The following is a 144,179-nucleotide window of genomic DNA, read 5'->3' as shown; positions in this document are numbered from 1 at the left end:
GGGGGTATGTTGCTCCAGAGTGCTACATAACAGGTAACACTAGTCCAGAAGCTGACGTGTACTGGACCTTCTAATGTACGGACCACTTTCATTCGTAGATAGCATTCCTGAAAAATATAACACATCTGTTGCATTTTCAAGCTATCCAGTTGTTGTCGAAACTGCATTTGAGATCTATAGAAATTATCCTTAAGAAATACAGTTGGGTTTTGTATATTTTCTCTGTTGCCTTATCCACCTAAATTTGCCTTATCCACCTAAATTTATCCTATTTTGGCTTGTAGGATGAGGTGTTTTAGGAACACGCTCTGTTGTTCTTGAATTTTCATTCTAGTGACTCATTTCCACAAATACAGGTAATGCTTGATTGTACCTCTCACTTGATTGAAAATCAACTTCATGTCTCCCTTGTGTTTCAAAATGACTTACTTCATCAGATGCTCATTGACGAGTAATTCTATCCCTATTTTGTAATTCCAATTCTTGTATCAGCAATCCTGCCCTTCTTCTAGCATAATTTAGTCGTCGGACTTCATTTTTCCTTCTTCTTTCTTCTTCTCTTTCAGCTTGTGTCATTTGTTCTTGTCGTCGTCTACGATACTCTCTCTGGTATGCTCTTTGTTGCTCCATTTGGTATTTTCTTCTTTCTTGATCCGATTGGAAATTCATACTTGATTTATTCATTTCTATGAAATAAATTTGTAACCAAACATTAAAAAAATAGTAGATTTAGTAAATTATTTTTTATAAAATTGGTTTAAAATATCACATTAATTTTGTGGCATTGCACTTTAGATAAGATAGATATTTATTCATTTCTAATTAATAGTTTAACAATTCACAAATACATATAGGAGGAACTTTTTTGTGTAGATAAGATCTACAAATATACTAAATACCAAATAGTCTTGTATGTATAATACTAAATTTATTTAAGACAAAGGAAAAATAACATACGTTTATCAAAATTGATAAGTCGAACAAAAAAATTAATTAAAAAAATTGATAATGTCAAATAATATGACTCTTAGATTTCATTATAGTGATGCAAAAACATGTGGAATTCATTAGTGAGGAAAAGGTTATTTTTGCCATCCATGTGCTCTTCATCATAGCAGATGTCTTTCATAAATTCAAAGAACCCAAATGATTTCTTCCATGTGTCATGAATTTCCTTTGTATATTGTCCCATCTGCAAGATTTGAGAATCTTGGACACCTCGAACATGAAAGCTCGCATTATGAATTTCATCTGGAATTTTTTTACAAGACTCAGAAATGATTGTTCCCAATCTATCCAAATAAGTTTGAACAATTTGGCTTGATTGCACCAAGTCGTTTGGAAGAAGTGGGCTTGTGATAGTGTTCTCAGAATTATTTTGTTGAGCATCCATAGTTAATATTTTTCTAATATCTATAATGTAAGGATAAAAAATGGTCAGTATCAAAATGACAAGAATTAAGCTATGCATATATAGCAATAAATTTATATTTGAAAGAGAAGAAGATTTGTTTGATTCTTTCTTATTGACATAATTCTACGCATTTAATTTCTTTTAACAAAAAACTTATATCGTCTTAATATTATTTATATAATGTTCTAATCTTTGATTTAAAAATTTAATAGTAAAACCTAACTTCAAATATTAAGGAGAAAATAGATAACATTTCATGAAATATTATTTTTAATTTTCTTCATATTTTGATAGACGTTAAAATTGAGATTTATAAGTAGAATAAAATTTATAAAAATTAAAAGACATTCTTAAATATAAAATTTAAATTTCCTGATGCATCATTTCATTTAAATGTGTATTAATCTTTCAGACTTAGTTGATAGATCTAATTGAACTTTTCTAATCTATTTTAATATAAGGTTGAAATTTATAAATTTGAGAAAATTTGAACAAAATGTTAGAGATTATATCAAGGCCTAGGACCTACTTCTTACACACATCACAAGACAAGGTAGAGACCATGTAGTTTCTATTCTAACAAAGTTTTTAAGAATTTTTTTTTCATAAATTTTGTTCTTTAAAAATACATAACTAAATGATACCTATAATTTTAAACTTTCTTTTATTATCAAGCAATAAAAAATTATTTTCCCATAAGTCTATTCTCAAAAGATGTATAACAACAATACAATAATATTAATCAATCAATATAACATGAAAAATAGTATAATCTAAAATTTTATATATTAAAAATGATCTATCTATTAAAAAGATTACTACTCATTAATAAAAATTAATGTATCATGCATTATAAATATATAAATTAATTATAATTGTACATGTGTATCTATGTTTATTTATCTAAACATGGATGTTTGATAAACTATATAATGGATTGGTTTCAAATCATTTTTCTATTTCTTAAAAAAATAACTCCTATTTTTATTAATGAGTTTCCTTAAAGTACTAGATTTAAATTGCTTCATCATCTTTAATGAGCTTATCTAAATTATTCTACTACTATTTAATATCATGATAGTAGTTGATAAAACCTATAATAGTATAATTAGCTAAATTCAAATCCATCTACTTTTATTTAATAGTACAATAATAGTTCATAGGACCTATAGCATAGAATTAGTTGATTAAAAAATTTTCTACTTTTGTTGAAAATCTTAATAATAGTTTGTAGGAGCTACAATTGATATAAATCTCATCTACTTTTATTTAACATCATCATAATAGTTCACATGACCCATACTATATAATTAGTTGATCTAAAATCTATCTACTACTCTTCAACATGATGATGATAGTTCATAGAATGCAACACTTATATAAAGATTTAAAATCTTACAAGATCAAATCTAAAAACAGTGTTGCACCCATCTACTACTACATTTTTAATTCTTGTTAAAATATTTTGCATATTAATTTAACTAAATCATAATTTTATACTAATATATTTCTCGAGAACAAATTATTTATTTAAATAAATTTTAAAAATTGTAAAACATATAATTATAAAAAATGGCAAACAATTATTATTATTAATCCACATAGTAAATAAATCTAAACAAATTTAAAAGGTTTTCTAATATCAATAATCTGAGAGCATATCTGAATTTTAAGAATATAACATGAAAAATAGTACAATCTAAAATTTTATATATTAAAATTGATCTATCTATTAAAAAGATTACTACTCATTAATAAAAATTAAAAATTAAAATATATAATTATTAAAATTGCAAACAATTACCATTATTAATGTTATTTTAAAATAGCTTTGTAATATTTTTTTAATAATAGATAGAGGAATATAATCATTGATTCAAATAATCTAATGAAGAAGTCAGATTAATTAATACTATAATATCTAAATTCTAAAAATCTAATGTTTTGAATGAAGAGAAAGAAATAGAAAGAAATCTGCAATTGAGTAGAATTTCTAATATAACAAAGTTTCTAAGAAAATTTAAGGAAAGTATGTAGATTTCAAAATAGGAAAAAACTACACAATAAAAGTTTCTAAAATGGAAGAAATACAAATCTACAATGTTTCTAATTGAGAAGAATTTCTATTCTATCAAAGTTTCTAAGAAAAATTAAGGAAATTATAGAGCTTTGAAAATAAGAAAAGAAAACACAATAAAAGTTTCAAAAATAGAAGAAATCAAAACACATAAACATACATAATCAGAATAATGATCCTGTTGCTCAATCCAATGTTGAATAGAAATCATAATATTGATCTTGTTACTCAATCCAATGTTGAATAGAAATCAGAATATCGATCTTGTTGTTCAATACAATGTTGAATAAAAAAGAAAATAGGCTCTTGCCATATATAATGCTGATGTGTGATGGTTCAACTTCAAAGAATTGAAAACATGTCATGCGTAAAAATGGAGCATAAGGCAAGACATTTGGTTTTCTTTTCATAACAGATTATTGGCTTTCTTCTTCCTCGAGTGAATGACGAAGAAATATATTTAGAAATGTCTAAATGTGTCTTCACACTATCAGCAATAAACTGTTATTTGATGACGACCCAACTGGACCTGACGTTCGCAATTATGGACTCGCAGGACGTGTGTTTAGTGTTTCGAAATATCGAAGTGTTCAAATAAAAAATACTATATGGTTAATGAGGGAATGGGAAGCATCAGTGTTAAGCATTGCTGGTCAAGTCCAAATGGAATTTCAATAAAGGACGTGGTATAACTGTTCAACTACATGTCAAATTTTTTCAAAATGTTAGATTGTTTACAACGAAATGTGCTCCCATTGTAGAAGCCTCTCGCTTTAATTAATGCCTCTTAGAGAAAACAAACTGATGAGGCATTAAAATACTATACGAAAAAATGGATGTCTATGATATCCCGCATTTGTGGACCATGCCTATTTGCCTCGAAAAAGACTAAACTCATGGAACGTCACAACAAGAACCCCTGAGAGTTTCAACCTGTTTGATTTTTTTCGTTCGTAATGGCCAGAGGCATTCCATGAAAAATTTTGTAGTGGATGACATCGAAAATATTTCTCTTGCACGCTCTTCATATCTCAACCAAGACCTTGATGGAACCTACGTGTCGTTGAGGTTTCATCATCACTAACAATTTCTTGTTAGAGTAATTATTTGTTCTAACTTATTAATTAAATCACTTTGATTTAATTAATTAAGTTGCCTATTACTCTAGTTTTCTTAAGCTATCTTGTAGGTGCATATAATTAATATTTTATTAATTATATTGTGCAACCCTAGCTTTTTTAGGCTTTAGTTTCCCTTTTCGGGTTTCGTGATTCCTTTATAAGGATTCACCTCTTTGTATTTTAAACATTCACTTATTGGATTATATGAGATATTGCTCTTTGCATGTCCATAAGATGGATCTGGCTTTTTGGCCTCCTTGATTTTTCCTTGCCTCTGTTCTTTGCTTCATCCATGTGACAGGTTTATGCATGCAAGTGTTCTTGGGAGATTAGTTTTTCACCTAATCTAACATGGTATCAGAGCAAGCTTGCTGCTCGTTGTTCGTGGTTTGTTGAAGCATTTCAGAAGTTGCATTTTTCAGAGGGTTTCAATTTTTAGAGTTATTTTGTATTGGATTTGGAGGGGTCATTTTTTTGGTGCATTTTGAGCCCAAATGGACCTCACCGTTGGATTCGTAGCACCCAAAAACCCCTGTTTCCATATAAAATTTGTCCAATTTGGACACAATTGAAATTTGATGCAAAAATTTGTTACCAGATTTGGGCACGCTTTCCGAAGAAAAGATTTATTTTTTTATTAAAAAAATAAATGATAAAATCAAAAGGCTTTATTAAAAAAAGGCTCATGAGTTTTTATTAAAAAAAGCGTTTGCTTTTTTTGCAAAAATTCTTCAAAGTTTTTTGTTTTTTGTTTAAAAAAAAACATTTTCAAAATCTTCCAAAAAAGGACGCTGCATCAGCAAAGTATGACAGAGAAGTGACATCAGCAAGGTACTGAAGCACAGCCGCAGGTGCTGATGTCATCCATCTTTGGGCTGAAATTTGACGGCTTTCAAATCATCATTTCTATAATTTGTTTTGTTTTAAAAGCTGTTTGTGGTTTTTTGGCCATATCTTTGTCATACGGAGGTATTTTTTGATGAATCTTATATCGTAGGAAAGCTCTTTCCGAGCCCGTCATGATGGTGCTATTTATTTGGACTTTTTATACAGTCTGTTTTCCTATTTTGGCAGTCAAAGCTGGATGTTCTATTTTACACTCTGGGAGGCGTATCTTGAGCTTCCGATCTCTGATTTTGGACTTCTTTATATCATTGGAAAGCTCTTTCTATCCACTTTCTAGTGATGCTGGTTGTTGTTCCAGATTCTATTCCAAGCACATCCTATTCAGTCTTTTGCATTTTAGCATTCTGGTGGATATCTTGTTTGTTTCAGGTCCGAGGATCGATTTTGTTGCTTCAGTTGCTTCGTTTTGGGCTCTACCTTCTGTTGTTTCAGCCTTATGTCTTTTCTGATCATTGTTGAAATTCATTGTAAGCATTTTTATGCAACACACTGAGATAAAGTGCCACTCTTGCGTTTCAGGATCCCTTTCATCATTGTGATTCGTTGTACTCGCACTATTATATAAAGTGCCATGGGGGGGATAGTTGTTTTCCGCTTATAGGCCCTCTTTCTCTAATTCCTCATGCAGTGTCGACGACACGTGCTTTTGTTTGTGTTTGTACCTCACTCTCGATGTGTTTGGCTCCTATGTTGTAGGAGATTTTTGGCCCATCTTTTCAGCTGCCTGTCACCTCACCTGCCTTAAGGGGAGGTTATATTGTTGTTCTATGCTTCTTTGGTTGATGGTTCGTGCCTTCTATTTCCATGGAGGTTCTACAGATCAACATTTTGACAGAGTTTTGCGGTTCTTCATGCTTCAATGATTCTCTTCTGATCTCTTTGTTCCTTCTTCTGGAACATTCTTTGCTATCTCTTTTTGGAGTAGGGTTTTTCCCATGTGGTTTTCTCTATTTCTCCTCTTTATAGAGATTTTGTTGTGATTGGGTACCTGATCTGGCCTTCTTGCTGGGACCCAATTCTCTTTCATAGTTGTGCTAGGTTAGCTTCCTCCCAAGCTTCGCTTAAGGAGGGGTGTTAGAGTAATTATTTGTTCTAACTTATTAATTAAATCACTTTGATTTAATTAATTAAGTTGCCTATTACTCTAGTTTTCTTAAGCTATCTTGTAGGTGCATATAATTAATATTTTATTAATTATATTGTGCAACCCTAGCTTTTTTAGGCTTTAGTTTCCCTTTTCGGGTTTCGTGATTCCTTTATAAGGATTCACCTCTTTGTATTTTAAACATTCACTTATTGGATTATATGAGATATTGCTCTTTGCATGTCCATAATATGGATCTGGCTTTTTGGCCTCCTTGATTTTTCCTTGCCTCTGTTCTTTGCTTCATCCATGTGACAGGTTTATGCATGCAAGTGTTCTTGGGAGATTAGTTTTTCACCTAATCTAACATTTCCTAGGTCTTATCGGTAAAAAAATAATAATGAAATTTAATGCAACATGGAGAGGCCTATGTGTCCATTGGTATGTCAAAATGTAATCACCCGACCGACTGCTTTGATAAATGCTCAACTTCTATGTGTTTTCTAGGGAATGCCAAATCATAAAATCAGTAAGTAAAATAGAGACAACAAACTAACAAGGAATTTAATTTTTTATAAAAATGACTCGACTTATATGCTAACCACCATCTTCTGCACCATGCCTGTCTGCCTTCAAAAAGACTGAAATGTAATATCAAACGAGAAGCCCATGAATTTCAATGTCAGTTTTGTACTTTGTTAGAATATCCATGAGGATTTCCACTAAGAATTCCATATCATTTGATATCAAAAACACTTTCCCATCTGGTGTCCCAAGATTATAGTTTGGCAAGATGAGTGGAATATTAGTTCGGAGGGTTTGAAGATATTTAGTCAAATGTTGCGAAGTGAGCAATATCGGGTGAAATTTAATATTATATCATAAAATTACAAGAACTTAATCATTGATAATGAGGACAATTTTTCCATAGAAAGTCAAATTATGATATTGCTAAGAGGGTTTTACAATATAATCATTCGTTAATAAAGAAGGCAAATTTTCAATTCTAGAAAAAGTGAGAAAGATTTAAGTTAGAGGCCTTTCCTTATAGATGATCATATTATGATTTATGATGAATCCATAAAGGCTAGATTTCTTTTCTTCTCTTAATATATATCAATAGAGAAATCTAGAAACCCCTTGGATCCATGTATTTGGGGTCCAATTATAGGAAAAAATAGGAGATAGAATAGTAGCGCATATGGTTGCACCATATGCTAGAAAAACCATGCTCTTTCATAGGAAACTCGTGTCCAAAGGTTTCAAAAGAATGTGTAAAACATTTAATGATCTTTTACATTAAAAAAATCATTTTATGGTCCTAAAACAACTTAATAGGTCATTTCTGATATGTACTTATGTTCTTTTTACTTATTTGTATGACAGTTAAACACAATAGGCTGATTGTATGTTATCATTGGCTAGCCCATCTTGTCCATAGTTAGAGAAGCTTATTTTATTGTTGTGAATCCACTGTGTGTTGTGTATGGGGAATGATACCAAAACCAAGTAGAAAGAAAGATATAATTTATATTATGCTATTAGTCAAATATCTATTTTAAAAATTGCCATAGATATGCTATTTTATAAGTTTGGACATCTTAAAGTGACACAAAAAATTCTGAAGATGAGGTAGAAAATACATCAATTGCTAAGAAAGATTTGGAGAATGAGCATAGAATGCTTGGATCAATGTATTGCCCAAAAAAGCATGACACAAGAGATTTCAACAGAGAATACCTAGACCAACACATTGTCCACAAAGTTATGACACAAGAAAGTTCAATGGAAGACTTTCTAAAAGAAAATGGAATCAAACACTCATTTCCAAAATAGCAAGCTTAGATTAGGAATTAAATTAAGATCCAACAATTCATATTTTCTAAACTTGGAGTACAAATACGTTGAAAAAAAATATAGCATGATAGCCTTGGTATGCTTAGCATAACCTATACTGTCAACTAAGAGAAACTGGAAAAATTGACTTTAACACTCAAACCATCTAAAATTAATTCTTATTGTTTTGTAACTATATATAATTATTGATGACTACTTCTTTTGCAAATTTTTGGTTGTATTGAATCAAGCTATGGAAATTAATTCCTTGAATTTCATGTTTTTTGTAATTTTTAGCTACTATGATGGCTTTGTTTATTTGGATATCCAAGTTTAAAGCTTGGTTGAAGACAAATTCTGTAGTAGCATGTTTTCACCATTTTTTGGAAGGTGAACTACTGAATTTTGAAAGCCTTAACTCTACATACTAGATAGACATCTGTATGCTAGACAATAGTCTACCTTGGTTAGTTAAGCATGGTGAGCTTGTATTTTACTGTAGATTGTAGCATTTGATCAACAAAACATTTATGCATTTTACTTATATCCCATTCACATTTTGTGTCATAATCATTATTGAGAGCATGAATACCATATTGTTCAAGCCAATGGTAAGACAAACTCTTGACACAAAGTTTGGCCATTACTTGACATGGCTTTAATATGTTGAGGGGAAGCACATGGTACAGGTGGTTGCAAGAAGAACCTCTTATAGAATTATCACATGAATAAAGTATGAGACAAATCTCAAACCACATTGTATGGTTCTTTGACCTTTCCTCTTATTTTCATAACTAGTGGTTCGTCAATAAAGAAAGGGGAAATTTGGCTTAATGTTTAAATACTAATAGTTGCCAACTAGACTTTACAAGGTCTAAGTAAAATTTGTGTAGATCATTTAGGGAGGACCTTTACTTGCCATCATTTCTTATGCAAATAAGTTTAAATTTTCTTTCCACTTAATTTTTTTTTAGAATATAGGAAAAACCAATGAGTCCTTAATCTTCCAAAATTTCTTTTAGTGAGTCTATTCTTTTCTCATATATTTCTATTTAAATAGAATAATTCAATTTTCACCATGGAGCTTCTCATTACATGGGAGACCATCATTCCTTAAGGAGAGATGTGATAAATATTCCTCATGGCATTCCCAATCAATGAGAAATAGCATTGACCCAAGCTTATTCTGATCTATCTAGAAAAAATAGTGTCTAAGTATCACAATCCTTCCATCACACCCCATTAACCCCGTCAACCAACTTTCAAAGTTATGTCAAGCCTTAGTGCCCAAGAATGTCTCCTCTTCTAGCTCAATAATCTATGCCCAATTTTAACTTAAATAGCTCAATGCTCTCTTGGAGTTATTTGGAATTTGGTAGATTCATGGTAGTGAGCTCTCCAATGAAAAGACTTCCATATGCAAGGGCCATAAAATATCTTCTCAAGACTACTGCTCACCTAAGCACTATATTTGTTTAGGTATAAAGTTTAAACTGTGTGAATGCTTTTAGTCATGAATCACTATCTCTATATCAAGTGGGTATATACATTATCGAGACTTGCCTTAAATTATGCAAGCCGGTGATCCCTACAATGACCATAAATGTCTGTAGAGGTTAGGGAATATGGATTCTATTAGAACTACATATAAAATTGATAGGCAGGATCCTAGCTTAGATGTTGCTAGTGAAACAACTGTAGTTTCATCCCTAGTGTTCTGCAGCATGAACCTTTCCTATTCCAAGAGGCTCATTTGTGCTTCCATCATGGTAAATTTTTCGTAGCTTCATGAATGCAAGCTATATTATATTCTATTTTTTTTGTTGAGGAGCTCATCAACCTTCCTATTCTAGATTTTTTTATTTCACTGAAAAGCATAGATGATCTTATAGTAACTTGCTTAAGTCTACAATCTCTCCATTCTATTGCTCTTCTTATGAGTTAGAGGTAAAAGTAAATAAATGTGGTATGTTTTTAGATTATACTACAACAAAATATTAGTTGAATTGATTTTCTTGGGTGATCTCTTCAAATCTCCCTATCATTGCCCCACAACCCCACTTCTCTTTCTTGGTCACAATAGCCTACCTAATTTCCAATGCACTCCCCTATTTTATTACACTCAATTTGGCTTGTTTTTAAGTTCTTTAAAATTTTCTTCCATCATCTTCCCTATGAAAATTCAACTTCTACTTGATGTGTATTTTTGTGTTTAGAATTTGAGTTTAATGGTCTTCTTGGACAACAATCTAAAATTGATTCAATAAATTAGTTACTTTTAAAGGCTTTCAGTCTTGGCATATGTGGTGATGAAAAATACTTGTCATGCCCATGTTTACTTCCACATTAGGTGTACGTGTGTATGAGGTCAATTGTAGCTAAAATCTTTCTCTGTTTTTGTATGTGCATACCCATTTCCAAAGCCTCAAGTTAGCCCATGTAGAGAACATACTTGTAAAGGTTTTTAAATTAGAGTTTAGTTTTTTTAAAACTATGAAAAGCTTTAGCCTTTTAAGCAACATTTGAAACCATGTATTAAAGTTTACAATTAAAACAAGTTTAAGTTCCATCTAATTTTTTTCAACATCTATGTGATGAGCATGCAATCTTGAGTGCAAGATGTAAATCTACCAAAGCCTATCACCATCTATCCACATGCAAGTCTCAAGTCATCATCAATGTTCCTACTCATTGAATCAGTCTGCCTTGCTCCCTTCTTGTATCTCTTATTTGTAAAACCTTAGACTATTATTTTTCCTTATTTTAAAAGGTGCTAGCTCAATGGATGAGCCCCTGCATTACAAGCAAGGGATGGTGGTTCAAATCCATCATGCCTTAACATGAATTAATTAATTACACTGCAATATATATATATATATATATATATATATATATATATATATATATATATATATATATATATATATATATATATATATATATATATATATATAGAACTTATTATTTTGATACCATCTTTTCGCTAACTATTTTCAAGAAGAAAATAAGCGAGATTAAAGACGTTTCTATAAAGAAAATACTAAAATCATCTCTAAGACACAATAATAGTGTTGTTCCTTATTGTCTTTCTAAGACAATAGTCTAAGACACTCACTTAAAGACAATACTTAAGACAATACACAACTTTTTTTTTTGTCTCCATTTACAATAATTTACTCAAAAATTATCTCCAATATTATCTTAAAACCCCCCTTCATGTTGTAGTGATCACCCAATGTCCTAATCTTTAAAAAAAATATTCATCTTCTATTTTGATCAAAAGAGAGGGACCTCAGCTCCTTTAAGTGCTCTTGTTTTCTACGAAATTCTGGATCATAATATTAGAGAAAAAAAACTCACAATGTTATACGGAAAATTGGACGTTTATGATATCCAGCATTTTGTGGGCCATGCCTATTCACCTTGAAAAGACTAAACTTGCGGAACATTGCAACAAGAACCGCCGAGAATTTCAACGTATTCGATGTGTTTCTTTAGTAATGCCCAAAGGCATTCCACAAAAAATTCCATAGCGAATGACATCAAAAATATTTCTCTTGCACGCTCTTCATGATATGTCAACATCAACGAAGACCTCGATGTGTTTCTTCGAAGTTTCATTGTGACTAGCAATTTCCTAGGGCTTATCCGTCACAAAACAATAATGAAATTTAACGCAACACGGAGAGGCCTATCTGTTCGTTGGTAGGCCAAAATGGGATCATCCGACCAACTGCAAGAAATGCTTAACTTCTATGTGTTTTCTAGGAAATGCCGAATCATAAAATCAGTTAGTTATCTAGAGAGAACAAACTAACGAGGCATTTAACGTTTTGTAGAAACAACTCCACTTATATGCTATCCACCATCTTGTGCACCATGCCCGCCATCCTTCATAAAGAATAAAATGGAATATCAAATGGAACTATTATACTGTTGCCAACCTATGAATATGTTTTTGCTACTATTCTTGATTTCCTCTTCATGCCCTCTCGACTCCACATGTCATATACAGGCTTGTTTCTCTTCACAAGAGTGCACATATACTTACAAGTCGAGCATGTTAAATACTCCTATTGTCTGGGACTGTAAAGCTTAACACATAGAAAATAATATTTATTTACAATATGTGTAATTCTAGTTTCTATGATATTACAATTTCCATTAGAGGTCCTACTGATTCCATTTGTCCTTCCTCATTAATACAACTAAATTGGTATGCCCCTAATCTTCCATTAACATTTGCAAGAACCATGCGATCTTGAACAGCACTATAGCCATGATTGTTGTCAAGTCTTCCCTTATTTTACATGTTATCACAAGTACTACAAGTAAAATTTCATCCAATTTAAAGTTCAATGTTGTATGCATTATCTTCAATTCCATTCCTAGACTTCTTAAGATGTCCCTATGATGCACTTGCATCATGAACTTCATGAATCATTTCTACATTTGATGTTTTTTCCATGTTTAATGTCCAATTTTTGTTATAATTTGAGTCATTTTGCTAAGATGGGAGCTCTAATTTTGTAAAAAAGTAGGCTCCATCAAGATCAACAAAAGCTTTTAAAGTAATAGCATAGAAGAAACTAAAGAAAAGAAAAGAATTCTTGTAAGTAAAAGGATCCTAGCAACCTATGCAAAGGAGAAGAAAATACATGTCAATTGAATTACAAGAACTTAATCATTGATGATGAGGAAAATTTTTCCATAGAAAGTCAAATTATGATATTGCTAAGAGGGTTTTACAATATAATCATTTGTTAATAAAGAAGGCAAATTTTAAATTCTAGAAAAACTGAGAAAGATTTAAGTTAGAGGCCTTTCCTTATAGATGATCATATTATGATTTATCATGAATCCATAAAGGCTAGATTTCTTTTCTTCTCTTAATATATATCGATAGAGAAATCTAGAAACCCCTTGGATCCATGTATTTGGGGTCCCATTATAGGAAAAAATAGGAGATAGAATAGTAGCCCATATGGTTGCTCCATATGCTGGAAAAACCATGCTCTTTCGTAGGAAACTCGTGTCCAAAGGTTTCAAAAGAATGTGTAAAACATTTAATGTTCTTTTACAAAAAAAAATGCATTTTATGGTCCTAAAACAACTTAAAAGGTCATTTCTGATGTGCACTTATGTTCTTCTTGCTTATTTGTATGACAATTAAACACAGCAGGCTGATTGTATGTTATCATTGGCTGGCCCATCTTGTCCATTGTTAGAGAAGCTTATTTTATTGTTGTGAATCCACTGCATGTTGTGTAGGGGGAATGATAATGTCAAAATCGTTGATAGGCCAAAATGGAATCATCCGACCAACTGCAAGAAATGCTTAACTTCTATGTGTTTTCTAGGAAATGCCGAATCATAAAATTAGTTAGTTATCTAGAGAGAACAAACTAACGAGGCATTTAACATTTTGTAGAAACAACTCGACTTATATGCTATCAGCCGTCTTGTGCACCATGCCCGCCTGCCTTCATAAAGACTGAAATGGAATATCAAACGAGAAGCCCATGTATTTTACAATTAGTTTGTACTTCGTTAGAATATCCACAAGGATTTCCACCAAGAATTATACGTTGCTTGATATCAAAAAGAGTTTTCTTGGGCTCTGATCCTTACGTCCACGAAGAGCTCGATGAAATCTGCGGGCCATCAAAGGTCCGTCCCGACTAACCAATCGGCAGGTCCTAATCTTGTAAGATAATAATGAAGAGAGAGGCCTATGTGTTCGTTCCTATCTCGAAATGGAATCGGCTGAACAATTGCAATAGCCTTCTTCCTATGAAAGGCACTACAAAATATAATTGCTAACAAATTACCCTCAGAGACCCTCTAAATCACATATTAGGATGGCTAAATTCACTCACCCTACACGGGCCTCCCTTTTCTTAACCTGTGTTGCTCTTTTCCTATTATCATCGCATGCAGGAAACGTTACTTTTAGCTTCCCTCCTCTAACAGGTATAGAAAGGAAAAATGATGCCACATATCAAGAGAGTAATCAAGGAGCCCTGCAGCTTACATGAAATGAAGCATCAGGGAACCTTAAGAACAGTTCCGGCTCGGCATATTATACTGACCGTATTCCGCTATGGAATAGGTCTACTGGGGCTCTGGCCAATTTTTCAACTTACTTTCAATTCAATATTGATCTGAACAACGAAATAGACGATAATCATGGAGATGGACTTGCGCTCTTCATGGCACCATTCGAACTGGAACCACAGAGGACGCTTATGGTGGATTTCTTGGCTTGTTTAATGAGGAAAGCTTTAAACAATCATCTTATCAGATGGTTGCTGTGGAGTTTGATACATACAACAACGATTGGGATCTTGATGACAATCATGTTGGGATCAACGTCAATAGCATTTTTTCGAAGTTGATTTTTCCGCTCAATACATCTAGTCTATTCAATCGCTCTACAGACCAAAATCTCACAAACGCGACATGGGATGCCTAGGTGGATCATGACGGTGTAGAAAAGGTTCTGCACTTCTTTCTCTGGTATAATTCTTCTAAACCCAAAATCCCTCTATTTAACCACACAATAGATCCGAGCAACTGTCTGCCAGAGTACATCAAGATTGGCTTCTCGGCTGCCATTGGAGAGTACACAGAGACGCACACCGTAAAAGTTTGGAATTTTACTTCTAAATATTCGTGCGAAGTCGGACCTCCTGGTGAATTACTTAGAAATGGCAATGCAAACAGATTTTCTGTGAAAGTTTATTTGATATGCGTGTTCTTCGTTGTTGTGGTCCTATGTGGCTTCATAGTTGTTCGCTGGTGGCAGTATTTCAGAAAGAGGGGAAGAGAGCGATCCAGAGCTAGACGAATGCTGTTCTCATGGCCCCCGAAGCTTTTCCTATGCCGAGCTCAGTGCCGCGACAAGAAATTTCTGCGAGAAAGAAAAGCTTGGACAAGGCGGCTTCGGCAGCGTTTACAAAGGAATCCTGCCCGGCACAGGGGACGCGCTGCCTGTGAAAAGAATAGCTCAAGGATCGAGACAAGGAAGAAAGGAGTATGTCTCCGAAGTTCAAACAATCAACAGGTTGAGACACCGTAATCTTGTGCGGCTTCTAGGATGGTGCCACGAAAAGGGAGAGTTACTTCTGGTCTACGAGTACTCTCCAAATGGGAATCGGGATAAACACATTTTTGGGGAACAGGAGGATACGCTTGATTGGAGCCGAAGATATAGTATCGCCTGTGACATTGCCTCTGCTCTTGTTTATCTCCACGAAGAGTAGGACCAGCGTGTCATTCATCGAGACATGAAGGCAAGCAACGTAATGTTGGATTCTGATTTCAATGCCAAGTTGGGTGATTTTGGTTTGGCGAGACTGATGGAACATGAGTAGGAGGATTCCCATACGACCATGGTGGCGGGCCGGCGGTGGTATGTTGCTCTAGAGTGCTACATAATAGGGAAAACCAGTCCAGAAGCTGATGTGTGCAGCTTTTGGGCGGTTACACTAGAAATTGCCTGCGGAAGGCAGCCGATTGATCACAGCCTTGAAGAACACAATTGTTTCCCTTTTCTTGTCAACATCTATTGCATACTGGACCTTCTGATGTACGGACCACTTTCATTCGTAGATAGCATTCCTGACAAATATAACACATCTGTGGCATTTTCAAGCTATCCAGTTGTTGTCGAAACTTCATTTGAGATCTATAGAAATTATCCTTAAGAAATACAGTTGGGTTTTGTATATTTTCTCTGTTGCCTTATCCACCTAAATTTATCCTATTTTGGCTTGTAGGATGAGGTGTTTCAGGAACACGCTCTATTGTTCTTGAATTTTCATTTTGGTGACTCATTTCCACAAATACAGGTAATGCTTGATTGTACCTCTCACTTGATTCAAAATCAACTTCATGTCTCCCTTGTGTTTCAAAATGAGATACTTCATCGGATGTTCGTTGACGAGTAATTCTATCCCTATTTTGTAATTCCAATTCCTGTATTAGAAATCCTACCCTTCTTCTAGCATAATTTAGTTGTCGGACTTCATTTTTCCTTCTTCTTTCTTCTTCTCTTTCAGCTTGTGACATTTGTTCTTGTCGTCGTCTACGATACTCTCTCTGGTATTCTCTCTGGTATGCTCTTTGTTGCTCCATTTGGTATTGTCTTCTTTCTTGATCCAATTAGAAATTCATACTTGATTTATAAATTTGTAACCAAACATTAAAAAAATAGTAGATTTAGTAAATTATTTTTTATAAAATTGGTTTAAAATATCACATTAATTTAGTGGCATTGCACTTTAGATAAGATAGATATTTATTTATTTCTAATTAATAGTTTAACAATTCACAAATACATATAGGAGGAACTTTTTTGTGTACATAAGATCTACAAATATACTAAATACCAAATAGTCTTGTATGTATAATACTAAATTTATTTAAGACAAAGGAAAAATAACATACGTTCATCAAAATTGATAAGTCGAACAAACAAATTAATAAAAAAAAATGATAATGTCAAATAATATGACTCCTAGATTCCATTATAGTGATGCAAAAACATGTGGAATTCATCAGTGAGGAAAAGGTTATTTTCGCCATCCATGTGCTCTTCATCATAGCAGATGTCTTTCATAAATTCAAAGAACCCAAATGATTTCTTCCATGCGTCATGAATTTCCTTTGTATATTGTCCCATCTAAAAGATTTGAGAATCTTGGACACCTCGAACATGAAAGCTCGCATTATGAATTTCATCTGTAATTTTTTTACAAGACTCAGAAATGATTGTTCCCAATCTATCCAAATAAGTTTGAACAATTTGGCTTGATTGCACCAAGTCGTTTGGAAGAAGTGAGCTTGTGATAGTGTTCTCAGAATTATTTTGTTGAGCATCCATAGTTAATTTTTTTCTGATATCTATAATGTAAGGATAAAAAATGGTCAGTATCAAAATGACAAGAATTAAGCTATGCATATATAGCAATAAATTGGTATTTGAAAGAGAAGAAGATTTGTTTGATTCTTTGTTATTGACATAATTCTATGCATTTAATTTCTTTTAACAAAAAAATTATATCTTCTTAATATTACTTATATAATTTTCTAATCTTTGATTTAAAAATTTAATAGTAGAACCTAACTTCAAATATTAAGGAGAAAATAGATAACATTTCATGAAATATTGTTTTTTATTTTCTTCATATTTTGATAAATGTTAAAATTGAGATTTATAAGTAGAATAAAATTTATAAAAATTAAAAGACATTCTTAAATATAAAATTTAAATTTCCTGATGCATCATTTCATTTAAATGTGTATTAATCTTTCAGACTTAGTTGATAGATCTAATTGAACTTTTCTAATCTATTTTAATATAAGGTTCAAATTTATAAATTTGAGAAAATTTGAACAAAATGTTAGAGATTATATCAAGGCCTAAGACCTACTTCTTACATACATCACAAGACAAGGCAGAGACCATGTAGTTTCTTAGCTGCATCATGAACTTCATGAATCATTTCTACATGTGATGTTTTCTCCATGCTTAATGTCCAATTTTTGTTATAATTTGAATCATTGTGCTAAGATGGGAGCTCTAATTTTGTAAAAGTGTCGGCTCCATCAAGATTAACAAAAGCTTTTAAAGTAATAGCATAGATGAAACTAAAGAAAAGAAATGAATTCTTGTAAATAAAAGGATCCTAGCAACCTGTGCAAAGGAGAAGAAAATACATGTGAATTGAATTACAAGAACGTAATCATTGATAATGAGGACAATTTTTCCATAGAAAGTCAAATTATGATATTGCTAAGACGGTTTTACAATATAATCATTTGTTAATAAAGAAGGAAAATTTTAAATTCTAGAAAAACTAAGAAAGATGTAAGTTAGAGGCCTTTCCTTGTAGATGATCATATTATGATTTATGATGAATCCATAAAGGCTAGATTTATTTTCTTCTCTTAATATATATCGATAGAGAAATCTAGAAACCCCTTGGATCCATGTATTTGGGGTCCCATTATAGGAAAAAATAGGAGATAGAATAGTAGCCCATACGGTTGCTCCATATGCTGGAAAAACCATGCTCTTTCGTAGGAAACTCGTGTCCAAAGGTTTCAAAAGAATGTGTAAAACATTTAATGTTCTCTTACATAAAAAAATGCATTTTATGGTCCTAAAACAACTTAAAAGGTCATTTCTGATATGCACTTATGTTCTTCTTGCTTATTTGTATGACAATTAAACACAGTAGGCTGATTGTATGTTATCATTGGCTGGCCCATCTTGTCCATAGTTAGAGAAGCTTATTTTATTGTTGTGAATCCACTGCATGTTGTGTAGGGGGAATGATAACAAAACCAAGTAGAAAGAAAGATCTACTTTATATTATGCTATTAGTCAAATATCTATTTTAAAAATTGGCATAGATATGCTATTTTATAAGTTTGGACATCTTAAAGTGACACAAAAAAATTTGAAGATGAGGTAGAAAAGACATCAATTGCTAAGAAAGATTTGGAGAATCAGCATAGAATGCTTGGATCAATGTATTGCCCAAAAAAGCATGACACAAGAGATTATATCAAGGCCTAGGACCTACTTCTTACATACATCACAAGACAAGGTAGAGACCATGTAGTTTCTATTCTAACAAAGTTTTTAAGAATTATTTTTTCATAAATTTTGTTCTTTAAAAATACATAGCTAAATGATACCTATAATTTTAAACTTTCTTTTATTATCAAGCAATAAAAAATTATTTTCCCATATGTCTATTGTCAAAAGATGCATAACAACAATACAATAATATTGATCAAACAATATAACATGAAAAATAGTATAATCTAAAATTTTATATATTAAAAATGATCTATCTATTAAAAAGATTACTACTCATTAATGAAAATTAATGTATCATGCATTATAAATATATAAATTAATTATAATTGTACATGTGTATCTATGTTTATTTATCTAAACTTGGATGTTTGATAAACTATATAATGGATTGGTTTCAAATCAATTTTCTATTTCTTAAAAAAACAACTCCTATTTTTATTAATGAGTTTCCTTAAAGTATAAGATTTAAATTTCTTCATGATGTATAATGAGCTTATCTAAATTATTCTACTACTATTTAATATCATGATATTATTTGATAAAACCTATAATAGTACAATTAGCTAATCTCAAATCCATCTACTTTTATTTAGTAGTACAATAATAGTTCATAGGACCTATAGCATATAATTAGTTGATTAAAAATTCTTCTACTTTTTTTGAAAATCATAATAATAGTTTGTAGGAGCTATAATTGATATAAATCTCATCTATTTTTATTTAACATCACGATAATAGTTCACATGACCCATACTATATAATTAGTTGATCTAAAATCTATCTACTACTCTTCAACATGATGATGATAGTTCATAGATTGCAACAGTTATATAAAGATTTAAAATCTTACAAGATCAAATCTAAAAACAATGTTGAACCCATCTACTAATACATTTTTTATTCTTGTTAAAATATTTTGAATATTAATTTTACTAAATCATAATTTTATACTAATATATTTCTCGAGAACAAATTATTTATTTAAATAAATTTTAAAAATTGTATAACATATAATTTGACATAGATCCTTGATTCTTGATTTTGCCTTCCAACGGCTTCCATTAATCATTTTGATTAAGATAGTCTTCCATTTGCATCTTCCATAACTAAAAGTTCTACCCTTAAACCTATCAACCCTTAGCTTACCCTTGTCTTCAATCACTCCCACTCAACCGTGAGACTTTCCTACATAGGATAAGTGAAAAACAACCTAACTTTGATACCACTTGTTAGGATTAAACCTTAGATAGAAATAACAATTACATGCAAATATAACCAATAATAGAAAATAATAGATCACATAGAAAAGAACACAAGACAACAAGATTTAAAGTGGTGCACTCAATCCCTGGGCTATGTCCACCAAATAGAAAGTTTTATATTATTACAATCTAGTGATTACAACTTGATTATAATTTGTAATCCCTTACAACTCAATACTGCCACAAGAACCAATTTTTCATCACCACAATGAAATAATCCCTAACCCTAGGCCCTTTTATACAAGTATTTTTATGCCACTTTAAGGTTACAATATGTCCACCATATGTTAGCCATACATCAACCACAACGTCTGCCACAACCCAATTTTTTTTTTCTAGGTGCTACCCCAAACACCAAAGAATTTATTAAGTATGTCTAGTACTTCCTTGATCATTCACCACAAACTAACAAGATCAACCCTTACAAAGATTACAAAATTTTCCTTTATAGTTCAGGCATAACTAAGATATTTCTAATCAAGTTACTCCACAACAACTATCTTAAATGCTCAGAGAATAATCATAGAGTTCTAGAGAAAATTTGATCTTGACATAGATTCAAATATAATGAAATCTAATATTTTTCCAAAACAAAGCCTTGAGAAGATAGAACAACACCATTAATTCACTCTAACCAAGTAGATGGATAAAACTAGAGGTGGTGGAGTGTTTTTCCTTCATTCACTAGGCATGGCATTCATTGGAGAGTGGTTGGAATCGATTATGAAGATTGGATCATGCAAGAAAACATTTCTTCCTCATAGTTGGCTTGATAAACTAGAACAGTCAATAGGTCAACTGAATCTTGCAACCAAGATGGGCCACGTGGCCCAATAGTCTTATTTCTTTTTGCCACCTCAAAAATTCTGCACTCATTTGAGCATACCACTTTTAACTAACCGTACCACCCTCAAACTTAACCATGGTAGTCAATGAAAAGTGTCAACCCAATTGCCAATGTTAACTGCAATGGTACCTCCTCCAACCCACAAAGACATGTAACCTACAGGCACTTCCCTGCAATGTCTAAAGTTTTAGCAATTCCATGATGCAAGAAAGCACTAATCATCGATCTATGAAAGATCGATGATCAATGAAATTTTTTGTCATTACTACACCTACCCCATTAATACTTTTAGGCCCACAAACTACTCAACATCCACCTTAAGAAAACCTGGGATCCAATTGGCCCCACTTTTAGTGTTAGCAGCCAACAAAGAAGGACAGACCCACCAATCCATATGTCACAATATCACTTGCTTGCATTTTCAAAAAGTCTAACAAAAGATAGAATGTGGGAAAGTGATTGCCAATAGAAACTTAGCCATATTCCAACTCATATTAGCATATAATCATGGTAAAAAAGGTGACCTGCAAGAAATGAGTCCTATATAGCACATGGTAGTGAGGTACATTCTTGCTTTATGTAAAGGTCATTCACATTGAAGAAGCAGGAAAGTGCCTGCTATAGATCTGTGCAAGATTTGATGGTGTGCAAAATTGTAGGAGCCCCGAAAGAAAACTAAACAAGATATGAAAATATTAAAAGCCCCCAATTTAATTATTTCATATTTCCATGGTATTCAAATATTTAAAAAGAATGGAAAGTGGTCATTTATCATTTAAATTCAAATAGGTTGATTTTGGTAGAAAGGCAAATTTGGCCAATAGTTAATTCAGAATTTGGATTCATACTGATAAAAAAGACAAACTAATAATATAGAATTAAAAATTGGAAAGTGTGTGATATCGAGAGCATTGGGGAACACATTTGGCTTGCATAAAAGATTGTTTTAGATAAAGGTAAAAATAGGTTTTGAAGGGGACCTAACACCCTTAACAAGAAAACAAAAGATAAACCATTAAGTTCCACCAAGTTTTACAAGGACTTGAAACCTACCATTTTAAAATATTCAAATTCAAATTTTACAAGGACCTAAAATCACAAGATAAAATCAAAAAACAAGACCAAGTTTTAAAAGGACCTAGAACCTAGTTTTAAAATAACAAAACTAGATTAAAAACCTAAAAAATTGACTAGAAACTAGAACAACTACCAAGATAGAGACCAAAAACTAGAAACATAGAAAAATTACTATTATAGTTCTTTGATCATTTGGACCACCTCTTTTCTAGCCTCCATAGTACTTTGGATGGTATTAACTATAGATCCCACGATGCCCTCAGCTACTTTTTTCCTAGAGCTCTATCTGGTTCATTTACATGGACCACCCAGAGATATGATTTCTTCATTAGTTCTCTTCCCTAAGCTAGCAGCAGCTACACAAATGCTAGAAGTAACCTAATCCATATTATTACAACTTTCTTTGATCAATAACTAGAGCTTGTTTTCATATTCCTTTAGTTTGTCTGGTATATTACCAACTTGAATTGCCAACTGGATGGTCTTTATGCAGTTAGTTTCTTGGTTCTGCTCCATTGTTGTGACTTTTCTTTTCAAGTTCATTAATTTTTTATACACCTAGGAGTCAGTTTGATGGGAAGAGTCTACCTTTAAGTTTGTAGTATGTAGGAAAGAAAGCCTTGTATCTCTACCAACATAATAATCATTATCATCCCCCATATCTTCCTTACCCATAGACTCATTCTTCTCATTCCTTATGTCTTCCTTCACATTTTCAGCATTCTTATTAAAGAGTTCCTCCTTTCCCTTCTCCATTACTTCTTCTTCATCCCTCACTCCTACGGATTGTTCACTCTGATTGGTATCCTCTTCACTAGCATTACTCGACACAGTATTTTTATCATTGCTTTCATCTATCTCCTCCTTACCAGATTCACCCTTGCCACCAAGGTAACCTTCCAAATTCGAGCTAAAATCTCCCACATCTCTGTTCTCCTCCTCATCCACTAACCCCTTAATCTCCTTTACTATTCCTAGAGTAGGTTTCACTCACAGAGCCCTTCTTTTTCTCAAAAGGAGAGGAAGACACAATAGCCTTGTTCTTACAATAATTCTCAATCAGTAAAATTAATCCTTCATGAAAAATCAAGTGGGTTTCTTCTTTTCTATGAGCTTGGAGACAATAGAGCAAAGAAAATCTCAAATAAAAAGGAAATGAGATTCTATCTTTGTGCCTAAAATGGTTTAGAAACACAAAATGAAATTTATGAACATGTTTAGCTCTACCATCCAAGATAAAGTACTCACGAATGCATGAAAGCACATCCTGCTAGATAACCTTAATTTGGCCCAGTTTCTAAAAATCACCATTCTTTTCCTCCTCATCCATTTTCAAGAACTTCTTAAACGTTGCATTTGTTTATCCATCTAAGTAGATAGAAATGCAACGTCACATGAAATATTGTATCAAAATGTTACATCTTGTATGGGTTTTGGTGGTATTTTCAAATGGAAAAATATCTGAAATAATTTTTGTTTTAATGTTTGTGCTCTTCAAACATTGACGAAGACCTCGATGTGACCTAATTTCCATCAAAGGCACTTCAAAACTAACAAATCCCACAGTCGAAGACACTGTAAAATAGGCCATCAGCCTATACCTACTCTACTTTTATTTTGCTTCGTTGTTTCATTTATATTATTCACACATTCAACAAGTGTTAGCTTTAACTTCCCTCCTATGATAGCTATTGAAATAGAACACGATGTTGAATACAAAGAGAATAATCAAGGAGGCATGCAACAGCTATTGGAGATATGAAGCTCAACCATTTTCATTATTCCCTCCAAGAGACTCTATCTCTTCAATTCTTCTACTGACATTCAAGAGTCTCCCTTGGAGCTCTTTTATATATTGTATTCGCTGTAAATTGTGGATGTATTTCTAGATTAGATAATATATTCTCCTGCTTAGTGTGGAAATTGGCTTTATTGTTTGAACCATAATAAATCTATGTGCTCTACTTTTGCATTATCATTTATGCATTTTATTTCTTTTCTAACTTTTACAATTGGTATCAGAGAAAGGTATTGCTATTTAGAATTTAGGGTTGAAATTCTAGGATCTTGGAGGAGGTCAAAGTGTAGAAATTTATAGGAAAAAGTTTTGGCCTATGGAAGGTGCAAATGGAGTCGCTATTAATTAAGCAAGATCTGGCACTTGCTTTAGAGGGGAAATGGAAGCAACTAGACATGATGTCTAATGAGGATTCGGAAAAAATGGACAAGAAGGCAAGAGAAACAATTCTTCTTTCACTATTTGAAAATGTGCTCCTTAATGTTGCAAAAAAAACAACAACAAAGGTAGTTTGGGACAAGCTAAGAACTACTTATGTAATGGTGTCTGTTGCAAAGAAGGTTTTCATCATGAAGAAACTCTATAGTCTCAAAATGAAGGATGGTGGTAATATAGCAAATCATCTCAATGAGTTTAATACTCTAATCAGTTAAGAAAATTTGGTGGGCATGCCATGAAGTGATGAAAACAAAGCTATCTTATTGTTATGTTCTCTTCCATCCAGTTGGGATGGAGTTGTAACAGCCATAAGCACATCGCTTCCCAATAAGAAAAAGTTATTTTCTGATGAAGTTGCAGCTACTCTTCTCGGTGAAGACATGAGAAGAAAGAGTGATGTTCCCTCATCCGGTGAAGCCTCAACAACAGTAAGCATTGACAATAGAGGAAGGAGTCATCAAAGATGTAGAAACTCCAACAATAGAGGAAGATTGAAGTTTGCAAAAGGGACAGATTCGAAAGAAAGCAAAGGGGATTGTTGGTTTTGTTGCAAACCAGGCCACTCAAAGAAAAATTGTCATGCTTTAAAAAGGGCACAAGATAAGGTGTGGGATAGTCAAGCTAACACTGCTTATGAGAAGTATGAACCAAGGATTTTAGTTCTTGCTGCAAGTGATACTATTTCAGAATCATGGGTACTTGATTCCAGGGAATCCTTTCATGCTTTGTTATGCACGAAGTTGTTCACAAATTATAATGAAGGTGAATTTGGGAAAGTTTATTTTGGTGACAATAATGCTTGTGACATTACTGAGAAAAGTGATATTTTATTACCATCACATGGAGGAGGGTAATGGCTTTTAAATTTCCATTTCTCAACTTCATACTCAAGGCTATCATACATTCTTCAATCCTAATACATGGAAGATAACAAAGAGATCTTTGATAGTTGCAAAAGGAGATAAAGTTGGGAGTTTATATATTCTAGAAAGTAACAATGAAGTGGGAGCTACTATGACAATGGTGGACAAAACTCAGAGCTTTGACATCAAAGGCTTGGGCACATCAGTCAAAAAGGACTCAATGTAATGTTAAAAAGAAATCAACTGCTAGGGCTGAAATCTATTGATATAGAATTCTATGAACATTGTCTCTATGGCAAACAGAGGCGAGTCAACTTGTTGCAGACTAGTAGTGAGAAGAAGGGCACACCCTTGGAGCTTGTTCACACAGATGTCTTTGGACCCATTGAGGTAACCTCTTTTGGTAGAGCTAATTTTTTAATTACTTTTCTAGATGATTGTACAAGGAAATTTTGGATTTATATGCTCTCTAGGAAATTAGAAGTTTTCTCTACATTTCAAGTTTTTAAAGGCCTCGTTGGAAAGTAAAGTAGACACAAGATTAAGTGTCTAAAAAGTAATAATGAAGGAGAATTTTTCTCCTCATAATTTGATTCTTTTTATGCAAATAATGGTATCCATCAATTCAAGGTTGTTCCATTTACTCCACAAGAAAATGGCACGCCAAAAGGTTAAATAGAACAATTCTTGAGAGAGCTCAATGTATGCTCTCTAATGCAAGCTTGAGTAAGGAATTTTGGGCTAAGGCATGCAACATAGTGGTGTATCTCATTAATCAGAGTCCCTCATCATGATTGGACTTTGGAATTCCAAAGGAGGAATGGTTAGCAAAAGAATTTCATATTCTCACATCCGGGTATGAAGTATTTTTCCATGTGCCTAAAGAAAAAAGAACCAAGTTGGATTTTAAATCATAGTGGGGTATCTTCATGGGCTATGGTGAGGATCAATATGGGTTTCATATTTGGGATCAAAAAGAGAAGGAATTCATCAGGAGCAGAGATTTTGTCTTCAATGAGAAGACATTTCTAGGTTGGCAGCTATAATCAACATTAGAGGAAGAATTTGTGCCCACAATTATTTTGAAAAACAATGACTCAAAGACATATACTAGTGGAAGTCAATAGTTCATTTCTCCTGCGATTTTATTTTCATCAATCTCTGTTACATCTAATTCAAGTGAAAAAGATATTAGAGATGGAACTGAACATCTATTTTTCCTAATAAACATGATGACTACACACCAAATATGGTGTTTCCAAGCACTTCAAACTCTTCATATGCTGGTCTAACAATAGATACTGCTGTAATAAATAATAACAGAAGTTGAAGGGGTTATGTTCCCCACTTCACGTGTGGACTTTTCTTCCCCATGTGGAGACAATGTGCCAGTAGTTGTAGTAGCTGCTTTGCCTCCCTCAACTGCTATTCAACCAGCAATTGCGAAGCCATTTGATAGCTCTTAACCCATGTTGATAAACATCTAGAACATGCAAAAAGGAGTTGTAGGTAGCAATTTAGAGGGAAATAACTCTAATTCAAGTGCACTCCATAGGAATGAGGAAAATACTAATCCTCAAAATTCTAAAATTGCTCAAGGACTCAGAAGATCATCTCGATAGAGAAAACTTTCAGCAAAGTTCTCTAATTATGAGTTGTTAGTTGCAAAGGAGGCAGAACTGTCCTTACTAGTGTTTGATCAATTAGAGCCTACAAATTACAAAGCTGCTTATATAACTTTAGATTCACAAAAATGGCTAGATGCCATGAGGGAGGAAATGGATTTGTTGATAACAAATCAGAGTTGGGATTTGGTGCCTTTACCACCTAATAGGCAATCTCTAAAGAACAAATGGGTGTATAAAATAAAGGAAGAAGATGGCGGCAAGGTTTGTTATATGGCCAAATTAGTGGTCAAAAGATATGGATAACTATAGGGCATTGACTTCAATGAGATCTTCTCCCTGGTATTCAAGATGATTACTATTAGAGCCATTCTAGGCTTGGTTGCTACACGGGATCTTGAGCTGGAGCAGTTGGATGTCAAGACTGCATTCCTACATGGTGATGTAGATGAAGAACTTTATATGATGCAACTAGAAGACTTTGTAAAAAAAGGAAAGGAGCATCTTTATTGCAGATTGAAGAGAAGCTTGTATGGACTGAAGTGGGCCCCAAGGCAATGGTACAAGAAATTTGATAAGTTTATGGTTGAGCACAAGTTCATATGCTTAGAGGTTGATCCATGTGTTTATTATAAACAGTTGCTCATAGATCCACAAGGAAACTTTGGTTATCTCAAAAGCAATACATTGAGAAGGTATTGGAAAAATTTGGCATGCTAAATGCCAAACCAATTTGTGTCCCTCTAGCATCTCATTTTTTGTTTGACTACTAAAATGTGTCCCACAACACACGAGGATACAAAATTCATGAAGGGAATCCCTTATACTTTAGTGGTTGGTAGCATTATGTATGCTATGATTTCTACACGTCTAGATATTGCTCATGCAGTGGGAGTAGTTAGCTAGTTTATGAGTAATCTTGGCAAGCCTCATTGGGAGGTAGTTAAATGGATTCTCCGGTATCTTAAAGACACCTCTACTTTCTCTTTATGTTTTGGAACAGATAAGCCAGCATTGCAAGGGTTCGTAGATTCAGATCTTGGTGGTGATTTAGACAAGTGGAGATCTACCTCAGGTTATGCTTTCACATTTGTTGGTGCAGCAATCAATCGGGGCTCTAGATTGCAACATTCAGTCGCTCAATCATCTGCTGAAGCTGAATACATGGCTCTCTCCGAGGGGGCCAAAGAGATGGTATGGTTGCAGATTTTGTAAAAAGAATTGCATTTGCAACAATAAAATTTTAACCTTTTCTATGACAACAATAGTGCTATATTCATGAGCAAGCATCATACATCTTAGCGATGCTCGAAGCACATTGACTTGTGTTATCATTACATTCAGTATGTGGTTAAAGAAGAAAAACTTCAAGTCGTCAAGATTGACACAAAATTAAATCCAGTTGATGCCCTCACGAAGGTTGTAACATGGGAGAAGTTTGAGTTTTGCCAAGCTTCTCTGAGCATTTCTCACGAAGGTTGTAACACGGGAGAAGTTTGAGCTTTGCCAAGCTTCTCTCAACATTTCTAGCATGTGATAGCAAGGTGTAGAGTAGGGGAATAGCTTGTTACAGCAGTGGTTGGATTGTTGGGGATATGAAGCTCAGCCATTTTTCATTATTCCCTCCAAGAGACTCTGTCTCTTCAATTCTTCTGCTAACATTCAAGAGTCTCCCTTGAAGCTCTTTTATATATTCTATTCGCTGTAACTTGTGGATGTACTTATGGATTAAATAATATATTCTCCTGCTCAATGTGGATGTAGGATTTATTGGCCGAACCACGATAAATCTGTGTACTCTGTTTTTGCATTCTTGTTTGCGCATTTTATTGCTTTTCTAACTTTTATAGCAGCTTACCAAAAATGAAGCATCGGGTAGGCTAGGTGGCATCAATGACTGGGCATTTTATAATAAATCTATTCCCCTATGGGACAGATCCTCAGGCTCTGGGACAGATTAAATGGTAAACCATGGGATGCCTGGGTGGATTATGATGGTGTAGAAAAGAGTTTGCGTGTCTTTCTCTCTTGTAATCCAAACAACACCAATGTTTCTTATAAATCCAAAAGCCCTCTGTTTAATTGTATAATAGGTCTGCGCGACTATCTACCAGAAAAAATCAAGGTTGGCTTGTCGGCTTCCACAGGACACTTCACTGAGACATGTGGTGTGAGTTTGGAATTTTTCTTCTAACCATTCGTGGGAAGTCCGAGCTGCTGTGGATGGAACTACAAATCACGATAAAAGAAGATTTATTGTCCAAGTTTTTTTGATATGTCTGTTGTTTGTTGTCGTTGTCTTATGTGGCTATATAATAGTTAGGTGGTCGCAGTATTTCTGAAAAAGCAAAAGAGGAGGCGAGGTGAGGGAAGAGAGTGATCCAGAGCTTGACGAATGCTGTCCTCGTGGCCCCCGAAGCTTTTCCTATGTCGATCTTAGTACCGCAACATGAAATTTTTGCGAGAAAGAAAAGCTTGGGCATGGAGGCTTCGGCAGCATTTACAAAGGCATCCTGCCCTGCACCGGAGAGGTGGTGGCTGTCAAACGAATAGCGCAAGATTTGAGACAAGGAAGAAAGTAGTATGTTTCTGAAATTCAAACGATCAGCAGGCTGAGACACCGTAACCTTGTGTGGCTTTTAGGATGGTGCCATCAAAAGGGAGAATTACTTCTTGTCTATGAATATTTGCCAAATGGGAGTCTGGATAGACACATTTTTTGGAAGGAGAAGGATACTCTGCAGTGGGACCAAAGATACAGTATTAGACAATATACATGGGTGGTTCAATAAACATGTTGGAATCAGAGTGATTTTATTAAGGTACACAAACTTGAAGCTGTGGGTGTTAATATATTTCAAGGTTTCATTATGGATTTTTTTTGTTCTATATTATTTAAACTAAAGCTATCTAAGTAGATGCTTTACTACAAATTGTTTTCATGGATTGACTACAATTGGGTATACATTATTTTGTGTGGGAATTCCTTAATGGGAAAGTGCAGTCTCTTTATGACTGCAATTATCACATGCTAATAACTATATCTATCTACTATGCCTGGAACATCAGATAAAATGTGGGAAAGTGATTTCCAATAGAAACTTAGCCATATTCCAACTCATATTAGCATATAATCATGGTAAAAAGGGTGACCTGCAAGAAATGAGACCTATATAGCACATGGTAGCGAGGTAAATTCTTGCTTTATGTAAAGGTCTTTCACATTATAGAAGCAGGAAAGTGCCTGCTGTAGATCTGTGCAAGATTTGATGGTGTGCAAAATTGTAGGAGTCCCGAAAGAAAAATAAACAAGATATGAAAATATTAAAAGCCCCCAATTTAATTATTTCATATTTCCATGGTATTAAAATATTTAAAAAGAATGGAAAGTGGTCGTTTATCATTTAAATTCAAATAGGGTGATTTTGGTAGAAAGGCAAATTTGGCCAATAGTTAATTCAGAATTTGGATTCATACTGATAAAAAAGACAAACTAATAATATAGAATTAAAAATTGGAAAGTGTGTGATATCGAGAGCATTGGGGAACACATTTGGCTTGCATAAAAGATTGTTTTAGATAAAGGTAAAAATAGGTTTTGAAGGGGACCTAAAACCCTTAACAAGAAAACAAAAGATAAACCATTAAGTTCCACCAAGTTTTACAAGGACTTGAAACCTACCATTTTAAAAGATTCAAATTCAATTTTTACAAGGACCTAAAATCACAAGATAAAATCAAAAAACAAGACCAGGTTTTAAAAGGACCTAGAACCTAGTTTTACAATAACAAAACTAGATTAAAAACCTAAAAAATTGACTAGAAACTAGAACAACTACCAAGATAGAGACAAAAAACCAGAAACATAGAAAAACTGCTATTATAGTTCTTTGATCATTTGGACCACCTCTTTTCTAGCCTCCATAGTACTTTGGATGGTATTAACTATAGATCCCACGATGCCCTCAGCTACTTTTTTCCTAGAGCTCTATCTGGTTCATTTACATGGACCACCCAAAGATATGATTTCTTCATTAGTTCTCTTCCCTAAGCTAGCAGCAGCTACACAAATGCTAGAAGTAACCTACTCCATATTATTACAACTTTCTTTGATCGATAACTAGAGCTTGTTTTCATATTCCTTTAGTTTGTCTGGTATATTATCAACCTGAATTTCCAACTGGATGGTCTTTATGCAATTAGTTTCTTGGTTCTGCTCCATTGTTGTGACTTTTCTTTTCAAGTTCATTAATTTGTTATACACCTAGGAGTCAGTTTGAAAGGAAGAGTCTACCTTTAAGTTTGTAGTATGTAGGAAAGAAAGCCTTGTATCTCTACCAACATAATCATCCTTATCATCCCCCATATCTTCCTTACCCATAGACTCATTCTTCTCATTCCTTATGTCTTCCATCATATTTTCAACATTCTTATTAAAGAGTTCCTCCTTTCCCTTCTCCATTACTTCTTCTTCATCCCTCACTCCTAGGGATTGTTCACTCTGATTGGTATCCTCTTCACTAGCATTACTCGACACAGTATTTTTGTCATTGCTTTCATCTATCTCCTCCTTACCAGATTCACCCTTGCCACCAGGGTAACCTTCCAAATTTAGCTAAAATCTCCCACATCTCTGTTCTCCTCCTCATCCACTAACCCCTTCGTCTCCTTTACTATTCCTAGAGTAGGTTTCACTCACAGAGCCCTTCTTTTTCTCAGAAGGAGGGGAAGACACAATAGCCTTGTTCTGACAATAATTCTCAATCAATAAAATTAATCCTTCATGAAAAATCAAGTGGGTTTCTTCTTTTCTATGAGCTTGGAGACTATGGAGCAAAGAAAATATCAAATAAAAAGGAAATGAGATTCTATCTTTGTGCCTAAAATGGTTTAGAAACACAAAATGAAATTTATGAACATGTTTAGCTCTACCATCTAAGATAAAGTACTCATGAATGCATGAAAGCACATCCCGCTAGATAACCTTAATTTGGCCTAGTTTGTAAAAATCACCATTCTTTTCCTCCTCATCCATTTTCAAGAACTTCTTAAACGTTGCATTTGTTTATCCATCTAAGAAGATAGAAATGCAATGTCACATGAAATATTGTATCAAAATGTTAAAATCTTGTATGGGTTTTGGTGGTATTTTCAAATGGAAAAATATCTGAAATAATTTTTGTTTTAATGTTTGCAATCTTCACACATTGACGAAGACCTCGATGTGACCTAATTTCCATCAAAGGCCCTTCAAAAATAACAAATCCCACAGTCGAAGACACTGTAAAATAGGCAATCAGCCTATACCTACTCTACTTTTATTTTGCTTCGTTGTTTCATTAATTTTATTCACCCATTCAACAAGTGTTAGCTTTAACTTCCCTTCTATGATAGCTATTGAAAGAGAACACGATGTTGAATACAAAGAGAATAATCAAGGAGGCATGAAACAACTATTGGAGATATGAAGCTCAACCATTTTTCGTTATTCCCTCCAAGAGACTCTATCTCTTGAATTCTTCTACTGACATTCAAGAGTCTCCCTTGGAGCTCTTTTATATATTGTATTCACTATAACTTGTGCATGTATTTCTGGATTATATAATATATTCTCCTACTTAGTGTGGACATAGGCTTTATTATTTGAACCATAATAAATCTGTGTACTCTACTTTTGCATTATCATTTATGCATTTTATTGCTTTTCTAACTTTTACAATTGGTATCAGAGCAAGGTATTGCTATTTAGAATTTAGGGTTGAAATTCTAGGATCTTGAAGGAGGTCGTAGTGTAGAAATTTATAGGAAAAAGTTTTGGCCTATGGAAGGTGCAAATGGGGTCGCTATTAATTAAGCAAGATCTGGCACTTGCTTTAGAGGGGAAATGGAAGCAACTAGACATGATGTCTAATGAGGATTCGAAAAAAATGGACAAGAAGGCAAGAGCAACAATTCTTCTTTCACTATTTGAAAATGTGCTCCTTAATGTTGCAACAAAAACAACAACAAAGGTAGTTTGGGACAAGCTAAGAACTACTTATGTAATGGTGTCTATTGCAAAGAAGGTTTTCATCATGAAGAAACTCTATAGTCTCAAAATGAAGGATGGTGGTAATATAGCAAATCATCTCAATGAGTTTAATACTCTAATCAGTTAAGAAAATTTGGTGGGCATGTCATGAAGAGATGAAAACAAAGCTATCTTATTGTTATGTTCTCTTCCATCCAGTTGGGATGGAGTTGTAACAGCCATAAGCACATCGCTTCCCAATAAGAAAAAGTTATTTTTTGATGAAGTTGCAGCTACTCTTCTCGGTGAAGACATGAGAAGAAAGAGTGATGTTCCCTCATCCGGTGAAGCCTCAACAATAGTAAGCATTGACAATAGAGGAAGGAGTCATCAAAGATGTAGAAACTCCAACAATAGAGGAAGATTGAAGTTTGCAAAAGGGACAAATTCGAAAGAAAGCAAAGGGGATTGTTGGTTTTGTGGCAAACCAGGCCACTCAAAGAAAAATTTTCATGCTTTAAAAAGGGCACAAGATAAGGTGTGGGATAGTCAAGCTAACACTGCTTATAAGTATGAACCAAGGATTTTAGTTCTTGCTGCAAGTGATACTATTTCAGAATCATGGGTACTTGATTCCAGGGAATCCTTTCATGCTTTCTTATGCATGAAGTTGTTCACAAATTATAATGAAGGTGAATTTGGGAAAGTTTATTTCGGTGACAATAATGCTTGTGACATTATTGAGAAAAGTGATATTTTATTACCATCACATGGAGGAGGGTAATGGCTTTTAAAAGATTTTCGAAATGTTCCAAAATTGAAGAGAAATCTAATTTCCATTTCTCAACTTCATACTCAAGGCTATCATACATTCTTCAATCCTAATACATGGAAGATAACAAAGGGATCTTTGGTAGTTGCAAAAGGAGATAAAGTTGGGAGTTTATATATTCTAGAAAGTAACAGTGAAGTGGGAGCTACTATGACAATGGTGGACATAACTCAGAGCTTTGGCATCAAAGGCTTGGGCACATCAGTCAGAAAGGACTCAATGTAATGCTAAAAGGAAATCAACTGCTAGGGCTGAAATCTATTGATATAGAATTCTATGAACATTGTCTCTATGGCAAACAGAGGTGAGTCAACTTCTTGTAGACTAGTAGTGAGAAGAAGGGCACACCCTTGGAGCTTGTTCACACAGATGTCTTTGGACCCATTGAGGTAACCTCTTTTGGTAGAGCTAATTATTTCATTACTTTTCTAGATGATTGTACAAGGAAATTTTGGATTTATACACTCTCTAGGAAATTAGAAGTTTTCTCTAAATTTCAAGTTTTTAAAGGCCTCGTTGGAAAGTAAAGTAGACACAAGATTAAGTGTCTAAAAAGTAATAATGGAGGAGAATTTTGCTCCTCATAATTTGATTCTTTTTATGCAAATAATGGTATCCATCAAATCAAGGTTGTTCCATTTACTCCACAAGAAAATGGAGCATCAAAAAGGTTAAATAGAACAATTCTTGAGAGAGCTCAATGTATGCTCTCTAATGCCAGCTTGAGTAAGGAATTTTGGGCTAAGGCATGCAACATAGTGGTGTATCTCATTAATCAGTGTCCCTCATCATGATTGGACTTTGGAATTCCAAAGGAGGAATGGTTAGGCAAAAGAATTTCATATTCTCGCATCCGGGTGTGAAGTATTTTTCCATGTGCCAAAAGAAAAAAGAACCAAGTTGGATTTTAAATCATAGCGGGGTATCTTCGTGGGCTATGGTGAGGATCAATATGGGTTTCATATTTGGGATCACAAAGAGAAGGAAATCATCAGGAGCAGAGATTTTGTCTTTAATGAGAAGACATTTCTAGGTTGGCAGCTATAATAAACATTAGAGGAAGAATTTGTGCCCACAATTATTTTGAAAAACAATGACTCAAAGACATATACTAGTGGAAGTCAATAGTTCATTTCTCCTGCGACTTTATTTTCACCAATCTCTGTTACATCTAATTCAAGTGAAAAAGATATTAGAGATGGCACTGAACATCTATTTTTCCTAATAAACATGATGACTACACACCAAATGTGGTGTTTCCAAGTACTTCAAACTCTTCATATGCTGGTCTAACAATAGATACTGCTGTAATAAATAATAACAGAAGTTGAGGGGGTTATGTCCCCCCCTTCACGTGTGGACTTTTCTTCCCCATGTGGAGACAATGTGCCAGTAGTTGTAGTAGCTGCTTTGCCTCCCTCAACTGCTTTTCAACCAGCAATTGCAAAGCCATTTGATAGCTCTTAACCCATGTTGATAAACATCTAGAACATGCAGAAAGGAGCTGTAGGTAGCAATTTAGAGGGAAATAACTCTAATTCAAGTGCACTCCATAGGAATGAGGAAAACACTAATCCTCAAAATTCAAAATTTGCTCAAGGACTCAGAAGATCATCTCGATAGAGAAAACTTTTAGCAAAGTTCTTTAATTATGAGTTGTTAGTTGCAAAGGACGCAGAACTATCCTTACTAGTGTTTGATCAATTAGAGCCTACAAATTACAAAGCTGCTTATATAACTTGAGATTCACAAAAATGGCTAGATGCCATGAGGGAGGAAATGGATTTGTTGATAACAAATCAGAGATGGGATTTGGTGCCTTTACCACCTAATAGGCAATCTCTAAAGAACAAATGGGTGTATAAAATAAAGGAAGAAGATGGCGGCAAGGTTTGTTATAAGGCCAGATTAGTGGTCAAATGATATGGATAACTATAGGGCATCGACTTCAACGAGATCTTCTCCCTGGTATTCAAGATGATTACTATTAGAGCCATTCTAGGCTTGGTTGCTACATGGGATCTTGAGCTGGAGCAGTTGGATGTCAAGACTGCATTCCTACATGGTGATGTAGATGAAGAACTTTATATGATGCAACTAGAAGACTTTGTAAAAAAAGGAAAGGAGCATCTTTATTGCAGATTGAAGAGAAGCTTGTATGGACTGAAGTGGGCCCCCAGGCAATGGTACAAGAAATTTGATAAGTTTATGGTTGAGCACAAGTTCATATGCTTAGAGGCTGATCCATGTGTTTATTATAAACAATTGCTCATAGGTGAATTTATAATTCTTGTACTATATGTGGATGATATGTTAGTTGCCAGAACTAGTATGAAGATTGTTCATGAATTGAATAAGCATTTGGCAAGCAGATTTGTAATGAAAGATTTGGGGGCAGCTAAGAGGATACTTGGGATGACCATTTCATGGGATAGATCCACAAGGAAAATTTGGTTATCTCAAAAGCAATACATTGAGAAGGTATTGGACAAATTTGACATGCTAAATGCCAAACCAATTTGTGTCCCTCTAGCATCTCATTTTCGTTTGACTACTAAAATGTGTCCCACAACACACGAGGATACAAAATTCATGAAGGGAATCCCTTATAATTCAGCGGTTGGTAGCATTATGTATGCTATGATTTCTACACGTCAAGATATTGCTCATGTAGTGGGAGTAGTTAGCTAGTTTATGAGTAATCTTGGCAAGCCTCATTTTGAGGTAGTTAAATGGATTCTCCGGTATCTTAAAGACACCTCTACTTTCTCTTTATGTTTTGGAACAGATAAGCCAGCATTGCAAGGGTTCGTAGATTTAGATCTTGGTGGTGATTTAGACAAGTGGAGATCTACCTCAGGTTATGCTTTCACATTTGTTGGTGCAGCGATATATTAGGGCTCTAGATTGCAACATTCAGTCGCTCAATCATCTGCTGAAGCTGAATACATGGCTCTCTCCGAGGGGGCCAAAGAGATGGTATGGTTGCAGATTTTGTAAAAAGAATTGCGTTTGCAACAATAAAATTCTAACCTTTTCTATGACAACAATAGTGCTATATTCATGAGCAAGCATCATACATCTTAGCGATGCTCGAAGCACATTGACTTGTGTTATCATTACATTCAGCATGTGGTTAAAGAAGGAAAACTTCAAGTCATCAAGATTGACACAAAATTAAATCCAGTTGATTCCCTCCAAGAGACTCTGTCTCTTCAATTCCTCTGCTGACATTCAAGAGTCTCGCTTGAAGCTCTTTTATATATTCTATTCGCTGTAACTTGTGGATGTACTTTTGAATTAAATAATATATTCTCTTGCTCAATGTGGATGTAGGATTTATTGGCCGAACCACGATAAATCTGTGTACTCTATTTTTTGCATTCTTGTTTGCGCATTTTATTGCTTTTCTAACTTTTACAGAAGCTTACCAAAAATGAAGCATCGGGTAGGCTAGGTGGCAGCAATGACTGGGCATTTTATAATAAATCTATTCCCCTATGGTACAGATCCTCAGGCTCTGGCTTTTCTACCCATTTCCAATTCGTTATTAACATGAACAACAATATTTATGACAATCATGGAGACGAGCTTGCATTTTCTTGGCACCTCTCGAGTTGGAACAACCAGAGAACGCTTCAGGCGGAGGTTTCGGCTTATTCAATGTGGAAACCTATAATGGATCTCCCCATCCCGTGATTGCCCTGGAGTTTGACACTTACAACAACGAAATGGATCCCAATGATAATCATGTTGGGATTGATATCAATAGTTTATTCTCAAAGTTGACTGTTTCTCTCAACAACCCCAGACTATTCAATACCTCTTGCTACCTGTATCTATTAAACGGTAAACCATGGGATGCCTGGGTGGATTATGATGGTGTAGAAAAGAGTTTGCGTGTCTTTCTCTCTTGTAATCCAAACAACACCAATGTTTCTTATAAATCCAAAAGCCCTCTGTTTAATTGTATAATAGGTCTGCGCGACTATCTACCAGAAAACATCAAGGTTGGCTTGTCGGCTTCCACAGGACACTTCACTGAGACACGTGGTGAGAGTTTGGAATTTTTCTTCTAACCATTCGTGGGAAGTCCGAACTGCTGTGGATGGAACTACAAATCACGATAAAAGAAGATTTATTGTCCAAGTTTTTTTGATATGTCCGTTGTTCGTTGTCGTTGTCTTATGTGGCTATATAATAGTTAGGTGGTCGCAGTATTTCTGAAAAAGCAAAAGAGGAGGCGAGGTGAGGGAAGAGAGTGATCCAGAGCTTGACGAATGCTGTCCTCGTGGCCCCCGAAGCTTTTCCTATGTCAATCTTAGCACCGCAACATGAAATTTTTGCGAGAAAGAAAAGCTTGGGCATGGAGGCTTCGGCAGCATTTACAAAGGCATCCTGCCCTGCACCGGAGAGGTGGTGGCTGTCAAACGAATAGCGCAAGGTTTGAGACAAGGAAGAAAGGAGTATGTTTCTGAAATTCAAACGATCAGCAGGCTGAGACACCGTAACCTTGTGTGGCTTTTAGGATGGTGCCATCAAAAGGGAGAATTACTTCTTGTCTATGAATATTTGCCAAATGGGAGTCTGGATAGACACATTTTTTGGAAGGAGAAGGATACTCTGCAGTGGGACCAAAGATACAGTGTCGCCTGTGATATAGCGTCTGCTCTCGTTTATCTACATGAAGAATGGGACCAGCGTGTCGTCCATCGAGACATAAAGGCAAGCAACGTAATGTTCGATTCCGATTTTAATGCCAAGGTGGGAGATTTTGGTTTGGCAAGATTAATTGAGCGTGATCAGGCAGCTTCCCATACGACCGTGGTGGCTGGCACGCAGGGTTATGTAGCTCCAGAGTGCTATATAACGGGGAAGACCAGTCTAGAGGCTGACGTGTACAGCTTTGGGGCGGTTACTCAGGAAATCGCGTGCGGAAGGTGGCAGGTTGTTCACAGCCTTGAAGAATAGTACAATTGCAGACTGGTAGAGTGTGTTTGGGATTTAAATGGAACGGCAAAGGCACTGGATGCAGCAGATGAGAAACTTGGTCGAAATTTCAATGCGGGGTAGATGTGGAGTGGCTGATTGTTGTGGGGCTGTTGTGCACCCAAAATGAGAGAGGTGATAATGGTAATTAGAAGTGAAGTTGGACTGCCATACGTTCCTTCGGATTTGCCGCTAGCTGTGTGCAGCCAGTGTACTCCGGTTATAATGAGTTCAGGCTTGTCGAGCTCTGTGGTGCTTCTTTCCGGGGTGTCGTCAAGTTCACCAGTCGTCAGGTCGACGGTTTTTTTTACTCGCGACTACAACTGGTTGTGAAAATCTGTCGTCGAGCCCTCTACATTTCACGACTAGCCTTGTCAATTTAGACTATAGCAAATTGAAGTGGGAATCTAGAATGGAAATTTCATGTTATAAATCTGTGTTTGGAAAAAATAAAAAACATAATTAATTTTGTTTTATAATTTATATTGGCTTTCTTTCCTGTCATTTCTTCAGTATATATGCAAAAGTTTTACCTAGTTCAATTATGCAAGAGGCTCCTAAGCAGATTTCGAATATGAGATGCATGTACACCTTTTTTTGACAACACATGATCTTACAAAACTGCCACACGATCAAATGCTGAAAATTCAGCTATAACAACATATAGTTGTCACAACGATGCTTTCCCAAAAGCTATTGTTGATTTATTAGCATTACAAATAATTTAAAAATTCACATGCTAATATGCTATTATAAAGATTGAAATAAAACTTTTACATTAGAAGATAATCAAGATTAATTTTTAAAAGAGAGGAGAAGAGAGGGAAGTTGAAGAGAGATAGAGAAATATATATGTATATGTCAATGAAAAAGAGGGAGAGCGAAGAAAATAGATAGATAAAAACAAGATAATGAGGCAGAGGGAAAAATAAATTAAGAAGTAATATGTAGAAATAGATAAGTAAAATATATTCATGAAAACTATCAAATATGTAATAAATAGAACTATAATAATATTGTATAGTAAAATAAATAAAAGATAAATTCTAAAATTTAAAATTAAAAAAAAAACAAATTACAAAAAAAAAAAATTTGATATTAAAATATTCTAGTTATTTGTAATAAGATTTTTTTATTTTAAATAATTATTGATTACTCAATGTATATTTTTGTTATTACTTTATTTTTTAAAATGTGTTACTAAATTCAATTATAACTAATTTATTTTTTATTAATTAAATTTTACAATTCGTAGTAGTTTGTAAAGTATTAAGTTTATTAAATTTTACAAAATTGTGTTACCAATCTCTACAATTCTTGTGACATATTTGTATAATAGAGATTGTGCTTGTGGAGACTTTTGTAGATTATAATCTCATTTTCCTCTAGTGTAAATAATAGAGAAATAGATATGGAAATGGAACAAAAGAAGTTGAGGAATGAAAAATCATGGATCTAATAAGAGTATGCACCATGTGATATCACTTCTTATAATCTGAACTAAATCAAACAATATAATTTTTTATTTCATCTCATTTTTGTTTGGTAAGGAATATATTTCTTAAACTTTTTACATTTAAAATAATTAGTTTAAAATAATATATTCATATAAATGTAAAGAACAATTATTAATTTTTCTATTAATTTGCTTCATTTAAAAATTTAAAAAAAAAACTAGTCTCGAGTTAAGAACAACAACTAACAAGTGTCATATAGTGGCTTGTATTTGTCACATTGTTTAATTAACTAGAATAGTAAAAGAATTTTTTTTAGAGTAATACAAAAATTTCAATGATACTAACAAAAATAATTGCATTTGATTGGTTGATATAGAAAATATTAATTAAAATCATTTAGGTCCATAGATAGTTTTTTCACTATTTTGGTTATAATTTTTTGAAATTTAATTTATAAATTTTAGTTTTAGAATGTGTTGGAAGTATCAAGTAGAAAGTTTAAATTGAGTTATTCTCAAATTTTGAATACGGTAAAATCTTTGTGCAAAAATGAATTCAATTAAAATAATGAGATTTCAAGGTGTAGGTTTGAAAACTTCAAACAGAAGTTAATTGTGTAGAGAGAAGTACTCAAGGATTATAGTTTTCTTGATATTTGCTACAATTGTACAAAACTTCTAGTTTTGATATACAAAGGTATAGTAGTTTACTTGGCACAACATGCGCTCTTTTGGTCAAATTGCTATTGTCATTTTAATATTCTTCTTGAAAATAATTAAATATTAAAACAAAGTAATGAATTTTTAGTTTTCATCCTTACATAGTTTTTTCACTATTTTTATTATAATTTTTTAAATTTTAATTGTAGAATGTGTTAGAAGTATCAAGTACAAAGTCTAAATTAAGTTAGTCTGAAATTTTGACTATGCTAAAATCTTTTTGCAAAAATGAATTGGATTAAAATAATGAGATTTCAAGGTATAGGTTTCAAAACTCACATGGAATTAAATTGTGTAGAGAGAAGTTCTCAAGGATTATAGCTTTCTTGATATCTACTATATGTGTACAAAACTTGTACTTTTGATATACAAAGATATAGTAGTTTACTTGCCATAACATGTCCTCTTTTCATCAAATTGTCATTGTCAATTTAATAGTCTTCTTGAAAACAATTAAATATTAAAAGAAAGTAACAATTTTTTTTTATAGAATCAACTTTCTTACTTCAAGATTTAACCCACATAAAGATAAATGAACTAAAAATGAAAAGAAGTTATAAATAATATTAATAAAAATAAAATTATTTATCAATTTTTACATTAAAAAATACTTTTAAATATTGAATTGAAACAAACCAATCAAAAAAATTGGAAGATTTGCATTTGTCACTATTACTATCATATGAAATCATAACATTGAAATTTTAACACCTTACAACCTTAAATTCAAAATCTTAATTAAAAACCTTGAATTACTAATAATAGTAGCCAACTTGTTATATAGCTCCACTATTCAATCATTATGCTTTAAAAGATTAGAATAAAAGTCTATAGTTGGTAAGTCTTTTATAAACTGCTAAGGTGGATAAACTTAGTAGGTAACCCTCAAAATGAGGAGGAACTAGATTTGAAGTTTCTATTCTTGAAAACTAAGCATGTAGTTATAATAAGTTGAATTCATAAAAATTATACATCTCAAGTCCTTTTCAAACCATTAGTTTCTATTACACTTAATTGTATTTTAGTGTATAAATCTTTTAATTAAATTGAGAATTTATTAAACATGTTTTATATGGTTGATATATATATATATTTTTTAGACTGCAAGAATCAGTGCAACACGACCCCCCTATAAATTGTAGTGCGCCTAGTAAACTTTTTAACGTGATCGGTAGTGCTGGCGTGACACACCCACAGGGGAGACTAGAACCCGTGACCAACCCCCTGCAATAGGGAAGATTTAGCCAACCAAGATAGGGCCCTTGCCCTTATATGGTTGATATTTTAATATATATGTGCATCCTAAAATATTTGTGTACAATATGAGTAGTGCTTCCTTCAAATTGGCTCCTATAAGATCCAATATAAATGAGCCAAATAAATTAACATAAAATACTTTTAATAATTTTAAAAGTTAAAATTTCACATTTAAACATTAGTCAAATGAAAAATGAAAATAAAACAAAAATAATTACATTTGATTTGCTGAAACTAGGACTAACTGATTGAATAGTGTATTGCCTAGATCAAATACAATAATAAAGACCAAACTAAATTAATCTTGTTTGTTTATGTTTATATAAATATATATCATGTGATTTAATAATTAATAAACCATGTCTAAATTCATGGGTACGAAATGAAACATTAAAGAACATAAATTTGTGATTGAAGAAACACTTACCTTACAATTATTATTTCCTGTCGAAGCTAGGATACTAGTGTTTTTGCTTAATCCAAACTCTTGATACTAGTGTTTTTGCTTAATCCAAACTCTTTTTCAACCGGCCAATGAAATTTAACAATTGTATTGCTTGTTGATAATAAGCTAAAGTTACATTATTAAAATTTATTTAAATAATTCAAATATTAGTATTTATCTGGAGTCCAATTGGAAGCCAAGGGAAAAGGCAATGAGAAAATTAGTTCATTTAAAATGTTTAAATAAAGAAAAATTAAAATGACACTTGTGAGACAATGGCATATGTTTGAGAAGTTTACTATATATTTATGCTATAGTGTATCTATAATGGCTTCATTGATTGCATTAAATGAAAATTAATACTAAAAGATTTAGCTGGATTTCTCTAGCTCATACATTTAGTGATTATTAAATAAATTTGTTCCAACATCATCCTTTATCCATTTTGTATCAGAATTATGAGGCGTTCTAACACCAAATTTTTTGTCATATTCTCCACATTTATGTGTTTCTAGATTGAGGCTGATGCAATTAGCGCATCAATATTGTTTCAGATTTTCCCTCTTATTTTGTAGGTTGAAAAATGTTTTCATGCATAGATTTTATTGGTAATTGAGCTAATTTTGTTTCTGGTCTAACTTGAGATTCATTTCTTGCAGGCCATTTTTCCACTAAAGTTGACATTCATCGCTAGATGACTTATATCAGTCAAAGTTTTCTCTGCAACAGATCAACAGGAATCAGTTCACTTAATTATTCATCAATATAATTGCTAAATTGAACCCAATGTATCTTTTATTCTAGAAACTTCGCAAAATTTACTTGTGAATACAAAGTCAAAACTACACTTGAGAGCGCTCAGTGAATCTTTTTGAATTGAGTTCTCAAAGTTTTGTTTTATATTTCATGAGAGCATTGCCCAAAGAAAAAAATTGCAGAGCTTTTTGTTCCTAAAGTGAAAAATAACATATATAGTACTCAGCTCTCATAAAAATAATTGCTCTGACCTCACATGGCCATATAGTTTATTCTTGTGTATAAATTTATGCTCTATCATGAATAATATACCTAGTTTATTTTTGGTTCTTTGGATTTCCAAATGATTTTTTTCCAGGGAATATTTCCTTCTTTCTTTGTTTTTTATTCTTTGATGATAACCGCTTTGAAACGAATAGGAGATCAATAATCAGGCACAATCACTGCATATGGTTTGAACAATCAGTTGCTAAAAATCACAATGTTGATGATATCTGAAAATAAAATCAACATTTTCAATCTCTAATACAGAATGAAAGCAATCAACGTAGGTGACTTGAAGGTCCTATTTGGCCACATGAAGAGGGGCTTCGATGCGCTTGTAATGTGTTCATATCAAGTTAGAAACTATAAAAGGTATTAGGTTAATGATGGGTTTAATGTAAAGATTTATGACTTATCATAAAAAGAAAAAACTAATAATATGTTTCAAACGTTTTTACTTTTATTTTTGTTAGGGCTTGAAAACCTAGTACTGTATAAATTGCTCCCTCATAGCTCTATATAAAAAGATAATTTCTTAGTTTCATAGAGATCGAAGCAATAAAAAATTTAGGAAATTGTAGGAAAGCACATGAAAAGTTACCTTACATGCCTAATTTTGACACAAAAATTGTTCCAATTTCTTTTCGTGTATTGCTTGGAATATTTCTACTGCTCAGATGAAAAATAATAGGATGTTCCATCCACCACTCAAATGGTACAAAAGACCATTGGCATGAATCCATTTTAGCAATGTAATATTTAAAGATAATGGTTGTATATCGCCTTTTACAATGGTATATCCAGTGAAATTAAAATAGATATTTCAATAATCTCACATATTCCATTGTAATACCATTTTCTGAACCCAATAAAGAGATGCTGTGGAGACCATCCAGATTCTTAGTGAAAATTTCACAATTCCTTGATGAGTTGAAGACGTTGGCAGCGAAGACAAAACTCTACTGGATTTCTTTGCAACACTTGATAAGTTTCATTTGATTTCCAAATCCTGGTGCACTTGCTTGGATTTCGAGATTCATCCCCCAGAATTGCTTGCCCAATATCTGAATTTGGATGATCATGATCCATTCAGATAATACCCTTAGGTTTGTAATGTATTTTGAGTAGTGACGTTGGATAGGTTAATATGAGAATTGAGATTTAAATCTTCCTCGAAGCTAATCCCAGTCTCTTTATCAAGGAAGAATTCTCTTTCCTGGAAGATCATTAAAAAAGAGAGAAGTAAATGCCTGAAAAGAATAAAATAACAAGCCTAAAATATGTATGTGCATCCATAACCTGTGCATGTGAATCCATGAATACTAATAGCATACTATGCTTAATTATCATCTTTTCAGACTATCACTTTGTGAATTGTCAGAACAACGGTTGATTTTATTTCATTCAACTTGAGAAATTCTGAACATGTTACCTCCATGAACCATGTCTATATAGCAACATCTAACTTTCACTTGATTTCTATTGAGGGACTCTGTTCACTTACTAAATCCATTTGCTCCAGCTGCGATATCAAATTGCCAAGTGGCTTCCTGCCTTTGCCTAAATGACACTTAGCCATCTTTGCAAAAAAGCACGTAGTTGCATTGAAGATCTCCACATGTTAGTGTGGACTCCACGTAGGGGCTATGTGGCTTCTTGTAGATTCTAAAAAAATCAGCAACTCATTTAAGGTATAGAATTAAAAAATATAATTAATCTTGTTTACCATATCAGGGGATTGCTTTTGGATGGTTTGGTTTCTTGTGTTTTCTTGAAGGCTCAGCTAGAAATAAATTATGAATTCAAATAATTTTATTGAATGTCATCAATACAAATTTTGTCTAAAGAACTTCACATTGACTGAAAACCAAGCTTTGGTAAACTAGGCATTATCAATTTCAATTGTCGGAAAAATAAAATATAATATCACTATTTTCAACTAAAATCTTAACATTTATTTAGTTTTAATCATAAATAAATTAATATAAATCCTCAAATTAATGTAAAGTTGTTTAATTTTATAATTTAATTTGATTAATTGATTTTATTTCAATGATATGCATTCATATGACATACTTTGGTTATGTCATATTACTTTTTATAAAATTGATTACTAATATATATATATATATATATATCTGTGTGCGTGTGTGTGTATGTGTGTGTATGTATATATATACACACACACACACAGATATATATATATATATATATGTATGTATATATGTATGTATGTATATATGTATATGTATATATATATATATATACACACATATATATATACATATATATACATACATATACATATATACATATATGTATTTATATATTTATATATATATGTATATATATATGTATGTATATATATATGTGTGTATGTATATATATATATATGTATGTATATATGTATATATATGTATGTATATATGTATATATGTGTATATATACATATATATACATATATAGATATATGTATACATATATAGATATATGTATACATATATAGATATATGTATACATATATATACATATATACATATATACATATATGTATACATACATACATACATACATACATACATACATGCATGCATACATACATACATACATACATACATACATATATATAACATCAACAACAACATTTTAAAATAATTGAATATCAAATTTTACTTTAAATTGATTTTAATATATGTTAATATTAACTATGTTTTAAACTTTTCTATACATATCAATTTTAATAACATCAACAACTATTTTTATTTTCATTTAATTATTTATTAATTTAATAAGCTTACATTTTTATTACAAAATTTATAAATTAATATTTAAATATTTAATTAACTTTTTGATATTAATATTTGAACTTTTAATTTTTCATGTAATTTAATTTTAATTTAAAATATTTTGATTGAAGAAAAATATAATTTTTAATCATTTTTAATTTATTTTTTAATATATTTCAATTATTGATAATCTAGAATAGTTAACTTGGTCTTCAAAAATTGAAAACCCTCTCACATTTGACATTTTGTTTCAAGTTCACAATGAAATGTACAACTTGACATTACCCAAACCCCACCACGCTAACTTGCTTCCCTCGGTTTATAGGGAATAATGGATTATAATATTACTAGCCTATATATATATATATATATATATATATATATATATATATATAAGCTGAGAGTTATCCTTCTCGAGGCGCCTATTGCACTTAGTTAGATTATGAAAATAGGTGCCTCAAGAAAGATAACTCTCAGCTTATATATATATACATACATACATACATACATATATATATATATATATATATATATATATATATACATATATATACATACATATATATACATATATATACATACATATATATATATACATACATAAATATATATATATACATACATATATATATATATATACATATATATATATATATACATACATATATATATACATACATACATATATATACATACATACATATATATATATACATACATACATACATATATATATATATATATATATGTATGTATGTATGTATGTATGTATGTATAAGCTAGTAGTAGACGCGACACACAATTAATAATGTTATTTGTTTAAATATATTATATTTATTTTTCTATTATTATTTTTATTTTTAAAAATATTATTTTAATATATTAAAGTTATATAATTATTAGAATTAATAACTTTAATTATTAATAAATATTAAAATAAAATTTGGCATAATGCATTTGAATAATTAATTTTGAACAACTTGATAAAATATTAATTTTTTAAAAGGCCAGTATCAATTTTATATTTTTATACAATTTATTATTAGTTTAAATGATTGTGCATAAATAATATGGCATCTAACATATGAATAAGAGCATAAATTTTATACATAATATACATATCAATGTCAGCAATTCCATAAATATTATTATTAGTGTTGATGATTATGCATAGAAAATGTAACATCAAATATCATAAGTGTACCTTTAAACATCATTTGAAGAGTGGAATTTATTTATTTATTTTGTTGTTCACAAAATTCACATAGATGAAATAGTGAAAATAACTTATTCATGTTGTTGTTCATAAAAATTACATAGATGAAATAGGAAATATAAGCCCAAGTAGAAGTATTCAGATGAAGTATAGGAAATATGAGAAGAAACTAAAAAAGGAACATTTCTCCATAATGATGTAGCTGCATCACATATTGCTTAGTGATAAGGATGGTGTTGCGACCTTTATTAGAGCAATGATCATGGTAGACTTCTTTCATCATTTTTGGAAATGCATTTGTTTTTGCAGATGTGTCACGCATAACATTGGCAACATCTACCATTTCCATTATTTCTAGTTCATCAACAGTATCAATTGACAATGCAGCATTCTCCAAAGCTTTGATTATATGTGAGCACGATTCCCGGATTATTCGTTTACATTTATCTAAATCAATCTCAAAGAAATTATTTGAGGTTATGGAAGTAGCAGGACTCATAACAATGATATTTGACTCTCCAATAGAAGAATCTATAGCTCGAATGATATGCTGCAAAATTTTAAACAAATATCAATAAAAAATATATATAAAACCATTATAAGATATAATCAAATACAGAACACACAAATTAAATGTAGCAGTTATACTTAAATATAGAACAAATGAAGTCAATACAAATAAAGTTTAGTTCACTAATTTTAAAATTATGAAACAAAACCAAATTAATATTGAATGATAATTAGAATAAGTAAATTATATTCATTAATTTTTTTCCTTCAAATTATATAATGAATCTTTTATTTAATAGTTTAAATAAAGAAAAGTTATCCATAATATTTTCATCAAATATTAAGAGATATTGAAGCAAAAGTAAATATAATTTGTAAACATAAAGTGATATCAATGAATGAATCAGTACAATAATTACTTAAAACATAAGTAGAATTAGTTAAGATATAATTATTACTTAATACATCATTACAATTAATTAAGATCTATAAAAATAAAATATCATGAAAAAAAGATAGGATTTCTCAAAATAGAATAAATTAAAATGAAGAAAGTTATTTTTATCATTTATCATTGTATAATAGAGACATTTTTAAAACATTGAATATAGTAGGAAGTGTTACAAAAAAAATACTAATGTGTTCAAAAAGATTTTTAGAGACACAACATTTAAGAATAACATATCACATCAACTATCTTCAAGGCACTTCAAGTCTATTTTCTTCATCCTTGTGCTTGGAAATTTGTCTACCCTTTTTCATTTTCTCATAACGATCATATGTGAAAGGAGGCATTATTCTCAAACATTGGAGAGATTTTACACGTGAAGCTTCCACGAATGTCAATCCTGCTCTTTCTCTTGGTCCTATATCAATTGTTGTTTTAGGAAGAGTCAGTCCCTGAGATTTGTGAATAGTCAATGCCCATGCCAACCTCAATGGCAGTTGAAGTGTTCTACCCTTCTGTATTGGTGGTATTGGAATTATCTTTGGATTATGATCTTTGAATGGTAACCCTGAATAACCATCAAAGTCAACCATCACATATGTTGGAGGCTCAGGTGGAGCACTACCTTGCTTGTAGATAATTTTTTGAATGTATCCAAGAGCCCCATTTAAAATACTAGCCTCTATACATACATTTAAAGTTAGCATGACCCTTGAATCCTTACATATTAACAACTCTAGATCAAGCTCATCATTTGAATAGTCATCTATTGTATTAATAGTACCTGCTTTTGGTGCAACACAACGTGCAATGAGATGCTTCAATGAATGTAGCATTTTTTTATTATGAGCATGAGCATTTTCATTTGTTGAGAACAAATGAACATCATTATCAAATTCAAAATTTGTTGCAACATCTATGTTGATAGGGGTCCTTGACATTAGCAACCTCCAATCATCAATTTGTGGGTTTGCATCTCTTAGATTCGTCAAAAGTTGTCGAAATCTTTGTTGGTCAATATCTTCCCCATCTTGTCTAAATATCTTATCTAATGTGACAACAATCTTGAATTCTTGCCATAGCAACTTTGTGCCCCCATTTTTTTCATATGCTGCTCTATCATTGACAGGAGGCAACTAGCCCAAATCTCCCACCAATATTATAGATACACCTAAAATACAATTGATGAAAATAATTATTTTAAAAACTATGTATTAATTCATAAATTTGATTCAAATATAGTATATTTCACACATGAGTTAGCCATTCATGATGCAAAAATAGAATCTTTACCTCCAAAGCTTATATGTGCAAATTGTGGGAATGCTTGGTGCAATTGTGAATCTATATTTTCCAATATGTTTTGCCCAATGAAGCTCATTTCATCAATCAAAATATATTTTATATGTGACATTTCTTCTTGAAAACTTGTGAGTCTTGCTCCTTCCAGTTGAGAAAAATATCTTATTGGTATCTTCAATTTTGAATGAGTTGTAGAAGCTCCTACATTGAATGCTGCAATTCCTATTGGTGCAAGTAATAGAAGTGTAGAATGGGATGGAATTGCCGCATTTTGAAGAGATTAACTAATGACACAAATTAGATATGATTTTCCTGTTCATGTTATTCCTTGAATTATCAAAAACAATGGTTTTGCATTTTGATTTCTTTGGTAGTGCATCATGATTATGTTGACTACCTTTTTTTGTTTCTCACCTAGGGTCATGTAGTTTATGCATTGAGGAATTTCATCATAGATAAGGCACCCATGATTCTTCATGTTACTTATGAAATTGATTGCTCTGGAAGTGTACTCTTCTCCTTGATAATCAATAGACCAATATTTTTGTCTATCAAAATCTCTTCTCCCCAACATGTCTATTTCTAAGCAATGTATATTTTAACCCTGGTGCAACCTAGATATAATCTCCCATTCATGTTTTGTAGTATTTCTATGGACATCTTCATTGTCTTCAATTTCATAATCATTTGGGTTTTCAACATTTTCTGCAGACATTATACGTTGAACATGCCAAGGGTTGTAAGTGAATGTCTCCCAACTTTGTATGATAGAGGCATCATCATGACCAATATCTCGTTCAATATCACAGAATGGCTTGTAGAGAAGTAACTCTAATAAACAAAACTCAATCCATTTACCTGATTCACTTGAATGGATAGATACAAACCTAGGAAATACTCTAACAATTGCAGCTTTTCCCGTAGGCTCCCATTTTCTCTTAGGATTATATATCCATGATCTAGCTACATTAATTAATGTAACACCTTCCATACATAATGGCCTTTTTTTATAACCATCAATGGAAGATTTTGTTTGTTCTTTATTATTCTCTTCATCATTTTCATTTTCATTATTTAGAGTTGCAGGTTTGAGCATCTCAAGTGAGACATTTAGATTGACAAATCTTCTACTACACTCCACTAATGCAAGCTCTAATAACATATGGCAAGTTTCTTGAGTACCAATGTCTCTTTCTACAATTGTCTTAGTTAGAAGCCTCCTATATGCCCGTGCTACTAAATCATCTAGGATTTTCATATTGGATAGACGCATCAACATTTGCTGGCATGTTTATGAGCTTTTCTCTACTTTTGTTGCATACTTGGCGATATATTTTATGACAGCATGTTTGGAAAGAACAGGTTGCCAATCTATACTTGCTCTCCATAATTTTAGTATGTGGCGATTATGTGAATTGACTCTATCATAATTTCTCATTGGTTCAAATTTCTTTTCCCCTGTTTCCATGTCTTCATATAATTTTGATCCCCCCAGGTTTAATGGCCAAGGAGCATTATACCTACACTCCATGTAAGAAATATTATATTAAGCTCTATCATTTTGTAGTAATTATTTATATATATTTAGTAAATATTCATTGGGATGAAATAATTACCTGCAAACCATCTTTCCCTTTTTTTCGTAGGCATGCACCCTCCTTACAAATCGTGTGTCGCTCCACACAATTTAATATTTCCTCATAGTCACAGTCCAAATCCACCTCTGCAAGCTGTCTTGTGTTTTTGAGACATGGATGTTGTTGAAAATTGACCAATGCCTACAATTGAAGGTAAGAAAAGATAAGTACACTAGTTAATATCACATTACATGAATATATATAAATTGATTAACATGCCTATATATTTCATTGATGAGGATCATTTCTAGGGTTCCATGGATGAACAATGGAGTGAAAATATCTTTCAGCACTTCTTCTTTCCTCCTCATTTGACCAGTAAATTTTATCCACATCAGGTGCTCCTTCAATCTATATGAATCCATGTATTTGCGGGGACCTCGTATGTTGCCATCCATATCTACACCAAAAGTCCTTGACATTCATTCCCTTTTCTAGAATCTCTTTTCTAAACATTGAGTTTATTAATTGCATATAGTGTGCAACTATGTGAGGATAGTCAATAATATTTTGTCTTCTCCAATTCTAAGGTTCTTGTGGATCAGTTTGCATTGTTCCTAGCATAAGTGAATGCAAATTAGGCCAATACATATCTATTGCACTTAATGTGAAAAATATTGTAGGAGTACCAATTTGATGAAGCAAATCTGTCAATTTTGCACAAGATTTAGTCCAATATGACCGTGTTCCCCTTAATGATGTCCCAAACCACATCAATTTATTTTCTAGATTGGAGTGGGGTGTGTTTTCCATATGTTGTCGCAACTCATGGATGGTAATGGGGATGTCTTTAAAGTTTCTTTTCACAAACATTGTCGATGAGTTTTGTGCACGATGTCTCATTATCATGTTAAATACAAAATATCTAAATCTGGGATGTTTGCCAAAATGATGATCCCTATAACGCATCAGATGTTTCACAAATTCATGAAGGTAAACCTACCACAACCATGGCTCTAACCAATCACAACTTCCATCAGGAAACAATGTTGGAAATGCCATATCAAGTAATCCTAATGTCACATATTCATTAATGGGAGATACACCTATACTTGGCCAATCTATCAATGATGTTGAATTCACATCAGGGTTATTGACCCATGCACGAATAAGTTCCATTTCTTTTTGGGAATTAGGTGGTCTTGAAGCCATTGATGTTGTATGATCTATTATATTTCCTTCATCTGACTCCATGACTGGACCAACAAAAATAATCTCATTTGCATTTGAATCAAATTTCATATAGACTGTCTTTATTTTGGCAAAGATATTTTCATCTACATTTCTAGGTAGATCATTGAGAGCATTTTCATTAATTTGGACATCTGAAAAAAAATTATCATGCTCTACTTTGTATTTAAGTGCTTTGTAGACACAATCCCTATTCATAGTAAAGTTATAGTTTGTTCCACATTGATCTCTTCGTCTAATAATAATAATTGGCAAATTATCTATTGTATGTGGCAATATATTGGAAACATGTTCTATATTTTGTGGGAAACTTATTTTATGCCCTCTATATTTATATTGACCACTTGTAGCATGTGTAACTTGAAGTATGGGGCTGACACATGCAATTAGCATTTCCTCAACTTGGGTCAAGTTCGCAAGCTCCTCAGGTTGTGGCCCTAGATCCATATTATTTATAGCTGAAAATCTATTGTTTCCCTTTTCTTGTCAACATCTATTGCATACTGGACCTTCTAATGTACGGACCAGTTTCATTCGTAGATAGCATTCCTGACAAATATAACACATCTGTGGCATTTTCAAGCTATCTAGTTGTTGTCGAAACTGCATTTGGGATCTATAGAAATTATCCTTAAGAAATACAGTTGGGTTTTGTATATTTTCTCTGTTGTCTTGTCCACCTAAATTTATCCTATTTTGGCTTGTGGGATGAGCTGCTTCAGGAACACGCTCTGTTGTTCTTGAATTTTCATTCTGGTGACTCATTTCCACAAATACAAGTAATGCTTGATTGTACCTCTCACTTGATTCAAAATCAACTTCATGTCTCCCTTGTGTTTCAAAATGAGATACTTCATCGAATGTTCATTGACGAGTAATTCTATCCCTACTTTGTAATTCCAATTCTTGTATTAGCAATCCTGCCCTTCTTCTAGCATAATTTAATCGTCGGACTTCATTTTTCCTTCTTCTTTCTTCTTCTCTTTCAGCTTGTGCCATTTGTTCTTGTCGTCGTCTACGATACTCTCTCTGGTATTCTCTGGTATGCTCTTTCTTGCTCCATTTGGTATTCTCTTCTTTCTTGATCAGATTGCAAATTCATACTTGATTTACTCATTTCTATGAAATAAATTTGTAACCAAACATTAAAAAAATAGTAGATTTAGTAAATTATTTTTTTACAAAATTGGTTTAAAATATCACATTAATTTAGTGGCATTGCACTTTAGATAAGATAGATATTTATTCATTTCTAATTAATAGTTTAACAATTCACAAATACATATAGGAGGAAATTTTATATAGTCTTGTATGTATAGTACTAAATTTATTTAAAACAAAGGAAAAATAACATACATTCATCAAAATTGATAAGTCGAATAGAAAAATTTATAAAAAAAATTGATAATGTCAATTAATATGACTCCTAGATTTCATTATAGTGATGCAAAAACATGTGGAATTCATTTTCTCGAAATTCATTTCCTGATGACAATCATGTTGGGATCGACGTCAATAGCATTTTCTCGAAGTTCATTTTTCCGCTCAATACATCCAGTCTATTTAATCGCTCTGCACACCAAAATCTCACAAACGCGACATGGGATGCCTGGGTGGATTATGACGGTGTAGAAAAGGTTCTGAACTTCTTTCTCTGGTATAATTCTTCTAAACCCAAAATCCCTCTATTCAACCACACAATAGATCTGAGAAACTGTCTACTAGAGTACATCAAGATTGGCTTCTCGGTTGCCACTGGAGAGTACACAAAGATGCACACCATAAAAGTTCAGAATTTTACTTCTGAATATTTGTGGGAAGTCGGACCTCCTGGTGAATTACTTAGAAATGGCAATGCAAATAGATTTTCTGTGAAAGTTTATTTGATATGCGTGTTCTTCATTGTTGTGGTCCTATGTAGCTTCATAGTTGTTCGCTGGTGGCAGTATTTCAGAAAAAGGGGAAGAGAAGGTAAGGCTAGGGAAGAGAACGATCCAGAGCTGGATGAATGCTCTTCTCATGGCCCCCGAAGCTTTTCCTACGCCGAGCTCAGTGCCGCGATAGGAAATTTTTGTGAGAAAGAAAAGCTTGGACAAGGAAGCTTCGGCAGCGTTTACAAAGGAATCCTGCCTGGCACTAGGGAGGCGCTGGCTATGAAAAGAATAGCTCAAGGATTGAGACAAGGAAGAAAGGAGTATGTCTCCGAAGTTCAAACAATCATCAAGTTGAGATACCGTAATCTTGTGCGGCTTTTAGGATGGTGCCACGAAAAGGGAGAGTTACTTCTGGTCTACGAGTACTTGCCAAATGGGAGTCTGGATAAACACATTTTTGGGGAAGAGGAGGATACGTTGGATTGGAGCCGAAGATATAGTATCGCCTGTGACATTGCCTCTACTCTTGTTTATCTCCACGAAGAGTGGGACCAGCGTGTCGTTCATCGAGACATGAAGGCAAGCAACGTAATGTTGGATTCTGATTTCAATGCCAAGTTGGGTGATTTTGGTTTGGTGAGACTGATGGAACATGACCAGGATTCTTCCCATACGACCATGGTGGTGGGCACGCAGGGGTATGTTGCTTCAGAGTGCTACATAATAGGGAAAACCAGTCCAGAAGCTAACGTGTACAGCTTTGGGGCGGTTACACTAGAAATTGCCTGTGGAAGGCAGCCGATTGACCACAGCCTTGAAGAACACAATTGTTTCCCTTTTCTTGTCAACATCTATTGTATACTGGACCTTCTGATGTACGGACCAGTTTCATTCGTAGATAGCATTCCTGACAAATATAACACATCTGTGGCATTTTTAGTTGTTGTCGAAATTGCATTTGGGATCTATAGAAATTATCCTTACGAAATACAGTTGGGTTTTGTATATTTTCTCTGTTTCCTTGTCCACCTAAATTTATCCTATTTTGGCTTCTAGGATGAGGTGTTTCAAGAACACGCTCTATTGTTCTTGAATTTTCATTCTGGTGACTCATTTCCACATATACAGGTAATGCCTGATTGTACCTCTCACTTGATTCAAAATCAACTTCATGTCTCCCTTGTGTTTCAAAATGAGATACTTCATCGGATGTTCGTTGACGAGTAATTCTATCCCTATTTTGTAATTCCAATTCTTGTATTAGCAATCCTGCCCTTCTTCTAGCATAATTTAGTCGTCGGACTTCATTTTTCCTTCTTCTTTCTTCTACTCTTTCAGCTTGTGTCATTTGTTCTTGTCGTCGTCTATGATACTCTATCTGGTATTCTCTCTGGTATGCTCTTTGTTGCTCCATTTGTTATTGTCTTCTTTCTTGATCTGATTGGAAATTCATACTTGATTTATTCATTTCTATGAAATAAATTTGTAACCAAACATTAAAAAAATAGTAGATTTAGTAAATTATTTTTTATAAAATTGGTTTAAAATATCACATTAATTTTGTGGCATTTCACTTTAGATAAGATAGATATTTATTCATTTCTAATTAATAGTTTAACAATTCACAAATACATATAGGAGGAACTTTTTTGTGTAGATAAGATCTACAAATATAATAAATACCAAATAGTCTTGTATGTATAATACTAAATTTATTTAAGACAAAGGTAAAATAACATACGTTCATCAAAATTGATAAGTCGAACAAACAAATTAATAAAAAAAATTGATAATGTCAAATAATATGTCTCCTAGATTTCATTATAGTGATGTAAAAACATGTGGAATTCATCAATGAGGAAAAGGTTATTTTCGCCATCCATGTGCTCTTCATCAGAGTAGATGTCTTTCATAAATTCAAAGAACCCAAATGATTTCTTCCATGCATCATGAATTTCCTTTGTATAGTCCAATCTGCAAGATTTGAGAATCTTGGACACCTCAAACATGAAAGCTCGCATTGTGAATTTCATCTGGAATTTTTTTACAAGACTCAAAAATGATTGTTCCCAATCTATCCAAATAAGTTTGAACAATTTGGCTTGAGAGCACCAAGTCGTTCGGAAGAAGTGGGCAAGTGATAGTGTTCTCAGAATTATTTTGTTAAGCATCGATAGTTAATTTTTTTTTTGATATCTATAATGTAAGGATAAAAAATGGTCAGTATCAAAATGACAAGAATTAAGCTATGCATATATAGCAATAAATTGGTATTTGAAAGAGAAGAAGATTTTTTTGATTCTTTCTTATTGACGTAATTCTACACATTTAATTTATTTTAACAAAAAACTTATATCTTCTTAAAATTATTTATATAATGATCTAATCTTTTATTTAAAAATTTAATAGTAAAACCTAAGTTCAAATATTAAGGAGAAAATAGATAACATTTCATGAATTTTTTTTTAAATTTTCTTCATATTTTGATAGGCGTTAAAATTGAGATTTACAAGTAGAATAAAATTTATAAAAATTAAAAGACATTCTTAAATATAAAATTTAAATTTCCTGATGCATCATTTCATTTAAATGTGTATTAATCTTTCAGACTTAGTTGATAGATCTAATTGAACTTTTCTAATATATTTTAATATAAGGTTGAAATTTATAAATTTGAGAAAATTTGAACAAAATGTTAGAGATTATATCAAGGCCTAGGACCTACTTCTTACATACATCACAAGACAAGGTAGAGACCATGTAGTTTCTATTCTAACAAAGTTTTTAAGAATTATTTTTCATAAATTTTGTTCTTTAAAAATACATAACTAAATGATACCTATAATTTTAAACTTTCTTTTATTATCAAGCAATAAGAAATTATTTGGCCATAAGTCTATTCTCAAAAGATGCATAACAACAATACAATAATATTGATCAATCAATATAACATGAAAAATAGTATAATCTAAAATTTTATATATTAAAAATGATCTATCTATTAAAAAGATTACTACTCATTAATAAAAATTAATGTATCATGCATTATAAATATATAAATTAATTATAATTGTACATGTGTATCTATGTTTATTTAACTAAACTTGGATGTTTGATAAACTATATAATGGATTGGTTTCAAATCAATTTTCTATTTCTTAAAAAAACAACTCCTATTTTTATTTAAGAGTTTCCTTAAAGTATTAGATTTAAATTGCTAATCTCAAATCCATCTACTTTTATTTAATAGTACAATAATAGTTCATAGGACCTATAGCATATAATTAGTTGATTAAAAATTATTCTACTTTTGTTGAAAATCTTAATAATAGTTTGTAGGAGCTATAACTGATATAAATCTCATCTACTTTTATTTAACATCATGATAATAGTTCACATGACCCATACTATATAATTAGTTGATCTAAAATCTATCTACTACTCTTCAACATGATGATGATAGTTCATAGAATGCAACACTTATATAAAGATTTAAAATCTTACAAGATCAAATCAAAAAACAACATTCAACCCATCTACTACTACATTTTTTATTCTTGCTAAAATATTTTGAATATTAATTTAACTAAATCATAATTTTATACTAATATATTTCTCGAGAACAAATTATTTATTTAAATAAATTTAAAAATTTTTAAAACATATAATTATAAAAAATTGCAAATAATTATTATTATTAATCCACATAGTAAATAAATCTAAACAAATTTAAAAGGTTTTCTAATATCAATAATTTGAGAGCATATTTCAATTTTAACAATATAACATGAAAAATAGTATAATCTAAAATTTTATATATTAAAATTGATCTATCTATTAAAAAGATTACTACTCATTAATAAAAATTAAAAATTAAAACATATAATTATAAAAATTGCAAACAATTACCATTATTAATGTTATTTTAAAATAGCTTTGTAATGTAATTTTAATAATAGATAGAGGAATATAATCATTGATTCAAATAATCTAATGAAGAAGTCAAATTAATTAATACTATAATATCTAAATTCTAAAAATCTAATGTTTTGAATGAAGAGAAAGAAATAGAAAGAAATCTGCAATTGAGTAGAATTTCTAATTTAACAAAGTTTCTAAGAAAATTTAAGGAAACTATGCAGATTTCAAAATAGGAAAAAACTACACAATAAAAGTTTCTAAAATGAAAGAAATATAAATCTACAATGTTTCTAATTGAGAAGAATTTCTATTCTATCAAAGTTTCCAAGAAAAATTAAGGAAATTATAGAGCTTTGAAAATAAGAAAAAATAACACAATAAAAGTTTCAAAAATAGAAGAAATCAAAACACATAAACATACATACTCAGAATAATGATCCTGTTGCTCAATCCAATGTTGAATAGAAATCATAATATTGATCCTGTTACTCAATCCAATGTTGAATAGAAATCAGAATATCGATCCTTTTGTTCAATACAATGTTGAATAAAAAAGAAAATAGGCTCTTGCCATATATAATGTTGATGTGTGATGGTTCAACTTCAAAGAATTGAAAACATGTAATGCGTATAATTGGACCATAAGGCAAGACGTTTGGTTTTCTTTTCATAACAGATTATTGGCTTTCTTCTTGCTCGAGTGAATGATGAAGAAATATATTTAGAAACGTCTAAATGTGTCTTCACACTGTCAGCAATAAATTGTTATTTGATGACGACCCAACTGGACCTAATGTTTGCAATTACGGACTCGCAGGACGCGTGTTTAGTGTTTGGAAATATCGAAGCGTTCAAACCAAAAATACAGTGTGGTTAATGAGGGAATGGGAAGCGTCAGTGTTAAGCATTGTTGGTCAAGTCTGAATGGAGTTTCAATAAAGGACGTGGTATAACTATTCAACTACCTGTCAAATTTTTTCAAAATGTTAGATTCTTTACAACAAAATGTGCTCCCATTGTAGAAGCCTCTTAGCTTAATTAACGCCTCTTAGAGAAAAAAAATTGACGAGGCATTAAAATACTATACGAAAAAATGGATTTCTATGATATCCAGCATTTGTGGACCATGCGTATTTGCCTCGAAAAAGACTGAACTCGTTGAACGTTACAACAAGAACCCCTGAGAGTTTCAACCTGTTCGATGTTTTTCGTTCGTAATGGCCAAAGGCATTCAATGAAAATTTTTGTAGTGGATGACATCGAAAATATTTTGTGGAATGCCTTTGGCCATTATGAATGAAAAACATCGAACAAGTGTAAACTCTCGGAGCTTCTTGTTGTGACGTTCCACTAGTTCAGTGTTTTTCGAGGCAAATAGGCATCGTCCACAAATGTTGGATATCATAGACATCCATTTTTTCATATAGTATTTTAATGCCTCGTTAGTTTGTTTTCTCTAAGAGGCATTAATTAAGCCGAGAGGCTTCTACAATGGGAGCACATTTTGTTGTAAACAATCTAATATTGTGAAAAAATTTGACAGGTAGTTGAACAGTTATACCACTTCCTTTATTGAAATTCCATTCGGACTTGACCAGCAATGCTTAACACTGATGCTTCCCATTCCATCATTAACCACACTATATTTTTGGTACGAATGCTTCGATATTTCCAAACACTAAACACGCGTCCTACGAGTCCATAATTGCAAACGTCAGGTCCAGTCGAGTCGTCATCAAATAATAGTTTATTGCTGACAGTGTGAAGACACATTTAGACGTTTCTAAATATATTTCTTCGTCATTCACTCGAGCAAGAAGAAAGCCAATAATCTGTTATGACAAGAAAACCAAATGTCTTACCTTATGCTCTATTTTTACACGTTACATGTTTTCAATTCTTTGAAGTTTAACCATCACACATCAACATTATATATGGAAAGAGCCTATTTTCTTTTTTATTCAACATTGTATTGAACAATAGGATCAATATTCTGATTTCTATTCAACGTTGGATTGAGTAACAGGATCAATATTATGATTTCTATTCAACATTGGATTGAGCAACAGGATCATTATTCTGAGTATGTATGTTTATGTGTTTTGATTTCTTCTATTTTTGAAACTTTTATTGTGTTGTTTTTTCTTATTTTCAAAGCTCTATAATTTCCTTAATTTTTCTTAGAAACTTTGATAGAATAGAAATTCTTCTTAATTAGAAACATTGTAGATCTGTATTTCTTCCATTTTAGAAACTTTTATTGTGTAGTTTTTTCCTATTTTGAAATCTGCATAGTTTCCTTAAGTTTTCTTAGAAACTTTGTTATATTAGAAATTCTACTCAATTGCAGATTTCTTTCTATTTCTTTCTCTTAAAAGAAAATATGTTTCATCATCACTAACAATTTCCTAGGTCTTATCAGTAAAAAAATAAATAATGAAATTTAACACAACACGGAGAGGCCTATGTGTTCATTGGTATGTCAAAATGTAATCACCCAACCGACTCAATTAAGAAATGCTCAACTTCTATGTGTTTTCTAGGGAATGCCGAAACATAAAATCAGTAAGTAAAATAGAGACAACAAACTAACGAGGAATTTAACGTTTCATAAAAATGACTCCACTTATATGCTAACCACCATCTTGTGCACCATGCCTATCTGCCTCAAAAAAGACTGAAATTTAATATCAAACAAGAAGCCCATGAATTTCAACGTTAGTTTTGTACTTTGTTAGAATATCCATGAGGATTTCCACTAAGAATGCCATATCGCGTGATATCGAAAACACTTTCCCATCTGGTGTCCCAAGATTAAAGTTTGACAAGATGAGTGGAATATTAGTTGGGAGGGTTTAAAGATATTTAGTCAAATGTTGTGAAGTGAGAAATATCGGGTGAAATTTTATGTTATATCATATAAGGATGAGGTGCTCAATATTATACGTGTATCATAAGTGTTTTAAATGTTAAAAGAGTAAACAAGATTAGCATTAAAATATCAAGATCACCATATTGGTCTAGAGTATTTTCTCTTCCATGCGAGATATCCAAATACAAATAACAAAGAGTGATTGTCACTGTATCACACCTTTTAAGCTGTATGAAAAATTCTAGATGATGCACTCCACATTGGATGGTTAATGTTAAACTCCATGATGTTCCAACTAGGCAGTGAATCCTCCATCTGTCGTTTCATATACCTATGCACTTAATCAACTCTTCTAATACATTCATCCTTACTCTATTATTACAAATCTACAATCGTTCTCTAGCTCACAAATATGATACAGTGCAATACATTTGAAAAGATGAGAAATTTTTAAATGGAGAAATCACAATATATATAAACTTGCCGGCCACCAAAAAAAATAACCTATACATCACCGAACCTGTAGACACTGAAAAAGGCAATAACAGAAAAAAGAGTTTAAATAAATGGAAAACTACAACATCGTGTAACAGTTATCCTATGGTTGAATAATTTTGGAGTGGCATGAAAGAAATAGAAACCATAAATAGAATAACGAAATCTTCATTTTTAAAATTTAAATAACAGAAACCAATGACTTAAGAATTCTAATAATAGAAAAACCAATGCAATCACCTCTCCTTTATCATAAAATCTAAAGACTGCAGTACAAAATGGGAGAAATCATACCAGAGTTAAGCTCTACTACAGTAGATATCCGTAACAAACCTAATATTTGTACAACTTAACACACAATCTCAATGTGGAAGTGGGAGAAAACCTTGCACAAATTTATCTACAAAATTGTATTTCAATAATCTGTCAAAAACTCACAAATTTGATGACAACAAAAAATTACAAATAACTTTTGATAGTGACCCCAAAAGGAAAAAAAAATATCAAATAAATTTTCACTTTTGTTTGTAGGGAACTTAAAAATCATCGTAGACTCTAGAATAGATCCAAAAGGTCTACAACAATTCACAAGAAATTTAGGAACAATCTAGAACTATAAATGGAAAGCCATTCACCCACGACAGTTGTAACTATAGTATTAAATGTCATATTTAAAAAGTATTAAGTAATCTTACATTGTCCTTGCATTTCAGTTGTCTATTTTATCGTTCCAGTCCACTCTAGCATGGGCAATAAAAAAACATTACAATGTGTTAATAATTTTAAACTGCCATTTGTTCATTGGTTGGAATAGTTTTCTTTTAAAATTCTTAATAGATAAAATATAAAACCCCTAGAAAAATGCATATGGACTAATGAGAAAATAAGAATAATTAATAAAAATGAAATTAAAAATATGTATGCACTACATACTATGGGATAAATTTTATTGATGTGTGATATTGCTATCAAGATTTAACTGTGTAGTTTTTGAGTCAAACTTATAGACCCATGTTTCATGAGTAGTGATAACATGAATCCATCCATCATTAGAATAAATTGAATTCTTGGTTTCTGAAATTAATAACTCTGCATATTGTAGGGAAAACTATTCTACCATCTTTTTGATTGAGGTTTTTGGTGTTTCACTTTTAATTTTTCTTAGTATCCTATTTGGTAACCATGCCACTTTCTTATAGTTTTTCAAACCCATTGAACTAAATAAAAAATAAATTAAATCGATGTAAATTCTCTCAACTCATTAGATTTTTTGTATTTTTGCATGGCTCTAGTAATGATTTACTCTACAAAGAAATCCCTATATATCTTACGCCAAAACTTGCAATCCATCAAGTAGTCTCTTGAAGTGTAAATAAATGCTCATATGATGATAATATTTTTGAAAACAATGCAATATATTTTTTCGCTCATTTTAGCATTTGACAAAATATATACATGCTTAGGTCTGTGCATGGATTACAATTTGGAATTGCTTAAGATTTTTTTTTTAATTTTTTTTTTCTTAGTATACAACATCAAAATATTTACAAACATGGCAAATTTTGAGTCTATTATAATTCGGTTTTGTGCATTTTGCCAATAAATATTTTCTAACATCAACCCTCTATCAAATTTTTTTGCATGCATGTTGACATTTTCTCAACTCACTCAATGAGTAAATTTTTGTTTGCATATTCATAATTTCTCACATTTTGGGGCCCTATTCTTACAATGGTAAGGGATAAAAGCAGCATTGGCGACCTTAAATTACAAATGGAACAACAAACAAACTAAAAAATAGGTTTCCTCTTGTCTTATATTGCCTCAAAATAAAATAAAAAACAGATTTTCATTTGTCATTAAATGTTTAATTTTTTTAAAATTGTTTATTCATAAATTATTTCTAATTATTGATAATTTTTGTAATTTGGATAAATAAATGTAGATAATTTTAATAATCCTTATAGGACTTAGATTAGTCTAGTTTTAATTAAATATTTATGTCCTAAGCTAAATAAGTAAGGATATAATAATTGAGCTTGTATGTTTGACAAAGATATAACTCTGTTATTGGCATGGGCTTTTGAGTGTTTTAGCTAGTAGAAATCAATGGAGTTGTCCTTTTCTCAACTGGTACATTTTATGAAATCATTGCATATAGAGCATGACACTAGAACTATTATACTGCTACATCCTAAGCTAAATGACTAAAGATATAATAATTTAGTCTAAGACATTCAAAGTAAAGGTGTAGGTGGGAGCTTGTATGTTTGACAAAGATATAACTCTGCTATTGGCATGGGCTTCTGAGTGTTGTAGGTGGTAGACATCAATGGAGCTATCCTTTTATTAATTCATATGTTTTATGAAATCATTGCATATAGAGCATGACATTATTGGAACTATTATACTATTGCCAGCCTATGAATATGTTTTTTCTACTATTCTTGATTTCCTCTTCATGCCCTCTTGACTCCACATGTCATATATAGACTTGTTTCTCTTCACAAGAGTGCACATATACTTACAAGTCAAGCATGTTAAATACTCCTATTGTCTGAGACTGTAAAGCTTAACACATAGAAAATAATATTTATTTACAATATGTGTAATTCTAATTTCTATGATATTACAATTTCCATCAGAGGTCCTACTAATTCTATTTTTCCTTCTTGATTAATACAATTGAATTGGTATGCCCCTATACTTCCATTAACATTTGCAAGAACCATGCGATCTTGAACAACACTATAGCCATGATTGTTGTCAAGTCTGAACTCCTTTTACATGTTATCACAAGTACCTACAAGTAAAATTTCATCCAATTTAAAGTTCAATGCTGTATGCATTATCTTCAATTCCATTCCTAGACTTCTTAAGATGTCCCTATGATGCACCTGCATCATGAACTTCATGAATCATTTCTACATTTGATGTTTTTTCCATGCTTAATGTCCAATTTTTGTTATAATTTGAATCATTGTGCTAAGATGGGAGCTCTAATTTGGTAAAAAAGTAGGCTCCATCAAGATGAACAAAAGCTTTTAAAGTAATAGCATAGAAGAAACTAAAGAAACGAAATGAATTCTTGTAAGTAAAAGGATCCTAGCAACCTGTGCAAAGGAGAAGAAAATACATGTCAACTGAATTACAAGAACGTAATCACTGATAATGAGGACAATTTTACCATAGAAAGTCAAATTATGATATTGCTAAGAGGGTTTTACAATATAATCATTTGTTAATAAAGAAGGCAAATTTTAAATTCTAGAAAAACTGAGAAAGATTTAAGTTAGAGGCCTTTCCTTATAGATGATCATATTATGATTTATGATGAATCCATAAAGGCTAGATTTCTTTTCTTCTCTTAATATATATATCGATAGAGAAATCTAGAAACCTCTTGGATCCATGTATTTGAGGTCCCATTATAGGAAAAAAATAGGAGATAGAATAGTAGCCCATATGGTTGCTCCATATGTTAGAAAAACTATGCTCTTTCGTAGGAAACTCGTGTCCAAAGGTTTCAAAAGAATGTGTAAAACATTTAATGTTCTTTTACATAAAAAAATACATTTTATGGTCCTAAAACAACTTAATAGGTCATTTCTGATATGTACTTATGTTCTTCTTGCTTATTTGTATAACAATTAAACACAATAGGCTGATTGTATGTTATCATTGGCTGGCCCATCTTGTCCATAGTTAGAGAAGCTTATTTTATTGTTGTGAATCCACTGCATGTTGTGTAGGGGGAATGATAGAAAAACCAAGTAGAAAGAAAGATCTACTTTATATTATGCTTTTAGTCAAATATCTATTTTAAAAATTGGTATAGATATGCTATTTTATAAGTTTGGACATCTTAAAGTGACAAAAATTTTTGAAGATGAGGTAGAAAAGACATCAATTGCTAAGAAAGATTTGGAGAATGAGCATAGAATGCTTGGATCAATGTAGTGCCCGAAGCCCGAAAAAACATGACACAAGAGATTATATCAAGGCCTAGGACCTACTTTTTACATACATCACAAGACAAGGTAGAGACCTTGTAGTTTCTATTCTCACAAAGTTTTTAAGAAGTATTTTTTCATAAATTTTGTTCTTTAAAAATACATAACTAAATGATACCTATAATTTTGAACTTGCAGGACGCGTCTTTAGTGTTTGGAAATATCGAAGTGTTCAAACCAAAAATATAGTGTGGTTAATGAGGGAATGGGAAGTGTCAGTTTTAAGCATTGGTGGTCAAGTCCGAATGGAATTTCAATAAAGGACGTGGTATAACTGTTCAACTACCTATCAAATTATTTCAAAATGTTAGATTCTTTACAACAAAATGTGCTCCCATTGTAGAAGCCTCTCGGCTTAATTAATGCCTCTTAGAGAAAATAAACTGACGAGGCATTAAAATTCTATATGAAAAAATGGATGTCTATGATATCCGACATTTGTGGACCATGACTATTTGCCTCAAAAAAGACTGAACTCATGGAATGTCATAGCAAGAACCCCCGAGAGTTTCAACCTGTTCGATGTTTTTCGTTCGTAATGGCCAAAGGCATTCCATGATAAATTTTGTAGCGGATGACATCAAAAATATTTCTCTTGCACACTCTTCATATCTCAACCAAGACCTTGATGGAACCTGTGTGTCGTCGAGGTTTCAGCATCACTAGCAATTGCCTAGGTCTTATCGATAACAAAACAATAATGAAATTTAACGCAACACAAAGAGGCCTATGTGTTCGTTGGTATGTCAAAATGTAATCACCCGACCGACTGCATTAAGAAATGCTCAATTTGTATGTGTTTTCTAGGGAATGCCAAATCATAAAATCAGTAAGTAAAATAGAGACAACAAACTAACGAGGATTTTTAGCGTTTTATAAAAATGACTCGACTTATATGCTAACCACCATATTATGCACCATGCCTGTCTGTCTTCAAAAAGACTGGTATGCTCTTTGTTGCTCCATTTTTTATTGTCTGCCAAACATTAAAAAATAGTAGATTTAGTAAATTAATTTTTATAAAATTGGTTTAAAATATCAGATTAATTTAATGGGATTGCACTTTAGATAAGATAGATATTTATTCATTTCTAATTAATAGTTTAACAATTCACAAATACATATAGGAGGAACTTTTTTGTGTAGATAAGATCTACAAATATACTAAATACCAAATAGTCTTGTATGTATAATACTAAATTTATTTAAGACAAAGGAAAAATAACATACGTTCATCAAAATTGATATGTCGAGCAGACAAATTAATTAAAAAAATTGATAATGTCAAATAATATGACTCCTAGATTTCATTATAGTGATGCAAAAACATGTAGAATTCATCAGTGAAGAAAAGGTTATTTTCGCCATCCATGTGCTCTTCATCATAGCAGATGTCTTTCCTAAATTCAAAGAACCCAAATGATTTCTTCCATGCCTCATGAATTTCCTTTGTATATTGTCCCACTTACAAGATTTGAGAATCTTGGACACCTCGAACATGAAAGCTCGCATTATGAATTTCATCTGTAATTTTTTTACAAGACTTGGAAATGATTGTTCCCAATCTATCCAAATAAGTTTGAACAATTTGGCTTGATTGCACCAACACGTTCGAAAGAAGTGGGCTTGTGATAGTGTTCTCAGAATTATTTTGTTGAGCATCCATAGTTAATTTTTTTCTAATATCTATAATGTAAGGATAAAAAATGGTCAGTATCAAAATGACAAGCATTAAGCTATGCATATATAGAAATAAATTGGTATTTGAAAGAGAAGAAGATTTGATTGATTCTTTCCTATTGACATAATTCTATGCATTTAATTTCTTTTAACAAAAAAATTATATGTTCTTAATATTATTTATATAATGTTCTAATCTTTGATTTAAAAATTTAATAGTAAAACCTAACTTCAAACATTAAGGAGAAAATAGATAACATTTCATGAAATATTGTTTTTTATTTTCTTCATATTTTGATAGACGTTAAAATTGAGATTTATAAGTAGAATAAAATTTATAAAAATTAAAAGACATTCTTAAATATAAAATTTAAATTTCCTGACGCATCATTTCATTTAAATGTGTATTAATCTTTCAGACTTAGTTGATAGATCTAATTGAACTTTTCTAATCTATTTTAATATAAGGTTGAAATTTATAAATTTGAGAAAATTTGAACAAAATGTTAGAGATTATATCAAGGCCTAGGACCTACTTCTTACATACATCACAAGACAAGATAAGTCTATTCTCAAAAGATGCATAACAACAATACAATAATATTGATCAATCAATATAACATGAAAAATAGTATAATCTAAAATTTTATATATTAAAAATTATCTATCTATTAAAAAGATTACTACTCATTAATAAAACTTAATGTGTCATGCATTATAAATATATAAATTAATTATAATTGTACATGTGTATCTATGTTTATTTATCTAAACTTGGATGTTTGATAAACTATATAATAGATTGGTCTCAAATCAATTTTCTATTTCTTAAAAAAACAACTCCTATTTTTATTAAAGAGTTTCCTTAAACTATTAGATTTAAATTGCTTCATGATGTATAATGAGCTTATCTAAATTATTCTACTACTATTTAATATCATGATAGTAATTGATAAAACCTATAATAGTATAATTAGCTAATCTCAAATCCATCTACTTTTATATAATAGTACAATAATAGTTCATAGGACCTATAGCATATAATTAGTTGATTAAAAATTCTTCTACTTTTGTTGAAAATCTTAATAATAGTTTGTAGGAGCTATAATTGATGTAAATCTCATCTACTTTTATTTAACATCATGATAATAGTTCACATGACCCATACTATATAATTAGTTGATCTAAAATCTATCTACTACTCTTCAACATGATGATGATAGTTCAAGCCAATGGTAAGACAAACTCTTGACACAAAGTTTGGTCATTACTTGACTTGGCTTTAATATGTTGAGGGGAAGCACATGGTACAGGTGGTTGCAAGAAGAACCTCTTATAGAATTATCACATGAATGAAGTATGAGACAAATCTCAAACAACATTGTATGGTTCTTTGACCTTTCCTCTTATTTTCATAACTAGTGGTTCGTCAAAAAAAAAAAGGGAAAATTTGGTTTAATGTTTAAATACTAATAGTTGCCAACTAGACTTTACAAGGTATAAGTAAACTTTGTGTAGATCATTTAGGGAGGACCTTGACTTGCCATCATTTCTTATGCAAATGAGTTTAAATTTTCTTTCCACTTAATTTTTTTTAAGAATATAGGAAAAACCAATGAGTCCTTAATCTTCCAACATTTCTTTCAGCGAGTCTATTCTTTTCTCATATATTTCTATTTAAATAAAATAATTCAATTTTCACCATGGAGCTTCTCATTACATGGGAGACCATCATTCCTTAAGGAGAGATGGGAAACCTACAGGCCGTCGAAGGTCCATCCCGACTAACGAATCAGTAGGTCCTAATCATGTAAGATAATAATGAAGAGAGAGGCCTATGTGTTCGTTCCTATCTCGAAATGGAATCGGCCGAACAATTGCAATAGCCTTCTTCCTATGAAAGGCACTACAAAATATAATTGCTAACAAATTACCCTCAGAGACCCTCTAAATCACATATTAGGTTGGCTAAATTCACTTACCCTACACGGGCCTTCCTTTTCTTAACCTGTGTTGCTCTTTTCCTATTATCATCGCATGCAGGAAACGTTACTTTTAGCTTCCCTCCTCTAACAGGTATGGAAAGGAAAAATGATGCCACATATCAAGAGAGTAATCAAGGAGCCCTGCAGCTTACACGAAATGAAGCATCAGGGAACCTTAAGAACAGTTCCAGCTAGGCGTATTATGCTGACCGTATTCCACTATGGAATGGGTCTACTGGGGCTATGGCCAATTTTTCATCTTACTTTCAATTCAATATTGATCTGAACAATAAAATATACGATAATCATGGAGATGGACTTGCGCTCTTCATGGCACCATTCGAACAGAACCACCAAAGGACGCTTATGGTGGATTTCTTGGCTTGTTTAATGAGGAAAGCTTTAAACAATCATCTTATCAGATGGTTGCTGTGGAGTTTGATACATACAACAACGATTGGGATCCTGATGACAATCATGTTGGGATTGACGTCAATAGCATTTTCTCGAAGTTCATTTTTCCCCTCAATACATCCAGTCTATTCAATCGCTCTACACACCAAAATCTCACAAACGTGACATAGGAGGCCTGGGCAGATTATGACAGTGTAGAAAAGGTTCTGCACTTCTTTCTCTGGTATAATTCTTCTAAACCCAAAATCCCTCTATTTAACCACACAATAGATCTGAGCAACTGTCTACCAGAGTACATCAAGATTGGCTTCTCGAATGCCACTGGAGAGTACACAAAGACGCACACCATAAAAGTTTGGAATTTTACTTCTGAATATTCGTGGGAAGTCGGACCTCCTGGTGAATTACTTAGAAATGGCAATGCAAACAGATTTTCTATGAAAGTTTATTTGATATGCGTGTTCTTTGTTGTTGTGGTCCTATGTGGCTTCATAGTTGTTCGCTGGTGGCAGTATTTCAGAAAAAGGGGAAGAGAAGGTAAGGCTAGGGAAGAGAGCGATGCAGAGCTGGATGAATGCTGTTCTCATGGCCCTCGAAGCTTTTCCTACGCCGAGCTCAGTGCCGCGACAGGAAATTTCTGCGAGAAAGAAAAGCTTGGACAAGCCGGCTTCGGCAGCGTTTACAAAGGAATCCTGCCTGGCACCGGGGACGCGCTGGCTGTGAAAAGAATAGCTCAAGGATCGAGACAAGGAAGAAAGGAGTATGTCTCCGAAGTTCAAAAAATTAGCAGGTTGAGACACCGTAATCTTGTGCGGCTTTTAGGATGGTGCCACAAAAAGGGAGAGTTACTTCTGGTCTACGAGTACTTGCCAAATGGGAGTCTGGAGAAACACATTTTTGGGGAAGAGGAGGATACGCTGGATTGGAGCCGAAGTATCTACACGAAGAGTGGGACCAGCGTGTCGTTCATCGAGACGTGAAGGCAAGCAACGTAATGTTGGATTCTGATTTCAATGCCAAGTTGGGTGATTTTGCTTTGGCGAGACTGATGGAACATGACCAGGAGTCTTCCCATACGACCATGGTGGTGGGCACGCGGGGGTATGTTGCTCCAGAGTTCTACATAACAGGTAAAACTAGTCCAGAAGCTGACGTGTACAGCTTTGGGGTGGTTACACTAGAATTTGCCTGCGGAAGGCGGCCGATTGATCACAGCCTTGAAGAACACAATTGTTTCCCTTTTCTTGTCAACATCTATTGCATATTGGACCTTCTGATGTACGGACCACTTTCATTCGTAGATAGCATTCCTGACAAATATAACACATCTGTGGCATTTTCAAGCTATCCAGTTGTTGTCGAAACTGCATTTGGGATCTATAGAAATTATCCTTAAGAAATACAGTTGGGTTTTGTATATTTTCTCTGTTGCCTTATCCACCTAAATTTATCCTATTTTGGCTTGTAGGATGAGGTGTTTCAGGAACACGCTCTGTTGTTCTTGAATTTTCATTATGGTGACTCATTTCCACAAATACAGGTAATGCTTGATTGTGTTAGATTGTGGTGACTGATCAGGAAAGTACTGTTAGATTGTGGTGACATATTATGGCCGACATATGGCCGACATGTTATAACCCTAAAGCGGTTTAATACTTGTATAAAAAGGGCTTAGGGTTGGGTATTTTTTGATATGTGGTGATACGAAATTGGTTCTTGCGGCGGTATTGAGCTGTAAGGGATTACGGATTGTAATCAGGTTGTAATCACTGGATTGTAATAAGATCGGACTTGCTGTTTGGTGGACGTAGCCCAGGGATTGGGTGAACCACGTTAAATCTTGGTGCCTTGTGTTCATTTCTGTGTGTTCTATTATTTTCTGTTATTGGTTATATTTGCATGTAGTTTTTATTTCTGTCCGTGGTTTATCCTAACAAGTGGTATTAGAGCCTAGTTGTTTCTCAGTTATCCTCTGCAGGAAAGTCTCACGGTTAAGTGGGAGTCTCACGGTTGAGTGGGAGCAATGGCAGATGATGGTAAGCTGAGGGTTGATAGGTTTAATGGGCAGAACTTCCAGTTATGGAAGATGCAAATGGAAGACTATTTATATCAGAAGGATTTGTGGAAGCCGTTGGAAGGAAAAGCCAAGAATCAGGGAACTATGTCAGAGGCTGAATGGGATCTTTTGGACAGAAAGGCACTTGGAAGCATTCAGTTATGCTTGGCACCATCGGTGGCATTTAATATTGCAAAATCAAAGACGACAGAAGATTTGATGAAAACCCTAGCGACACTGTATGAAAAGCCCTCCGCTTCAAATAAGGTATTTCTCATGAAGCGTTTATTTAATATGAAAATGGCAGAAGGTGGATCTGTTGCAGATCATTTAAATGAGTTTAATACTATTACTAGTCAATTATCTTCTGTGGGTATCAATTTTGATGAAGAAATTAGGGCTCTCTTGATTTTGTGTTCTTTGCCTGAAAGCTGGAATGGCTTGGTAATGGCGGTGAGTAATTCTGTTCCTGGATCCAGTACTCTAAAATATGATGATGTGATCGGTGTTATTTTAAGTGAGGAAACTCGTAGAAAATCCTTAGGTGGATCTACATCAGGAAGTGCTTTAAATGCACAAAGTAGGGGCAGAACGACTGAAAGAGGAAGTAACTCTGGAAATCGTGGGAAATCAAGAGGAAAGTCAAAGGGGAGGAGGTCTCAATCGAGAGGACCAAATGATTGTTGGTACTGTGGGAAACCAGGGCACAAAAAGAAAGATTGCTGGACTCGAAAGAAAAATGAAGGAGATAAATCAGATGGAGACAAAGAGGCAAATGTGGTAAGTAACAAATCCGAAGAGGATGCTTTGCTTCTGTCTTTAGAGAGTGTTGATGATTCATGGGTTTTAGATTCTGGTGCTTCTTTTCATGCTACACCTCATAGAGGTTATTTCATTGATTATGTCCAAGGGGATTTTGGGCTTGTTTATTTGGGGGATAATGAACCCTGTCAGATTGTTGGAAAGGGAAAAATTAAGATTAAGTTGCAGAATGGGAATCATTGGCTACTACATGAGGTAAGACATGTTCCAAAACTAAGTAGAAATTTAATTTCAGCAGGGCAACTCGGTGATGAGGGTTGTGTAGTTACTTTTAATGATAAAAATTGGAAGGTTTCAAAAGGTTCCCTTGTAGTAGCAAAAGGTGTGAAAGTAGGCACCTTATATCTTTGTACAGGTCATATTGTTCCTTCTACTTTGATTGTTTCAGAGAAAAATGAATATTCAGGAACAATTACTGCAGATGAGCAGGGAGAACAAATAGCTGCTGTGGATTCTGATACAGCGCTGTGGCACAATAGACTTGGGCACATGAGTGAGAAAGGTATGAAAGTACTTCATTCAAGGAAAGTTTTACCAGGTCTAAAATGTGTGAATATGGATTTCTGTGAAAGTTGTGTGTATGGAAAACAAAAGAGAGTGAGTTTTGTAAAGACAGGGAAGGAAAACAAAAAGGAGAAATTAGAACTTGTGCATACAGATGTATGGGGACCGGCTCAGGTATCTTCCCTTGGTGGCTCTCATTATTATGTTACATTTATTGATGACGCAACTAGAAAAGTATGGGTTTATTTCCTTAAACAGAAATCTGATGTATTTCAAACTTTTAAGAAATGGAAATGCTTGGTTGAAAATGAGACTGGTAAGAAATTAAAATGTCTCAGATCTGATAATGGTGGTGAGTATTGCAGTCATGAATTTGAAGATTATTGCTCCACTAATGGTATTCATAGACAAAAAACTGTTCCAAGGACTCCACAGGAAAATGGAGTGGCTGAACGCATGAACAGGACTATAATGGAGCGTGCAAGGAGCATGAGGTTGCATGCTGGGTTGCCCTTACACATGTGGGCGGAGGCTGTCAATACTGCAGTATATTTGATTAATAGAGGTCCCTCTACTCCTTTGGGCTGTGGTATTCCAGAGGAAGCATGGACTGGCAAGAAGGTGAGTTATTCTTTTCTCAAGACCTTCGGTTGTGAAGCTTTTGCTCATATAGACTCTGAAAATAGAACCAAGCTAGAAGCTAAATCAAAGAAATGTATCTTTGTTGGATATGGCATTAATGAATTTGGTTATAGGCTTTGGGATTTTGAAAATCATAAAATTATAAGAAGCCGGGATGTCATATTCAATGAAAAAGTGTTGTACAAAGATCTGTTGCAGCAACATGAGAAGAAAGAAGATGATTATGTAGTGTTGGATGATACTCCAAAAGCTGATGTTCCAGCCATTCCTCATGATGTGCAACAACCACAACAACAAATACCACATACACCAGTGAATGTTAGACGGTCAACACGGCCAATTAGACCTCCACAAAGGTTTTCTCCCTCTTTGTATTCTATTTTACTTACTGATGCTGGTGAACCTGAAAGTTATGATGAAGCTGTGCAGGTGGATACTAAGATTCAATGGGAGTCTGCAATGAAAGATGAAATGGACTCTTTGCTGAAAAATAAGACATGGGATTTGTGCAAGTTGCCTGCAGGTAAAAAGGTTTTACAGAATAAATGGGTTTATAGGTTGAAAGAAGAGGAAGGAGGTAAGAAAAGATTTAAGGCCAGGTTAGTTGTAAAAGGATTTGCACAGAAAAAAGGAATTGATTTTGATGAAATATTTTCTCCTGTTGTTAAAATGACTTCTATTCGTACTATTTTAAGTCTTGTGGCTACTGAAGATTTGCATTTAGAGCAGATGGATGTTAAAACAGCCTTTCTTCATGGTGATTTGGATGAAGAAATATATATGGCTCAGCCACAGGGTTTTGAGGTCAAAGGTAAGGAGAACTTAGTGTGCAAATTGAAGAAAAGTTTATATGGCCTGAAGCAAGCACCTCGGCAATGGTATCTGAAATTTGACAGTTTTACGCATGAGCATGGATATAATAGGTGTCATTCAGATTACTGTGTTTATTTTAAGAGGTTGGATGATGATAGCTACATTATTTTATGTTTATATGTTGATGATATGCTTATAGCTGGGTCTAACATGGATCATATTAAGGGGCTGAAACGCCAATTAGCACATGCATTTGCTATGAAGGATTTGGGGGCAGCAAAACAAATCCTTGGTATGAAGATTTGCAGAGATAGGAAGAACAGAACATTGACGCTATCTCAAGCTGATTATGTTGAGAAGGTGTTGCAACGTTTCTCTATGGAGAATGCTAAAGCTGTCAGCACACCTTTACCTGGTCATTTGAAATTGACTAAGGAGATGTGTCCCACGACACAGGAAGAGGAGGATAAGATGTCCAAGGTACCCTATGCTTCAGCTGTAGGAAGTTTGATGTATGCTATGGTATGCACTAGGCCAGATATTGCACATGCAGTGGGAGTCGTTAGCAGGTATATGAGTCATCCAGGTTTTGAGCATTGGAATGCTGTCAAGTGGATTCTCAGATATTTGAGAGGAACATCCAATAAGTGTTTACACTTTGGGGGCTCTACTACTGATTTACAGGGCTATGTTGACTCAGATTTGGCTGGGGATATTGATACCAGGCGGAGTACTACAGGTTATGTCTTTACTGTTGGTGGGGCAGCCGTGAGCTGGGTTTCTAGGCTACAGAAGATTAATGCTCTCTCCACTACAGAGGCAGAGTATGTTGCTGCTACAGAGGCCGCCAAAGAGATGATATGGCTTCAGTTCTTCTTGGAAGAATTGGGACATCCTCAGAAGGATAATTTTTTGTTCACAGATAGTCAGAGTGCCATTCATCTTGCTAAGAATTTAGCTCTGCATTCTAAGACCAAACACATACAGTTGCAGTACCATTTCATTCGGTCAGTTTTGGAGGATGGACAGTTAAAGCTGGAGAAGATACATACCAATGAAAATCCAGCAGATATGTTGACAAAGGTTGTCACAAGGGAGAAGCTGAACTCCTCTTCAGCTTCAGTTGGTCTTTTAGACTAAATGTGAATAAAAGAACAGTAGAGTCCAGGGTGGTTTGATCCAGTGGGAGCCCCATGCGGTAGTTGTCTTGCTACAGGATCAGTCTCCAAGTGGGAGATTGTTGTTTAGTGTGGAGCCTGATCAGTCCCCAAGTGGGAGATTGTTAGATTGTGGTGACTGATCAGGAAAGTACTGTACATACTTCATAAATAGTGGGGTTCGGGGCATCGCCCCGAAAAAATTGTTTTTTGGAAGTAGCCGACATCGACATGGTAGCCGACATATTATGGCCGACATATGGCCGACATGTTATAACCCTAAAGCGGTTTAATACTTGTATAAAAAGGGCTTAGGGTTGGGTATTTTTTGATATGTGGTGATACGAAATTGGTTCTTGCGGCGGTATTGAGCTGTAAGGGATTACGGATTGTAATCAGGTTGTAATCACTGGATTGTAATAAGATCGGACTTGCTGTTTGGTGGACGTAGCCCAGGGATTGGGTGAACCACGTTAAATCTTGGTGCCTTGTGTTCATTTCTGTGTGTTCTATTATTTTCTGTTATTGGTTATATTTGCATGTAGTTTTTATTTCTGTCCGTGGTTTATCCTAACAGATTGTACCTCTCACTTGATTCAAAATCAACTTCATGTCTCCCTTGTGTTTCAAAATGAGATACTTCATCAGATGTTCGTTGACGAGTAATTCTATCCCTATTTTGTAATTCCAATTCTTCTATTAGCAATCCTGCCCTTCTTCTAGCATAATTTAGTCGTCGGACTTCATTTTTCCTTCTTCTTTCTTCTTCTCTTTCAGCTTGTGTCATGTGTTCTTGTCATCGTCTACAATACTCTCTCTGGTATTCTCTCTGGTATGCTCTTTGTTGCTCCATTTGGTATTGTCTTCTTTCTTGATCCGATTGGAAATTCATACTTGATTTATTCATTTCTATGAAATAAATTTGTAACCAAACATTAAAAAAATAGTAGATTTAGTAAATTATTTTTTATAAAATTGGTTTAAAATATCACATTAATTTAGTGGCATTGCACTTTAGATAAGATAGATATTTATTCATTTCTAATTAATAGTTTAACAATTCACAAATACATATAGGAGGAACTTTTTTGTGTAGATAAGATCTACAAATATACTAAATACCAAATAGTCTTGTATGTATAATACTAAATTTATTTAAGACAAAGGAAAAATAACATACGTTCATCAAAATTGATAAGTCGAACAGAAAAATTAATTAAAAAAATTGATAATGTCAAATAATATGACTCCTAGATTTCATTATAGTGATGCAAAAACATGTGGAATTCATCAGTGAGGAAAAGGTTATTTTCGCCATGCATGTGCTCTTCATCATAGCAAATGTCTTTCATAAATTCAAAGAACCCAAATGATTTCTTCCATGCATCATGAATTTCCTTTGTATTTTGTCCCATCTACAAAATTTGAGAATTTTGGATACCTCGAACATGAAAGCTCGCATTATGAATTTCATTTGTAATTTTTTTACAAGACTCAGAAATGATTGTTCCCAATCTATCCAAATAAGTTTGAACAATTTGGCTTGATTGCACCAAGTCGTTTGGAAGAAGTGGGCTTGTGATAGTGTTCTTAGAATTATTTTGTTGAGCATCCATAGTTAATTTTTTTCTGATATCTATAATGTAAGGATAAAAAATGGTCAGTATCAAAATGACAAGAATTAAGCTATGCATATATAGCAATAAATTGGTATTTTAAAGAGAAGAAGATTTGTTTGATTCTTTCTTATTGACATAATTCTACGCATTTAATTTCTTTTAACAAAAAACTTATATCTTCTTAATATTATTTATATAATATTCTAATCTTTGATTTAAAAATTTAATAGTAAAACCTAACTTCAAATATTAAGGAGAAAATAGATAACATTTCATGAAATATTTTTTTTTATTTTCTTCATATTTTGATAGACGTTAAAATTGAGATTTATAAGTAGAATAAAATTTATAAAAATTAAAAGACATTCTTAAATATAAAATTTAAATTTCCTAATGCATCATTTCATTTAAATGTGTATTAATCTTTCAGACTTAGTTGATAGATCTAATTGAACTTTTCTAATCTATTTTAATATAAGGTTGAAATTTATAAATTTGAGAAAATTTGAACAAAATGTTAGAAATTATATCAAGGCCTAGGACCTACTTCTTACATACATCACAAGACAAGGTAGAGACCATGTAGTTTCTATTCTAACAAAGTTATTAAGAATTATTTTTTCATAAATTTTGTTCATTAAAAATACATAACTAAATGATACCTATAATTTTAAACTTTCTTTTATTATCAAGCAATAAAAAATTATTTTCTCAGAAGTCTATTCTCAAAAGATGCATAACAACAATACAATAATATTGATCAATAAATATAACATGAAAAATAGTATAATCTAAAATTTTATATATTAAAAATTATCTATCTATTAAAAAGATTACTACTCATTAATAAAAATTAATGTATCATGCATTATAAATATATAAATTAATTATAATTGTACATGTTTATCTATGTTTATTTATCTAAACTTGGATGTTTGATAAACTATATAATGGATTGGTTTCAAATCAATTTTCTATTTCTTAAAAAAACAACTCCTATTTTTATTAAAGAGTTTCCTTAAAGTATTAGATTTAAATTGCTTCATGATGTATAATGAGCTTATCTAAATTATTCTACTACTATTTAATATCATGATAGTAGTTGATAAAACCTATAATAGTATAATTAGCTAATCTCAAATCCATCTACTTTTATTTAATAGTAAAATAATAGTTCATAGGACCTATAGCATATAATTAGTTGATTAAAAATTATTCTACTTTTGTTGAAAATCTTAATAATAGTTTGTAGGAGCTATAATTGATATAAATCTCATCTACTTTTATTTAACATCATGATAATAGTTCACATGACCCATACTATATAATTAGTTGATCTAAAATCTATCTACTACTCTTCAACATGATGATGATAGTTGATGGAATGCAACACTTATATAAATATTTAAAATCTTACAAGATCGAATCTAAAAACAACGTTGAACCCATCTTGTTAGAAATGGAAAAATAAATATGGAAATAACCAAAAATCAGGAAAGAATCTAAGTGAGTTAATGCATGAAAAGATATTACCATAAGATAGGAGAGAGAAAGCTTCAAGATCCAACACCATGAGATAAGATATTTGGAAAGGGGAAAGCAAAGAAAACCCCTCGTGACATTATGAATGAGGCATGGAAAGCGTAAGAACAAAGAGAGAGAGAGAGAGAGAGAGAGAGAGAGAGAGAGAGCAATCACTCATGCAATAATTAAGAAGAGGAAGAAACCTCATTAGAAATGAGAGAGGAGGGTCATCTCTTAAATAGAGATCAGAGAGAGGAGTTAGAATGTAACACCCATGTCTATGAATGCCACCATTCATAAGTGTGTGAGGCCAAGTGTGAGATTCCTCTTAAGGAGGAATAATCTAAATTACAAATTACAATAAATATTTTTCCTCACATATTCCACTAGATGACAAAATAAGATGTAGTGGCAAAAGGACAAAAAAGAAATATATTAGGATACCTTGGCTTATATCCTAATATATTATAACAATAAAGAAAGGAGGTCTAACCTTGGTTTATAAACACACCAAGGAAAGCTTACAACTTCTAACACCCCCCTTTAATCTTTACTTGGGGTAATTATATCAAGGGGTATTAAACCCATAATTTACAAAAATTTGTAACTTAATCTTCAATATGAAGTAATTTGATTGTCTTCAAGCCATATGGTACATTTGCAAATCCAAGAGAAGTACATGAGTCCTTTGAATTTGATCAAGTGGAAGCATAGACACATCTTCTTATGTGAAAAATCAAGAAGGTTCCTTGATGGATCACCTAAAAAAAAGCAAAAGACAAGACAACTATCCACAAGTAGAATTACATTGAATGGACAAGTTAGTAAAAAAAAATGAAGTTATAATAATTTAATCAAGGAGGAATAAAGAGAGATGAGAATAAAAATAAATATTTTCACCAACATGCAATGGAGTTAACATGATATCTAAAAATAAGTCGTAAGCTCAAAATGATCATAATAGATGCAATAAATCTCTCGTGAAAGGAACATACTAATGCACAAATGACCACAGACAAGGCCAACTAATGAAACCTGCATCAACATTGCATCAATCACATGGATATAGACAGTCCTTTAATGGGTCATCCCACTACAAGTGAATGGGTCAGGACTCCATCACCTACATGACCCACGATCTAGGCAATAAAGTATGCAGAACATTATCACATTGTATATTTATCAAAGAAATATAAGAGAGACAATAATAAATAAGTAGAACATTTTCCTCAAGCACCAAATAATTCAAGTTACAGTTTTTCTAAGAATTATTGCCAATGTGGACCAAAGGAAGGGTTTATGAGGAGTAACAACATATTGCCTTCAAATAAGAAATCCATCATGGACAAGTAACATCATTGTCACGAGGAAAAAAATCAGCATGGGTCAAAACAACTTCTCAAATAAAGTCTCCAATATTGGAGTGCTCATAGATATGGTAGCCTCGTCACCTATTTTATCGTTCCAGTCCACTCTAGCCTGGGCAATAAAAAAAGCATTACAATGTGTTAATAATTTTAAACTGCCATTTGTCCATTGGTTGGAATAGTTTTCTTTTAAAATTCTTAATAGATAAAATATAAAACCCCTAGCAAAATGCATACGGACTAATGAGAAAATAAGAATAATTAATAAAAATGAAATTAAAAATATGTATGCACTACATACTATAGGATAAATTTTATTGATGTGTGATATTGCTATCAAGATTTAACTGTGTAGTTTTTGAGTCAAACTTATAGACCCATGTTTCATGAGTAGTGATTCAACATGAATCCATCCCTCATTAGAATAAATAGAATTCTTGGTTTCTGAAATTAATAACTCTGCATATTGTAGGGAAAACTATTCTACCATCTTTTTGATGGAGGTTTTTGGTGTTTCACTTTTAATTTTTCATAGTATCCTATATGGTAACCATGCCACTTTCTTATAGTTTTTCAAACCCATTGAACTAAATAAAAAATAAATTAAATCGATGTAAATTCTCTCAACTCATTAGATTTTTTGTATTTTTCCATGGCTCTAGTAATGATTTAATCTACAAAGAAATCCCTATATATCTTACGCCAAAACTTGCAATCCATCAAGTAGTCTCTTGAAGTGTAAATAAATGCTCATATGATGATAATATTTTTGAAAACAATGCAATATATTTTGTCGCTCATTTTAGCATTTGACAAAATATATACATGCTTAGGTCTCTGCATGGATTTCAATTTGGAATTGCTTAAGATTTGTTTCTTAATTATTTTTTTCCTAGTATACAACATCAAAATATTTACAAACATGGCAAATTTTGAGTCTATTATAATTCAATTTTGTGCATTTTGCCAATAAATATTTTCCAACATCAACCCTCTATCAAAATTTTTTGCATACATGTTGACATTTTCTCAACTCACTCAATGAATACATTTTTGTTTGCAGATTCATAATTTCTCACATTTTGGGGCCCTATTCTTACAATGGTAAGGGATAAAAGTAGCATTGGGGACCTTGAATTACAAATGGAACAACAAACAAACTAAAAAATAGGTTTCCTCTTGTCTTATATTGCCTCAAAATAAAATAAAAAATAGATTTTCATTTGTCATTAAATGTTTAATTTTTTTAAAATTGTTTATTCGTAAATTATTTCTAATTATTGATAAATTTTGTAATTTGGATAAATAAATGTAGGTAATTTTAATAATCCTTATAGGACTTATATTAGTCTAGTCTAAATTAAATATTTATGTCCTAAGCTAAATAAGTAAGCATATAATAATTGAGCTTGTATGTTTGAAAAAGATATAACTCTGTTATTGGCATGGGCTTTTGAGTGTTGTAGCTAGTAGAAATCAATGGAGTTGTCCTTTTCTCAACTGATACGTTTTATGAAATCATTGCATATAGAGCATGACACTAGAACTATTATAGTGCTACATCCTAAGCTAAATGAGTAAAGATATAATAATTTAGTCTAAGACATTCAAAGTAAAGGTGTAGGTGGGAGCTTGTATGTTTGACAAAGATATAACTCTGCTATTGCCATGGGCTTCCGAGTGTTGTAGTTGGTAGACATCAATGGAGGTATCCTTTTATTAATTGATATGTTTTATGAAATCATTGCATATAGAGCATGACATTATTGGAACTATTATACTGTTGCCAGCCTATGAATATGTTTTTTCTACTATTCTGGATTTCCTCTTCATGCCCTCTTGACTCCACATGTCATATACAGGCTTGTTTCTCTTCACAAGAGTGCACATATACTTACAAGTCAAGCATGTTAAATACTCCTATTGTCTGAGACTGTAAAGCTTAACACATAGAAAATAATATTTATTTACAATATGTGTAATTCTAGTTCCTATGATATTACAATTTCCATCAGAGGTCCTACTAATTCCATTTGTCCTTCTTGATTAATACAACTAAATTGGTATGCCCCTAAGCTTCCATTAACATTTGCAAGAACCATGCAATCTTGAACAACACTATAGCCATGATTGTTTTCAAGTCTTAACTCATTTTACATGTTATCACAAGTACCTACAAGTAAAATTTCATCCAATTTAAAGTTCAATGCTGTATGCATTATCTTCAATTCCATTCCTAGACTTCTTAAGATGTCCCTATGATGCACCTGCATCATGGACTTCATGAATCATTTCTACATTTGATGTTTTTTCCATGCTTAATGTCCAATTTTTGTTATAATTTGAATCATTGTGCTAAGATGGGAGCTCTAATTTGGTAAAAAAGTAGGCTCCATCAAGATGAACAAAAGCTTTTAAAGTAATAGCATAGAAGAAACTAAAGAAAAGAAATGAATTCTTATAAATAAAAAGGATCCTAGCACCCTGTGCAAAGGAGAAAAAATACTTGTCAATTCAATTACAAGAACGTAATCATTGCTAATGAGGACAATTTTTCCATAGAAAGTCAAATTATGATATTGCTAAGAGGATTTTACAATATAATTATTTGTTAATAAAGAAGGCAAATTTTAAATACTAGAAAAACTGAGAAAGAATAGTAGCCCATATGGTTGCTCCATATGCTAGAAAAACCATGCTCTTTCGTTGAAACTCGTGTCCAAAGGTTTCAAAAGAATGTGTAAAACATTTAATGTTCTTTTACATAAAAAAATGTATATTATGGTCCTAAAACAACTTAATAGGTCATTTCTGATATGTACTTATGTTCTTCTTGCTTATTTGTATGAAAATTAAACACTGCAGACTGATTGTATGTTATCATTGGCTGGCCCATCTTGTCCATAGTTAGAGAAGCTTATTTTATTGTTGTGAATCCACTGCATGTTGTGTAGGGGGAATGATAGCAAAACCAAGTAGAAAGAAAGATCTACTTTATATTATGCTATTACTCAAATATCTATTTTAAAAATTGGCATAGATATGCTATTTTATAAGTTTGGACATCTTAAAGTGACACAAATTTTTTTGAAAATGAGGTAGAAAAGACATCAATTGCTAAGAAAGATTTGGAGAATGAGCATAGAATGCTTGGATCAATGTATAGCCCGAAAAAGCATGACACAAGAGATTATATCAAGGCCTAGGACCTACTTCTTACATACATCACAAGACAAGGCAGAGACCATGTAGTTTCTATTCTAACAAAGTTTTTAAAAAGTATTTTTTCATAAATTTTGTTCTTTAAAAATACGTAACTAAATGATACCTATAATTTTGAACTTTCTTTTATTATCAAGCAATAAAAAAATATTTTCCCATAAGTCTATTCTCAAAATATGCATAACAATGATACAATAATATTGATCAATCAATATAACATGAAAACTAGTATAATCTAAAATTTAATATATTAAAAATGATCTATCTATTAAAAAGATTACTAATCATTAATAAAAATTAATGTATCATGCATTATAAATATATAAATTAATTATAATTGTACATGTGTATATATGTTTATTTATCTAAACTTGGATGTTTGATAAACTATATAATGGATTGGTTTCAAATCAATTTTCTATTTCTTAAAAAAACAGCTCCTATTTTTATTAAAGAGTTTCCTTAAAGTATTAGATTTAAATTGCTTCATGATGTATAATGAGCTTATCTAAATTATTCTACTACTATTTAATATCATGGTATTAGTTGATAAAACCTATAATAGTATAATTAGCTAATCTCAAATCCATCTACTTTTATTTAATAGTACAATAATAGTTCATAGGACCTATAGCATATAATTAGTTGATTAAAAATTCTTCTACTTTTGTTGAAAATCTTAATAATAGTTTGTAGGAGCTATAATTGATATAAATCTCATCTACTTTTATTTAACATCATGATAATAGTTCACATGACCCATACTATATAATTAGTTGATCTAAAATCTATCTACTACTCTTCAACATGATGATTATAGTTCATAGAATGCAACACTTATATAAAGATTTAAAATCTTACAAGATCAAATATAAAAACAATGTTGAACCTAGCTACTACTACATTTTTTATTCTTGTTAAAATATTTTGAATATTAATTTAACTAAATCATAATTTTATACTAATATATTTCTCGAGAACAAATTATTTATTTAAATAAATTTTAAAAATTGTAAAACATATAATTATAGAAAATTGCAAACAATTATTATTATAAATCCACATAGTAAATAAATCTAAACAAATTTAAAAGGTTTTCTAATATCAATAATTTGAAAGCATATATGAATTTTAACAATATAAAATGAAAAATGGTATAATCTAAAATTTTATATATTAAAATTGATCTATCTATTAAAAAGATTACTACTCATTATTAAAAATTAAAAATTAAAACATATAATTATTAAAATTGCAAACAATTACCATTATTAATGTTATTTTAAAATAGCTTTGTAATGTTATTTTAATAATAGATAGAGTAATATAATCATTGATTCAAATAATCTAATGAAGAAGTCAGATTAATTAATACTATAATATCTAAATTCTAAAAATCTAATGTTTTGAATGAAGAGAAAGAAATAGAAAGAAATCTGCAATTGAGTAGAATTTCTAATATAACAAACTTTCTAAGAAAATTTAAGGAAAGTATGCAGATTTCAAAATATGGAAAAACTACACAATATAAGTTTCTAAAATGGAAGAAATACAAATCTACAATGTTTCTAATTGAGAAGAATTTCTATTCTATCAAAGTTTCTAAGAAAAATTAAGAAAATTATAGAGCTTTGAAAATAAGAAAAAGCAACACAATAAAAGTTTCAAATATAGAAGAAGTCAAAACACATAAACATACATACTCAGAATAATGATCCTGTTGCTCAATCCAATGTTGAATAGAAATCATAATATTGATCCTGTTACTCAATCCAATGTTGAATAGAAATTAGAATTCGATCTTGTTGTTCAATACAATGTTGAATAAAAAAGAAAATAGGCTCTTGGCATATATAATGTTGATGTGTGATGGTTCAACTTCAAAGAATTGAAAACATGTAATGCGTAAACATAGAGCATAAGGCAAGACATTTGGTTTTCTTGTCATAATAGATTATTGGCTTTCTTCTTGCTCGAGTGAATGACAAAGAAATATATTTAGAAACGTCTAAATCTGTCTTCACACTGTCAGCAATAAACTGTGTTTTTAATTTTAAAAGAGTAAACAAGATTAGCATTAAAATATCAAGAGCACCATATTGGTCGAGAGTATTTTCTCTTCCATGTGAGATATCCAAATACAAATAAAAAAGAATGATTGTCACTGTATCACACCTTTTAAGTTGTATGACGAATTCTAGATGATGCACTTCACATTGGATGGTTACTGTTAAACTCCATGATGTTCCAACTAGGTAGTGAATCCTCCATCGGTCGTTGCATATACCTATGCACTTTATCAACTCTTCTAATACATTCATCCTTACTCTATTATTACAAATCTAAAATCTTTCTCTAGCTCAAAAATATGATATAGTGCAATATATTTGAAAAGATGAGAATTTTTTTAATGGAGAAATCATAATATATATAAACTTGTCTGCCACCAAAAAAGAATACCCTATACATCACCAAACCTGTAGACACTGAGACAAACAATAACAAAAAAAAGAGTTTAAATAAATGCAAAACTACAACATCGTGTAATAGTTATCCTGATGGTTGAATAATTTTGGAATGGCATGAAAGAAATAGCCACCACAAATAGAATAACAAAATCTTAATTTTTCAAATTTAAATAATAAAAACCAATGACTTAAGAATTCTAATCATAGAAAAACCAATGCAATCACCTCTCCTTTATCGTAAAATCTAAAGACTACACTACGAAATGTGGGAAATCATACCAAAGTTAAGCTCTACTACAGTAGATATCCTTAACAAACCTAATATTTGTACAACTTAACACACAATCTCAATGCGGAAGTGGTAGAAAACTTTGCACAAATTTACCTACAAAATTTTATTTCAATAATCTGTCAAAAACTCACAAATTTGATGACAACAAAAAATTACAGATAACTTTTGATAGTGACCCCAAAAGGAAAAACAAATATCAAATCAATTTTCACTTTTGTTTGCAGGGAACTTAAAAATCATCGTAGACTCTAGAATAGATCCAAGAGGTCTACAACAATTCACGAGAAATTTAGGAACAATCTGGAACTATAAATGGAAAGGCATCCACCCAAGATAGTTGTAACTATAGCATTAAATGTCATATTTAAAAAGTATTAAGTAATCTTACATTGTCCTTGCATATCAGTTGTCTATTTTATCGTTCCAGTCCACTCTAGCATGGGCAATACAAAAACATTACAATGTCTTAATAATTTTAAACTGTCATTTGTTCATTGGTTGGAATAGTTTTCTTTTAAAATTCTTAATAGAGAAAATATAAAACCCCTAGCAAAATGCATACGGACTAATGAGAAAATAAGAATAATTAATAAAAATGAAATTAAAAATATGTATGCACTACATACTATAGGATAAATTTTATTGATGTGTGATATTGCTATCAAGATTTAAATGTGTAGTTTTTGAGTCAAACTTATTGACCCATGTTTCATGAGTAGTGATTCAACCTGAATCCATCCCTCATTAGAATAAATAGAATTCTTGGTTTCTAAAATTAATAACTCTGCATATTGTAGGAAAAACTATTCTACTATTTTTTTTATTGAGGTTTTTGGTGTTTCATTTTAAATTTTTCTTAGTATCCTACTTGGTAACCATGCCACTTTCTTATAGTTTTTCAAACCAATTGAGCTAAATAAAAAATAAATTAAATCGATGTAAATTCTCTCAACTCATTAGATTTTTTGTATTTTTGCATGGCTCTAGTAATGATTTACTCTACAAAGAAATCCCTATATATCTGGCGCCAAAACTTGCAATCCATCAAGTAGTCTCTTGAAGTGTAAATAAATGCTCATATGATGATAATATTTTTGAAAACAATGCAATATATTTTGTCGCTCATTTTAGCATTTGACAAAATATATACATGCTTAGGTCTTTGCATGGATTTCAATTTGGAATTTCTTAAGATTTGTTTTTTAATTATTTTTTTCCTAGTATACAACATCAAAATATTTACAAACATGGCAAATTTTGAGTCTATTATAATTCAATTTTGTGCATTTTGCCAATAAATATTTTCCAACGTCAACCGTCTATCAAAATTTTTTGCATGCATGTTGACATTTTCTCAACTCACTAAATGAGTACATTTTTGTTTGCAGATTCATAATTTCTCACATTTTGGGGCCCTATTCTTACAATGGTAAGGGATAAAAGTAGCATTGGGGACCTTAAATTACAAATGGAACAACAAACAAACTAAAAAATAGGTTTCCTCTTGTCTTATATTGCCTCAATAAAATAAAAAATAGATTTTCATTTGTCATTAAATTTTTAATTTTTTTAAAATTGTTTATTAGTAAATTATTTCTAATTATTGATAATTTTGGTAATTGGGATAAATAAATGTAGATAATTTTAATAATCCTTATAGGACTTAGATTAGTCTGGTTTAAATTAAATATTTATGTCCTAAGCTGAGTAAAGATATAATAATTGAGCTTGTATGTTTGACAAAGATATAACTTTGTTATTGGCATGGGCTTTTGATTGTTGTAGCTAGTAGACATCAATGGAGTTGTCCTTTTCTGAATTGATACGTTTTATGAAATCATTTCATATACAGCATGACACTGGAACTATTATACTACTACATCCTAAGCTAAATGAGTAAAGATATAATAATTTAGTCTAAGACATTCAAAGTAACGGTGTAGATGGTAGCTTGTATGTTTGACAAAGATATAACTCTGCTATTGGCATGGGCTTCTGAGTTTTGTAGATGGTAGACATCAATGGAGCTATCCTTTGATTAATTGATATGTTTTATGAAATCATTGCATATAGAGCATTACATTATTGGAATTATTATGCTGTTGCCAGCCTATGAATATGTTTTTGCTACTATTCTTGATTTTCTCTTCATGCCCTCTTGAATCCACATGTCATATACAGGCTTGTTTCTCTTCACAAGAGTGCACATATACTTACAAGTCAAGCATGTTAAATACTCCTATTTTCTGAGACTGTAAAGCTTAACATATAGAAAATAATATTTATTTACAATATGTGTAATTCTAGTTTCTATGATACTACAATTTCCATCAGAAGTCCTACTGATTCAGTTTTTCCTTCCTCATTAATACAACTAAATTGGTATGCCCCTAAGCTTCCATTAACATTTGCAAGAACCATGCGATCTTGAACAACACTATAGCCATGATTGTTGTCAAGTCTTCCCTCATTTTACATGTTATCACAAGTACGCACAATTAAAATTTCATCCAATTTAAAGTTCAATGCTGTATGCATTATCTTCAATTCCATTCTTAGACTTCTTAAGATGTCCCTATGATGCACCTGCATCATGAACTTCATGAATCATTTCTACATTTGATGTTTTTTCCATGCTTAATGTCCAATTTTTGATATAATTTGAATCATTGTGCTAAGACAGGAGCTCTAATTTTGTAAAAAAGTAGGCTCCAACAAGATCAACAAAAGCTTTTAAAGTAATAGCATAAAAGAAACTAAAGAAAATAAATGAATTATTGTAAGTAAAAGGATCCTAGAAACCTGTGCAAAGGAGAAGAAAATACATTTCAATTGAATTACAAGAACTTAATCATTGATAATGAGGACAATTTTTCCATAGAAAGTAGAATTATGATATTGCTAAGAGGGTTTTGCAATATAATCATTTGTTAATAAAGAAGGCAAACTTTAAATTCTAGAAAAAATGAGAAAGATTTAAGTTAGAGGCCTTTCCTTATAGATGATCATATTATGATTTATGATGAATCCATAAAGGCTAGATTTCTTTTTTTCTCTTAATATATATCGATAGAGAAATCTAGAAACCAATTGGATCGATGTATTTGGGGTCCCATTATAGGAAAAAATAGGAGATAGAATAGTAGCCCATATGGTTGCTCCATATGCTAGAAAAACCATGTTGTTTCGTAGGAAACTCATGTCCAAAGGTTTCAAAAGAATGTGTAAAACATTTAATGTTCTTTTACATAAAAAAATGCATTTTATGGTCCTAAAACAAATTAGTAGGTCATTTATGATATGTACTTATGTTCTTCTTGCTTATTTGTATGACAATTAAACACAGTAGGCTGATTGTATGTTATCATTGGCTGGCCCATCTTGTCCATAGTTAGAGAAGCTTATTTTATTGTTGTGAATCCACTGCGTGTTGTGTAGGGGGAATGATAGCAAAATCAATTAGAAAGAAAGATCTACTTTATATTACGCTATTAGTCAAATATCTATTTTAAAAATTGGCATAGATATGCTATTTTATAAGTTTGGACATCTTAAAGTGACACAAAAAATTCTGAAGATGAGGTAGAAAAGACATCAATTGCTAAGAAAGATTTGGAGAATGAGCATAGAATGCTTGGATCAATGTATTGCCCAAAAAAGCATGACACAAGAGATTTCAACAGAGAATACCTAGACCAACACATTGTCGACAAAGTTATGACACAAGAAAGTTCAATGCAAGACTTTCTAAAAGAAAATGGAATCAAACACTCATTTCCAAAATAGCAAGCTTGGATTAGGAATTAAATTAAGATCCAACAATTCATATTTTCTAAACTTGGAGTACAAATACATTGAAAAAAAAAATAGCATGATAGCCTTGGTATGCTTAGCATAACCTATACAGTCAACTAAGAGAAACTGAAAAAATTGACTTTAACACTGAAACCATCTAAAATCAATTCTTATTGTTTTGTAACTATATATAATTATTGATGACTACTTCTTTTGCAAATTTTTGGTTGTATTTAATCAAGCTATGGCAATTACTTCCTTAAATTTCATGCTTTTTTAAGTTTTAGCTACTATGATGGCTTTGTTTATTTGGATATCCAAGTTTAAAGCTTGGTTGCAGACAAATTCTGTAGTAGCATGTTTGCACCATTTTTTGGAAGGTCAACTATTGAATTTTAAAAGCCTTACCTCTACATACTAGATAGACTACCCATCAAATTAACGGTCAAATCCCGACTAAAGAATTGGCAGGTCCTAATCCTGTAAGATAATAATGAAGAGAGAGGCCTATGCGTTCGTTCCTATCTCGAAATGGAATCAGCCAAACAATTGCAATAGCCTTCTTCCTATGAAAGGCACTACAAAATATAATTGCTAACAAATTACCCTCAGAGACCCTCTAAATCAAATATTAGGACGGCTAAATTCACTCACCCTACACGGGCCTTCCTTTTCTTAACCTGTGTTGCTCTTTTCCTATTATCATCGCATGCAGGAAACGTTACTTTTAGCTTCCCTCCTCTAACAGGTATAGAAAGGAAAAATGATGCCACATATCAAGAGAGTAATCAAGGAGCCCTGCAGCTTACACGAAATGAAGCATCAGGGAACCTTAAGAACAGTTCCGGCTGGGCGTATTATACTGACAGTATTCCGCTATGGAATAGGTCTACTGGGGCTCTGGCCAATTTTTCAACTTACTTTCAATTCAATATTGATCTGAACAATGAAATATACGATAATCATGGAGATGGACTTGCGCTCTTCATGGCACCATTCGAACTGGAACCACCAGAGGACGCTTATGGTGGATTTCTTGGCTTGTATAATGAGGAAAGCTTTAAACAATCATCTTATCAGATGGTTGCTGTGGAGTTTGATACATACAACAACGATTGGGATCCTGATGACAATCATGTTGGGATCGACGTCAATAGCATTTTCTCGAAGTTCATTTTTCCGCTCAATACATCCAGTCTATTTAATCGCTCTACACACCAAAATCTCACAAACGCGACATGGGATGCCTTGGTGGATTATGACGGTGTAGAAAATGTTCTGCACTTCTTTCTCTGGTATAATTCTTCTAAACCCAAAATTCCTCTATTTAACCACACAATAGATCTAAGCAACTTTCTACCAGAGTACATCAAGATTGGCTTCTCGGCTGCCACTGGAGAGTTGACAGAGACGCACACCGTAAAAGTTTGGAATTTTACTTCTCAATATTCGTGGGAAGACGGACCTCCCGGTGAATTACTTAGAAATGGCAATGCAAACAGATTTTCTGTGAATGTTTATTTGATATGCGTGTTCTTCGTTGTTGTGGTCCTATGTGGCTTCATAGTTGTTCGCTGGTGGCAGTATTTCAGAAAAAGGGGAACAGAAGGTAAGGCTAGGGAAGAGAGCGATCCAGAGCTCGACGAATGCTGTTCTCATGGCCCCCGAAGCTTTTCCTACGCCGAGCTCAGTGCCGCGATAGGAAATTTCTGCGAGAAAGAAAAGCTTTGACAAGGCAGCTTTGGCAGCGTTTACAAAGGAATCCTGCCCGGCACCGTGGACGCACTGGCTGTCAAAAGAATAGCTCAAGGATTGAGACAAGGAAGAAAGGAGTATGTCTCCGAAGTTCAAACAATCAGCAGGTTGAGACACCTTAATCTTGTGCGGCTTTTAGGATGGTGCCACGAAAAGGGAGAGTTACTTCTGGTCTACGAGTACTTGCTAAATGGGAGTCTGGATAAACACATTTTTGGGGAAGAGGAGGATACACTGGATTGGAGCCGAAGATATAGTACCGCCTATGACATTGCCTCTGCTCTTGTTTATCTCCACGAACAGTTGGGAAATTTTGGTTTCGCGAGAGTGATGGAACGTGACCAGGAGGCTTCCCATACGACCATGGTGGCGGGCACGCGGGGGTATGTTGCTCCAGAGTGCTACATAACAGGGAAAACCAGTCTAGAAGCTGACGTGTACAGCTTTGGGGCAGTTACACTAGAAATTGCCTGCGGAAGGCGGCCGGTTGATCACAGCCTTGAAGAACATAGTTGTTTCCCTTTTCTTGTCAACATCTATTGCATACTGGACCTTCTGATGTACGGACCACTTTCATTCGTAGATAGCATTCCTGACAAATATAACACATCTGTGGCATTTTCAAGCTATCCAGTTGTTGTCGAAACTGCATTTGGGATCTATAGAAATTATCCTTAAGAAATACAGTTGGGTTTTGTATATTTTCTCTGTTGCCTTGTCCACCTAAATTTATCCTCTTTTGGCTTGTAGGATGAGGTGTTTCAGGAACACATTCTGTTGTTCTTGAATTTTCATTCTAGTGACTCATTTCCACAAATACAGGTAATGCTTGATTGTACCTCTCACTTGATTCAAAATCAACTTCATGTCTCCCTTGTGTTTCAAAATGAGATACTTCATCGGATGTTCGTTGACGAGTAATTCTATCCCTATTTTGTAATTCCAATTCTTGTATTAGCAATCTTTCCCTTCTTCTAGCATAATTTAGTCATCGGACTTCATTTTTCGTTCTTCTTTCTTCTTCTCCTTCAGCTTGTGTCATTTGTTCTTGTCATCATCTACAATACTCTCTCTGGTATTGTCTCTGGTATGCTCTTTGTTGCTCCATTTGTTATTGTCTTCTGTCTTGATCCGATTGGAAATTCATACTTGATTTATTCATTTCTATGAAATAAATTTGTAACCAAACATTAAAAAAATAGTAGATTTAGTAAATTATTTTTTAAAAAATTGGTTTAAAATATCACATTAATTTAGTGGCATTGCACTTTAGATAAGATAGATATTTATTCATTTCTAATTAATAGTTTAACAATTCACAAATACATATAGGAGAAACCTTTTTGTGTAGATAAGATCTACAAATATACTAAATACCATATAGTCTTGTATGTATAATACTAAATTTATTTAAGACAAAGGAAAAATAACATACGTTCATCAAAATTGATAAGTCGAACAGACAAATTTATAAAAAAAATTGATAATGTCAAATAATATGACTCCTAGATTTCATTATAGTGATGCAAAAACATGTGGAATTCATCAGTGAAGAAAAGGTTATTTTCGCCATCCATGTGCTCTTCATCATAGTAGATGTCTTTCCTAAATTCAAAGAACCCAAATGATTTCTTCCATGCGTCATGAATTTCCTTTGTATATTGTCCCACCTACAAGATTTGAGAATCTTGGACACCTCGAACATGAAAGCTCGCATTATGAATTTCATCTGTAATTTTTTTACAAGACTTGGAAATGATTGTTCCCAATCTATCCAAATAAGTTTGAACAATTTGGCTTGATTGCACCAAGTCATTTGGAAGAAGTGGGCTTGTGATAGTGTTCTCAGAATTATTTTGTTGAGCATCCATAGTTAATTTTTTTCTGATATCTATAATGTAAGGATAAAAAATGGTCAGTATCAAAATGACAAGAATTAAGCTATGCATATATAGCAATAAATTGGTATTTGAAAGAGAAGAAGATTTGATTGATTCTTTCCTATTGACATAATTCTATGCATTTAATTTCTTTTAACAAAAAACTTATATGTTCTTAATATTATTTATATAATGTTCTAATCTTTGATTTAGAAATTTAATAGTAAAACCTAACTTCAAACATTAAGGAGAAAATAGATAACATTTCATGATCTATTGTTTTTTATTTTCTTCATATTTTGATAGACGTTAAAATTGAGATTTATAAGTAGAATAAAATTTATAAAAATTAAAAGACATTCTTAAATATAAAATATAAATTTCCTGATGCATCATTTCATTTAAATGTGTATTAATCTTTCAGACTTAGTTGATAGATCTAATTGAACTTTTCTAATCTATTTTAATATAAGGTTGAAATTTATAAATTTGAGAAAATTTGAACAAAATGTTAGAGATTATATCAAGGCCTAGGACCTACTTCTTACATACATCACAAGACAAGATAAGTCTATTCTCAAAAGATGCATAACAACAATACAATAATATTGATCAATCAATATAACATGAAAAATAGTATAATCTAAAATTTTATATATTAAAAATTATCTATCTATTAAAAAGATTACTACTCATTAATAAAACTTAATGTGTCATGCATTATAAATATATAAATTAATTATAATTGTACATGTGTATCTATGTTTATTTATCTAAACTTGGATGTTTGATAAACTATATAATGGATTGGTTTCAAATTAATTTTCTATTTCTTAAAAAAACAACTCCTATTTTTATTAAAGAGTTTCCTTAAAGTATTAGATTTAAATCGCTTCATGATGTATAATGAGCTTATCTAAATAATTCTACTACTATTTAATATCATGATAGTAGTTGATAAAACCTATAATAGTATAATTAGCTAATCTAAAATCCATCTACTTTTATATAATAGTACAATAATAGTTCATAGGACCTATAGCATATAATTAGTTGATTAAAAATTCTTCTACTTTTGTTGAAAATCTTAATAATAGTTTGTAGGAGCTATAATTGATATAAATCTCATCTACTTTTATTTAACATCATGATAATAGTTCACATGACCCATACTATATAATTAGTTGATCTAAAATCTATCTACTACTCTTCAACATGATGATGATAGTTCATAGAATGCAACATTTATATAAAAATTTAAAATCTTAAAACATCAAATCTAAAACCAATGTTGAACCCATCTACTACTACATTTTTTATTCTTGTTAAAATATTTTGAATATTAATTTAACTAAATCATAATTTTATACTAATATATTTCTCGAGAAAAAATAATTTATTTAAATAAATTTTAAAAATTGTAAAACATATAATTATAAAAAATTCCAAACAATTATTATTATTAATCCACATAGTAAATAAATCTAAACAAATTTAAAAGGTTTTCTAATATCAATAATTTGAGAGCATATCTAAATTTTAACAATATAACATGAAAAATGGTATAATCTAAAATTTTATATATTAAAATTGATCTATCTATTAAAAAGATCACTACTCATTAATAAAAATAAAAAATTAAAACATATAATTATAAAAATTGCAAACAATTACCATTATTAATGTTATTTTAAAATAGCTTTGTAATCTTATTTTAATAATAGATAGAGGAATATAATCATTGATTCAAATAATCTAATGAAAAAGTCAGATTAATTAATACTATAATATCTAAATTCTAAAAATCTAATGTTTTGAATGAAGAGAAAGAAATAGAAAGAAATCTACAATTGAGTAGAATTTCTAATATAACAAATTTTCTAAGAAAATTTAAGGAAACTATGCAGATTTCAAAATAGGAAAAAACTACACAATAAAAGTTTCTAAAATTGAAGAAATACAAATCTACAATGTTTCTAATTGAGAAGAATTTCTATTCTATCAAAGTTTCTAAGAAAAATTAAGGAAATTATAGAGCTTTGAAAATAAGACAGAACAACACAATAAAAATTTCAAAAATAGAAGAAATCAAAACAAATAAACATACATACTCAGAATAACGATCCTGTTGCTCAATCCAATGTTGAATAGAAATCATAATATTGATCCTGTTACTCAATCCAATGTTGAATAGAAATCAGAATATCGATCCTATTGTTTAATACAATGTTGAATAAAAAATAAAATAGGCTCTTTCCATATATAATGTTGATGTGTGATGGTTCAACTTCAAAGAATTGAAAAAATGTAATGCGTAAAAATGGAGCATAAGGCAAGACATTTGGTTTTGTTGTCATAATAGATTATTGGCTTTCTTCTTGCTCAAGTGAATGATGTAGAAATATATTTAGAAACATCTAAATGTGTCTTCACACTGTCAGTAATAAACTATTATTTTATGACAACCCGACTGGACCTAAATTTTTCAATTACGGACTCGTAGGATGCATGTTTAGTGTTTGGAAATATCAAAGTGTTCAAACCAAAAATATAGTGTGGTTAATGAGGGAATGGGAAGCGTCAGTGTTAAGAATTTCTGGTCAAGTCCGAATGGAATTTCAATAAAGGACATCGTATAACTGTTCAACATCCTCTAAAATTTTTCCAAAATGTTAGATTGTTTACAATGAAATATGCTCCCATTGTAGAAGCCTCTTGACTTAATTAATGCCTCCTAGAGAAAACAAACTGATGAGGCATTAAAATAATATACGAAAAAATGGATGTCTATGATATCCGGCATTTGTGGACCATGCCTATTTGCCTCGAAAAAGATTGAACTCGTGGAACGTCACAACAAGAACCCCCAAGAGTTTCAACCTGTTTGATGTTTTTCGTTCGTAATGGCCAAAGGCATTCCACAACAAATTCTGTAGAGGATGACATCAAAAGTATTTCTCTGGCATGCTCTTCATATCTCAACCAAGACCTTGATGGAACCTGCGTGTCGTCGAGGTTTCATCATCACTAACAATTTCCTAGGTCTTATCGATAACAAAACAATAATGAAATTTAACGCAACACAGAGAGGCCTATGTGTTTGTTGGTATGTCAAAATGTAATCACCCGACCGACTGCATTAAGAAATGCTCAACTTCTATGTGTTTTCTAGGGAATGCCGAATCATAAAATCAGTAAGTAAAATAAACACAACAAACTAACAAGGAATTAAACATTTTATAAAATAGACTCGACTTATATGCTAAGCACCATATTATGCATCATGCCTGTCTGACTTCAAAAAGACTGAAATGCAATATCAAACAAAAAGCCCATGAATTTCAACGTCAGTTTTGTACTTTGTTAGAATATCCACGAGGAGTTCCACTAAGAATGCCATATCGCTTGATATCGAAAACACTTTCCCATCTGGTGTCCCAAGATTATAGTTTGGCAAGATGAGTGGAATATTAGTTGGGAGGGTTTAAAGATATGTAGTCAAATGTTGCGAAGTGAGCAATATCGGGTGAAATTTTATATTATATCATATAAGGACGAGGTGCTCAGTATTATATGTGTTTTAAATGTTAAAAGAGTAAACAAGATTAGCATTAAAATATCAAGAGCACCATATTGGTCTAGAGTATTTTCTCTTCAATGTGAGATATCCAAATACAAATAACAAAGAGTGATTGTCACTGTATCACACCTTTTAAGCTATATGACGAATTCTAGATGATGCACTACACATTGGACGGTTAATTTTAAACTCCAGTATGTTCCAACTAGGTAGTGAATCCTCCATCGATCGTTGCATATACCTATGCACTTAATCAACTCTTCTAATACATTCATCCTTACTCTATTATTACAAATCTAAAATCTTTCTCTAGCTCACAAATATGATACAGTGCAATACATTTTAAAAGATGAGAAATTTTTTAATGGAGAAATCACAATATATATAAACTTGCGTGCCACCAAAAAAATAATACCCTATACATCACCGAACCTATAGATACTGAGACAGACAATAACATAAAAAAGAGTTTAAAAAAATGGAAAACTACAACATCATGTAACAGTTATCCTGATGGTTGTATAACTTTGGAGTGGCATGGAAGAAATAGCCACCACAAATAGAATAACAAAATCTTCTTTTTTCAAATTTAAATAACAGAAACCAACGACTTAAGAATTCTAATCATAGATAAACCAATGCAATCACCTTTCCTTTATCATAAAATCTAAAGACTGCACTACAAAATGTGGGAAATCATACCAGAGTTAAGCTCTGCTACAGTAGATATCCCTAACAAACCTAATATTTGTAGAAGTTAACACACAATCTCAATGTGGAAGTGGGAGAAAACCTTTCACAAATTTATCTACAAAATTTTATTTCAATAATTTGTCAAAAACTCACAAATTTGATGACAACAAAAAATTACAAATAACTTTTGATAGTGACCCCAAAAGGAAAAACAAATATCAAATCAATTTTGTTGTCTATTTTATCTTTCCAGTCCACTCTAGCCTGGGCAATAAATAAAATATTACAATGTGTTAATAATTTTAAACTGCCATTTTAAAATTCTTAATAGATAAAATATAAAACCCCTAGCGAACTGTATACAGACTAATTAGAAAATAAGAATAATTAATAAAAATAAAATTAAAAATATGTATGCACTACATACTATAGGATAAATTTTATTGATGTGTGATATTGCTATCAAGATTTAACTGTGTAGTTTTTGAGTCAAACTTATTCATCCATGTTTCATGAGTAGTGATTCAACATGAATCCATCTCTCATTAGAATAAATAGAATTCTTGGTTTCTGAAATTAATAACTCTGCATATTGTAGGAAAAAATGTTCTACTATCTTTTTGATTGAGGTTTTCGGTGTTTCACTTTTAATTTTTCTTAGTATCCTATTTGGTAACCATGCCACTTTCTTATAGTTTTTCAAACCCATTGAGCTAAATAAAAAATAAATTAAATCAATGTAAATTCTCTCAACTCATTAGATTTTTTGTATTTTTGAATGGCCCTAATAATGATTTACTCTACAAAGAAATCCCTATATATCTTACGCCAAAACTTGCAATCCATCAAGTAGTCTCTTGAAGTGTAAATAAATGCTCATATGATGATAATATTTTTTGAAAACAATGCAATATATTTTGTCACTCATTTTAGCATTTAACAAAATATATACATGCTTAGGTCTTTGGATGGATTAAGATTTGGAATTGCTTAAGATTTGTTTATTAATGATTATTTTCCTAGTATACAACATCAAAATATTTACAAACATGGCAAATTTTGAGTCTATTATAATTTGATTTTGTGGATTTTGCCAATAAATATTTTCCAACGTCAACCGTCTATCAAAAATTTTTGCATGCATGTTGACATTTTCTCAACTCACTAAATGAGTACATTTTCGTTTGCAGATTCATAATTTCTCACATTTTGGGGCCCTATTCTTACAATGGTAAGGGATAAAAGTAGCATTGGGGACCTTAAATTACAAATGGAACAAAAAACAAACTAAAAAATAGGTTTCCTCTTGTCTTATATTGCCTCAAAATAAAATAAAAAATAGATTTTCATTTGTCATTAAATTTTTAATTTTTCTAAAATTGTTTATTAGTAAATTATTTCTAATTATTGATAATTTTTGTAATTTGGATAAATAAATGTAGATAATTTTAGTAATCCTTATAGGACTTAGATTAGTCTGGTTTAAATTAAATATTTATGTCCTAAGTTGAGTAAAGATATAATAAATGAGCTTGTATGTTTGACAAAGATATTACTTTGTTATTGGCATGGGCTTTTGATTGTTGTAGCTAGTAGACATCAATGGAGTTGTCCTTTTCTCAATTGATACGTTTTATGAAATCATTTCATATAGAGCATGACACCGGAACTATTATACTGCTACATCCTAAGCTAAATGAGTAAAGATATAATAATTTAGTCTAAGACATTCAAAGTAAAGGTGTAGATGGGAGCTTGTATGTTTGACAAAGATATAACTCTACTATTGGCATGGGCTTCTGAGTGTTGTAGGTGGTAGACATCAATGGAGCTATCCTTTTATTAATTGATATGTTTTATGAAATCATTGCATATAGAGCATGACATTATTGGAACTATTATACTGTTGCCAGCCTATGAATATGTTTTTTCTACTATTCTTGATTTCCTCTTCATGCCCTCTTGACACCACATGTCATATACAGGCTTGTTTCTCTTCGCAAGAGTGCACATAGACTTACAGGTCAAGCATGTTAAATAATCCTATTGTCTTAGACTGTAAAGCTTAACACATAGAAAATAATATTTATTTACAATATGTGTAATTCTAGTTTCTATGATATTACAATTTCCATCAGAGGTCCTACTAATTCCATTTGTTCTTCCTCATTAATACAACTAAATTGGTATGCCCCTAAGCTTCCATTAACATTTGCAAGAACCATGCGATCTTGAACAATACTATAGCCATGATTGTTGTCAAATCTTCCCTCATTTTACATGTTATCACAAGTACCTACAAGTAAAATTTCATCCAATTTAAAGTTCAATGATGTATGCATTATCTTCAATTCTTCCTAGACTTCGTAAGATGCCCCTATGATGCACCTACATCATGAACTTCATTAATCATTTCTACATTTGATGTTTTTTCCATGCTTAATGTCCAATTTTTGTTATAATTTGAATCATTGTGCTAAGATGGGAGCTCTAATTTTGTAAAAATTAAGGCTCCATCAAGATCAACAAAAGCTTTTAAAGTAATAGCATAGAAGATACTAAAGAAAAGAAATGAATTCTTGTAAGTAAAAGGATCCTAGCAACCTGTGCAAAGGAGAAGAAAATACATTTCAATTGAATTACAAGAACGTAATCATTGATAATGAGGACAATTTTTCCATTGAAAGTCAAATTATGATATTGCTAAGAGGGTTTTACAATATAATCATTTTTTAATAAAGAAGGCAAATTTTAAATTCTAGAAAAACTGAGAAAGATGTAAGTTAGAAGCCTTTCCTTGTAGATGATCATATTACGATTTATGATGAATCCATAAAGGCTAGATTTCTTTTCTTCTCTTAATATATATTGATAGAGAAATCTAGAAACCCCTTGGATCCATATATTTGGGGTCCCATTATACGAAAAAATGGGAGATAGAAAAGTAGCCCATATGGTTGCTCCATATGCTAGAAAAACCATGCTCTTTCGTAGGAAACTCATGTCCGAAGGTTTCAAAAGAATGTGAAAAATATTTAATGTTCTTTTACATTAAGAAAATGCATTTTATTGTCCTAAAACAACTTAATAGGTCATTGCTGATATGTACCTATGTTCTTCTTGCTTATTTGTATGACAGTTAAACATAGTAGGCTGATTGTATGTTATCATTGGCTGGCCCATCTTGTCCATAGTTAGAGAAGCTTATTTTATTGTTGTGAATCCACTATGTGTTGTGTAGGGGGAATGATAGCAAAACCAAGTAGAAAGAAAGATCTACTTTATATTATGCTATTAGTCAAATATCTATTTTAAAAATTGGCATAGATATGCTATTTTATAAGTTTGGACATCTTAAAGTGACACAAAAATTTTTGAAGATGAGGTAGAAAAGACATCAATTGCTAAGAAAGATTTGGAGAATGAGCATAGAATGCTTGGATCAATGTATTGTCCAAAAAAGCATGACACAAGAGATTTCAATAGAGAATACCTAGACCAACACATTGTCCACAAAGTTATGACACAAGAAAGTTCAATGGAAGACTTTCTAAAAGAAAATGGAATCAAACACTCATTTCACAAATAGCAAGCTTGGATTAGGAATTAAATTATGATCCAACAATTCATATTTTCTAAACTTGGAGTACAAATACGTTGAAAAAAAATATAGCATGATAGCCTTGGTATGCTTAGCATAACCTATACAGTCAACTAAGAGATACTGAAAAAGTTGACTTTAGCACTCAAACCATCTAAAATCAATCCTTATTGTTTTGTAACTATATATAATTATTGATGACTATTTATTTTGTAAATTTTTGGTTGTATTAAATCAAGCTATGGAAATTACTTCCTTGAGTTTCATGCTTGTTTAAGTTTTAGCTACTATGATGGCTTTGTTTATTTGGATATCCATGTTTAAAGCTTGGTTGCAGACAAATTCTGTAGTAGCATGTTTGCACCATTTGTTGGAAGGTCAACTACTGAATTTTAAAAGCCTTACCTCTACATACTAGATAGACATCTGTATGCTAGACAATAGTCTGCCTTGGTTAGTTAAGCATGGTGAGCTTGTATTTTACTGTAGATTGTAGCATTTGTTCAACAAAACATTAATGCATTTTACTTATATCCCATTCACATTTTGTGTCACAATCATTATTGAAAGCAAGAATACCATATTGTTCAAGCCAATGGTAAGATAAACTCTTGACACAAAGTTTGGTCATTACTTGACTTGGCTTTAATATGTTGAGGGGAAGCACATGGTACAGGTGGTTGCAAGAAGAACCTCTTATAGAATTATCGCATGAATAAAGTATGAGACAAATCGCAAACCACATTGTGTGGTTCTTTGACCTTTCCTCTTATTTTCATAACTAGTGGTTGGTCTAAGTAAACTTTGTCTAGATCATTTACAAGGTCTAAGTAAGCTTATTCTAATCTATCTAGAAAAAATAGTGTCTACGTATCACAATCCTTCCATCACACCCCATTAACCCCATCAACCAACTTTCAAAGTTATGTCAAGCCTTAGTGCCCAAGAATGTCTCCTCTTCTAGCTCAATAATCTATGCCCAATTTTAACTTAAATAGCTCAATGCTCTCTTGGGGCTATTTGGAATTTGGTAGATTCATGGTAGTGAGCTCTCCAATGAAAAGACTTCCATATGCTAGGGCCATAAAATATCTTCTCAAGACTACTGCTCACCCAAGCACTATATTTGTTTAGGTATAAAGTTTAAACTGTGTGAATTCTTTTAGTCATGAATCACTATCTCTATCTCAAGTCAGTATATAAATTCTTGAGACTTGCCTTAAATTATGCAAGCCGGTGATCCCTACAATGACCATAAATGTCTGTAGAGGCTAGGGTATATGGATGCTATTAGAACTACATATAAAATTGATAGGCAGGATCCTAGCTTAGATGTTGCTAGTGAAACAACTGTAGTTTCATCCCTAGTGTTCTGCAGCATGAACCTTTCCTATTCCAAGAGGCTCATTTGTGCTTCCATCATAGTAAATTTATAATAGCTTCATGAATGCAAGCTATATTATATTCTATTTTTTTTGTTGAGGAGCTCATCAACCTTCCTATTCTAGATTTTTTTATTTCACTGAAAAGCATAGATGATCTTATAGTAAATCGCTTAAGTCTACAATCTCTCCGTTCTATTGCTCTTCTTATGAGTTAGAGGTAAAAGTTAATAAATGTGGTATGTTTTTAGATTATACTACAACAAAAGATTAGTTGAATTGATCTTCTTGGGTGATATCTTAGGATGAACTATTGTGGAGCTGGGTGGATATATAAAGTATTAAAAAGTGTAAACTATTTGATTTACATTCAAGAAAATGGCTAGAGTTTCCGAGCTCATGAATTAGACAATATACATGGGTGGTTCAATAAACATGTTGGAATCAGAATGATTTTATTAAGGTACACAAACTTGAAGTTGTGGGTGTTAATATATTTCAAGTTTTCATTTTGGATTTTTTTAGTTCTATATTATTTAAACTAAAGCTATCTAAGTAGATGCTTTACTTTCAACATTTTCAACTTTAAGCTCTGGCCAATTTTTCAACTTAATTTCAATTCAATATTGAACAGAACAATGAAATATACGATAATCATGGAGATGGACTTGCGCTCTTCATGGCACCATTCGAACTGGAACCACCAGAGGACGCTTATGGTGGATTTCTTGGCTTGTTTAATGAGGAAAGCTTTAAACAATCATCTTATTAGATGGTTGTTGTGCAGTGCCGAGTTTGATACATACAAAAATGATTGGGATCTTGATGACAATCATGTTGGGATCGACATCAATAGCATTTTCTCGAAGTTCATTTTTCTGCTCAATACATCCAGTCTATTCAATCGCTCTAAACACAAAAATCTCACAAACGCGACATGGGATGCCTGGGTGGATTATGACGGTCTAGAAGAGCTTCTGGACTTCTTTCTCTAGTATAATTCTTCTAAACCCAAAATCCCTCTATTTAACCACACAATAGATCTGAGCAACTCTCTACCAGAGTACATCAAGATTGGCTTCTTGGCTGCCATTGGAGAGTACACAGAGATGCACACCGTAAAAGTTTGGAATTTTACTTCTAAATATTTGTGGGAAGTCGGACCTCCTGGTGAATTACTTAGAAATGGCAATGCAAACAGATTTTCTGTGAAAGTTTATTTGATATGCGTGTTCTTCGTTGTTGTGGTCCTATGTGGCTTCATAGTTGTTCGCTGGTGGTAGTATTTCAGAAAAAGGGGAACAGAAGGTAAGGCTAGGGAAGAGAGCTATCAAGAGCTGGACGAATGCTATTCTCATGCCCCTCAAAGATTTTCATACATCAAGCTCAGTGCCGCGACATGAAATTTCTGCGAGAAAGAAAAACTTGGACAAGGCGGCTTCGGCAGCGTTTACAAAGGAATCCTGCCCAGCACCGGGGAGGCGCTGGCTGTGAAAAGAATAGCTCAAGGATCAAGACAAGGAAGAAAGGAGTATGTCTCCAAAGTTCAAACAATCAATAGGTTGAGATACCATAATCTTGTGCGGCTTTTAGGATGGTACCACGAAAAGAGAGAGTTACTTCTGGTCTACGAGTACTTGACAAATGGGAGTTTGGATAAACACATTTTTGGGGAAGAGGAGGATATGCTGCATTGGAGCCGAAGATATAGTATCGCCTGTGACATTGCCTCTACTCTTGTTTATCTCCATGAAGAGTGGGACCAGCATGTCGTTCATCGAGACGTGAAGGCAAGCAACGTAATGCTGGATTCTGATTTCAATGCCAAGTTGGGTGATTTTGGTTTGGCGAGACTGATGGAACGTGACCAGGAGGCTTCCCATACGACCATGGTGGTGGGCACGCAGGGATATGTTGCTCCAGAGTGCTACATAACAGGGAAAACCAGTCTAGAAGCTGACGTGTACAACTTTGGGGCGGTTACACCAGAAGTTGCCTGCGGAAGGCGGCAGGTTGATCACAGCCTTCTGGTCAACATCTATTGCATACTGGACCTTCTGATGTATGGACCACTTTCATTCATAGATAGCATTCCTGACAAATATAACACATCTGTGGCATTTTCAAGCTATCCAGTTGTTGTCGAAACTATATTTGGGATCTATAAAAATTATTCTTAAGAAATACAGTTGGGTTTTGTATATTTTCTCTGTTGCCTTGTCCACCTAAATTTATCCTATTTTGGCTTGTAGGATGAGGTGTTTCAGGAACACGGTCTGTTGTTCTTGAATTTTCATTCTGGCGACTCATTTCCACAAATACAGGTAATGCTTGATTGTACCTATCACTTATTCAAAATCAACTTCATGTCTCCCTTGTGTTTCAAAATGAGATACTTCATCAGATGTTCATTGACAGGGAATTCTATCCCTATTTTGTAATTCCAATTCTTGTATTAGCAATCCTGCCCTTCTTCTAGCATAATTTAGTCGCCGGACTTCATTTTTCCTTCTTCTTTCTTCTTCTCTTTCAGCTTGTGTCATTTGTTCTTCTCGTTGTCTACGATACTCTCTCTGGTATTCTCTCTGGTATGCTCTTTGTTGCTCCATTTGGTATTGTCTTCTTTCTTGATCCGATTGGAAATTCATACTTGATTTATTCATTTCTATGAAATAAATTTGTAACCAAACATTAAAAAAATAGTAGATTTAGTAAATTAAATTTTATAAAATTTGTTTAAAATATCACATTAATTTAATGGGATTGCACTTTAGATAAGATAGATATTGATTCATTTCTAATTAATAGTTTAACAATTCACAAATACATATAGGAGGAACTTTTCTGTGTAGATAAGATCTACAAATATACTAAATAACAAATAGTCTTGTATGTATAATACTAAATTTATTTAAGACAAAGGAAAAATAACATACGTTCATCAAAATTGATAAGTCGAACAGACAACTTAATAAAAAAAATTGATAATGTCAAATAATATGACTCCTAGATTCATTATAGTGATGTAAAAACATGTGGAATTCATCAGTGAGGAAAAGGTTATTTTCGCCATCAATGTGCTCTTCATCATAGCAGATGTCTTTCATAAATTCAAAGAACCAAAATGATTTCTTCCATGCGTCATGAATTTCCTTTGTATATTGTCCCATCTGCAAGATTTGAGAATCTTGGACACCTCGAACATGAAAGCTCGCATTATGAATTTCATCTATATTTTTTTTACAAGAATAAAAAATGATTGTTCCCAAACTATCCAAATAATTTTGACAATTTGGCTTGATTGCACCAAGTCGTTTGGAAGAAGTGGGCTTGTGATAGTGTTCTCAGAATTATTTTGTTCAGCATCCATAGTTAATTTTTTTCTGATATCTATAATGTAAGGATAAAAAATGGTCAGTATCAAAATGACAAGAATTAAGCTATGCATATATAGCAATAAATTCGTATTTAAAAGAGAAGAAGATTTGTTTGATTCTTTCTTATTGACATAATTCTACGCATTTAATTTCTTTTAACAAAAAACCTTATATCTTCTTAATATTATTTATATAATGTTCTAATCTTTGATTTAAAAATTTAATAGTAAAACCTAACTTCAAATATTAAGGAGAAAATAGATAACATTTCATGAAATATTGTTTTTTATTTACTTCATAGTTTGATAGACGTTAAAATTGAGATTTATAAGTAGAATAAAATTTATAAAAATTAAAAGACATTCTTAAATATAAAATTTAAATTTCCAAATCCATCTTTTCATTTAAATGTATATTAATCTTTCAGACTTAGTTGATAGATCTAATTGAAATTTTCTAATCTATTTTAATATAAGGTTGAAATTTATAAATTTGAGAAAATTTGAAAAGAATATTAGAGATTATATCAAGGCCTAGGACCTACTTCTTACATATATCACAAGACAAGGTAGAGACCATGTAGTTTCTATTGTAACAAAGGTTTTAAGAATTATTTTTTCATAAATTTTGTTCTTTCAAAATACATAACTAAATGATACCTATAATTTTAAACTTTCTTTTATTATCAAGCAATAAAAAATTATTTTCCCATAAGTCTATTCTCAAAGGATGCATAACAACAATACAATAATATTGATCAATCAATATAACATGAAAAATAGTATAATCTAAAATTTTATATATTAAAAATGATCTATCTATTAAAAAGATTACTACTCATTAATAAAAATTAATGTATCATGCATTATAAATATATAAATTAATTATAATTGTACATGTGTATCTATGTTTATTTATCTAAACTTGGATGTTTGATAAACTATATAATGGATTGGTTTCAAATTAATTTTCTATTTCTTAAAAAAACAACTCCTATTTTTATTAAAGAGTTTCCTTTAAGTATTAGATTTAAATTGCTTCATGATGTATAATGAGCTTATCTAAATTATTCTACTACTATTTAATATCATGATAGTAGTTGATAAAACCTATAATAGTATAATTAGCTAATCTCAAATCCATCTACTTTTATTTAATAGTACAATAATAGTTCATAGGACCTATGGCATATAATTAATTGATTAAAAATTATTCTACTTTTGTTGAAAATCTTAATAATAGTTTGTAGGAGCTATAATTGATATAAATCTCATCTACTTTTATTTAACATCATGATAATAGTTCACATGACCCATACTATATAATTAGTTGATCTAAAATCTATCTACTACTCTTCAACATGATGATGATAGTTTATAGAATGCAACACTTATATAAAGATTTAAAATCTTACAAGATCAAATCTAAAAACAACGTTGAACCCATCTACTACTACATTTTTTATTCTTGTTAAAATATTTTGAATATTAATTTAACTAAATGATAATTTTATACTAATATATTTCTCGAGACCAAATTATTTAACTAAATAAATTTTAAAAATTGTAAAACATATAATTATAAAAAATTGCAAACAATTATTATTATTAATCCACATAGTAAATAAATCTAAACAAATTTAAAAGGTTTTCTAATATCAATAATTTGAGAGCATATCTAAATTTTAACAATATAACATGAAAAATAGTATAATCTATAATTTTATATATTAAAATTAATCTATCTATTAAAAAGATTACTACTCATTAATAAAAATCAAAAATTAAAACATATAATTATAAAAATAGCAAACAATTACCATTATTAATATTATTTTAAAATAGCTTTGTAATATTATTTTAATAATAGATAGAGGAATATAATCATTGATTCAAATAATCTAATGAAGAAGTCAGGTTAATTAATACTATAATATCTAAATTCTAAAAATCTAATGTTTTGAATGAAGAGAAAGAAATAGAAAGAAATCTGCAATTGAGTAGAATTTCTAAGATAACAAAGTTTCTAAGAAAATTTAAGGAAAGTATGCAGATTTCAAAATAGGAAAAAACTACACAATAAAAGTTTCTAAAATGGAAGAAATACAAATCTACAATGTTTCTAATTGAGAAGAATTTCTATTCTATCAAAGTTTCTAAGAAAAATTAAGGAAATTATAGAGCTTTGAAAATAAGAAAAAATGACACAATAAAAGTTTCAAAAATAGAAGAAATCAAAACACATAAACATACATACTTAGAATAATGGTCCTGTTGCTCAATCCAATGTGGAATAGAAATCATAATATTGAGCCTGTTACTCAATCCAATGTTGAATAGAAATTAGAATATCGATCTTGTTGTTCAATACAATGTTGCATAAAGAAGAAAATAGGCTCTTGCCAAATATAATGTTGATGTGTGATGGTTCAACTTCAAAGAATTGAAAACATGTAATGCGTAAAAATGGAGCATAAGGAAAGACATTTGGTTTTCTTCTCATAACAGATTATTGGCTTTCTTCTTGCTTGAGTGAATGACGAAGAAATATATTTAGAAACATCTAAATGTGTCTTCACACTGTCAGCAATAAACTGTTATTTCATGACGACCTGACTGGACCTGAAGTTTAGAATTATGGACTCGCAGGACGCGTGTTTAGTGTTTGGAAATATCAAAGCGTTCAAACCAAAAATATAGTGTGGTTAATGAGGGAATGGGAAGTGTAATGTTAAGCATTGCTGGTCAAGTCCACATGGAATTTCAATAAAGGACATGGTATAACTGTTCAACTACCTGTAATATTTTTTCAAAATGTTAGATTGTTTACAACAAAATGTACTCCCATTGTAGAAGCCTCTCAGCTTAATTAATGCCTCTTAGAGAAAACAAACTGACAAGGCATTAAAATACTATACAAAAAAATGGATGTCTATGATATTCAGCATTTGTGGACCATGCCTATTTGCCTCAAAAAAGATTGAACTCATGGAACATCACAACAAGAACCCCCGATAGTTTCAACCTGTTTGATGTTTTTCGTTCGTAATGGCCAAAGGCATTCCACGAAAAATTCTGTAGCGGATGACATCGAAAATATTTCTCTTGCACGCTCTTCATATCTCAACCAAGACCTTGATGGAACCTACGTGTCATCGAGGTTTCATCATCACTAACAATTTTATAGGTCTTATCGGTAAAAAAACAATAATGAAATTTAACGCAACACGGAGAGGCCTATGTGTTCGTTGGTATGTCAAAATGTAATCACCCGACTGACAACATTAAGAAATGCTCAACTTCTATGTGTTTTCTAGGGAATGTCGAATCATAAAATCAGTAAGTAAAATAGAGACAACAAACTAACGAGGAATTTAACGTTTTATAAAAATGACTCGACTTATATGCTAACCACCATCTTCTGCACCATGCTTGTCTGCCTTCAAAAAGACTAAAATTTAATATCGAACAAGAAGCCCATGAATTTCAACGTTAGTTTTCTACTTTATTAGAATATCCATGGGGATTTCCACTAAGAATGCCATATCGCTTTATATCGAAAACACTTTCCCATCTAGTGTCCCAAGATTATAGTTTGGCAAGATGAGTAGAATATTAGTTGGGAGGGTTTAAAGATATTTAGTCAAATGTTGCGAAGTGAGCAATATCGGTTGAAATTTTATATTATATCATATAAGGATGAGGTGCTTAGTATTATATGTGTATCATATGTGTTTTAAATGTTAAAAGAGTAAACAAGATTAGCATTAAAATATCAAGAGCACCATATTGGTCTAGAGTATTTTCTCTTCCATGCAAGATATCCAAATACAAATAACAAAGAGAGATTGTAACTGTATCACACCTTTTAAGTTGTATGACGAATTCTAGATGATGCACACCACATTGGATGGTTAATGTTAAACTCCATGAGGTTCCAACTAGGTAGTGAATCCTCCATCGGTCGTTGCATATACCTATGCACTTAATCAACTCTTCTAATACATTCATCCTTAATCTATTATTACAAATCTAAAATCTTTCTCTAGCTCACAAATATGATACAGTGCAATACATTTGAAAAGATGAGAAATTTTTTAATGGAGAAATCACAATATATATAAACTTGCCTGCCACCAAAAAAAAATACCCTATACATCACCGAACCTGTAGACACAGAAACAGACAATAACTGAAAAAAGAGTTTAAATAAATGGAAAAATACAACATCATGTAACAGTTATCCTGATGGTTGAATAATTTTGGAGTGGCATGAAAGACCAATGCAATCACCTCTCCTTTATCATAAAATCTAAAGACTACACTATGAAATGGGGAAAATCATACTAGAGTTAAGCTCTACTACATTAGATATCCTTAACAAACCTAATATTTGTACAACTTAACACACAATCTCAATGTGGAAGTGGGAGAAAACCTTGCACAAATTTATCTACAAAATTGTATTTCAATAATCTGTCAAAAACTCACAAATTTGATGACAAGAAAAATTTACAGATAAATTTTGATAGTGACCCCAAAAGGAAAAACAAATATCAAATCAATTTTCACTTTTGTTTGCAGGGAACTTAAAAACCATCGTAGACTCTAGAATAGATCCAAAAGGTCTACAACAATTCACGAGAAATTTAGGAACAATCTGGAACCATAAATGGAAAGGCATTCACCCACAAAAGTTGTAACTATAGTATTAAATGTCATATTTAAAAAGTATTAATTAATATTACAGTGTCCTTGCATTTCAGCTGTCTATTTTATCGTTCCTATCCACTCTAGTCTGGGCAATTAAAAATAATTACAATGTGTTAATAATTTTAAACTGCCATTTGTTCATTGGTTGGAATAGTTTTCTTTTAAAATTCTTAATAGATAAAATATAAAATCCCTAGCAAAATGCATACGGACTAATAAGAAAATAAGAATAATTAATAAAAATGAAATTAAAAATATGTATGCACTACATACTATAGGATAAATTTTATTGATGTGTGATATTTCTATCAAGATTTAACTGTGTAGTTTTTCAGTCAAACTTATTGACCCATGTTTCATGAGTAGTGATTCAACATGAATCCATCCCTCATTAGAATAAATAGAATTCTTGGTTTCTGAAATTAATAACTCTGCATATTGTAGGAAAAACTCTTCTACTATCTTTTTGATTGAGGTTTTTAGTGTTTCGCTTTTAATTTTTCTATTAATGCATGGCTCTAGTAATGATTTTTTGTATTTTTGCATGGCTCTAGTAATGATTTACTCTACAAAGAAATCCCTATATATCTTACGCCAAAACTTGCAATCCATCAAGTAGTCTCTTGAAGTGTAAATAAATGCTCATATGATGATAATATTTTTGAAAACAATACAATATATTTTGTCACTCATTTTAGCATTTGACAAAATATATACATTCTTAGGTCTTTGCATGGATTTCGATTTGGAATTTCTTAAGATTTGTTTTATACTTTTTTTTTTCCTAGTATACAACATCAAAATATTTACAAACATGGCAAATTTTGAGTCTATTATAATTCTATTTTGTGCATTTTTTCAATAAATATTTTCCAACATCAACCGTCTATCAAAATTTTTTGCATGCATGTTGACATTTTCTCAACTCACTCAATGAGTACATTTTTGTTTGTACATTCATAATTTCTCACATTTTGGGGTGCTATTCTTACAATGGTAAGGGATAAAATTAGCATTGGGGACCTTAAATTACAAATCGAAAAACAAAAAAACTAAAAAATAGGTTTCCTCTTGTCTTATATTGCCTCAAAATAAAATAAAAAATATATTTTCATTTGTCATTAAATGTTTAATTTTTTAAAAATTGTTTATTCGTAAATTATTTCTAATTATTGATAATTTTTGTAATTTGGATAAATAAATGTAGATAATTTTAATAATCCTTATAGAACTTAGATTAGTCTGGTTTAAATTAAATATTTATCTCCTAAGCTAAATTAGTAAAGATATAATAATTGAGCTTGTATATTTGACAAAGATATAACTTTGTTATTGGCATGGGCTTTTGAGTGTTGTATCTGGTAGACATCAATGGAGTTTTCCTTTTCTCAACTGATACGTTTTATGAAATCATTGCATATAGAGCATGACACTCGAACTATTATACTGCTACATCCTAAGCTAAATGAGTAAAGATATAATAATTTAGTCTAAGACATTCAAAGTAAAGGTGTAGCTAGGAGCTTGTATGTTTGACAAAGATATAACTCTACTATTAGCATGGGCTTCTGAGTGTTGTAGGTGGTAGACATCAATGGAGCTATCCTTTTATTAATTTATATGTTTTATGAAATCATTGCATATAGAGCATGACAATATTGGAACTATTATACTATTGCCAGCCTATGAATATGTTTTTGCTACTATTCTTGATTTCCTCTTCATGCCCTCTTGACTCCACATGTCATATATAGGCTTGTTTCTCTTCACAAGAGTGCACATATACTTACAAGTCAAGCATGTTAAATACAACTATTGTCTGAGACTGTAAAGCTTAACACATAAAAAATAATATTTATTTACAATATGTGTAATTCTAGTTTCTATGATATTACAATTTCCATCAGAGGTCCTACTGATTCCATTTGTCCTTCCTCATTAATACAACTAAATTGGTATGCCCCTAAGCTTCCATTAACATTTGCAAGAACCATGCGATCTTGAACAACACTATAGCCATGATTGTTGTCAAGTCTTCCCTCATTTTACATGTTATCACAAGTACCTACAAGTAAAATTTCATCCAATTTAAAGTTCAATGCTGTATGCATTATCTTCAATTCCATTCCTAGACTTCTTAAGATGTCCCTATGATGCACCTGCATCATGAACTTCATGAATCATATTACATTTGATGTTTTTTCCATGCTTAATGTCCAATTTTTGTTATAATTTGAATCATTGTGCTAAGATGGGAGCTCTAATTTGGTAAAAAAGTAGGCTCCATCAAGATGAACAAAAGCTTTTAAAGTAATAGCATAGAAGAAACTAAAGAAAAGAAATGAATTCTTGTAAGTAAAAGGATCCTAGCAACCTGTGCAAAGGAGAAGAAAATACATGTCAATTGAATTACAAGAACGTAATCATTGATAATGAGGACAATTTTTCCATAGAAAGTCAAATTATGATATTGCTAAGAGGGTTTTATAATATAATCATTTGTTAATAAAGAAGGCAAATTTTAAATTCTAGAAAAACTGAGAAAGATTTAAGTTAGAGGCCTTTCCTTATTTGGGGTCCCATTATAGGAAAAAATAGGAGATAGAATAGTAGCGCATATGGTTGCTCCATATGCTAGAAAAACCATGCTCTTTCGTAGGGAACTCGTGTCCAAAGGTTTCAAAAGAATGTGTAAAAAATTTAATGTTCTTTTACATTAAAAAAATCATTTTATGTTCCTAAAACAACTTAATAGGTCATTTCTGATATTTACTTATGTTCTTTTTGCTTATTTGTATGACAATTAAACACAGTAGGTTGATTGTATGTTATCGTTGGCTGGCCCATCTTGTCCATAGTTAGAGAAGCTTATTTTATTGTTGTGAATCCACTACATGTTGTGTAGGTGGAATGATAGAAAAACCAAGTAGAAAGAAAGATAGAAATACCTAGACCAACACATTGTCCACAAAGTTATGACACAAGAAAGTTCAATGGAAGACTTTCTAAAAGAAAATGGAATCAAACACTCATTTCCAAAATAGCAAGCTTGGATTAGGAATTAAATTAAGATCCCACAATTCATATTTTCTAAACTTGGAGTACAAATACATTGAAAAAAAATATAGCATGATAGCCTTGGTATGCTTAGCATAACCTATACAGTCAACTAAGAGAAACTGGAAAAATTGACTTTAACACTTAAACCATCTAAAATCAATTCTTATTGTTTTGTAACTATATATAATTATTGATGACTACTTCTTTTGCAAATTTTTGGTTGTATTGAATCAAGCTACGACAATTACTTCCTTGAATTTCATGCTTTTTTAAGTTTTAGCTACTATGATGGCTTTGTTTATTTGGATATCCAAGTTTAAAGCTTGGTTGCAGACAAATTTTGCAGTAGCATGTTTGCACCATTTGTTGGAAGGTCAACTACTGAATTTTAAAAACCTTACCTCTACACACTAGATAGACATCTGTATGCTGGACAATAGTCTGTCTTGGTTAGTTAAGCATGGTGAGCTTGTATTTTACTGTAGATTGTAGCATTTGATTAACAAAACATTTATGCATTTTACTTCAATCACATTCGCATTTTGTGTCATAATCATTATTGAAAGCATGAATACCATATTGTTCAAGCCAATGGTAAGACAAACTCTTGACACAAGGTTTGGTCATTACTTGACTTGGCTTTAATATGTTGAGGGGAAGCACACGGTACAGGTGGTTGCAAGAAGAACCTCTTATAGAATTATCACATGAATAAAGTATGAGACAAATCTCAAACCACATTGTATGGTTCTTTGACCTTTCCTCTTATTTTCATAACTAGTGGTTGGTCAATAAAAAAAGGGGAAATTTGGTTTAATGTTTAAATACTAATAGTTGCCAACTAGACTTTATAAGGTCTAAGTAAACTTTGTGTAGATCATTTAGGGAGGACCTTGACTTGCCATCATTTCTTATGCAAATAAGTTTAAATTTTCTTTCCACTTAATTTTTTTTTAGAATATAGGAAAAACCAATGAGTCCTTAATCTTCCAACATTTCTTTCAGTGAGTCTATTCTTTTCTCATATATTTCTATTTAAATAGAATAATTCAATTTTCACCATGGAGCTTTTGATGACATGAGAGACCATCATTCCTTAAGGAGAGATGTGATAAATATTCCTCATGGCATTCCCAATCAAAGAGAAATAGCACTGACCCAAGCTTATTCTGATCTATCTAGAAAAAATATTGTCTAAGTATCACAATCCTTCCATCACACCCCATTAACCCCGTCAACCAACTTTCAAAGTTATGTCAAGCCTTAGTGCCCAAGAATGTCTCCTCTTCTAGCTCAATAATCTATGCCCAATTTTAACTTAAATAGCTCAATGCTCTCTTGGAGCTATTTGGAATTTGGTAGATTCATGGTAGTGAGCTCTCCAATGAAAAGACTTGGATATGCTAGGGCCATAAAATATCTTCTCAAGACTACTGCTCACCCGAACACTATATTTGTTTAGGTATAAAATTTAAACAGTGTGAATGCTTTTAGTCATGAATCCCTATCTCTATCTCAAGTGGGTATATACATTATTGAGACTTGCCTTAAATTATGCAAGCCGGTGATCCCTATAATGACCATAAATGTCTGTAGAGGCTAGGGAATATGGATGCTATTAGAACTACATATAAAATTGATAGGCAGGATCCTAGCTTAGATGTTTCTAGTGAAGCAACTGTAGTTTCATCCCTAGTGTTCTGCAGCATGAACCTTTCCTATTCCAAGAGGCTCATTTGTGCTTCCATGATGGTAAATTTTTAGTAGCTTCATGAATGCAAGCTATATTATATTCTATTTTTTTTGTTGAGGAGCTCATCAACCTTCCTATTCTAGATTTTTTTATTTCACTGAAAAGCATAGATGATCTTATAGTAACTCGCTTAAGTCTACAATCTCTCCATTCTATTGCTCTTCTTATGAGTTAGAGGTAAAAGTAAATAAATGTGGTATATTTTTAGATTATACTACAACAAAATATTAGTTGAATTGATTTTCTTGGGTGATCTCTTAGGATGAACTATTGTGGAGCTGGGTGGATATATAAAGTAATAAAAAGTGTAAACTATTTGATTTACATTAAAGAAAATGGCTAGAGTTTCTGAGCTCATGAGTTAGACAATATACATGGGTGGTTCAATAAACATGTTGGAATTAGAGTGATTTTATTAAGGTACACAAACTTGAAGTTGTGGGTGTTAATATATTTCAAGTTTTCATTATGGATTTTTTTTGTTCTATATTATTTAAACTAAAGCTATCTAAGTAGATGCTTTACTATAAATTGTTTTCATGGATTGACTACAATTGGGTATACATTATTTTGTGTGGGAATTCCTTAATGGGAAAGTGCAGTCTCTTTATGACCACAATTATCACATGCTAATAACTATATATATCTACTATGCCTGGAACATCAACTTCTAGAACTAAATACACACTAGGTTGGATAAAAATTACTTTATCTGACTGAATGGATTCTACTGTTGTGATAGAAATCCAAAAACCTAAAACTAGTGTTTATAGCTTGTCAAAACTATTCAGATGCATCCTCCTTCGAATAGGAATGACAATGCTCGACTTAAACCAACAAGTATTCGGTATAAACTGCTTTTACTTTGAAGGCCTTGTGCATCCGGTGAGATTTTATGCAACTCGCAACAAAAAAATTATATTATAATGGCTATTTTCTTCCTACACCCTTACTGCACCCTTCTTCGCTATTTTCTTCCTCTTCACATCTCCCTATCATTGCCCCACAACCCCACTTCTCTTTCTTGTTCACAATAGCCTACCTAATTTCCAATGCACTCCCCTATTTTATTACACTCAATTTGGCTTGTTTTTAAGTTCTTTAAAAATTTCTTCCATCATCTTCCCTATGAAAATTCAACTTCTACTTGATGTGTATTTTTGTGTTTAGAATTTGAGTTAAATGGTCTTCTTGGACAACAATGTAAAATTGATTCAATAAATTAGTTACTTTTAAAGGCTTTCAGTCTTGGCATATGTGGTGATGAAAAATACTTGTCATGCCTGTGTTTACTTCCACATTAGGTGTAGGTGTGTACGAGGTCAATTGTAGCTAAAATATTTCTCTGTTGTTGTATGTGCATACCCATTTCCAAAGCCTCAAGTTAGCACATGTAGCGAACATACTTGTAAAGGTTTTTTAATTAGAGTTTAGTATTTTAAAAACTACCAAAAGCTTTAGCCTTTTAAGCAACATTTGAAACCATGTATTAATTTTTACAATTAAAACAAGTTTAAGTTCCATCTAATTTGTTTCAACATCTATGTGATGAGCATGCAATCTTGAGTGCAACATGTAAACCTACCAAAGCCTATCACCATCTATCCACATGCAAGTCTCAAGTCATCATCAATGTTCCTACTCATTGAATCAGTCTGCCTTGCTCCCTTCTTGTATCTCTTATTTGTAAAACCTTAGACTATTATTTTTCCTTATTTTAGAAGGTGCTAGCTCAATGGATGAGCCCCTGCATTACAAGCAAGGGATGGTGGTTCAAATCCATCATGCCTTAACATGAATTAATTAATTACATTGCAATATATATATATATATAGAACTTATTATTTTCATACCATCTTTTCTCTAACTATTTTCAAGAAGAAAATAAGCGAGATTAAAGACATTTCTATAAAGAAAAAATTAAAAACATCTCTAAGACACAATAATAGTGTTGTTCCTTATTGTCTTTCTAAGACAATAGTCTAAGACACTCACTTAAAAATAATACTTAAGACAATACACAACTTTTTTTTTATCTCCATTTACAACAATTTACTCAAAAATTATCTCCAATATTATCTTCAAACCCCCCTTCATATTGTAGTGATCACCCAATGTCCTAATCCTTAAAAAAAAGATTCATCTTCCATTTTGATCAAAAGAGAGGGACCTCAGCTCCTTTAAGTGCTTTTTTTTTCTAGGAAATTCCGGATCATAATATTAGAGAAAACAAACTCACGATGTTATACGGAAAATTGGACATTTATGATATCCGACATTTTGTGGGCCATGCCTATTCGCCTTGAAAAGACTAAACTTGCGGAACGTTGCAACAAGAACCGCCAAGAATTTCAACGTATTCGATGTGTTTCTTTAGTAATGCCCAAAGGCATTCCACAACAAATTCCGTAGCGGATGACATCGAAAATATTTCTCCTGCAAGCTCTCAACGTCAACGAAGACCTCGATGCATCTCGTCGAAGTTTCATCGTGACTAGCAATTTCCCAGGGCTTATCCGTCACAAAACAATAATGAAATTTAACGCAACACGGAGAGGCCTATCTGTTCATTGGTAGACCAAAATGGAATCACCCGACCAACTGCAAGAAATGCTTAACTTCTATTTGTTTTCTAGGAAATGCCGAATCATAAAATCAGTTAGTTATCTAAAGAGAACAAACTAACGAGGCATTTAACATTTTGTAGAAACAACTCCACTTATATGCTATCCACTGTCTTGTGCACCATGCCCGCCTGCCTTCATAAAGACTGAAATGGAATATCAAATGAGAAGCCCATGTATTTCACAATTAGTTTGTACTTCGTTAGAATATCCACAAGGATTTCCACCAAGAATTATACGTTGCTTGATATCAAAAAGAGTTTTCTTGGGCTCTGATCCCTACGTCCATGAAGAGCTCGATGAAACCTGCGGGCCATCGAAGGTCCATCCCGACTAACGAATTGGTAGGTCCTAATCCTGTAAGATAATAATGAAGAGAGAAGCCTATGTGTTCGTTCCTATCTCGAAATGGAATCGGCTGAACAATTGCAATAGCCTTCTTCCTATGAAAGGCACTACAAAATATAATTGCTAACAAATTACCCTCAGAGACCCTCTAAATCACATATTAGGATGGCTAAATTCACTCACCCTACACGGGCCTTCCTTTTCTTAACTTGTGTTGCTCTTTTCCTATTATCATCGCATGCAGGAAACGTTACTTTTAGCTTCCCTCCTCTAACAGGTATAGAAAGGAAAAATGATGCCACATATCAAGAGAGTAATCAAGGAGCCCTGCAGCTTACACGAAATGAAGCATCAGGGAACCTTAAGAACAGTTCTGGCTGGGCGTATTATACTGACCGTATTCCGCTATGGAACAGGTCTACTGGGGCTCTGGCCAATTTTTCAACTTACTTTCAATTCAATATTGATCTCAACAACGAAATATACGATAATCATGGAGATGGACTTGCGCTCTTCATGGCACCATTCGAGCTGGAACCACCAGAGGACGCTTATGGTGGATTTCTTGGCTTGTTTAATGAGGAAAGCTTTAAACAATCATCTTATCAGATGGTTGCTATGGAGTTTGATACATACAACAACGATTGCGATCCTGATGACAATCATGTTGAGATGGACGTCAATAGCATTTTCTCGAAATTCATTTTTCCGCTCAATACATCCAATCTATTTAATCGCTCTACACACCAAAATCTCACAAACGCGACATGGGATGCCTGGGTGGATCATGACGTTATAGAAAAGGTTCTGCACTTCTTTCTCTGGTATAATTCTTCTAAACCCAAAATCCCTCAATTTAACCACACAATAGATCTGAGCAACTGTATACCAGAGTACATCAAGATTGGCTTCTCGGCTGCCATTGGAGAGTACACAGAGACGCACACCATAAAAGTTTGGAATTTTACTTATGAATATTCGTGGGAAGTCGGACCTCCTGGTGAATTACTTAGAAATGGCAATGCAAACAGATTTTCTGTGAAAGTTTATTTGATATGCGTGTTCTTCGTTGTTGTGGTCCTATGTGGCTTCATAGTTGTTCGCTGGTGGCAGTATTTCAGAAAAAGGGGAAGAGAAGGTAAGGCTAGCGAAGAGAGAGATCCAGAGCTGGACGAATGCTGTTCTCATGGCTCCCGAAGCTTTTCCTATGCCGAGCACAGTGTCGTGACAGGAAATTTCTGCGAGAAAGAAAAGCTTGGACAAGGCGGCTTCGGCAGCGTTTACAAAGGAATCCTGCCCGGCACTGGGGAGGCGCTGGATGTGAAAAGAATAGCTCAAGGATCGAGACAAGGAAGAAACCAGTATGTCTCCGAAGTTCAAACAATCAGCAGGTTGAGACACCGTAATCTTGTGCGTCTTTTTGGATGGTGCCACGAAAAGGGAGAGTTACTTCTGGTCTACGAGTACTTGCCAAATGGGAGTCTGGATAAACACATTTTTGGGGAAAAGGAGGATACGTTGGATTGGAGCCGAAGATATAATATCGCCTGTGACATTGCCTCTGCTCTTGTTTATCTCCACGAAGAGTCGGACCAGCATGTCGTTCATCGAGACGTGAAGGCAAGCAATGTAATGTTGGATTCTGATTTCAATGCCAAGTTGGGTGATTTTGGTTTGGCGAGACTGATGGAACGTGACCAGGAGGCTTCCCATACGACCATGGTTGCGGGCACGCGGGGGTATGTTGCTCCAGAGTGCTACATAACAGGGAAAACCAGTCCAGAAGCTGACGTGTACAGCTTTGGGGCGGTTACACTAGAAATTGCCTGCGGAAGGCGGCCGATTGATCACAGCCTTGAAGAACACAATTGTTTCCCTTTTCTTGTCAACATCTATTGCATACTGGACCTTCTGATGTACGGACCACTTTCATTCGTAGATAGCATTCTTGACAAATATAACACATCTGTGGCATTTTCAAGCTATCCAGTTGTTGTCGAAACTGCATTTGGGATCTATAGAAATTATCCTTAAGAAATACAGTTGGGTTTTGTATATTTTCTCTGTTGCCTTATCCACCTAAATTTATCCTATTTTTGCTTGTAGGATGAGGTGTTTCAGGATCAGGAACACGCTCTGTTGTTCTTCAATTTTCATTCTGGTGACTCATTTCCACAAATACAGGTAATGCTTGATTGTACCTCTCACTTGATTCAAAATCAACTTCATGTCTCCCATGTGTTTCAAAATGAGATACTTCATCGGATATTCGTTCACGAGTAATTCTATCCCTATTTTGTAATTCCAATTCTTGTATTAGCAATCCTGCCCTTCTTCTAGCATAATTTAGTCGTCGGACTTCATTTTTCCTTCTTCTTTCTTCTTCTCTTTCAGCTTGTGTCATTTGTTCTTGTCATCGTCTACGATAATCTCTCTGGTATTCTCTCTGGTATGCTCTTTGTTGCTCCATTTGGTATTGTCTTCCTTCTTCATCCGATTGGAAATTCATACTTGATTTATTCATTTCTATGAAATAAATTTGTAACCAAACATTGAAAAAATAGTAGATTTAGTAAATTTTTTTTTTGTTAAATTGGTTTAAAATATCACATTAATTTAGTGGCATTGCACTTTAGATAAGATAGATATTTATTCATTTCTAATTAATAGTTTAACAATTCACAAATACATATAGGAGGAACTTTTTTGTGTAGATAAGATCTACAAATATACTAAATACCAAATAGTCTTGTATGTATAATACTAAATTTATTTAAGACAAAGGAAAAATAACATACGTTCATCAAAATTGATAAGTCGAAAAGACAAATTAATAAAAAAAAATTGATAATGTCAAATAATATGACTCCTAGATTTCATTATAGTGATGCAAAAACATGTGGAATTCATCAATGACGAAAAGGTTATTTTCACCATCCATGTGCTCTTCATCATAGCAGATGTCTTTCATAAATTCAAAGAACCCAAATGATTTCTTCCATGCGTCATGAATTTCCTTTGTATATTGTCCCATCTGCAAGATTTGAGAATCTTGGACACCTCGAACATGAAAGCTCGCATTATGAATTTCATCTATAATTTTTTTACAAGACTCAGAAATGATTGTTCCCAATCTAGCCAAATAAGTTTGAACAATTTGGCTTCATTGCACCAAGTCATTTGGAAGAAGTGGGCTTGTGATAGTGTTCTCAGAATTATTTTTTTGAGCATCCATAGTTAATTTTTTTCTGATATCTATAATGTAAGGATAAAAAATGGTCAGTATCAAAATGACAAGAATTAAGCTATGCATATATAGCAATAAATTGGTATTTGAAAGAGAAGAAGATTTGTTTGATTCTTTCTTATTGACATAATTCTACGCATTTAATTTCTTTTAACAAAAGACTTATATCTTCTTAATATTATTTATATAATGTTCTAATCTTTGACTTAAAAATTTAATAGTAATACCTAACTTCAAATATTAAGGAGAAAATAGATAACATTTCATGAAATATTGTTTTTTATTTTCTTCATATTTTGATAGACGTTAAAATTTAGATTTATAAGTAGAATAAAATTTATAAAAATTAAAAGACATTCTTAAATATAAAATTTAAATTTCTTGATGCATCATTTCATTTAAATGTGTATTAATCTTTCAGACTTAGTTAATAGATCTAATTGAACTTTTCTAATCTATTTTAATATAAGGTTGAAATTTATAAATTTGAGAAAATTTGAACAAAATGTTAGAGATTATATCAAGGGCTAGCACCTACTTCTTACATACATCACAAGACAAGGTAGATACCATGTAGTTTCTATTCTGACAAAGTTTTTAAGAATTATTTTTTCATAAATTTTGTTCTTTAAAAATACATAACTAAATGATACCTATAATTTTAAACTTTCCTTTATTATCGCGCAATAAAAAATTATTTTCCCATAAGTCTATTCTCAAAAGATGCATAACAACAATACAATAATATTGATCAATCAATATAACATAACAAATAGTATAATCTAAAATTGTATATATTAAAAAGTATCAATCTATTAAAAAGATTACTACTCATTAATAAAAATTAATGTGTCATGCATTATAAATATATAAATTAATTATAACTGTACATGTGTATCTATGTTTATTTATCTAAACTCTGATGTTTGATAAGCTATATAATGGATTGGTTTCAAATCAATTTTCTATTTCTTAAAAAAACAACTCCTATTTTTATTAAAGAGTTTCCTTAAAGTATTAGATTTAAATTGTTTCATGATGTATAATGAGCTTATCTAAATTATTCGACTACTATTTAATATCATGATAGTAGTTGATAAAACCTATAATAGTATAATTAGCTAATCTCAAATCCATCTACTTTAATTTAATAGTACAATAATAGTTCATAGGACCTATAGCATATAATTAGTTGCTTAAAAATTATTCTACTTTTGTTGAAAATCTTAATAACAGTTTGTAGGAGCTATAATTGATATAAATCTCATCTACTTTTATTTAACATCATGATAATAGTTCACATGACCCATACTATATAATTAGTTGATCTAAAATCTATCAACTACTCTTCAACATGATGATGATAGTTGATAGAATGCAACACTTAGATAAAGATTTAAAATCTTACAAGATCAAATCTAAAAACAACGTTGAACCCACCTACTACTGCATTTTTTATTCTTGTTAAAATATTTTGAATATTAATTTAACTAAATCATAATTTTATACTAATATATTTCTCGAGAACAAATTATTTATTTAAATAAATTTTAAAAATTGTAAAACATATAATTATAAAAAATTGCAAACAATTATTATTATTAATTCACATAGTAAATAAATCTAAACAAATTTAAAAGTTTTTCTAATATCAATAATTTGAGAGCATATCTGAATTTTAACAATATAACATGAAAAATAGTATAATCTAAAATTTTATATATAAAAATTGATCTATCTATTAAAAAGATTACTACTCATTAATAAAAATTAAAAATTAAAACATATAATTATAAAAATTGCAAACAATTACCATTATTAATGTTATTTTAAAATAGTTGTGTAATGTTATTTTAATAATAGATAGAGGAATATAATCATTGATTCAAATAATCTAATGAAGAAGTCAGATTAATTAATACTATAATATCTAAATTCTAAAAATCTAATGTTTTGAATGAAGATAAAGAAATAAAAAGAAATCTGCAATTGAGTAGAATTTCTAGTATAACAAAGTTTCTAAGAAAATTTAAGGAAACTATGCAAATTTCAAAATAGGAAAAAACTACACAATAAAAGTTTCTAAAATGGAAGAAATACAAATCTACAATGTTTCTAATTGAGAAGAATTTCTATTCTATCAAGGTTTCTAAGAAAAATTAAGGAAATTATAGAGCTTCGAAAATAAGAAAAAACAACCCAATAAAAGTTTCAAAAATAGAAGAAATCAAAACACATAAACATACATGCTCAGAATAATGATCCTGTTGCTCAATCTAATGTTGAATAGAAATCATAATATTGATCCTGTTACTCAATCTAATGTTGAATAGAAATTAGAATATCGATCTTGTTGTTCAATACAATGTTGAATAAAAAAGAAAATAGGCTCTTGCCATAAATAATGTTTATGTGTGATGGTTCAACTTCAAAGAATTGAAAACATTTAACGCGTAAAAATGGAGCATAAGGCAAGACATTTGGTTTTCTTGTCATAACAGATTATTGGCTTTCTTCTTGCTCGAGTGAATGACGAAGAAATATATTTAGAAATGTCTAAATGTGTCTTCACACTGTTAGCAATAAACTGTTATTTGATGATGACTCGACTGGACCTGATGTTTGCAATTACGGACTCGCAGGTAGCGTGTTTAGTGTTTGGAAATATTGAAGCGTTCAAACAAAAAATACAGTGTGGTTAATGAGGGAATGGGAAGCGTCAGTGTTAAGCATTGCTGGTCAAGTTCGAATGGAATTTCAATAAAGGACGTGGTATAACTGTTCAACTACCTGTTAATTTTTTTCAAAATGTTAGATTGTTTACAAAAAAATGTGCTCCCATTGTAGAAGCCTCTCGACTTAATTAACGCCACTTAGAGAAAACAAACTGACGAGGCATTAAAATACTATACGAAAAAATGGATGTCTATGATATCTGGCATTTGTGGACCATGCCTATTTGCCTCGAAAAAGATTGAACTCGTGGAACATCACAACAAGAACCCCCGAGAGTTTCAACCTGTTCGATGTTTTTCGTTTGTAATGGCCAAAGGAATTCCACGACAAATTCTGTAGCGGATGACATCAAAAATATTTCTCTTGCACGCTCTTCATATCTCAACCAAGGCCTTGATGGAACCTGTGTGTCATCGAGGTTTCATCATCACCAACAATTTCCTAGGTCTTATCGGTAAAAAAACAATAATGAAACTTAATGCAACGCAGAGAGGCCTATGTGTTCGTTGGTATGTCAAAATGTAATCACCCGACCGACTGCATTAAGAAATGCTCAACTTCTATGTGTGTTTTTAGGGAATGCCAAATCATAAAATCAGTAAGTAAAATAGAGACAACAAACTAACAAGGAATTTAACGTTTTACAAAAATGACTCGACCTATATGCTAACCACCATCTTCTGCACCATGCCTATCTGCCTTCAAAAAGACTAAAATGTAATATCAAACAAGAAGCCCATGAATTTCAATGTCAGTTTTGTACTTTGTTAGAATATCCACGAGGATTTCCACTAAGAATGCCATATCGCTTGATATCGAAAAAACTTTCCCATCTGGTGTCCCAAGATTACAGTTTGGCAAGATGAATGGAATATTATTTGGGAGGGTTTAAAGATATTTAGTCAAATGTTGTGAAGTGAGCAATATCGGGTGAAATTTTATATTATATCATATAAGGATGAGGTGCTTAGTATTATATGTGTATCATATGTGTTTTAAATTTTAAAAGAGTAAACAAGATTAGCATTAAAATATCAAGAGCACCATATTGGTCTAGAGTATTCTCTCTTCCATGCGAGATATCCAAATACAAAAAACAAAGAGTGATTGTCATTGTATCACACCTTTTAAGCTGTATGATGAATTCTAGATGATGCACTCCACATTGGATGGTTAATGTTCAACTCCATGATGTTCCAACTAGGTAGTGAATCCTCCATCGGTCATTGCATATACCTATGCACTTAATCAACTCTTCTAATACATTCATCCTTACTCTATTATTACAAATCTAAAATCTTTCTCTAGCTTACAAATATGATACAGTGCAATACGTTTGTAAAGATGAGAATTTTTTTAATGGAGAAATCACAATATATATAAACTTGCTTGCCACCAAAAAAAAATACCCTATACATCACCGAACCTGTAGACACTGAGACAGAAAATAACAGAAAAAAGAGTTTAAATAAATGGAAAACTACAACATCGTGTAATAGTTATCCTGATGGTTGAATAATTTTGGAGTGGCATGAAAGAAATAGCCACCACAAATAGAATAACAAAATCTTCATTTTTGAAATTTAAATAATAGAAACCGATGACTTAAGAATTCTAATCGTAGAAAAACTAATGCAATCACCTCTCCTTTATCATAAAATCTAAAGACTGCACTATGAAATGGTGGAAATCTTACTAGATTTAAGCTCTACTACTGTAGATATCCTTAACAAACCTAATATTTGTACAACTTAACACACAATCTCAATGTGGAAGGGGGAGAAAACCTTGCACAAATTTATCTACAAAATTGTATTTCAATAATCTGTCAAAACTCACAAATTTGATGACAACAAAAAATTACAGATAACTTTTGATAGTGACCCCAAAAGGAAAAACAAATATGAAATCAATTTTCACTTTTTTTTGCATGGAACTTAAAAATCGTCGTAGACTCTAGAATAGATCCAAAAGGTCTACAACAATTCATGAGAAATTTAGGAACAATCCAGAACTATAAATGGAAAGGCATTCACCCACGACAATTGTAACTATAGTATTAAATGTCATATTTAAAAAGTATTAAGTAATCTTACGTTGTCCTTGCATTTCAGTTGTCTATTTTATCGTTCCCATCCACTCTAGCCTGGGCAATAAAAAAAACATTACAATGTGTTAATAATTTTAAACTGCCATTTGTTCATTGGTTGGAATAGTTTTCTTTTAAAATCCTTAATAGATAAAATATAAAACCCCTAGCAAAATGCATACGGACTAATGAGAGAATAAGAATAATTAATAAAAATGAAATTAAAAATATGTATGCACTACATACTATAGGATAAATTTTATTGATGTGTGATATTGCTATCAAGATTTAACTGTGTAGTTTTTGAGTCAAACTTATTGACCCATGTTTCATGAGTAGTGATTCAACATGAATCCATCCCTCATTAGAATAAATATAATTCTTGGTTTCTGAAATTAATAACTCTACATATTGTAGGAAAAACTATTCAACTATCTTTTTGATTGAGGTTTTTGGTGTTTCACTTTTAATTTTTCTTAGTATACTATTTGGTAACCATGCCACTTTCTTATAGTTTTTCAAACCAATTGAGCTAAATAAAAAATAAATTAAATCGATGTAAATTCTCTCAACTCATTAGATTTTTTGTATTTTTGCATGGCTCTAGTAATGATTTACTCTACAAAGAAATCCCTATATATCTTACACCAAAACTTGCAATCCATCAAGTAGTCTCTTGAAGTGTAAATAAATGCTCATATCTTGATAATATTTTTGAAATCAATGCAATATATTTTGTCGCTCATTTTAGCATTTGACAAAATATATACATGCTTAGGTCTTTGCATGGATTTTGATTTGGAATTGCTTAAGATTTGTTTTTTAATTTTTTTTTCCTAGTATACAACATCAAAATATTTACAAACATGGCAAATTTTGAGTCTATTATAATTCGATTTTGTGCATTTTGCCAATAAATATTTTCCAACATCAATCGTCTATCAAATTTTTTTGCATGCATGTTGACATTTTCTCAACTCACTCAATGAGTACATTTTTGTTTGCAGATTCAGAATTTCTCACATTTTGGGGCCCTATTCTTACAATGGTAAGGGATAAAAGTAGCATTGGGGACCTTAAATTACAAATGGAACAACAAACAAACTAAAAAATAGGTTTCCTCTTCTCTTATATTGCCTTAAAATAAAATTAAAAATAGATTTTCATTTTTCATAAATGATTAATTTTTTTAAAATTCTTTATTCGTAAATTATTTCTAATTGTTGATAATTTTTGTAATTTGGATGAATAAATGTAGATAATTTTAATAATCCTTAGAGGACTTAGATTAGTCTGGTTTAAATTAAATATTTATGTCCTTTGCTAAATGAGTAAAGATATAATAATTGAGTTTGTATGTTTGACAAAGATATAACTCTGTTATTGGCATGGGCTTTTGAGTGTTGTAACTGGTAGACATCAATGGAGTTGTTCTTTTCTCAACTGATACGTTTTATGAAATCATTGTATATAGAGCATGACACTGGAACTATTATACTGCTACATCCTAAGCTAAATGAGTAAAGATATAATAAATTAGTCTAAGACATTCAAAGTAAAGGTGTAGGTGGGAGCTTGTATGTTTGACAAAGATATAACTCTGCTATTGCCATGGGCTTCTGAGTGTTGTAGGTGGTAGAGATCAATGGAGCTATCCCTTTATTAATTGATATGTTTTATGAAATCATTACATATAGAGCATGACATTATTGGAACTATTATACTGTTGCCAGCCTATGAATATGTTTTTGCTACTATTCTTGATTTCCTCTTCATGCCCTCTTGACTCCACATGTCATATACAGGCTTGTTTCTCTTTACAAGAGTGCACATATACTCACAAGTCAAGCATGTTAAATACTCCTATTGTCTGAGACTGTAAAGCTAAACACATAGAAAATAATATTTATTTACAATATGTGTAATTCTAGTTTCTATGATATTACAATTTCCATCAGAGGTCCTATTGATTCCATTTGTCCTTCCTCATTAATACAACTAAATTGGTATGCCCTTAAGCTTCCATTAACATTTCCAAGAACCATGCGATCTTGAACAACACTATAGCCATGATTGTTGAACAACACTGTAGTTTCATCCCTAGTGTTCTGCAGTATGAACCTTTCCTATTCCAAGAGGCTCATTTGTCCTTCCATCATGCTAAATTTTTAGTAGCTTCATGAATGCAAGCTATATTATATTCTATTATATTATATTACATTTGAAACCATGTATTAAAGTTTACAATTAAAACAAGTTTAAGTTCCATCTAATTTGTTTCAACATCTATGTGATGAGCATGCAATCTTGAGTGCAAGATGTAAAGCTACCAAAGCCTATCACCATCTATCCACATGCAAGTCTCAAGTCATCATCAATGTTCCTACTCATTCAACTAGTCTGCCTTCCTCCCTTCTTGTATCTCTTATTTGTAAAACCTTCGACTATTATTTTTCCCTATTTTAAAAGTTGCTAGCTCAATGGATGAGCCCCTGCATTACAAGCAAGGGATGGTGGTTCAAATCCATCATGCCTTAACATGAATTAATTAATTACATTGTAATATATATATATATATAGAACTTATTATTTTCATACCATCTTTTCTCTAACTATTTTCAAGAAGAAAATAAGCGAGATCAAAGACGTTTCTATAAATAAAACACTAAAATCATCTCTAAGACACAATAATAGTGTTGTTCCTTACTGTCTTTCTAAGACAATAGTCTAAGACACTCACTTAAAGACAATACTTCAGACAATACACAACTTTTTTTTTGTCTCCATTTACAACAATTTACTCAAAAATTATCTCCAATATTATCTTAAAACCCCCCTTCATGTTGTAGTGATCACCCAATGTCCTAATCTTTAAAAAAAAGATTCATCTTCTATTTTGATCAAAAGAGAGGGACCGCAGCTCCTTTAAGTTCTCTTGTTTTCTAGGAAATTCCAGATCATAATATTAGAGAAAACAAACTCACGATGTTATACAGAAAATTGGACATTTATGATATCTGGCATTATGTGGTCCATGCCTATTCGCCTTGAAAAGACTAAACTTGCGGAAAATTGCAACAAGAACCGCCGAGAATTTCAATGTATTCGATGTGTTTCTTTAGTAATGCCCAAAGGCATTCCACAAAAAATTTCGTCGCGAATGACATCAAAAATATTTCTCTTGCACGCTCTTCATGATATGTCAGAGTCAACGAAGACCTCGATGTGTTTCGTCGAAGTTTCATCGTGACTAGCAATTTCCCAGGGCTTATCCGTCACAAAACAATAATGAAATTTAACGCAACACGGAGAGGCCTATCTGTTCGTTGGTAGGCCAAAATGGAATCATCCGACCAACTGGAAGAAATGCTTAACTTCTGTGTGTTTTCTAGGAAATGCCGAATCATAAAATCGGTTAGTTATCTAGAGAGAACAAACTAACGAGGCATTTAACATTTTTTAGAAACAACTCCACTTATATGCTATCCACCGTCTTGTGCACCATGCCCGCTTGCCTTCATAAAGACTAAAATGGAATATCAAACGAGAAGCCCATGTATTTCACAATTAGTTTGTACTTCGTTACAATATCCACAAGAATTTCCACCAAGAATTATACGTTGCTTGATATCATTGCATATAGAGCATGACATTATTGGAACTATTATACTGTTGCCAGCCTATGAATATGTTTTTGCTACTATTCTTGATTTCCTCTTCATGCCCTCTCGACTCCACATGTCATATACAGGCTTGTTTCTCTTCACAAGAGTGCACATATACTTACAAGTCAAGCATGTTAAATACTCCTATTGTCTGAGACTGTAAAGCTTAACACATAGAAAATAATATTTATTTAAAATAAGTGTAATTCTAGTTTCTATGATATTAAAATTTCCATTAGAAGTCCTACTGATTCCATTTGTCCTTCCTCATTAATACAACTAAATTGGTTTGCCCCTAAGCTTCCATTAACATTTGCAAGAACCATGCAATCTTGAACAACACTATAGCCATGATTGTTGTCAAGTCTTCCCTCATTTTACATGTTATCACAAGTACCTACAAGTAAAATTTCATCCAAATCTAAAGTTCAATGCTGTATGCATTATCTTCAATTCCATTCCTAGACTTCTTAAGATGTCCTTATGATGCACCTGCATCATAACTTCATGAATCATTTCTACATTTGATCCATGTATTTGGGGTCCCATTAGAGGAAAAAATAGGAGATAGAATAGTAGCCCATATGGTTGCTCCATATGCTGGAAAGATCATGCTCTTTCATAGGAAACTCGTGTCCAAAGGTTTCAAAAGAATGTGTAAAACATTTAATGTTCTTTTACATTAAAAAATGCATTTTATGGTCCTAAAACAACTTAATAGGTCATTTTTGATATGTACTTATGTTCTTTTTGCTTATTTGTATGACAGTTAAACACAGTAGGCTGATTGTATGTTATCATTGGCTGGCCCATCTTGTCCATAGTTAGAGAAGCTTATATTATTGTTGTGAATCCACTGCATGTTGTGTAGGGGGAATGATAATGTCAAAATCTTTGGTAGGCCAAAATGGAATCATCCGACCAACTGCAAGAAATGCTTAACTTCTATGTGTTTTCTAGGAAATGCCGAATCATAAAAATTAGTTAGTTATCTAGAGAGAACAAACTAACGAGGCATTTAACAATTTGTAGAAACAACTCGACTTATATGCTATGCACCGTCTTGTGCACCATGTCCGCCTGCCTTCATAAAGACTGAAATGGAATATTAAACGAGAAGCCCATGTATTTTACAATTAGTTTGTACTTCGTTAGAATATCCACAAGGATTTCCACCAAGAATTATACGTTGCTTGATATCAAAAAGAGTTTTCTTGGGCTCTGATCCCTACGTCCATGAAGAGCTCGATGAAATCTGCGGGCCATCCAAGGTCCATCCCGACTAACCAATCGGCAGGTCCTAATCCTGTAAGATAATAACGAAGAGAGAGGCCTATGTGTTCGTTCCTATCTCGAAATGGAATCGGTTAAACAATTGCAATAGCCTTCTTCCTATGAAAGGCACTACAAAATATAATTGCTAACAAATTACCCTTAGAGACCCTCTAAATCACATATTAGGATGGCTAAATTCACTCACCCTACACGGGCCTTCCTTTTCTTAACCTGTGTTGCTCTTTTCCAATTATCATTGCATGCAGGAAACGTTACTTTTAGCTTCCCTCCTCTAACAGGTATAGAAACGAAAAATGATGCCACATATCAAGAAAGTAATCAAGGAGCCCTGCAGCTTACATGAAATGAAGCATCAGGGAACCTTAAGAATAGTTCCGGCTGGGCATATTATACTGACCGTATTCCGCTATGGAATAGGTCTACTGGGGCTCTGGCCAACTTTTCAACTTACTTTCAATTCAATATTGATCTGAACAACGAAATATACGATAATCATGGAGATGGACTTGCGCTCTTCATGGCACCATTCGAACTGGAACCACCAGAGGACGCTTATGGTGGATTTCTTCGCTTGTTTAATGAGGAAAGCTTTAAACAATCATCTTATCAGATGGTTGCTGTGGAGTTTGATACATACAACAACGATTGGGATCTTGATGACAATCATGTTGGGATCAACGTCAATAACATTTTTTCGAAGTTGATTTTTCCGCTCAATACATCTAGTCTATTCCATCGCTCTACAGACCAAAATCTCACAAACGCGACATGGGATGCCTGGGTGGATTATGACGGTGTAGAAAAGGTTCTGCACTTCTTTCTCTGGTATAATTCTTCTAAACCCAAAATCCCTCTATTTAACCACACAATAGATCTGAGCAACTGTATACCAGAGTACATCAAGATTGGCTTCTCGGCTGCCATTGGAGAGTACACAGAGACGCACACCGTAAAAGTTTGGAATTTTACTTCTAAATATTCGTGGGAAGTCGGACCTCCTGGTGAATTACTTAGAAATGGCAATGCAAACAAATTTTCTGTGAAAGTTTATTTGATATGCGTGTTCTTCGTTGTTGTGGTCCTATGTGCCTTCATAGTTGTTCGCTGGTGGCAGTATTTCAGAAAAAGGGGAAGAGAAGGTAAGGCTAGGGAAGAGAGTGATCCAAAGCTCGACGAATGCTGTTCTCATGGCCCCCGAAGCTTTTCCTACGCCGAGCTCAGTGCCGCGACAAGAAATTTCTGCGAGAAAGAAAAGCTTGGACAAGGCGGCTTCGGCAGCATTTACAAAGGAATCTTGCCCGGCACAGGGGACGCGCTGGCTGTGAAAAGAATAGCTCAAGGATCGAGACAAGGAACAAAGGAGTATGTCTCCAAAGTTCAAACAATCAGCAGGTTGAGACATCGTAATCTTGTGCGGCTTTTAGGATGGTGCCACGAAAAGGGAGAGTTACTTCTGGTCTACGAGTACTCTCCAAATGGGAATCGGGATAAACACATTTTTGGGGAACAGGAGGATACGCTTGATTGGAGCCGAAGATATAGTATCGCCTGTGATATTGCCTCTGCTCTTGTTTATCTCCACGAAGAGTGGGACTACCGTGTTGTTCATCGAGACGTGAAGGCAAGCAACGTAATGTTGGATTCTGATTTCAATGCCAAGTTGGGTGATTTTGGTTTGGCGAGACTGATGGAATGTGACTAGGAGGATTCCCATACGACCATGGTGGCGGGCACGCGGGGTATGTTGCTCTAGAGTGCTACAGAATAGGGAAAACCAGTCCAGAAGCTGACGTGTACAGCTTTTGGGCGGTTACACTAGAAATTGCCTGCGGAAGGCGGCCGATTGATCACAGCCTTGAAGAACACAATTGTTTCCCTTTTCTTGTCAACATCTATTGCATACTGGACCTTCTCATGTACGGACGACTTTCATTCTTAGATAGCATTCCTGACAAATATAACACATCTGTGGCATTTTCAAGCTATCCAGTTGTTGTCGAAACTTCATTTGAGATCTATAGAAATTATCCTTAAGAAATACAGTTGGGTTTTGTATATTTTCTCTGTTGCCTTATCCGCCTAAATTTATCCTATTTTGACTTGTAGGATGAGGTGTTTCAGGAACACGATCTGTTGTTCTTGAATTTTCATTTTGGTGACTCATTTCCACAAATACAGGTAATGCTTGATTGTACCTCTCACTTGATTCAAAATCAACTTCATGTCTCCCTTGTGTTTCAAAATGAGATACTTCATTGGATGTTCGTTGACGAGTAATTCTATCCCTATTTTGTAATTCCAATTCTTGTATTAGCAATCCTACCCTTCTTCTAGCATAATTTAGTCGTCGGACTTCATTTTTCCTTCTTCTTTCTTCTTCTCTTTCAGCTTGTGTCATTTGTTCTTGTCGTCATCTACGATACTCTCTCTGGTATTCTCTCTGGTATGCTCTTTGTTGCTCCATTTGGTATTGTCTTCTTTCTTGATCCGATTGGAAATTCATACTTGATTTATAAATTTGTAACCAAACATTAAAAAAATAGTAGATTTAGTAAATTATTTTTTATAAAATTGGTTTGAAATATCACATTAATTTAGTGGCATTGTACTTTAGATAAGATAGATATTTATTCATTTCTAATTAATAGTTTAACAATTCACAAATACATATAGGAGGAACTTTTTTGTGTAGATAAGATCTACAAATATACTAAATACCAAATAGTCTTGTATGTATAATACTAAATTTATTTAAGACAAAGGAAAAATAACATACGTTCATCAAAATTGATAAGTCGAACAAGCAAATTAATAAAAAAAAATGATAATGTCAAATAATATGACTCCTAGATTCCATTATAGTGATGCAAAAACATGTGGAATTCATCAGTGAGGAAAAGGTTATTTTTGCCATCCATGTGCTCTTCATCATAGCAGATGTCTTTCATAAATTCAAAGAACCCAAATGATTTCTTCCATGCGTCATGAATTTCCTTTGTATATTGTCCCATCTAAAAGATTTGAGAATCTTGGACACCTTGAACATGAAAGCTCGCATTATGAATTTCATCTGTAATTTTTTTGACAAGACTCAGAAATGATTGTTCCCAATCTATCCAAATAAGTTTGAACAATTTGGATTGATTGCACCATGTCGTTTGGAAGAAGTGAGCTTGTGATAGTGTTCTCAGAATTATTTTGTTGAGCATCCATAGTTAATTTTTTTATGATATCTATAATGTAAGGATAAAAAAAGGTCAGTATCAAAATGACAAGAATTAAGCTATGCATATATAGCAATAAATTGGTATTTGAAAGAGAAGAAGATTTGTTTGATTCTTTCTTATTGACATAATTCTACGCATTTAATTTCTTTTAACAAAAAACTTATATCTTCTTAATATTACTTATATAATTTTCAAATCTTTGATTTAAAAATTTAATAGTAAAACCTAACTTCAAATATTAAGGAGAAAATAGATAACATTTCATGAAATTTTGTTTTTTTATTTTCTTCATATTTTGATAAACGTTAAAATTGAGATTTATAAGTAGAATAAAATTTATAAAAATTAAAAGACATTCTTAAATATAAAATTTAAATTTCCAGATGCATCATTTCATTTAAATGTGTATTAATCTTTCAGACTTAGTTGATATATCTAATTGAACTTTTCTAATCTATTTTAATATAAGATTGAAATTTATAAATTTGAGAAAATTTGAACAAAATGTTAGAGATTATATCAAGGCCTATGACCTACTTCTTACATACATAACAAGACAAGGTAGAGACCATGTAGTTTCTTACCTGCATCATGAACTTCATGAATCATTTCTACATTTGATGTTTTCTCCCTGCTTAATGTCCAATTTTTGTTATAATTTGAATCATTGTGCTAAGATGGGAGCTCTAATTTTGTAAAAGTGTAGGCTCCATCAAGATCAACAAAAGCTTTTAAAGTAATAGCATAGAAGAAACTAAAGAAAAGAAATGAATTCTTGAAAATAAAAGGATCATAGCAACCTGTGGAAAGGAGAAGAATATACATGTCAATTGAATAACAAGAACGTAATCATTGATAATGAGGAAAAAATTTCGATAGAAATTCAAATTATGATATTGCTAAGAGGGTTTTACAATATAATCATTTGTTAATAAAGAAGGCAAATTTTAAATTCTAGAAAAATTGAGAAAGATTTAAGTTAGAGGCCTTTGCTTATAGATGATCATATTATGATTTATGATGAATCATAAAGGCTAGATTTCTTTTCTTCTCTTAATATATATCGATAGAGAAATCTAGAAACCCCTTGGATCCATGTATTTGGGGTCCCATTAGAGGAAAAAATAGGAGATAGAATAGTAGCCCATATGGTTGCTCCATATGCTAGAAAAACCATGCTCTTTCGTAGGAAACTCGTGTCCAAAGGTTTCAAAAGAATGCGTAACACATTTAATGTTCTTTTACATTAAAAAATGCATTTTATGGTCCTAAAACAACTTAATAGGTCATTTCTGATATGTACTTATGTTCTTCTTGCTTATTTGTATGACAATTAAACACAGTAGGCTGATTGTATGTTATCATTGGCTGGCCCATCTTGTCCATTGTTAGATAAGCTTATTTTATTGTTGTGAATCCACTGCGTTTTTAGTAGGGGGAATGATAACAAAACCAAGTAGAAAGAAAGATCTACTTTATATTATGCTATTAGTCAAATATCTATTTTAAAAATTGGCATAGATATGCTATTTTATAAGTTTGGACATCTTAAAGTGACACAAAAAATTTTGAAGATGAGGTAGAAAAGACATCAATTGCTAAGAAAGATTTGGAGAATCAGATTAGAATGCTTGGATCAATGTATTGCCCAAAAAAGCATGACACAAGAGATTATATCAAGGCCTAGGACCTACTTCTTACATACATCACAAGACAAGGTAGAGACCATGTAGTTTCTATTCTAACAAAGTTTTTAAGAATTGTTTTTTCATAAATTTTGTTCTTTAAAAATATATAGCTAAATGATACCTATAAATTTAAACTTTCTTTTATTATCAAGCAATAAAAAATTATTTTCCCATATGTCTATTCTCAAAAGATGCATAACAACAATACAATAATATTGATCAATCAATATAACATGAAAAATAGTATAATCTAAAATTTTATATATTAAAAATGATCTATCTATTAAAAAGATTACTACTCATTAATAAAAATTAATGTATCATGCATTATAAATATATAAATTAATTATAATTGTATGTGTGTATCTATGTTTATTTATCTAAACTTGGATGTTTGATAAACTATATAATGGATTGGTTTCAAATCAATTTTCTATTTCTTAAAAAAACAACTCCTATTTTTATTAAAGAGTTTCCTTAAAGTATAAGATTTAAATGGCTTCATGATGTATAATGAGCTTATCTAAATTATTCTACTACTATTTAATATCATGATATTAGTTGATAAAACCTATAATAGTACAATTAGCTAATCTCAAATCCATCTACTTTTATTTAGTAGTACAATAATAGTTCATAGGACCTATAGCATATAATTAGTTGATTCAAAATTCTTCTACTTTTTTTGAAAATTTTAATAATAGTTTGTAGGAGCTATAATTGATATAAATCTCATCTACTTTTATTTAACATCATGATAATAGTTCACATGACCCATACTATATAATTAGTTGATCTAAAATCTATCTACTACTCTTCAACATGATGATGATAGTTCATAGATTGCAACACTTATATAAAGATTTAAAATCTTACAAGGTTAAATCTAAAAACAACATTGAACCCATCTACTACTACATTTTTTATTCTTGTTAAAATATTTTGAATATTAATTTTACTAAATCATAATTTTATACTAATATATTTCTCGAGAACAAATTATTTATTTAAATAAATTTTAAAAATTGTAAAACATATAATTTTACATAGATCCTTGATTCTTGATTTTGCCTTCCAACGGCTTCCATTAATCATTTTGATTAAGATAGTCTTCCATTTGCATCTTCCATAACTGAAATTTCTACCCTTAAACCTATCAACCCTTAGCTTACCCTTGTCTTCCATCACTCCCACTCAACCGTGAGACTTTCCTACATAGGATAAGTGAAAAACAACCTAACTTTGATACCACTTGTTAGGATTAAACCTTAGATAGAAATAAAAATTACATGCAAATATAACCAATAATAGAAAATAATAGATCACATAGAAAAGAACACAAGACAAGAAGATTTAAAGTGGTGCACTCAATCCCTAGGCTATGTCCACCAAATAGAAAGTTTGATATTATTACAATCTAGTGATTACAACTTGATTATAATCTCCAATCCCTTACAAATCAATACTGCCACAAGAACCAATTTTGCATCACCACAATGAAATAATCCCTAACCCTAGGCCCTTTTATACAAGTATTTTTATGCCACTTTAAGCTTACAATATGTCCACCATATGTTAGCCATACACCAACCACAAAATCTGCCACAACCCAATTTGTTTTTTCTAGGTGCTACCCCAAACCCCAAAGAATTTATTAAGTATGTATAGTACTTCCTTGATCATTCACCACAAACTAACAAGATCAACCCTTACAAAGATTACAAAATTTTCCTTTATAGTTCAGGCATAACTAAGATATTTCTAATCAAGTTACTCCACAACTACTATCTTAAATGCTCAGAGAATAATCATAGAGTTCTAGAAAAAATTTGATCTTGACATAGATTCAAATATAATGAAATCTAATATTTTTCCAAAACAAAGCCTTGAGAAGATAGAACAACACCATTAATTCACTCTAACCAAGTAGATGGATAAAACTAGAGGTGGTGGAGTGTTTTCCTTCATTCACTAGGCATGACATTCATTGGAGAGTGGTTGGAATCGATTATGAAGATTGGATCATGCAAGAAAACATTTCTTCCTCATAGTTGGCTGGATAAACTAGAACAGTCAATAGGTCAACTGAATCTTGCAACCAAGATGGGCCACGTGGGCCAATAGTCTTATTTCTTTTTGCCACCCCACAAATTCTCCACTCATTTGAGCATATCACTTTTAACTAACCGCACCACCCTCAAACTTAACTATGGTAGTCAATGAAAAGTTTCAACCCAATTGCCAATGTTAATTGCAATGGTACCTCCTCCAACCCACAAAGACATGTAACCTTCAGGCACTTCCCTGCAATGTCTAAAGTTTTAGCAATTCCATGATGCAAGAAAGCACTAATCCTTGATCTATGAAAGATCGATGATCGATGAAATTTTTTGTCATTACTATGCCTACACCATTAATACTTTTAGGCCCACAAACTACTCAACATCCACCTTAGGAAAACCTGGCATCCAATTGGCCCCACTTTTAGTGCTAGCAGCCAACAAAGAAGGACAGACCCACCAATCTATATGTCACAATATCACTTTCTTGCATTGTCAAAAAGTCTAACAAAAGATAGAATGTGGGAAAGTGATTGCCAATAGAAACTTAGCCATATTCCAACTCATATTAGCATATAATCATGGTAAAAAAGGTGACCTACAAGAAATGAGACCTATATAGCACATGGTAGCGAGGTACATTCTTGCTTTATGTAAAGGTCATTCACATTGAAGAAGCAGGAAAGTGCCCGCTGTAGATCTGTGCAAGATTTGATGGTGTGCAAAATTGTAGGAGCCCCGAAAGAAAACTAAACAAGATATGAAAATATTATAAGCCCCCAATTTAATTATTTCATATTTCCATGGTATTCAAATATTTAAAAAGAATGGAAAGTATTGAGGAACACATTTGGCTTGCATAAAAGATTGTTTTAGATAAAGGTAAAAATAGGTTTTGAAGGGGACCTAAAACCCTTAACAAGAAAACAAAAGATAAACCATTAAGTTCCACCAAGTTTTACAAGGACTTGAAACCTACCATTTTAAAAGATTCAAATTCAATTTTTACAAGGACCTAAAATCACAAGATAAAATCAAAAAAGAAGACCAAGTTTTAAAAGGACCTAGAACCTAGTTTTAAAATAACAAAAGACCACCTCTTTTCTAGTCTCCATAGTACTTTGGATGGTATTAACTATAGATCCCACGATGCCCTCAGCTACTTTTTTCCTAGAGCTCTATCTGGTTCATTTACATGGACCACCCAAAGATATGATTTCTTCATTAGTTCTCTTCCCTAAGCTAGTAGCAGCTACACAAATGCCAGAATTAACCTACTCCATATTATTACAACTTTCTTTGATCAATAACTAGAGCTTGTTTTCATATTCCTTTAGTTTGTTTGGTATATTACCAACCTGAATTGCCAACTGGATGGTCTTTATGCAATTAGTTTCTTGGTTTTGCTCCATTGTTGTGACTTTTCTTTTCAAGTTCATTAATTTGTTATACACCTAGGAGTTAGTTTGAAGGGAAGAGTCTACCTTTAAGTTTGTAGTATGTAGGAAAGAAAGCCTTTTATCTCTACCAACATAATCATCCTTATCATCCCCCATATCTTCCTTACCCATAGACTCATTCTTCTCATTCCTTATGTCTTCCTTCACATTTTCAGCATTCTTATTAAAGAGATCCTCCTTTCCCTTCTCCATTACTTCTTCTTCATCCCTCACTCCTAGGGATTGTTCACTCTGATTGGTATCCTCTTCACTAGCATTACTCGACACAGTATTTTTATCATTTCTTTCATCTATCTCCTCCTTACCAGATTCACCCTTGCGACCAGGGTAACCTTCCAAATTCAAGCTAAAATCTCCCACATCTCTGTTCTCCTCCTCATCCACTAACCCCTTCCTCTCCTTTACTATTCCTAGAGTAGGTTTCACTCACAGAGCCCTTCTTTTTCTCAGAAGGAGGGGAAGACACAATAGCCTTGTTCTTACAATAATTCTCAATCAGTAAAATTAATCCTTCATGAAAAATCAAGTGGGTTTCTTCTTTTCTATGAGCTTGGAGACTATGGAGCAAAGAAAATCTCAAATAAAAAGGAAATGAGATTCTATCTTTGTGCCTAAAATGGTTTAGAAACACAAAATGAAATTTATGAACATGTTTAGCTCTACCATCTAAGATAAAGTACTCATGAATGCATGAAAGCACATCCCGCTAGATAACCTTAATTTGGTCCAGTTTGTAAAAATCACCATTCTTTTCCTCCTTATCCATTTTCAAGAACTTCTTAAACGTTGCATTTTTTTATCCATCTAAGAAGATAGAAATGCAACGTCACATGAAATATTGTATCAAAATGTTACATCTTGTATGGGTTTTGGTGGTATTTTCAAATGGAAAAATATCTGAAATAATTTTTGTTTTAATGTTTGTGCTCTTCACACATTAACGAAGACCTCGATGTGACCTAATTTCCATCAAAGGCCCTTCAAAACTAACAAATCCCACAGTTGAAGACACTGTAAAATAGGCCATCAGCCTATACCTACTCTACTTTTATTTTGCTTCATTGTTTCATTTATTTTATTCACACATTCAACAAGTGTTAGCTTTAACTTCCCTCCTATGATAGCTATTGAAAGAGAACACGATGTTGAATAAAAAGACAATAATCAAGGAGGCATGCAACAACTATTAGAGATATGAAGCTCAACCATTTTTCATTATTCCCTCCAAGAGACTCTATCTCTTCAATTCTTCTACTGACATTCAAGAGTCTCCCTTGGAGCTCTTTTATATATTTTATTCGCTGTAACTTGTGGATGTATTTCTAGATTAGATAATATATTCTCCTGCTTAGTGTGGACATAGGCTTTATTGTTTGAACCATAATAAATCTGTTTACTCTACTTTTGCATTATCGTTTATGCATTTTATTGCTTTTCTAACTTTTACAATTGGTATCAGAGCAAGGTATTGCTATTTAGAATTTAGGGTTGAAATTCTAGGATCTTGGAGGAGGTCAAAGTGTAGAAATTTATAGGAAAAAGTTTTGGCCTATGGAAGGTGCAAATGGAGTCACTATTAATTAAGAAAGATCTGGCACTTGCTTTAGAGGGGAAATGGAAGCAACTAGACATGATGTCTAATGAGGATTCGGAAAAAATGGACAAGAAGGCAAGAGCAACAATTGTTCTTTCACTATTTGAAAATGTGCTCCTTAATGTTGCAACAAAAACAACAACAGAGGTAGTTTGGGACAAGCTAAGAACTACTTATGTAATGGTGTATGTTGCAAAGAAGGTTTTCATCATGAAGAAACTCTATAGTCTCAAAATGAAGGATGGTGGTAATATAGAAAATCATCTCAATGAGTTTAATACTCTAATCAGTTAAGAAAATTTGGTGGGCATGCCATGAAGTGATGAAAACAAAGCTATCTTATTGTTATGTTCTCTTCCATCCAGTTGGGATGGATTTGTAACAGCCATAAGCACATCGCTTCCCAATAAGAAAAAGTTATTTTTTGATGAAGTTGCAGCTACTCTTCTCGGTGAAGACATGAGAAGAAAGAGTGATGTTCCCTCATCCGATGAAGTCTCAACAACAGTAAGCATTGACAATAGAGGAAGGAGTCATCAAAGATGTAGAAACTCCAACAATAGAGGAAGATTGAAGTTTGTAAAAGGGACAGATTCGAAAGAAAGCAAAGGGGATTGTTGGTTTTGTGGCAAACCAGGCCGCTCAAAGAAAAATTGTCATGCTTTAAAAAGGGCACAAGATAAGGTGTGGGAGAGTCAAGCTAACACTACTTATGAGAAGTATGAACCAAGGATTTTAGTTCTTGCTGCAAGTGATACTATTTCAGAATCATGGGTACTTGATTCCAGGGAATCCTTTCATGCTTTGTTATGCACGAAGTTGTTCACAAATTATAATGAAGGTGAATTTGGGAAAGTTTATTTCGGTGACAATAATGCTTGTGACATTATTGAGAAAAGTGATATTTTATTACCATCACATGGAGGAGGGTAATGGCTTTTAAAAGATTTCTGAAATGTTCCAAAATTGAAGAGAAATCTAATTTCCATTTCTCAACTTCATACTCAAGGCTATCATACATTCTTCAATCCTAATACATGGAAGATAACAAAGGGATCTTTGATAGTTGCAAAAGGAGATAAAGTTGGGAGTTTATATATTCTAGAAAGTAACAGTGAAGTGGGAGCTACTATGACAATGGTGGACATAACTCAGAGCTTTGGCATCAAAGGCTTGGGCACATCAGTCAGAAAGGACTCAATATAATGTTAAAAATAAATCAACTGCTAGGGCTGAAATCTATTGATATAGAATCCTATGAACATTGTCTCTATGGCAAACAGAGGTGAGTCAACTTCTTGCAGACTAGTAGTGAGAAGAAGGGCACACCCTTGGAGCTTGTTCACACAGGTGTCTTTGGACCCATTGAGGTAACCTCTTTTGGTAGAGCTAATTATTTCATTACTTTTCTATATGATTGTACAAGGAAATTTTGGATTTATACGCTCTCTAGGAAATTAGAAGTTTTCTCTAAATTTCAAGCTTTTAAAGGCCTCGTTGGAAAGTAAAGTAGACACAAGATTAAGTGTCTAAAAAGTAATAATGAAGGAGAATTTTTCTCCTCATAATTTGATTCTTTTTATGCAAATAATGGTATCCATCAAATCAAGGTTGTTCCATTTACTCCACAAGAAAATGGAGCATCAAAAAGGTTAAATAGAACAATTCTTGAGAGAGCTCAATGTATGCTCTCTAATGCCAGCTTGAGTAAGGAATTTTGGGCTAAGGCATGCAATATAGTGGTGTATCTCATTAATCAGAGTCCCTCATCATGATTGGACTTTGGAATTCCAAAGGAGGAATGGTTAGGCAAAAGAATTTCATATTCTCACATCCGGGTGTGAAGTATTTTTCCATGTGCCAAAAGAAAAAAGAACCAAGTTGGATTTTAAATCATAGCGGGGTATCTTCATGGGCTATGGTAAGGATCAATATGGGTTTCATATTTGGGATCACAAAGAGAAGGAAATCATCAGGAGCAGAGATTTTGTCTTCAATGAGAAGACATTTCTAGGTTGGCAGCTATAATCAACAT

General features: G+C 32.2%; 7 protein-coding genes and 1 pseudogene across 7 annotated transcripts in view; all 8 read left to right on the top strand.

Moving 5' to 3' along the window:
* The window catches only part of LOC149558517 (L-type lectin-domain containing receptor kinase IX.1-like), a 15,719-nt gene extending 16 nt beyond the window's left edge, over nucleotides 1-15,703 (top strand). Inside the window, exons 1-6 of the mRNA XM_089830881.1 lie at nucleotides 1-33; nucleotides 13,870-14,108; nucleotides 14,501-14,689; nucleotides 14,743-14,799; nucleotides 14,914-15,177; nucleotides 15,230-15,703. The exon at nucleotides 1-33 is cut by the window's left edge and continues 16 nt beyond it. Coding sequence (XP_089687007.1) covers nucleotides 1-33; nucleotides 13,870-14,108; nucleotides 14,501-14,689; nucleotides 14,743-14,799; nucleotides 14,914-15,177; nucleotides 15,230-15,703 — 1,256 coding nt within the window. The remainder of the gene's footprint in view (nucleotides 34-13,869; nucleotides 14,109-14,500; nucleotides 14,690-14,742; nucleotides 14,800-14,913; nucleotides 15,178-15,229) is intronic.
* Nucleotides 15,704-37,536: 21,833 nt separating this feature from the next.
* On the top strand, nucleotides 37,537-38,878 carry LOC149558516 (L-type lectin-domain containing receptor kinase IX.1 pseudogene; annotated as a pseudogene).
* A 15,358-nt stretch (nucleotides 38,879-54,236) lies between these two features.
* LOC149558515 (L-type lectin-domain containing receptor kinase S.4-like) lies at nucleotides 54,237-59,454 on the top strand. Its single transcript, XM_089830877.1, has 2 exons — nucleotides 54,237-55,658; nucleotides 59,254-59,454. Exons 1-2 carry the CDS (start codon nucleotides 54,237-54,239, stop codon nucleotides 59,452-59,454), a joined length of 1,623 nt encoding a protein of 540 aa, XP_089687003.1.
* A 10,325-nt stretch (nucleotides 59,455-69,779) lies between these two features.
* LOC149558514 (L-type lectin-domain containing receptor kinase IX.1-like) lies at nucleotides 69,780-71,016 on the top strand. The gene is made up of 3 exons (XM_089830876.1): nucleotides 69,780-69,852; nucleotides 69,971-70,113; nucleotides 70,207-71,016. Exons 1-3 carry the CDS (start codon nucleotides 69,780-69,782, stop codon nucleotides 71,014-71,016), a joined length of 1,026 nt encoding a protein of 341 aa, XP_089687002.1.
* A 19,794-nt stretch (nucleotides 71,017-90,810) lies between these two features.
* LOC149558513 (L-type lectin-domain containing receptor kinase IX.1-like) lies at nucleotides 90,811-92,750 on the top strand. Its single transcript, XM_089830875.1, has 3 exons — nucleotides 90,811-90,892; nucleotides 91,033-92,007; nucleotides 92,053-92,750. The coding sequence occupies exons 1-3, from the start codon at nucleotides 90,811-90,813 to the stop codon at nucleotides 92,748-92,750; spliced, it is 1,755 nt and encodes a 584-aa protein (XP_089687001.1).
* An 11,096-nt stretch (nucleotides 92,751-103,846) lies between these two features.
* On the top strand, nucleotides 103,847-118,687 carry LOC149558512 (L-type lectin-domain containing receptor kinase IX.2-like). Its single transcript, XM_089830874.1, has 8 exons — nucleotides 103,847-104,171; nucleotides 104,271-104,416; nucleotides 104,475-104,516; nucleotides 104,624-105,343; nucleotides 105,461-105,532; nucleotides 105,742-105,796; nucleotides 118,335-118,466; nucleotides 118,554-118,687. Exons 1-8 carry the CDS (start codon nucleotides 103,847-103,849, stop codon nucleotides 118,685-118,687), a joined length of 1,626 nt encoding a protein of 541 aa, XP_089687000.1.
* A 560-nt stretch (nucleotides 118,688-119,247) lies between these two features.
* Nucleotides 119,248-134,149, top strand: LOC149558511 (uncharacterized). The gene is made up of 7 exons (XM_089830873.1): nucleotides 119,248-121,086; nucleotides 121,189-121,266; nucleotides 124,831-124,971; nucleotides 125,303-125,400; nucleotides 130,361-130,483; nucleotides 132,533-133,779; nucleotides 133,821-134,149. The coding sequence occupies exons 1-7, from the start codon at nucleotides 119,248-119,250 to the stop codon at nucleotides 134,147-134,149; spliced, it is 3,855 nt and encodes a 1,284-aa protein (XP_089686999.1).
* Nucleotides 134,150-143,416: 9,267 nt separating this feature from the next.
* The window catches only part of LOC149558510 (lectin-like), a 3,440-nt gene continuing 2,677 nt past the window's right edge, over nucleotides 143,417-144,179 (top strand). The window contains exon 1 of the mRNA XM_089830872.1: nucleotides 143,417-143,429. Coding sequence (XP_089686998.1) covers nucleotides 143,417-143,429 — 13 coding nt within the window. The remainder of the gene's footprint in view (nucleotides 143,430-144,179) is intronic.

The sequence above is a fragment of the Cupressus sempervirens genome, chromosome 5 (genome assembly GCF_028749045.1).
Source record: "Cupressus sempervirens isolate cs-2001-9-10 chromosome 5, ASM2874904v1, whole genome shotgun sequence".
Taxonomy (NCBI): Eukaryota; Viridiplantae; Streptophyta; class Pinopsida; order Cupressales; family Cupressaceae; genus Cupressus; species Cupressus sempervirens.
This window is presented reverse-complemented; position numbering and strand designations above follow the sequence as displayed.

Bases quoted from the DNA above. Each gene is read 5' to 3' on its own strand.
- LOC149558512 (XM_089830874.1), top strand. From the start codon at position 103,847: ATGAAATATACGATAATCATGGAGATGGACTTGCGCTCTTCATGGCAC. The intron at 104,517-104,623 runs GTAAGGCTAGGG...AATTTCTGCGAG, and splicing joins CAGAAAAAGGGGAACAGAAG to AAAGAAAAACTTGGACAAGG. The intron at 105,797-118,334 runs GTATGCTCTTTG...TCATAATATTAG, and splicing joins TCTCTCTGGTATTCTCTCTG to AGAAAACAAACTCACGATGT.
- LOC149558511 (XM_089830873.1), top strand. From the start codon at position 119,248: ATGGCTAAATTCACTCACCCTACACGGGCCTTCCTTTTCTTAACTTGT. The intron at 121,267-124,830 runs GTAATGCTTGAT...TTGTCATAACAG, and splicing joins ACTCATTTCCACAAATACAG to ATTATTGGCTTTCTTCTTGC. The intron at 124,972-125,302 runs GTAGCGTGTTTA...GCCTCGAAAAAG, and splicing joins TTGCAATTACGGACTCGCAG to ATTGAACTCGTGGAACATCA.
- LOC149558514 (XM_089830876.1), top strand. From the start codon at position 69,780: ATGAAGCATCAGGGAACCTTAAGAACAGTTCCAGCTAGGCGTATTATG. The intron at 69,853-69,970 runs GTCTACTGGGGC...CCATTCGAACAG, and splicing joins CGTATTCCACTATGGAATGG to AACCACCAAAGGACGCTTAT. The intron at 70,114-70,206 runs GTCAATAGCATT...AACGTGACATAG, and splicing joins ACAATCATGTTGGGATTGAC to GAGGCCTGGGCAGATTATGA.
- LOC149558515 (XM_089830877.1), top strand. From the start codon at position 54,237: ATGTGGAATTCATTTTCTCGAAATTCATTTCCTGATGACAATCATGTT. The intron at 55,659-59,253 runs GTATATTTTCTC...TTTTCATAACAG, and splicing joins ACGAAATACAGTTGGGTTTT to ATTATTGGCTTTCTTCTTGC.
- LOC149558513 (XM_089830875.1), top strand. From the start codon at position 90,811: ATGAAGAGAGAGGCCTATGCGTTCGTTCCTATCTCGAAATGGAATCAG. The intron at 90,893-91,032 runs GCACTACAAAAT...CATCGCATGCAG, and splicing joins TAGCCTTCTTCCTATGAAAG to GAAACGTTACTTTTAGCTTC. The intron at 92,008-92,052 runs GTGCCGCGATAG...AGCTTTGACAAG, and splicing joins CTTTTCCTACGCCGAGCTCA to GCAGCTTTGGCAGCGTTTAC.